We start from the raw sequence: 139943 nt of genomic DNA, 5'->3' as shown, positions 1-139943 counted from the left end.
TGCCCGATACCAGCCAGGCGCGGGGCTGCGCGCCGACGCTGTCGTGTGCCTGGCCGTGTGCGCGCTCATCGTGCTGGAGAACTTGGCGGTGCTATGTGTGCTCGGACGCCACCCACGCTTCCATGCGCCCATGTTCCTGCTCCTGGGTAGCCTCACATTGTCGGACCTACTGTCAGGAGCTGCCTATGCTGCCAACATCCTGCTGTCGGGGCCGCTCACGCTAAGACTGTCTCCCACGCTCTGGTTCGCGCGAGAAGGTGGCGTCTTTGTGGCGCTAGCCGCATCCGTCTTGAGCCTTCTGGCCATCGCACTGGAGCGCCACCTCACGATGGCGCGTCGGGGACCCGCGCCCGCAGCCCGTCGGGGGCGCACGCTGGCGTTGGCGGCCGCTGCCTGGGGTCTGTCGCTACTTCTCGGGTTACTGCCCGCTTTGGGCTGGAATTGCCTGGGCCGCCTGGAAGCCTGCTCCACCATCTTACCGCTTTACGCCAAGGCCTATGTGCTCTTCTGCGTGCTCGCCTTCCTCTGCATCCTGGCGGCCATCTGTGCACTCTACGCACGCATCTACTGCCAAGTGCGCGCTAACGCGCGGCGCCTGCGGGAGCGTCCCGGGGCTGCTGGGGGCGCCTCTAGCCGGGCGCGCCGTACGCCGCGCTCCCTGGCTCTGTTGCGCACTCTCAGCATAGTACTTCTGGCCTTTGTGGCGTGTTGGGGTCCCCTCTTCCTGCTGCTCTTGTTCGACGTGGCGTGTCCGGCGCGCGCCTGCCCAGTGCTCCTGCACGCCGACCCTTTCCTGGGTCTGGCCATGGCCAACTCTCTTCTGAACCCCATCATCTATACGCTCACCAATCGCGACCTGCGCCACGCGCTCTTGCGTCTCGTCTGCTGTGGCCGCCATCCCTGTGGCCGAGGTCCGGGATCCTCCCGGCGATCCGGTAGCGCCGCCGGGGTTTCAGACGGCCTGCACCGCTGGCTGCCCCCAGACCTGGATGGCAGCTTCAGCCGCTCCGAGCGCTCGTCTCCCCAGAGGGACGGGCTGGATATCAGCGGCTCCACTGGCCCACCCACAGTCGCAGGGACCTTGGTACCCGCACCAGCCGCAGACTGACTTTCTCTGGCCAGACATTGCCCTTTCTAAGAGCTATTTTGCAGACTTTTTCTTTTTAAATATGGAATTTATAGGAAAACCAGCTGAAGATGTTGGAGAGAGAAGAGGCACAGGGAAAAGTCTTTTACTGACGCTAAACTCCGTAACAGTGAATAGACCAAAACCACTGCTCTTGTGGAATTGACGTTCTGGTGGGGACACAGGAGATAATGGAGTAAAGAAATAATGAAGGTAGTTCCAGTGACAATACAGAGATGCAGTGGTGGTCAGAAGAGGCCTCTCTGCCGAAGTGGAGACACGTGATGTGAACTAACGTTATTGTCCTGGGAACACTCAAAGTAAGAGCATTTCCTGTGAAGGAACAGCAGGTACAAAGACCCTGAATCTGGAATGTGTCTTTGTGTTCTATGAAAAGCGAGGATCCGAGTGTGGCTGGAGCTGCGGTAGAGGCGAGACTGGGAAGAAACAAAGCCAGGGAGATGGCTCTATCATTCAGAGCCTTGTGGGCTCGGGGGAGGACTTTACTTTTGTTCTGAGGTGGGAGCCATGGAGGGTTCTAGGTAAAGGAAGGACCTGACTTTATTCAGGTGTTCACAGACCTCTGTGTGAGGGATAGGTGGTAACTAGAAAAACAAGATGAAGGTGACTGCACTGGCCTAGGGGAGCAATGATGGGGACTCAGACCATGTGGATTCTGGATAGGTTTTGGAAACAGCAGACATAATTACTGAGGAATTGAGTGTGGGAGTGAGAAAGGAGTTAAAGACAGCTCTCTAATTTAGAGGACAGGACACCAAAGACAGGGCACCCTACAGTTTAACTCTGGGAGACTCAGCCAATTCTTAGCCAAAACAAGATTTGAGTGTGGTATCAGAGCCTTCATAAACAAATACAAATAAAATAATAAGAACAATTAGAACTAATTGTGCCTGGCTAGTTGTCCCACAATAGTAGGCCCAGGACACATCTTTTACTCACCCTTACTGAAACCTTGCAAGGTGGGTTTCCTCACCCCCATTTCACAGGTTAGGGAACTCTGAGCAGTGAGTACCTTGCCCAGTGGCTGTAGACTCCCAGGGCTGCAGAAGCTCAGGCCTGGTATCTGGCTCCTCCGGAAGGCTCTGCATTCTCGGCCAGGGGCAATACCAGGGCCCCGTTTGTGCCCATAAAAGGCTCCAGATGTGCCAGCCACAGACCCTGGCTGTACCCAGGTGCATTCCTGACCCCTGTGAGGTAGAGCTGGCTTGGGGGATTTCGGGTTCAGACTGCGGACATGCCTCCTGCCAGGAGACAGCAGAACTGCAGGCAGCTGGATAGAGTGTATTTTGGGGGCACTGACCAAACTTTTGGGGGCCTAAGTCTCTGCCAGCCACACTCAAACCATCCCAACAGATCACAGACATGGGAAATGAACCTATTTTTTGGAACACAACCAACTTAAGCCTGGGGTCACAGTACCAAGCCACTCCCAGGACTGGACGCAATTCCCTAACCAGCCTTGCATCCCTAACCCCAGGCTCCTTTAATCTTCCAAGAGAGTCTGAAGCTCACCCCATTGTTTAATGACATGATGGTAGATTTAGTCACTTGTTCAATTTTTTTTTAAGTTAGAGGAGGGGAGAGAGTGAGACAGACTCCCATATGAGCCCTGACCAGGATTCACCCCGCAATTCCAACAAGCTACCCTCAGTGCCTGAGGCTAATGCTCAGACCAACCGAGCCACTGGCTTCGAGAGAGGGAGAGAGAGTGAAGGGGGTGAGGGAAGGAAAGAGAAGCAGACGGTCACTTCTTATGTGTACCCCGACCTGGGATCAAACAGGGACATCTGTACGTCAGGCCAATTATTTATTCACTGCACCAACTGACCAGGCCCACTTGTTCAAATTTTGCAAAATTCAAAAAAGCACTAATTACCCTTCTTGGACATGCTCACTGTGGGGATTCCTGAGAAACTTCCACAGCTATTCTCTTAATAAATGAGCTGAAATGTAAATACTACATTTTTCTCTTTTTACACAATTTTAGCACTGCTCTGCATCTTGCTTTGTTCACTCAATAATGTATCTTAGAAATGTTTACCCATCTACAAATTTTGTATTGTCTGGCTGCCTTACTCTGCTCAGACTGCTATAACAGTCACTATATAGCCTGGGTGGCTGAGACAATAGATATTTCTTACGGTTGGAGGCTGGAAGTGCAAGATGAAGATGTCAGCATGACTGGATGCTGGTGAGGACTCTTCCTGGCTGGCAGATAGTCACCTTCTGGCTGTGTGCTCTCATGGTGTAGAGAATTTGAGATACTCTGATGTATTTTCCTATAAGGGCACTAATCCCCTCATGGGGCCCCTACCTTCATGACCTCATCTAAACCTAATCAATTCAGTCCATAGCATTTTTGTGTGTGTGTGTGTGACAGAGACAGAGAGGGAGACAGAGAGAGGGACAGATAGGGACAGACAGGAAGAGAGAGAGATGAGAAGTATCAATTCTTTTTTTTTAAAGATTTTATTTATTCATTATAGAGAGGGGAGAGAGAGAGAGAGAGAGAGAGAGAGAAGGGGGTAGGAGCAGGAAGTATCAACTCCCATATGTGCCTTGACCAGGCAAGCCCAGGGTTCTTTTTCTGTTTGTTTGTTTTTAAATTTTATTATTTATTATTTTTTTACAGAGACAGAGAGTGAGTCAGAGAGAGGGATAGACAGGGACAAACAGACAGGAATGGAGAGAGATGAGAAGCATTAATCATTAGTTTTTCTTTTTTTTTAAAAAAAAGACTTTATTTATTCAATTTTCAAAGAGGAGAGAGAGAGAGAGAGAAGGAGGAGGAACAGGAAGCATCAACTTCCCATATATGCCTTGACCAGGCAAGTCCAGGGTTTTGAACTGGCGACCTCAGTGTTCCAGATTGACGCTTTATCCCACTATGCCACCACAGGTCAGGCATCATTAGTTTTTCATTGCGTGTTGCAACACCTTAGTTGTTCATTGATTGCTTTCTCATATGTGCCTTGGCCGCGGGCCTTCAGCAGACCGAGTAACCCCTTGCTGGAGCCAGCGACCTTGGGTTCAAGCTGGTGGGCTTTTGCTCAAACCAGATGAGCCTGCGCTCAAGCTGGCGACCTCGGGGTCTCGAACCTGGGTCCTCTGCATCCCAGTCCGACTCTCTATCCACTGTGCCACCCCCTGGTCAGGCAAGCCCAGGGTTTTGAATCAGCAACCTCAGCGTTTCCAGGTTGACGCTTTATCCACTGTGCCACCACAGGTCAGGCGAGAAGCATCAATTTTTCATTGCTGCACCTTAGTTATTCATTGACTGCTTTCTCATATGTGCCTTGACCAGGGGCTACAGCAGAGAGAGTGAATCCTTGCTCTAGCCAACGACTTTGGGTTCAAGCCAGTGACCCCGCAACTCAAGCTGGTGAGCCTGCGCTCAAGCCAGTGAACTTGGGGTTATGAACCTGGGTCTTCTGCATCCTAGTTCAATGCTCTATCCACTGTATCACTGTCTGGTCAGGCCATAGCAATTTTTAAAATGTTTATTTTATTGATTTTAGAGATAGAGGAAGAGGGAGACAGGAACATTATCTGTTCCTGTATGGGCTCTGACCAGGGATGGAATGTTAACCTCTGCTTTTCCTGACAATGCTCTAACCACCCGAGCTATCTAGCCAGGGCTATAGTACTTGTTCTTTAACAAAAAAAAACCAAAAAACAAAAAAAAAGAGAGAGAACATTTAAATTTATTGAGGCCACCTGACCAGTGGTGGCTCAGTGGATAGAGCATTGACCTGGGACACAGGTTCCAGGTTTTAAACCTCCGAGGTCATTGACTTCAGCATGGGATCATCGACATGGCCTCATGGTTGCTGGCTTGAGCAAGAGGTCGCTGGCTTGAGCAAGAGGTCACTGGCTAGCTGGAGCACCCCCTCCCACCCTTCATCAAGTCATGTATGAGAAGCAATCAATGTACAACTATAAAGTGCTACAACTACGAGTTACTTCTCATCTCCCTCCCTCCCTCTCTATGTCTCGCAAAAAAATAAAATAAAATAAAAATAAATAAAAATAATATATATGTGGCCTGACCAGGCAGTGGCGCAGTGGATAGATCGTCGGACTGGGATGCAGAAGGACCCAGGTTTGAGACCCTGAGGTCTCCAGCTTGAGCGCTAGCTAGCTCATCTGGTTTGAGCAAAAGCTCACCAGCTTGGACCCAAGGTCGCTGGCTCAAGCAAGGAGTTCCTCAGTCTGCTGAAGGCCCGCGGTCAAGGCACATATGAGAAAGCAATCAATGAACAACTCTGGTGTGCTCACGAAAAACTGATGATTGATGCTTCTCATCTCTCTCCGTTCCTGTCTGTCTGTCCCTATCTATCTTTCTCTTTGTCTCTGTTAAAAATAAATAAATAGCCCTGGCCGGTTGGCTCAGTGGTAGAGCATCGGCCTGGCGTGCAGAAGTCCTGGGTTCGATTCCCGACCAGGGCACACAGGAGAAGCGCCCATCTACTTCTCCACCCCTCACCCTCTCCTTCCTCTCTGTCTCTCTCTTCCCTTCCCGCAGCCGAGGCTCTACTGGAGCAAAGATGGCCTGGGCGCTGGGGATGGCTCCTTGGCCTCTGCCCCAGGCGCTAGAGTGGCTCTGGTCGCAACAGAGCGACGCCCCGGAGGGGCAGAGCATCGCCCCCTGGTGGGCAGAGCGTCGCCCCCCTGGTGGGCGTGCCGGGTGGATCCCGGTCGGGCGCATGCGGGAGTCTGTCTGACTGTCTCCCCCCGTTTCGGGCTTCATAAAAATACAGAAAAATAAATAAATAAATAAATAAACTGTCTTTAAAAAATAAAAAAATAATATATATGTGTAAATGTTTATACAGCAAATGTTTTGCTCCTTTTCACTGACTGCATAGTATTTCCCAGCATGGACGCGCCACTATTTTTTACACTGGGATTCTGCAGAGGGACATATGAATCCTTTGCCTTTATGACAATGTACACGTCGTGTACATACACACTCCTGCATGTGTGTGAGTGTACCTTGGATAAATCTCTACAGGTGGCACCGCTGGGTCACAGGGCTTGTAGGTTTGATTTTGAAGTGTAAGAGTTGACCTCTACGAGATGTGAATTTTCCCCCACAGCCTTGGCCACTACCTGTATTTTCCGGGTACGCTATAGAGCCCCCCTTCTGGAGCAGTCCAGAACCGCAGACTCACACAACTGGAAAAGAGGTGGGAGGGGTGATCCCACCCCATTTTCAGCGCGAGTTTAATACCAGACCTCGAGCAAGAACGTTGAATCCTCCGAATTCATTCTGGAGGCTGGCGGTATCCTTTCTTAAACCAACATCTGTTCAGACAAGCGTTCCCATTATTGTCTTAGTTTTATATAAAAAATAACAAATCCATTTATTTAAACGTTAATTTTATATCACAAATAGCATAAACGGCAAATCAGTATCCCTTGCCACGAAAAATAGCAATCATTTAACATCTATTGGGCGCTAGCATTAGTATTTAGTGCTCCCGGTAATGTAGCAGGCAGATGCTAGCGTTATTATCACTTCACAGGGAGGAAACTGAAGCACGGAGAGGTTAAGCTACAAGCCCACCCGCACAGAGCTAGAGGGTGGCAGAGCTGGCGTTTGAAATACTGCAGGCGAGTTCCACGTGCCTCTATCCCAGTAGATAGATATCATATTTCTAGTTGGACACTATGACGGATGCACCATGAGGCCTGCGTTAAAGGGGGAAGAGCAAGTGGTGGAGAGCAGTCCCGCACTGAGACCACGCAATAGGACAGATGGAAGGGACAATGGAAAGGGGTAACGGGCCGAGCCCTCCTGGAGGTGCGCCCTCGCCCGATGCCCTGCCCCTCGCCCAAGGGCCCCGGGCACCTGCGGGAAGGGCGGGGAATCTCGGCTCCTTCTCCGCCGCGCCCTCTCCCCGCCTCCTTCCCGGGCGTCCCCAGGCTGCCCCCCATCCGACAGCCGCGATCCGGAGCCGAGGTGCCCGACAGCGGAGGCGCCCGAGGGTCCCTGACAGAGAAGGTTAGGCAGGGGCCGTCCCGGGCCCAGCCGCGGCCCCTCGCGCGCGGGCCTCACCACCTTGCCCGGAGCCTCCGTCCTGTCCCGGGCAGCCCCGCCCCGCGGCAAGAGCTAGCGAGGCTACACAGGGGCCAAGGTGAGCGCGCCGGCGGCGGCGACAGGAGGGCTGTTCAACGATGCCGGAGCTCGCAGGGGCGCTCCGGGCCTCGCACCGGGCTTCTAATGTCCTCGGCGCTGACCACGCGGCTAGGTGCGCCTAGCGCTACGGTCCCTGACCCCTCCCGGTAGCGATGACCAACACTACGATCGCTACTCTGGGGTTTCTCAGCTTGGCAACAGCAGCGGGACGGGGGAGGTGGGAGAGGCTCTTGTGCCAACCCAGCCACCGGAGGCCGGGGGCTGCGGGGACTTTTATTCTGACACAGCTGCCACCGGGCTCTGCTTAGTCATAGTGACCGCGCGCTTCGCGCCTCCCCCCGCGCGCAGCGATGGAGGCGCCCGGGCCTGGGCGACGGAGGCGGAGCCCGAGCGTGGCCATGGCGGGGTGAGTGAGTGGTCTGCGCCCGGGCTGCGGGCACGCCGGGCCGGGAGCGCTCCTGCGGCCTTGCCGGGGGCCAGGGACGCTGCCCCACTGGCCCGGTCTCCTTGGGGTCTCCGCGACCCGCGGAAGGCTAAGATAGCGCGGCTCGAGTCCTATCCTTTTGTTGGACGGTGCAACTCGCGGGGTGGCCCAGGAGCGACGCAATTAGGATGAGAGGCCCGGGGAGCGCCACTCAGGCGGAGGCCCGGGGACCCCGGGGCGATGAGGGGTTCGATCTGCGTCTTGGGGTTGGCAGTCAAGAAGCCCCGGTGGGATCACTTCCTCCCTTCTCTAGGCCTTGATGGCAGCTTAGGCGGGGCATGCGCAGTCCCCTACCTAGCACTTTTTATGTGCCCAGAGCCCAGGGGGCACCGCTGACAGACTGGCTAAGGACTGAGAGACAGGCCTGGAGCATTGGCGGGGGAGCAGCGGCCTGGGCTGGGTAGAGAAGGGTGCTCTGGTAGGCACTGTGGAGTGGGCAGCCAGCCAGCCACACGCTTTACTAACCCCTGCGCAGTGCCAGGTCCCAGGCTGGACGTGGGGGAGGCACATGAGAGGATGGGTATAACCCTGACCTATACAGTGCTCCCTGCCCTTCTGAAGCGTGGGACTGAGGGTCAGAAGGTTGGGTCACCCCTCAACAAGCAAGCAAAGATGCTTATTTCAGTTCCTGATAAGTGCAATGATGGAAAATAAACCTAAGAGGTGACTCTGAGGAGCTCCAGAAAGATAAGATGGAGAACCCTGGGAGCCTCTTGCAGGTCCCCCACCTGCTTTCCCAGCAGGACTTTTCAAAACACAACTTATGCGCCAGCTTTCCAGACTCCACAGGTTTCATGAAAACCCTCCTTTCTGTAGTCATTATCTGTCATTACACGCCTCCCTGATTCTCCAGATTTCCACACTCATTCTGCCTTTGAGCCTTTGCATTTGCTGTCCCCTCTGCAGGGAAAACTAACTCTCATCCCCACCCCATTTCATATGTTCATTCTTCTTGTCTCAGCTCCAACAGAGGCCTGGACTACCTCATTTAAAGTAACTTGTTCCCAAGTCACTCTGTCACAATGCTGTTGTCATTTTCTTCATGACTCAAATTTCTACTCAATTTTTGTTTGTTTTATCCATGACCATTCCTTCCCCACGTGTCAACTCCAGCACAGTATATGTCTGTCTTGGTCACTGCTGTGTCCCTGGTGCCTAGTACAGTGCCTGGCACACAGTAGCTGCTCAATAAATGTTGGTGAGGTAAATGAAAGAGTGAGCTGGACATGCTCTAGGAAGGAAGGGCCATCAAACCACTGGAACAGAATGAACGAAGGGAAGAGGTGAACATATGTTGACTGTGGAGGGTTTTGCAGGTCATTGATGAGTTTGGTTTTACTCTTCTTGCTATAGGGAGTTGTGGGGGGATTCTGAGCAAGGGAGGGACATTACTGTCATGTTTTAATAGGGACCCTTGAAGGGCTGGCAAGGCTGTGGGACATTTAGCAAGCACAAATGGAATCGGCTTCACCTGGGCTTGGCAAGGAAAACTGGTCTAGGTGTCACTTTATCTTTAAAAAGGAGGCCCGGCCCTAGGCCCTGCCCCCAGCCCTGTGCTCTCCCTCCTCCAGGCCCCTGAGTGTCAGTGGTGGTGTTGTCCCTTGTCACCTGGAACCCCATGCAGCTGGAACCCAGGCCTAGTGGGGCTGGGGCCCGAACCCGATTCCTGCCCCTGAGATCACAGCGCCCTGAGGGTGCAGGGGATACAGTGATGTACGCCTCCACCGAGTGCAAGGCTGAGGTGACACCCTCCCAGCATGGCAACCGCACCTTCAGTTACACGCTGGAGGATCATACCAAGCAGGCCTTTGGAATCATGAATGAGCTGCGGCTCAGCCAGCAGCTGTGTGATGTCACGCTGCAGGTCAAGTACCAGGATGCGCCAGCCGTACAGTTCATGGCCCACAAGGTGGTTCTGGCCTCATCCAGCCCTGTCTTCAAGGCCATGTTCACCAATGGGCTGCGGGAGCAGGGCATGGAGGTGGTGTCCATCGAGGGCATTCACCCCAAGGTCATGGAGCGTCTCATTGAGTTCGCCTACACAGCCTCCATCTCTATGGGTGAGAAGTGTGTACTCCATGTCATGAATGGTGCTGTCATGTACCAGATCGACAGCGTCGTCCGTGCCTGCAGCGACTTCCTTGTGCAGCAGCTGGACCCTAGCAATGCCATCGGCATTGCCAACTTCGCTGAGCAGATCGGCTGTGCCGAGCTGCACCAGCGTGCCCGCGAGTACATCTACATGCACTTTGGGGAGGTAAGTGAGGGAGCGGACCTGGAGCAAGCCTTGGGGGCAGTGTTAGAATGACGAGGGAAACGTGTACTTATCACCATCTCCCTTGTGATATGAGGGTGAAGGCAAAGGACTGGCAAAAAGTGGAGCTCTGAGCTTCTAGTTTACAAATCTAGGGCAACTCTGGGAAACAGATGAGGCAAGTGAGATGTTCATGGATATCTTGGACTCTGGTTTCTCTGGCGTACAGGGTGGAGACAGGGTGCAGCAAATATGATAGAAGCTCATCCCTGGGGTGTGTAGAGCAGGGCCCGACATTTCAGTCAGTCAGCAAATATTTATTGAACACCCATGGCATACTGCTGACTGCAAATGTGACCCTTAGACATGTTTTCTTTGATCCACAGTGTCATCCTTACATTCTTGGTTTCGGGTTTTTTGGGGGTTTTTTGTATTTTTTTTGAAGTTGGAAACAGGGAGGCAGTCAGACAGACTCCCGCATGTGCCCGACCGGGATCCACCCGGCATGCCCACCATGGGGCGACGCTCTGCCCATCTGAGGCGTTGCTCTGTTGCAACCAGAGCCATTCTAGCACCTGAGGCAGAGGCCATAGAGCCATCCTCAGCACCCGGGCCAACTTTGCTCCAATGGAGCCCTGGCTGCGGGAGGGGAAAAGAGAGACAGAGAGGAAGGAGAGGGTGAGGGGTGGAGAAGCAGATGGGCGCTTCTCCTGTGTGCCCTGGCCAGGAATTGAACCCGGAACTCCTGCACGCCAGGTCAACACTCTACCACTGAGCCCACCGGCCAGGACCCGGTTTTATTTTTAAGTGGAGGAAGTTGTGAACAGAAGAAATAAATGCTTGATGAGCCTTTGCTCTGGGCCAGCCTCTGTTCTAAGTGATTTCCATCCTTTAAATCACTGAATCTTCCTAACTATTCCAGAAGGAAGTATGCTTTGGAGGGCCTTCCTGGAAGTATTCAACATCCTCCTTCAGTGGCTGGGACCAGCTGGGATACTCACTAGGCTGGTCACCATTTCTCTTCTTCACTCTACACTCTACACTGGTAGGGTTGACCAGTTGTCCCAAGGAACTCTGGTATCAGTCCTAGGACTGATGGCTTCTAGAAAGGTGGTCTGTGAGCCGGGCTCTTCCACTGGCCTGCATGATGTTTGTTTGAAGGGATTGCATGGGCTTGGGGCACCAAAACAGTTGTAACTGGCTGATGTGGGGTCTAATTATATAGACCACTGCCTGACTAGGAAAAGTTGCCCAGAGCCCTGTATGCCCTAGGAGTAGCCCTATTATGGCTACTAATATAATCCCTTTACAGAGGAGGAAAACGAAGGCATGGAACATCTCAGATATTTGCCCAAAGTCATCCAGTTAGAAAGTAGTTAGCCAAAATTACAACTCAGGCTGCTTTCTTTAGAGCCTGCACTTTTTTCCCTAGAATATTCTATCGCTATTCCTTAATCCTTTTTAGTCAACCTGCCCTTTTGAGAAAATATTTCATTAAAAAAAAAAAAGGCCCTGGTTCATTGGCTCAGTGGATAGAGCATCAGCCCGGCATGCGGATGTCCCCTTTTCCACCCCCAGTCAGGGCACACATGAGAAATGACCATTTGCTTCTCTTCCTCGCCCTCTACCCCTTCTCTCTCTCTTCCCTTCTCACAGCTAGTGGCTCGATTGGCTTGAGTGTCCGCCCTGGGCACTGAGGATAGCTCGGTTGATTCGAGCATTGGCCTGTCGGGGGTTGCTTGGTGAATCCCAGTTGGGCTGCATGCAGGATTCAGTCTCGCTATCTCCTCTCCTCTTGCTAAAAAAAAAAAAAAAGAAAAAAGAAAAAGTTAACATTCTTGTAGCTCAAACAAAACGTGATACAAAAAGATACATGGTATACTGTGTCTTTACCTGTTTACCTGAGTACTTATGTACTCCATGCCTGCCTGGCACATAGTATTAAATTATTTAATGCTGACGACCAATGAGGTTCATACTATTCAAATTCCCATATTACAGATGAAGAAACTGAGATTGTCAGAGGCAGGTTGAGTGACTTGCCTAAGATCATACTACCAGATGAATATTAAGGGGAAACACAGGAGTCACACTAATGCCCTCTGCAGGTGGCCAAGCAAGAGGAGTTTTTCAATCTGTCCCACTGTCAGCTGGTGACCCTCATCAGCCGAGATGATCTGAATGTGCGCTGCGAGTCTGAGGTCTTCCATGCCTGTATCAACTGGGTCAAGTACGACTGTGAGCAACGACGCTTCTACATACAGGCGCTACTGCGGGCTGTGCGCTGTCATTCGCTCACGCCCCACTTCCTGCAGATGCAGTTGCAGAAGTGCGAGATCTTGCAGTCGGACTCACGCTGTAAGGACTACCTGGTCAAGATCTTCCAGGAGCTCACCCTGCACAAGCCCACACAGGTGATGCCCTGCCGGGCACCCAAAGTGGGCCGGCTCATCTACACTGCTGGTGGCTACTTCCGCCAGTCACTCAGCTACCTGGAGGCTTACAATCCCAGTGATGGCACGTGGCTCCGGTTGGCAGACCTGCAGGTACCTCGTAGTGGCCTGGCAGGCTGCGTGGTGGGCGGGCTGCTGTATGCTGTGGGCGGCCGGAACAACTCACCAGAGGGCAACACCGACTCCAGTGCCCTGGACTGCTACAACCCCATGACCAACCAGTGGTCACCATGTGCACCCATGAGCATGCCACGAAACCGAATCGGGGTTGGGGTCATCGATGGGCACATCTATGCTGTTGGTGGCTCCCATGGCTGCATTCACCATAACAGTGTGGAGAGGTGAGTGGCAGGGCCGGAAGGGGTGGGCTCAGAGGATTCCATAGCCAACAGGACCCAAGCTATTGGCAGTTCATGAGTCCCCTATTGTTGAGTGCCTATCTCTGCACCCTGCTTTCAGGGAGTTAAAGCTAAACTCAGGAGATTTATGGTGGTAACTTTGGATGATGTGTCTGGGCCTGTGAACTGCTAACAGGGCCATTACAAAACCAATACAACTCCTTTGTGCAGATTTGGGAAAAGTTCCTTAGTTTGAAACTATTGCAATATTCTAACTTATTAAAACATAACCCCTCACTGTCATGTTCCCCCAAAATTGTAACAAACAGATGTAAGATGTCTGGTATGTGGAAAGTCCCCCCTTAGATGTGGTGCCCTTGTGCAAAACACAGCCTGTCCAGCTGTGTATAATGACCCTATGTTTAGAGGCCAAGCATTTTGGGCTTTTGACTTCTATGTATCCTCGTCCTTTGCCTTCTCTTCTTCCAGAACTGTGATTCAGGATATAGTTCTCACCTGGAGAACCTGTTAAATTCCCTGGCCCACTGCTGAAGATGCGGAGATCTGGCATTAGTGGGTGGGTTTGGAGCAAGGCTGGGGAATGAGAATTTTAAACAAACATGTGGTCTGTGAATAGGATGATGGGATGATGCATCACCCTTAATAGGGCTCTTTTGAGAGAAAAGGGGACATTATTATTTACTCTAGGAGCACAGGCACAGGCATGAACTGGAATTGCCCAAGCCCACTTCTGAGATAACACTGAGAAAAACCATCCTATGAGGTAGCCTAGTTGTTAAAATTGAGGATCTGGTGTCCAAGAGGGCTGGGTTTGATCCTAGCTCCACTGCTTCTTTGGTGTCCCTGATGTACCATTTCACTCTTCTGTGTCTCCATCTTATCATTTTTGAAGAGGAGTAGACAATAATGAGGACCTCTTGCCCCATCAGGCTGGGGCGTTAGTGAGATAACACACATAAGACTCAGCACAGGGTCTGGCAGTGGTATGATGAAGCCACCAGGGGCCAACAGATGTGTGTGTATGTGACCTTGAGCACATGACAGCTGCTAACCTCTGTTTCCTTATCTGGAAAAGGAGCTACTGATAACTTGTACCTTGGAGAACAATTATGAGGATTAAAGAGCTAGTACGCAAAGAGCTAGCAGAATATTGGGCCTTAGTAAGTGTTCCTTGAGGGTCAGCTCTGATTGCCTTTGTCACTGTTGTTATGCCCTTGCAGGTATGAGCCAGAGCGGGATGAGTGGCACTTGGTGGCCCCAATGCTGACTCGAAGGATCGGGGTGGGAGTGGCTGTTCTCAACCGGCTGCTCTATGCTGTTGGGGGCTTTGACGGGACGAACCGCCTTAACTCAGCCGAGTGTTACTATCCAGAGAGAGATGAGTGGCGAATGATCACACCCATGAACACCATCCGAAGTGGGGCAGGTGGGTGGGAGCTGGGGGAGGGGGACTATGGAGGAATACCCTGCCAGGACCCGAAGTGAAACTTGACCAGGCCTAGGTGAGGCCTCTTGTTTCCACCTTGAGTAATCCTGTGGAACACACAGGAAAGCTAGATTCTGACAGAATTCAAGCTCCTCTTTCCTGGCTTAGTTTCTTAAGTGTCCTTTGTAAGAGGGAGAAAAGGAGGGTCCCCCAAGGAGGTGGTGGCTGGGGCCCCAAGGCCAGGCCCCGGAGTCACCCCCACTTCATGGTGTGGTTTAGGAGTCTGTGTCCTGCACAACTGTATCTATGCTGCGGGGGGCTACGATGGTCAGGACCAGCTGAACAGTGTGGAGCGCTACAACGTGGAGACAGAAACGTGGACTTTCGTAGCGTCCATGAAGCATCGGCGAAGTGCCCTGGGGATTACTGTGCACCAGGGGAGAATCTACGTTCTTGGTGAGGCCCTGGGCTGGGGACCTGGGTGGAAAGGCTGATTAATTAGTCTCATCTTTGGGGAGCAGGCTCAAATCACAATAGGAAGGCTTCTTGTGGTTTCTTCGTCTTTCCCCCGCTCTTCGAGGCAGTGACCATCCACTCTGCTCTCCCTGCAGGAGGCTATGATGGCCACATGTTCCTAGACAGTGTGGAGTGTTACGACCCAGACACGGACACCTGGAGCGAGGTGACCTCCATGACATCCGGCCGGAGTGGGGTGGGCGTTGCTGTCACCATGGAGCCCTGCCGGAAGCAGATTGATCAGCAGAACTGTACCTGTTGAGCCACTTATCCTTGGGCAAAAAATGGTCCCATCAAGATTATTGTCATTTTTGTACAAAAACAGGAACAAAATAAAAGCAACAGAGCAAATGGCTGTCCTGAGGCTGGAATGCCTCAGTTTTAAAATGACTTCTCAAAAGAAAAGAAGACCAGAGTGGGAACCCATGAGCCCGTTAGGATAGTTCCAGGACTGTCCAAGAGAGTGCCCGGGCCGGGGGGGGGGGGTTACTAGAAGGGTGGGCTCTTGGGGGAGAAAACCCCACACCCACTACCCAAGACTAGGCCTGGAGCCCACACCAGTAGCCGCCACCCCCCTTTGGGGTGAAAGCAGGTGCTGAGGTCAGGCTGATTTTTGTTCCCTGTGTCTTTGTAATTGGTTCCTAGAGGCCTGGGAAGGAGCCAACTGAGGCCTTGGGGGTGAGACCCTTCTGGAGGTGTGGACCCAGGATGGGCCTGTACATAGAAACCCCTGGATATCTTTGCCCTGACATTTTGTTGATAAGTAACCCTGTAACTTTCCAATGAAAATAAAGAACAAACTAACCAGTGTCTTCTACCTGGACTCTCAGCACAAGATCTCAAACCTGGGGACAAAAAAGACTCTTCTCCTGAAATGCACTCAAGTCTATGATTTAGGTCTTAGAATTGAAACCAGTTTGCTATCTCTACCCATTACCTATTGATATGTAGGGCATCTTTTTCCCAATTGGCAAGACACACAGGGCTCGCTTTGTCACTTTGAGCTGCTTTGAAGACAATGACCTAACTCTGACACATCTCCCTGGGCTACAAGAGGTTTATTTTATATGTGGGCACAATTTATATTAGTTTTTAAAGAAATATATTTTCAAATGTTTATTTATTGATTTTAGAGAGAAAGTAAAGGAGAGAGAGAGAGAGAGATAGAAAAATCAATCTGCCCTGGCCGGTTGGCTCAGCGGTAGAGCATCGGCCTGGCGTGCGGGGGACCCGGGTTCGATTCCCGGCCAGGGCACACAGGAGAAGCGCCCATTTGCTTCTCCACCCCCCCTCCTTCCTCTCTGTCTCTCTCTTCTCCTCCCGCAGCCAAGGCTCCATTGGAGCAAAAAGATGGCCCGGGCACTGGGGATGGCTCCTTGGCCGCTGCCCCAGGCGCTAGAGTGGCTCTGGTCGCGGCAGAGCGACGCCCCGGAGGGGCAGACATCGCCCCCTGGTGGGCAGAGCATCGCTCCTGGTGGGCGTGCCGGGTGGATCCCGGTCGGGCCCATGCGGGAGTCTGTCTGACTGTCTCTCCTCGTTTCCAGCTTCAGAAAAATACAAAAAAAAAAAAAAAAGAAAAAAAAAGAAAAATCAATCTGTTCCTGTATGTGCCCCGACCAAGGACAAACCAGCAACCTCTGCTCTTCGGGACTATGCTCTAACCAACTGAGCTGCCTGGCCAGGGCTGCACAATTTATAATCTAAAGCAAACTACCCCCAACATGCTTTTCACATTCGGTGAAAATCTACCTGGTCATTTTAGTGCACTTGGGTAACACAGACTGAGCCTTTTCTTTTACTGAAGTGTCTGATAAGTAAAAGGACAAAAGGGGTTCTTGGGAATATTCTTAGATGAAGGGCTTAATAGCCTGGTCTCTTCTGAACATTATGTGTGAAGACAGTATGTGATCTGAATCTTCTGCCAGTAAACTCTATTCATGGGCAGCAAAGAAGAGAAAAATGAAGTATGGTCTCGACTACAGGGACACCACAGAGATGCTGTGGTTTGCTTCTAGACCACCAAAGTAAAGTAAGTCACAACAATTTTGCTGGTGGAGGATCTTGTCTTCAATTTGTAAAAAATGCAAACCAATGAAATGCAATGAAGGGAAGCACAATAAACAAGTTGTGCCTGTGTTGGGGAATTTACAGGTTTTTCCAAGTACTAGCTTAGGAAGGGAACACTGATTCCTCCCCCTCCGAGGAAAACCTGGCACCTCCTCCCATCTCTGCAGCTTCACTCACTGAATTCACCTAAAGGCTACCTTAGTTGTGCCCTGGTTCTCCAGTCCTGGTCCAAGGGTTGCATGGAACAAGGAAATAAATCTATGCCGGTTGCATTGAATGGATGAGGGAGGACTAGGAATTGTAAACTTAATACCTGGGTAGACTTTTAGCATTTGTGAAGTGTTTCAACTCATTATTTGGTCTTCAGTAGTGCTCTGAGCTATAAAGCATAAGCTTGAGTTGTTTACAGATAAGAAATGGAGGCTCAGCTTGAGCAGGTGGTGGCGCAGTAGATAGAGCGTAGAACCAGAATGTTGGAGGACCCAGGTTCGAAACCCCGAGGTCGCCAACTTGAGTGCGGGCTCAGCTGGCTTGAGCACGGGCTCAGGAGCTTAAGCGTGGGGTCACTGGCTTGAGCATGGGATCATAGACATGACCCTATGGTTGCTGGCTTGAGCCCAAAGGTCACTGGCTTGAAGCCCAAGGTTGCTGGCTTGAGCCCAAGGTCACTGACTTGAGGAAGGGGTCACTTGCTCTGCTGTAGTCCCCTGGTCAATGCACATATGAGAAAGCAATCAATGAACAAGCAATACACGAACAACTAAGATGCTGCAACAAAGAATTGATGCTTCTCATCTCTCTCCCTTCCTGTCTGTCTGTCCCTATCTGTACCTTTCTCTGTCTTTCTCTCTGTCACACACACACACACACACACACACACACACACACACACACAAAAGAATAGTGTCACAGAAGCCAAATGGAGAAAAAGTTGAACACAAAATCTGTTAAGGAACAACACTATGTAGTGCAAAGAGGTTCAGAAAAATAGAGACCTTCAAATGCCCACTGGATTTGGCAATTGGGAAGTAACCTTCCCGAGGACCATTTTGGAAGAATAGTGAAGGTAGAACAATAGATTCTTTTGATAAATATTGAGTGCCTCCTTAGAAAAGGCACTGTTGCTGGCACCTGACCAGGCAGTGGCACAATGGATAGAGCGTCGGACTGGGATGAGGAGGACCGAGGTTCAAGATCCCAAGGTCGCCAGCTTGATCGCGAGCTCATCTGGTTTGAGCAAAGCTCACCAGCTTGAACCCAAGTTCACTGGCTCGAGCAAGGGGTTTCTCGGTCTGCTGAAGGCCCGCGGTCAAGGCACATATAAAAAAGCAAGCAATGAACAGCTAAGGTGTCGCAACGAAAAACTAATGATTGATGCTTCTCATCTCTCTCTGTTCCTGTCTGTCTGTCTCTGTCTGTCCCTCTCTCTGACTCTCTCTCTGTCTCTGTAAAAAAAAAAAAAAAAGGCACTGTTCCCAAAGAGACAACACTGAGTCAATGAAGGAAGCTAAGGAAGGGAACATTTCTTTGAGATGTCTGTGTGAGGCACAGAAAGATCAAATGATAGCTACAAGGGAGCAAAGGGCTCATGGGGGTTTGGAGTTCTGCTGTTAATATTCAGAAGAGCCTGGCCTGTGCTGGTGCAGTGAATATAGTGTTCACCTGGAATGCTGAGGTCATCAGTTTGAAACTCTGGGCTTGCCCAGTCAAGGCACATACATGAAGCAACTATTACAAGTTGATGTTTCCTGCTCCTCCCCCACCTTTTTTTTCTCTCTCTCCATCCTCTCCCTAAAATCAATAAATAAAATCTTTTAAAAATACTCAGAAGACACCATATTTATCAGCTGAGGGGAAGTTCCAGTATAGAAAGAGATAATGGTCTGAAAAGGTGGTGGCGCAATGGATAGAGTGTCTACCAGTGATGCTGAGGACCCAGGTTCAAAACACTGAGGTCGCTGGCTTGAGTGCAGGTTCAGTAGCTTGATCACAGGATCTACGGCTTGAGTGTAGGATCACAGACATGACCCCATGGTTGCTGGCTTGAGCCCAAAGGTCACTGGCTTGAGCCCAAAGGTCACTGGCTCAGGGTCACTCGATCAGGGCACATATGAGAAGTAATCAATGAACAACTAAAGTGCCACAACTATGACTTAATGATTCTCATCTCTCTCCCTTCCTGTCTGTCTGTCTCTTTCTCCTTAAAAAAAGAAAGAAAGGTAATGAAGATGAAGGTGAAAGACAGGATGAACTCATAGTGAGCAAGTATTATATATACCTACTCTTAATTAACTAAATACTAAGTTAACTTTCAGTGAAAGGCAATGTAGTTCTGGATGTTTGGAGTCCCTTGCTTGTACAATACATTGTGCCTTGAGTCTTTGGGAGTGTATTCAGTTTTCAAAATATAAACGTTAGAGGAAATCTATATATTAGAGAAGATAGAATTTAAGAAAATAAATAAAATAATACACTAGAGTCAATAGACTAGGGCTGAGACCCATATCTAATACTTAGTTAAAATCTTCTCTGTGCCTCACTTTCCTTCATCTGTAAAATGGTGATAATAACAGTAACTAGCACCTGGCAAATACAGTAAGAACACAGTAAATATAGTGTTACTGACTTGGAATGAGGTAAGTACTGAAAACCTGAGATGCTAACTTTAATCTGATTTATCAAGATTGTTAAAGTTAGCCTGACCAGGTGGTGGCACAGTGGATAGAGTGTCGGACTGGGATGCAGAGGACCAGGTTTGAAACCTCGAGGTCGCCAACTTGAGCGTGGGCTCATCTGCTTTGAGCAAGGCTCACTAGTTTGAGCCCAAGGTCGCTGGCTTGAGCAAGGTGTCACTCAGTCTGCTGTAGCCCCCTCGTCAAGGAACATATGAGAAAGCAATCAACAAACAGCTAAGGTGCCACAACGAAGAACTGATGCTTCTCATCTCTGTCCCTATCTGACCCTCTCTCTGTCTCTCTCTGTCTGTGACACACACACAAAAAAAGATTGTTAAAGTTAGAATAATAATGATAACATTTAGTGTCCTAATATCAATTTACCTGGTTCCTTCTAATTACTTTTAATTAATCTCCAGGGAAAAAATCAATACTTCCAACAGTTTTGTAGCTCCCTGTGACTCCCAGGGCTGATACCGTAATTTAGGTCTAAAAGGAGTGCAGCACCCTCTTGTGGGCCATTGTATGAAAAGAGGAACTATTTCCAGAGAAGGAAACTTAGAAAAGGAACAAGATTGGATGGGTGCCAGGGTGTAGAACGACCTTGACCTTGACTTGTATTTTTTTTTAAAGAAATTAAAATTTTTGTTTTTTAAAGATTGATTTTAGAGAGAAAGGAAGTGGGGGGGGAGAGAGAGAGAAAGAAACTGATTTGCTTTTCCCACTGATTTATGCAGCCATTGGTCAATTCTTGTATGTGCCCTGACCAGGGATCGAACCCACAACCTTGGCTCAGGGTGATGACACTCTAACCAACTGAGCAACCCAGCCAGGATGACTTTGACTAGTTCTTATCTTTCTTTTAGATTTTTTTTTTTAACAGGGACAGAGAGAGAGAGTCAGATAGAGGGATAGATAGAAACAGACAGGAATGGAGAGAGATGAGAAGCATCAATCATCAGTTTGTTTTTTGTTTGTTTGTTTGTTTTTTCATTTTTCTGAAGCTGGAAACAGGGAGAGACAGTCAGACAGACTCCCGCATGCGCCCGACTGGGATCCACCCGGCACGCCCACCATGGGGCCATGCTCTGCCATCCAGGGGGCGATGCTCTGCCCATCCTGGGCGTCGCCATGTTGCGATCAGAGCCACTCTAGCGCCTGGGGCAGAGGCCAGAGAGCCATCCCCAGCGCCCGGGCCATCTTTGCTCCAATGGAGCCTTGGCTGCGGGAGGGGAAGAGAGAGACAGAGAGGAAAGCGCAGCGGAGGGGTGGAGAAGCAAATGTGCGCTTTTCCTGTGTGCCCTGGCTGGGAATCGAACCCGGGTCCTCCGCACGCTAGGCCGACGCTCTACCGCTGAGCCAACCGGCCAGGGCCAATCATCAGTTTTTTGTTGCGACGCCGTAGTTGTTCATTGATTGCTTTCTCATATGTGCCATGACCGCGGGCCTTCAGCAGACTGAGTAACCCCCTGCTCGAGCCAGTGACCTTGGGTCCATGCTAGTGAGCTTTTTGCTCAAGCCAGATGAGCCCGCGCTCAAGCTGGCAACCTTGGAGTCTCGAACCTAGGTCCTTCCGCATCCCAGTCTGATGCTCCGTCCATTGAGCCACCGCCTGGTCAGGCACTTTTTTAGATTTTTGTTTATTCATCTTAGAGAGGAGAAAGAGAGATAAGGCAGAAGGAGCAGACAGGAATGGAGAGAGATGAGAAGCATCAATTCTCATATGCACCTTGACCAGGGAAGCCAGAGTTTCAGATTGGTGACCTCAGTGTTCCAAGTCAACACTTCATTCACTATGCCACCACAGGTCAGACCTGTTCTTATTTTTTAAATTTCCATTCTTCAAAACTTGTGGGCAAAATATATTTTTAATAAATCCAATACATCTGCAAATGCATCCCAGAAGCTTTCTATTTATAGGACTTCTGCCTTTTGTACATTCACTCCTCAGGATTGTAACTTTTTTAAAATTTTTAAAAATTTTTAAAAATTTTTTTTATTTATTTATTCATTTTTAGAGAGGAGAGAGACGAGAGAGAGACAGAGAGAGAGAAGGGGGGAGGAGCAGGAAGCATCAACTCCCATATGTGCCTTGACCAGGCAAGCCCAGGGTTTCAAACCGGCAACCTCAGCATTTCCAGGTCGACGCTTTATCCACTGCGCCACCACAGGTCAGGCAAAATTTTTTTATTTTTTACAGAGACAGAGAGAGAGAGAGAGTCAGAGAGAGGGATAGACAGGGACAGACAGACAGGAACGGAGAGATGAGAAGCATCAATCATTAGTTTTTTGTTGCATGTTGATTGCTTTCTCATATGTGCCTTGACTGTGGGGCTGCAGCAGACTGAGTAATCCCTTTGCTTGAGCCAGAGACCTTGTGTCCAAGCTGGTGAGCTTTTGCTCAAACCGGATGAGCCTGCGCTCAAGCTGGTGACCTCGGGGTCTTGAACCTGGGTTCTCTACATCCCAGTCCAATGCTCTATCCACTGCGCCACTGCCTGGTCAGGCAGGATTGTAACTTTGATTTTATTATGCCCCAATTTTTTTTTGTGTGTGAGAGATACAGAGAGAGGGACAGACAGGAAGGGAGAGAGATGAGAAGCATCAATTCTTCGCTGTGGCACCTTAGTTGTTCATTAATTGTTTTCTCATATGTGCCTGATGGGGGTGGGGGTAGGGATACAGCTAAACTAGTGACCCCTTGCTCAAGCCAGCGACCTTGGCTCAAGTTAGCGACCATGGGGTCACGTCTATGATCCCATGCTCAAGCCAGCCACCCCGCGCTCAAGCTGGTGAGCCCGTCTGTGCTCAAGCCAGTAACCTCAGGGTTTCAAACCTGGTTCCTCTGCATCCCAGGCAGATGCTTTATCCACTGTGCCACAGCCTGGTCAGGCTTATTAAGCCACAATTTAAGCAGGGCACCCAGGAACACTTTTCAAACTACATATCCCAGTATGCTCCAGGATTTACTCAGCTGATCTAGATAATTTTGGTGGTAAATTGAAAGCAGAGCAGTCTGATGCTGACTTCAGCTGTCCATTTGCCTTCCCTTGCTCTCAGCTTCAGGGTCAGGAAAGATTAATTATATTAGCCAAAGAGTTGGTGTTTCTTTATATATTTTTTTCAGAGACAGAGAGAGTCAGTGAGAGGAATAGATAGGGACAGACAGACAGGAACGCAGAGAGATGAGAAGCATCAGTCATCAGTTTTTTGTTGCAACACCTTAATGTTCATTGATTGCTTTCTCATATGTGCCTTGACCGCGGACCTACAGCAGACTGAGTAACCCCTTGCTCAAGTCAGCGACCTTGGGTCCAAGCTGGTGAGCTTTGCTCAAACCAGATGAGCCCGCGCTCAAGCTGGCGACCTTGGGGTCTCGAATCTGGGTCCTTCTGCATCCCAGTCCAATGCTCTATCCACAGCGCCACTGCCTGGTCAGGCTGGTGTTTCTTAAGTCTCAGCTTTTGCAAGTGGTCTTTTTGCTTCGCTGGACTGTCTTCCTCTTATTTATCATATTTCACCCTCTCTGGCTATCTTCCAGTCAGTCTAGGGATTCACCAAGTGAAGAGTTAGGGCAGGAATGCCTGGCTTGTCGTGGTACAGTGGATAAAGCATTGACCTGGGATGTTGAGGTCCCCAGTTTGAAGCCCTGGACTTGCCCAGCCAAGGTACATAGGACAAGTGATTCATGAACTAAAGTGAAGCAATTAGCCTGACCAGGCAGTGGCGCATTAGATAGAGCGTCAGATTGGGATGCGGAAGACCCAGGTTCGAGACCCCGAGGTCGCTAGTTTGAATGAGGGCTCATCTGGTTTGAGCAAAAAGCTCACCAGCTTGAGCCCAAGGTCGCTGGCTCGAGCAAGGGGTTACTCAGTCTGCTGAAGGCCCACGGTCAAGGTACATAGAGAGAAAGCAATCAATGAACAACTAAGGTGTTGCAACGTGCAACGAAAAACTAATGATCTGACTCTCTCTCTGTCTCTGTAAAAAAAAAAAAAAAATTAAAGTGAAGCAATTATAAGTTGATACTTCTTGCTCAACACCTCTCCCCCCTTCACTCTCTGATTAATCTTAAAAAAAAAAAAAATAGGGCAGGAATAACAGATACTTCAGTGTCTACCATGTTCCAGACACAATGTAGAGGCAGTTGGGAGCAGAAGACTTTGCTTCTGCCTTCCTGCACCCTACAGCCAATTAGAGAGAGAGAGACAGATATTTGCATGATTGTTCATTAACACAACCAGAAAGCCTGAAAAGAGCTCTAGGAAAAAGTAGCTTGCAGAAGTGATGATGCATTTGTCCACCTTGTATTCATAATTTACTGGCACATGACAAGAACTTCACATACATTTGAATGTTAAATAAATGAAGTCTTAGTCACAGTGGATGTATAATAAACATTTTTGGGATTGAAGGAATTGACCACATCTTCCAGACACTTCAAGGGTGTGGATTTTGCCAGCTCTGTATACTCAGCTGTTAGGATTTCAGTTCAAGACAAGAAAGCCCTTTTGATGTTCCTGTGTTACTCTGTTCCAGGTGATAGTTCCCCACATTTGCAATCTCTTGATAAATACCTGATGTCAAAAACTGTTAGAAGCACTTGATAAATATTTTATGACAACTTTAGTTCCTTCCTGCATCTCCCATTTTAGGAGAAACAGCCCCAGTTCCTTAAATGGTTTCTCATGTAACATAGTTCCTTTATCAGCTAGTGAGTTCCTTTATCAGCTAGTTTCACTCCCCACCCCAGCCCCCAGCCTGGCAATACTTTGAGGGTGAAGTGAGTCTTGCTTCACTGTCTCTTCAGCTGGGGAAAGGGAGTGCAGGAGGGGCTTTGGGATTTCTCATATGTATGGGAACTACCGAAGCTCTTGTAGGGGTACACCTTAAATTGGAAGAGAGGAAGGGGATATCCTCAGAGAAAAGCGGGATGATGGATCTTTTCAGCATGTGGGAATGGCAATGACAAGAAACCATTAGGAAAAGGAGGGCACTTCTCAGGAAGGAAGAACAATACTGGTGTGGTGCAGCTGTGTTAGGCTTGCTCACTGGATTACCAGCTGCTAGCACTTTTCCCTGATTGCTATATGAGTGTGTGACTGCGCCACGTGTATATGGCCTATATATAAGGTGACCAACTTTTTTTTACAATGAAAAGGACAAAAATAAATTGAAGAAAACAATATTGTAAATAAAAGAAACATTTTATTCATTGTAACAATAATACACTATATGATAAATGCAAATAAAAACATTTGTAATATTTTATATTGTAATTATGCTTACATGCCTATTAATTTTTAATAATAATTGTAAGAAAAAAGTACTCATTTAGTAAAACTAAATATCAAACAAAACCACTAATTTGGAGTGGTATTTGGGTCTATCATTTTCTAATTAAAAAACGTCTGGGCCCTGGCCGGTTGGCTCAGTGGTAGAGCATTGGCCTGGCGTGCAGGAGTCCCGGGTTCAATTCCCCACCAGGGCACACAGGAGAAGCGCCCATCTGCTTCTCCACCCCTCCCCCTCTCCTTCCTCTCTGTCTCTCTCTTCCCCTCCCGCAGCCAAGGTTTCATTGGAGCAAAGTTGGCCCGGGCGCTGGGGATGGCTCTGTGGCCTCTGCCTCAGGCGCTAGAGTGGCTCTGGTCGCAACAGAGCAATGCCCCGGATGGGCAGAGCATCCCCCCCCTGGGGGGCATGCCAGGTGGATCCTGGTCGGGCGCATGCGGGAGTCTGTCTGACTGCCTCTCCGTTTCCAACTTCAGAAAAATACAAAAAATAAAAATAAATAAATAAATAAAGACACGGGCGGGAACCCCTCAGGAAGAAGGAGTGACGCCAAAGTCTCCCTCAGGAAGTATGCTGGGGCCCCATCAGGAACGGGATTGAGACCAGGGTACCCTCAGGAAGGGCAGTCGACGCTAGGGTGCCCTAAGGAAGTGGGGACGACTCTGACGTCACTGTTCGGAGGAAGAGACGTTTGCTAGGATTCACTTCAGGAGGGAGACAGGACTCCAGGGAAGTCCTTGGGAAAAGTGGACGTCTTAGCAGTCACTTTCAGAAAAAAGGAGTGATGTCAGGTGTCACCCTCAGGAAGGGGGCAATGACACCAGGATACTCTCAAAAAGGGGGGATAACGCCGGGGTCCTACTAAGGAAGTTGGAACGACGCTGGAGTCTCTCTCAGGGAGGCTGACACTCGCCTGCCTCGGGAGCTTGTCTCGCCCGCGGCCCATGTTCCTCCTCCCGCGGACAGATTCTAAAGGCACAGCGGCCGCGCCCCTCATAGGCCAGCCAATCGTAGCGCAGAGAAAGCCTGTCATCGCCACACTGCCTACCCTGTCTGCGCGTGCGCATTCTTCTGATCCTGTTGTAGTTCCTCAGAGCTACTCTAGGGGCGCTTGGGAGCTCAAGCTTCCCTAGGTCGGGCGACCAATATGTATGATTTATTTTATAATAGTAGTATCTGGTGTATAGACTCTGGTGAGAATTAAGTGTGATAATTTACGTAAAACAAACAGTGCCTGACACATAGTAATCGCCTGGTAAACCTGGGCTATTATTATTTGCATTTTACAATGAGGAAGCTGAGGTACAGAGCCAGTAAGTAACCTGCTCAGACTAACCCAATCATTAACTGGCAAAGTTGGAACTACAACCCACGGAAGCTGAATCCAGAGCCTGTGTGCTTTTCTACCATGCTTTTGTGGCTCCCAGATAACAACTACCGGGTGTTATTTCTTTCTTGATTAGAAATAAGTTTCCCCTTGATTATAAAAATAGCAAATGCTCTCTGTTAAAATTCACAAAATATAGAAGACTACCGAACAGAAAACAAATCTCTTTTTATGCCACCACTGGAGAACTATTAATATTTTGATGAACAAGGTGATTTTTCTATGTACATTTTTTTTTAAGTGACAGAGACAGGGAGACAGAGAGAGGGACAGACAGGCAGGAAAGGAGAGAGATGAGAAGCATCAATCATCAGTTTTTCTTTTTTTTTTTCATTGCGCCTTGCAACACCTTAGTCGTTCATTGATTGCTTTTTCATATGTGCCTTGACCATGAGCCTTCAGCAGAATGAGCAACCCCTTGCTGGAGCCAGCGACCTTGGGTTCAAGCTTGTGGGCTCTTGCTCAAACCAGATGAGCCCGCGCTCAAGCTGGTGACCTTGAGGTCTTGAACCTGGGTCTTCCTCATCCCAGTCCGATGCTCTATCCATTGCGCCACCGCCTGGTCAGGCTTTTTCTTTTTTTCTTTTTTTAAGTTGTAAAGGGGAGGCAGTCAGACAGACTCCTGCATGCGCCTGACCGGGATTCACCTGGCATGCCCACCAGGGGGCGACGCCCTGCCCATCTGGGGCATTGCTCTGTTGCAACCAGGGCCATTCTAGCGCCTGAGGCAGAGGCCATGGAGCCATCCTCAGTGCCCGGGCCAACTTTGCTCCAATGGAACCTTGGCTGCGGGAGGGGAAGAGAGATACAGAGAGGAAGGAGAGGGGGAAGGGCGGAGAAGAAGATGGGCGCTTCTCCTGTGTGCCCTGGCCGGGAACTGAACCCGGGCCTTCTGCACGCCAGGCCAACGCTCTACCACTGAGTCAACCGGCCAGGGCCAATCATCAGTTTTTCGTTGTGACACCTTAGTTGTTCATTGATTGCTTTCTCATGTGTGCCTTGACCACGGGTCTTCAGCAGACCGAGTAACCCCTTGCTCGAGCCAGTGAGCTTGGGTCCAAGCTGGTGAGCTTTTTGCTCAAGCCAGATGAGCCCACGCTCAAGCTGGCGACTTCAGAATCTCGAACCTGGGTCCTTCCGCATCCCAGTCCAACGCTCTATCCACTGTGCCACCGCCTGGTCAGGCGTGGTGGCACCTTTGTTGTTTATTGATTGCTTTCTCATATGTGCCTTGACCCTGTAGGCAACAGCAGAGTGAGTGACCCCTTGCTCAAGCCAGCGACCTTGGGCTCAAGCCAGCGACTATGGAGTCATGTCTATGATCCCACGCTCAAGCTAACAACCCTGCACTCAAGTTGGTGAGCCAGTGCTCAAGCTACGTGAGCTTGTGCTCAAGCCAGTGACCTCAGAGATTTGAACCTGGGTCCTCTGCTGGTAGGCTCTATGTAAGTATTTTTTAATTGGATCATACAGAACATTTTAAAACCTGCCCTTCTCACAGTAAATGTCTTTTTTTTCTTTTTTTGTCTTGTCATTTCAATATAGACTCAACCCATTGTTTTTAATGGCTGCATATTATTCCATTGTGCAAATGAAGGATGATTTAATGACTTCCTAGGTTGGATATGTGGGCCTTTATTTTTTATTTTTTTGTATTTTTCTGAAGCTGGAAAGGGGAGGCAGTCAGACAGACTCCCACATGCGCCCGACCGGGATCCACCCGGCACGCCCACCAGGGGGCGACACTCTGTTGCGACCAGAGCCACTCTAGCGCCTGAGGCAGAGGCCATGGAGCCATCCTCAGCGCCCGGGCCATCTTTGCTCCAATGGAGCACCGGCTGCGGGAGGGGAAGAGAGAGACAGAGAGGAAGGAGAGGGGGGAAGGGTGGAGAAGTAGATGGGCGCCTCTCCTGTGTGCCCTGGCCGGGAATCAAACCCGGGACTCCTGCACGCCAGGTCGACGCTCTAACGACTGAGCCAATCGGCCAGGGCCGCCTTTAATAATTTTTCAGTATTCTGACCAATGGTATTGAGGCATTTTGTACTGCATCTTGAGGTTTTCATTAAACTGTTTCTTTAGAATAAATATTTTAAAAACTGCAATGGCTAGGTCAAAATGCATGCACAGTTATGTTTTTGTTGTTGTCATTTCATTTTGTTTTAGAGAGAGACAGGAAAGGGGTGAGGAGAGAGATGAGAAACATCAACTCATAGTTGCTTTACTTTAGTTGTTTATTGATTGCTTTCTCATATGTACCTTGACCTAGGGGCTCAAGTCGAGCCAGTGACCCCTTCCTTGCTCAAGCCAGTGACCTTGGGCTCAAGCCAAAGAACTTGGGATCACAGGAATGACCCCACGCTCAAGCTGGTGACCCCATGCTCAAACTGGTGACCTCGGGTTTTCAAACCCAGGCCAGCATCCTGGGTCAACAGTCAATCCACTGTGCCACCACCGGTCAGGCAAATGTTATGGGTTTTTTTAAATTACTTTTTAAAACTTATTGATTTTAGAGAGGATGAGAGAGCATGTGTGTGTGTGTGTGTGTGTGTGTGTGTGTGCAAGTGAGAGAGAGAGAGAGAGAGAGAGAGAGAGAGAGAGAGAGAAGGAGGGGAACATCAATTTGTTGTTCTACTCATTCATGCTGGCATTGGTTGCTTTTTTTTTTTTTTTAATTTTTATTTATTCATTTTAGAGAAGAGAGAGAGAGAGAGAAAGAAAGGGGGGAGGAGCAGGAAGCATCAACTTCCATATATGCCTTGATCGGGCAGGCCCAGGGTTTTGAACCGGCAACCTCAGCATTCCAGGTCGACATTTTATCCACTGTGCCACCACAGGTCAGGCCATTGGTTGCTTCTTATATGTGCCCTGCCTGGGATCCAACCTGCAACCTCAGCGTGTCAGCACGAAGCTTTAATCAACGGAACTACCCTGCCAGGCCAGTTTTTATGTTTTTGTTAAATATTGTTAGACCACTCCTGGAAAAGTCTGTGTGCCAACTTCCACTAGCACTATTGAGCTATGAACGTATTTTGCCCACCCCAGAACTGTTCATATATTCATTACTTGCCAATAGATAAAAAGAAAAAAAAGTGTTTGTTTTCATTTGTACTTCCTTATATTTTTATGCTATGAAAGAGGGAAAAAATATTACCCACATCTCAAGATTTTGTGCATGTGAAATAAAATAGTGGTAATAATATAAAAGTGCTGGGCAGCTATCATTGTGGAACAAGCACTGGGCGAAGTGAGATCCCTATCTTATTTTCTCTATGTGAGATCACTTCTTGGCCTCAGTTTCCTTATCCGCAAAATAGAACCTATGATAGTACATACCTCAAGGATCACTGTGGTGTGAATAAAATAATCCTCCTAATGAGTTCAGAGCTCTAGAAAGGTTGGGAGAGGCAGATCCATTTGCCAAAGACCAGGTTGCCTGAAAGTGGCTGATGTCAACTTCAGAGAATAAACTGATCCCACGCCTTCCCCAGTTTCCCCAGTCCTGTTCAGATTACAAGGCCTCCCTACCCTTGGCTATCTTTGCCTGAGGAAAGATGAACTCCCCACCAAGAGGATTTAAAAGAGCCAGCTGATGGTCACATGCCACCTCCACCCTTTGACCCACATTCCCAGCCTGTCAACTTCATCCCAACACAGGAGGCATTTGGGACATCGTGTCTGCCCTTTACACTTGGGGAAACATGCCCAGAGTAAGAAGTCTAACCTGGGCCCACCTGCCCATCCCCTGCAGCCTGGGGTTAGTACTGTTGCCTCTTGACCCCTAGCCCAATACCCTTTCCCCAACTCTGCCTCCCTTTGAAACACCCTTGGGAAAATGATAGTCTCCTCTTTGCCTCTTGCACAAAGTTCAGATTCCCTGGAAACAGCTAGCTAATTTTCTAGCTTTGTTTCTCCTCTCTGGGTCTAGGCTTCCTAAGTCCCAGAACTGTGCAGTCTGACACAGTAGCCATTGGCTACATGTGGCTACTTAATGTAAAAGAAAATTAAAACTCTAGTTCCTCAGATGCACTAGCCATATTTCAAGTGTTTAATAGTCACATGTGGCTAGTGGTTATCATGTTGATAGTGCAGACATAGAACATTACCATCATCAGAAAGTTTCACTGGACAGCCCTGATTGAGACTGACCCCGTAAGTCTGAGATTTTTATCCTGTTTTACAGATGAGACAACTGAAGGTCAGAGAAATCACACCTAAGAGCACATAGCTAGAGCTGGGATCAAAACTAGTCCCTGGCACTAGTGAAGGATGGCAGTGTAGGTGGGTAAACCTTTCCTTAGATGCAAGAAAGCTGCCCTCATTTTGTTTCAGAACACACATGCTATATAGACATCTACTGATCCCCCACTGTGCTTAACACTGAAGCACTGTGTGTGTGTGTGTGTGTTATCTGTTTATTACACCCCAGAGGCAGCCAGTATTCTAATCCAAATGTCCACTCACAAACACTTCCATTATCCATATCTCTATCCATTTGGAAGTTTTGCTCATTAGCATAATGAATGTCAACACCTTTTTTTTTTTTTTTTTTTTTTTACAGAGACAGAGAGAGAGGGGGATAGACAGGGACAGACAGACAGGAACAGAGAGAGATGAGAAGCATCAATCATCAGTTTTTCGTTGCGACACCTTAGTTGTTCATTGATTGCTTTCTCATATGTGCCTTGACCGTGGGGCTACAGCAGACCAAGTAACCCCTTGCTCGAGCCAGTGACCTTGGGTCCAAGCTGGTGAATTTTTGCTCAAACCAGATGAGCCCACGCTCAAGCTGGCAACCTCGGGGTCTCGAACCTGGGTCTTCCGCATCCCAGTCCGACGCTTTATCCACTGCGCCACCGCCTGGTCAGGCTGTCAACACCTTTTGATTGGTGAAATCAGGGGCTTGTTAATTAGCCTGATAAAGGTTGAAAAAGGGGCTCCCATGGGTGGAATTAACAGTATTAAAATATGTGGATTGGTTAAAATATGAGACTCATTCACTCCCCAACCTTGTACGTACAGGTTATAACCCAAGCCCTTTCTGTGCCCAGTCACTAATTTGGAGGATTCAGCTTGTCTGATACCCATAGACTTATAGGCCCAAAGCAACACAGAACCCTACCTTTAAAAATTCAGGTTTGCTTCTTGGTTTTGTTTTCATGCAATTCCCAGCAACATAAACGGAATGCTGGGAATTCATGGGACTTACAGGTATAAATACTCATATGCCTGGTAATCAAGTTTAATGTCTGCATGGCAGAATTTGACCCGAGACTTTTCATCATGACCTGGCAGCCAGATGGTGGAGGTGTCAATCCAAGGCCTCCTGAAGGTTTCCAGGGGTGACTTTGAGATTCCAGGAGAATCCAAGAGTTGTGTCAGATATGTTCTGTGTAGAAGAACTGAGGTGACCCTACGCAGGTTTCTGGGGTTTGCTGGCCTCCAAAGACTGCAGGGTCTCAACCTTTATTTTACAACCTAAAGTCCACTGTTCCAGGACCTGACACATGCCTGGGGGCTGCTTTTCGCCAAGCTCCCTACAGCACCCTCAAAACTCTATCTACTTGAGTAAGGATAGGGTCAGAGCCCCCTATTCCTCCCCCAGCCCCAGGCAAATAGTGCAGGAGAGGTGCACCTCAAGAACCAGGATGGTCCACCTCTAGCTACCATCCTTATTCCTTCTCATGCTCCACTCAAATAGCTGCTTCACCCCCTACTAATGCCACAGCAGCCTCAGATGCTAATGATAGAGACCATGGACAGACCAATGACTCTGCTTCTGCACCAGCTTCCAACTCCACCTGAACAGTACCGAGCAGCCAGCTGCACAGAAAAAGCCACCAGTTACTTTAGTATCACTCACAACACTGGTCATATTTGGAAATTATATTGAAAACAAACAAATAAATAAACAAAAACAAACCAGGGTGGGAAAGAAAGCCACATCAGCCAGGAAGATTGGTCAAAGCCTTGGTTTAATTGGAGACAAGATCGAAGGATTGATTACTGATCAATGGGCCAACTGATTGATCTTCAAAGTGGACAATACTCGAGTAGCTCATGGGAGTCCTGTGCATGCTCCCTGAAGAGAGGAGCCCTGATTGGGGGTGGGATGGTCCATCTCAACTATTGTCAGTCGGACCCAACCCTAGGCCAGGGGGAGGGACGAGCTCTGCCTAGCCCTCACTCCCTAAATGAGCCAACTCTCCATCAAACGTCAGCTCTGAGCCCTCCTTTTTGGGATCTATGGTACAGTTTGTATAATACAGCAGGAATAGAGACTCTCCCTCTGGGAGATCCCCACCCTTCCTTCCCCTGACTGGGTCAGCTGGGGAAGGGCAAGTTTATTTTCCCTTTTTGCCTCTGTAGAATAATTTATAACCAATATTACAGTATGTACAAAAAAAAAAAAAAAGAAAGAAAAGTAAAAAGAAAACCAAAAAAAAGGCCCACTCTGGTTGCCGGCTAGGACAGAAACTACTTCCACTACAAAATGAACCCTGTACAGTATCATGAGAGTGGGAGTGGGTGGTACTCCCCAGTGAGATAGACAGACAGATGGAAGGCTGAGGGGAGGGGAGGCTACAGTACCGTGTGCTCCCCCACACGGGTGGGGGCAATGAGAAGCCCTGCCCTGCCCAACTGCAGAACCAGGCCAAGGGGAGTAGGGAAAAAGGAGGAGGGCGTCTTTCCTTCCAAACAGTCCCCCATGGCTTGGAGCAAAATGGCCTTGCACCTGTCTGTTATATTGCTTGGGGAATAGTTAGGGGAAGAGGAGGAGGCTTGGCAAGGTGGGACAAAGGAGAAATGACTTTGGTGCCAGGGTGGGAAGGGATGCCTAGGAAGGGAATGTGGGTGTACACAGTTATTGCTTCCTCCTAGGGCAAAGGGTCAGGGAGGGCAGCAGGAGGATGTTGGGGGGATGCCTAGGATGGGGGCTCTGGGCCTGGCCCTGCCCCACCCAAGGTGCAGGTGGGAGCCACTACAACCCTCTCCTATGGCCGTGAGAATCATTAAGGCAGAAACAAGAGGAGAAGCAGCTGGAAGAAGGGGGTACAGCTCAAAGCTGTCTCCCTCAAATGGAGAAAATCCAAACAGAACCCAAAGTGGAAGGAAGGGGGTGGCAAACGAAGGGAGGACCAGGCCCTCCTCAAACTTCAGACCCCAGGCTGGTGGTGTGAATGTCCCTCCAACACCCTCCCCTCCCAGCATCCCCAGGCCCGTCCCAGAGACAGTACTGCCAGGTTTGTGCAAAATGAGGCGGAAGACTTCTGGGGAAGGTGGGGCAGTGAACCTGAGAGGGGCTGGAGCTGGGGCCTCTCACAGTGACCCCCCCAGCGGGCTCCTGCCCAGCATGGCTATTCCTGGCTGGATTCTAGAAACCCTCCAAATTTCAGAAGTGCCTGGAAAAAGACTTACACCTGCTTGGGCCTCGGTGGAGAGCTCACAGAGGCTGGAAGACTGAGTCTGGGACCCAGGAGGGGTGAGGATGAGGCCGGAAATGGACAAGGGGATCTGGGAACAGGAGCATCTACAGTTGCTGTGTTTCATCCTGGTTTTTTTTTCTTTTCTTTTTTTCTAAAAATGTAACAATGAAAATTCCAAAAATAAAACCCCTTCCAGGACCTCAGCCCCTCCTTCCTCAGGCCCCACCTCCAAAAAGAGGCCCCATGAGTGAGGGTGGGGATGGAAGGAAAGGGGAAAAAAAGAAAAGAGAAAAAACCCCACCTTTCTGTTTTCTTTTTTCTCAAGAGGCCCACGAGTCTTTGAGGCAGTCGGGGGATGATGGCGGTGGAAGGACGCAGGGAGGGCAAAAGGGTGTAGGGGCTGGGGCTCAGGTAGGGCCTCCAGCAGACCCCCACCCACCAGGGGCTGGGGTTGTGGGTGGGTTCTTGCCGGAAGTCTCTGTGCAGGCACAGCACGCCCTCTTGGCAGCCTGATGTTCTTTCTGGGCCCCCACCTCTGCTGCCACAGAGGGGAGGCCCAGGAGGCCCGGGGCCTCCTCTGGAGTGGGTGGGGTCCTCAAGGCAGGCAGAGTAGGGTTCTCAGGAGACAGGACAGGGGGCCTACTGCAGCCCACAGCATGCACGGATACATCTGGGGACGTGGACTTGCCCTGGCCCTCAGCCACATTGTCTGCTTGCTGTGTCAAGGACATTTCCTCTATCTCCACCTCTGTGGACACGTCATGGCCATCCACCGCCAACAGGTCCTCAGCTGGGGATGCATCCTGGACCCTGAATAACGCCTGCACCTCAATTGCACCCAGGGCGGAGGACACTTCCTCCTCCTCTTCCTCCTCCAGCGTCAGCTCAAACTGGAACTTATCAGGTAGGGGCCGGTGGCCTGGCCCCTGGGGCTCCTCTGGTGGCGGTGACGGGCTCTGCCGAATGGCACTATAGTACCAGTCCCGGTTATCTTCCAACATGTCCAAGATCTCCTGGGCATCTGGGTGGACCAAGTCGGCCCAGGTCTCCCACAGCGGGTGCACAATATAGTCTATGAAACCCACCTGGGGGAGGGAGAAGAAGACATAATAAACTGGCAGCCCACTGGTACAGATGGCACTGCCATTCTGAGGGATCTAATAAAATTTAAACAATGCTTATATCATTTGACCCACCAATCTTGCTTTCCAGATCCACCCTGGAAAAATTCTTGCATAAGTAACAACAACAAAAAAAGAATCCCATGAGATGTAAACATATACTGTATACATCAGTTGGGGAGTCCTTTTTTTTTAATGTGGTACCTACAGATATTTATAATGGCATTTTTTGTAACAAAGAGAAACTAGGAATAACTCCATGGTCAGTTAAGAGCCTGACATAATCTTCCCTACTTTTCATTGACAGACTCTTGATTTTTTTTCTTGAGGAACAAAATGCTTCCAGCTGAAAACTACATTTCCCAGTCTCCCTTGCAAAAGAGAGGGTGGCCATGAGAAAGCCTGTAGGATGGAAGATGCTGGGCGCTGCCTCAGCTGGCAGAGAGGGCTTTCTCCCTGGAATGCAGCCAAGAAGGCTGTGACCATGAGAGGCATCTTTGGGGACAGAAGCCCCATTCTTAATTGGTAGAAGAGAAACACTGAAAGCTCTGGGTGCCTACCAACTTTGTAGAGCCACAGAGAGCCAAATTCTTTTTCTCTAGACTTTTCTCATAGAAAGGAAAAAAAAAATCTTTATTTTGTTTGAGTCACTGCAAATTTCTAACTCCTAAACACCTAAATGTCTATCAACAGGGGAATGACTACATAAACCATTATCTATCTACATCCATGGGAATACTATACTGTAGTGAAAATGGGTAGCTAAATCCGTTCATAATAACTTGGACAGATCTCCAACTCATTGTTGAGAAGAAAAAGCGAGCTGTATAAAATGGGTATATATTGATACAATTTGTATTTTTTTAAATGTTTATTTTATTGATTTGAGAGAGAGAGACAGGAACATCCATCTGTTCCCATATCCATATTCAATCCCCTAACCAGGGATTGAATTGGCAACCTCTGCACTTCAGGATGATGTTCTAACCAACTGAGCTATCTGGCCAGGGCACTATAATTTGTATATTTTTTAAAAATTAAGTGAGAGGAAGGGAGGCAGAGAGACAGACTCCCATATGCCCTGATCAGGATCCACCCTCTCTGCCCATCTGGGGCCACTGTCCATTGCTCAGCAACCAAGCTATTTTTAGCACCAGAGGTAAGGCCATGGAGCCACCCCAGCGCTTGGGGCCGACTTGCTCGAACCAATTGAGCCAAAGCTGTGGGAGGAGAAGGGGAAGAGACAGAAAGAGAGAGAGAAAGGGGGGGAGAAGCAGATGGCCGCTTTTCCTGTGTGCCCTGACCAGGAATTGAACCCAGGACATCCACATGCCGGGCTAATGCTTCACCAAACCAACCAGCCAGGGCCTACAATTTGCATTTTTTTTTAATGAAGAACAAGTAAATTTATTTATTTTTATTTATTCATTTTTTTAGAGAGGAAAGGGAGAGACAGAGAGAGAGAGAGGAGAGACAGAGAGAGAGAAGGTGGGGAGGAGCTGGAAGCATCAACTCCTATATGTGCCTTGACCAGGCAAGCCCAGGGTTTCGAACCGGCGACCTCAGCATTTCCAGGTCGACGCTTTATTCACTGCGCCACCACAGGTCAGGTTACAATTTGCATTTTTAAAAAAGATAAACCTGCTAGGCCCTGGGTGGGGTAGCTCAGTTAATTAGAGCATCATCTGGACATGCTGAGGTTGCAGGTTCAATCCCCATTCAGGATAAGAATCAACCAATAACAGCATGAACGAGTGGAAAAACAAATTGATGGGTTTTTTTTTTGTTTTTTTTTTTCTTTTCCATTTTTCTGAAGCTGGAAACAGGGAGAGACAGTCAGACAGACTCCCGCATGCGCCCGACCGGGATCCACCCGGCACGCCCACCAGGGGCGATGCTCTGCCCACCAGGGGGGCGTTGCTCTGCCCATCCTGGGCATCGCCATCTTGCGACCAGAGCCACTCTAGCGCCTGAGGCAGAGGCCACAGAGCCATCCCCAGCGCCCGGGCCATCTTTGCTCCAATGGAGCCTTGGCTGCGGGAGGGGAAGAGAGAGACAGAGAGGAAAGCGCGGCGGAGGGGTGGAGAAGCAAATGGACGCTTCTCCTGTGTGCCCTTGCCGGGAATCGAACCTGGGTCCTCCGCACGCTAGGCCGACACTCTACCGCTGAGCCAACCGGCCAGGGCCAAATTGATGTTTGTCTGTCTCCTTTCCTCTCTCTCTAAAAAGAAATAAATAATTAAATAAATAAAAGCAAACCCCACAGACCACTGCTATTAAGTTGCCTGTGAAAATAACTGCATAATAAAACTATAAAACTGGTTTTCATTGGGGGGGGGGGTGCAGGCCCAGGAGACATTTGGAAGTGTTTGGAGACATTTCTGGTGTTATGCCTGGAAGGGGAGGGTGCCCCTGGGATCTAGTGGGTGGAGACCAAGGATGCTGCTCAACACTATGCGATACACAGGAAGGCCTCCACCAAACAGAATGATCTGGAGTCAACTGCGGGTCTCACTAGGAGGAGACTAGATGTGGGGAGAGTGAGAAACTCTTCTATTCACATTGCAGTGTTGAGTCTTTTATAAGACTGCATTCCTGTCCCTCTTGCTAAATTCATCAGGTATATGATGAAAACAAGTCAATTCACCTCATTATAAAATCCTCTGAAAATCAGAGATCATATCACTGGCCAGGTTAGGATTTCAGAAACAGGTTGAATCAACATAAGGTCTGTAACTAAAGGCCAGCTAAGTATATTATTCTTGATATTATGGCTATTGCTGTAAATGAGTTAGAACTGTCTGAATGCGGTGTGTCCAAGGCTCAATTGCATTGTTCAGTGGAGGAGAAAATGTTGCATATTTCCCATCAAGAAAGATAAGTAAGACCTGGCTTGGTAGCTCAGTTGGTTAGAGCACCATCCCCATACGCTAAGGTTGCGGGTTCAATCCCCAGTCAGGGCACATACAAGAATCAACCAATAAATGCATAAAGAAGAAGAACAATGAACTGATGTTTCTTACTCTCTCTCTTTCTCTCTTTCCCCTCTCTCTAAAACCAATAATTAAAAACTTTAAAAAAAAGATAGAAAAGGAAAAAAACTAAGACTTAACATTGTGGAGGAGCAAGCAGGTCAGGACCTTCTGGGCCCTGAAGCTCCAGGTTAGGGTAGGGTGGGGTGCGAGGCTGGCACCCCGAAACTGTACCTGAGACTTCTCCACTGAGGCTGTGTGCTTGTCACACATGGGGCTGATCTCCATGCCACGCTCACGCTCACGGTCGCCCTGCTGGAAGAACTCAGCCATGATGCGGTCCGTCCACTGGCGGTACAGCTCCAGTGGCTTGGTGGGGTTGCTGAGGTCCGCACAGTGCACCATGTTCCTCAGAACCTGTACAGGGCACGGGACCTTCAGAGGCCATGCTCCCATGCTAGTCTGAGGCTACAGGCTGCCTTCCCTTCTTCCCCTTGGGGGGAGAGTGGGGAGACGGGGTAGGGGGGAGGTAAAGAGAGACAGAGGAATAAAGAGGGAGGGAGATGAGTGGGGGCGAGAAGGGAGGAGATGAGGAAGGGCAGATGGAGAAAAGGGCAGAGGGAAGGAGGAGAGAGAGAAGGCAGGGAAAGAGGTGGGGGAGATGAAAAGAGGTGGGGGAAAGGAGAAAGGAGAGGGAATGTGGGGAAGAGGAGGGGATGAAATGGTGGAGAAGAGAGGAAGAGAGAGACAGGGATGGGTGGATGAAGGGAAGAAAGAATTGGGGGAGATGATAGGAGGTGGGGGAAGATAGGACGAGATGAGGGTTGGGAGGGGAGGATGAGGGGAGAGGGAGAAAAACAGACAGGAAGATGGTCAAGAAGGGAGCTGGAGGCTGAGAGAGGGGCAGCAGTCAGATCTGAAGGGTGGAAGGGAGAGAAAGGGACTAACTAGTCTTATATGATGTGTGAAGGGAGCACCTGGATGCGGTCCGAGTAGTTGTCTAGTAGAAGGACCCCTGAGCTGGTCACTTTCTTGGTTTCAACCATGGTCTTCAGGTCAGCTAGGAGGGTCATATGCTTGGACATGTCTGTGGCCAGCACCTGTGGGGAAGGGGGCCATCACGGGGGCCATCACAGGAGCCACTGAAGCTCTGCCACCAGACCACTGTATCAATCGGAGCCTCTGAAGTTTTCACTGGGTTCAACCTGACCCCACAAGTCCCACCAAAAGACGCCTCTTCCCCCAGGGGCCGTGCCATCTTAAACTCAGACCTTCCCAAAGTGCCACACATCAAAGGCGACCTTTTCTGCTCTGTTCCCAGTCTGCGCACCATGTCGATGACCATCTTGCGCAGGCTCTGCCGCTGGCGTTTGCTAAGGTTCTGGAAGATGTCACAGTTTTCTTCTTGAAGCAGTTTGAAGCCCACAGCCAGGTGGTGGTTCTCCAGCACCGACTCGTCATTGTACATGAGTGCCAGCTCCGAATCTGTGGCCCAGGCAGGGGCAGGAGGTCAGAGGAAGGAAGAACCCACAGGGCTGCCCTGCAGGAAGAGGCGGTGCAGGCCCCACCCCCATGGAGAGCCACTCACTGGTGTTGATGAGGAACTGGTTGGAGACCCCAGGGTGGTCGACGTCATGGATGGCTGCTGCAAAGAGGGCTGCGAGAATCTCCAGATCTGTGAATACAGCCTGGAGGCAAAGAGAGGCAATCAGAGAGACACAGGGGTTGGGGTGGGTCAGAGAGACAAGATAAGAGAGATGGGGGGCTCAAAAAAATTGGGGGTCAGAATAAAAAGATAAGGATCAGAGAGAGGAACAGGGTCAAAGAGAGATGGAGGTCAGAGACCCAGGGCCAGAGAGATAAACAGGAGATCAGAGATGGACAGTCAGCAATGGGGTTAGGGAGACGGAGCCAAGCAGTGCTCACGTCCAGGGCAGGTGTGGCCAGCAGCACATGGGTGGACTGCAGCACATCAGCAGCGTGCAGGCTGTTGTGGTAGGCCACATCCTGGTGGTAGTGGTCCTCCAGAGTCAGCATATATGTCACCATCGTGTCCACCGGGATGTGGAACTTCTTCAGCAGGTCCCGTTCCTGAGGGCAGGTATGGAGGGACAGTGACCCTTGCTAGCTCTTAGCCACCTGCCCCGGCCCCATCCTTGTGCTGCACCCCCACCCTGCCCTACCTGGAATACAGTATACATGATACAGCTGAGAGAGTGGCCCCCAGCATAATCTGACACATGGAAGATGTTCAGGCCCCATTTGCTCAGGTTTTCCAGTTCCTAGAGGAGACAGAGGCCAGAGATCAGGAGCCTGCGAGGCCCAGGGCCTTCTGGACTCTTTCCTGCAGAGCTCTGGATACCGTTATTGGTTACCCTGTGGGTAGCATGCTCAGCAGCACAGAACTTACTTCCCAGGTCCTACTGGGCCAAGAAATAACAAAGCAACCACAGCTACTATCTATTGAGTGCTTATTATCTGTCGGACACTGCACTAAGTACTTGATCTCAATTGGCAGGGGCATAAAAGTGATGTGACTTACCTGAGACTTTGTAGCCTCCAGGCTACAGGCTAATTTTCCATGTCTCCCCAGAATCCAGAACAGTGCCAGCACACAGCGGGTGCTCACTAAACACTGGGTGACCCAGTGCATCACTGGCCAGTGTCAGCTTGCAGAGGTGACAACAAACGTCAGCTGAGTGAGCCACTGAGAGAGCATCAGGCCTACTGTACAAATCAGTGTGAGAGCCCTCTGGCTCAAGGTCTTTCGGGAGAGCCAGGAGCCAAACCCAGGCCAGGTCTGTAGTGCACACTGGTGGGGTTCTGGCCAGATCCCCATTCACTGGTCACTGTACCCATCTCCTAGCTGCTGGGATAGTTGCTTCTACGGCTCACAGCTGTCCTATTCCAGAAATGTCCCACTCCAGAAAACTGGTTTTGCCCCCACCTCAGGAACTACATAGAGAGGATGATGCCATTCACCCTAGGGGCAGCCCCCAGCCAGTGACTGACACAGGGGTACAGAGGCCGGTGCTCTTTCCTCCAGGTGGGCCCAACTCTGGTGCTCTTCGGTCCAGAGCTCCCAGCGGAGTCGGGCTGAGGCCGACTGGCACTGAAACCCTCTCTTTGCTTAGCTAGCGCCTTCCACTCCTGCTCCCGAGAGTCTCAGAAAGTCTGCGTTATGCCACTAGCTTTGACGAGAGACCTACATTAGTACCTGTTTTTGCGAACTGAAAGAAACCCAAAGAGAATTTTTGCTTTTACAGAAAAAGGTGAAAAGCAAAAACAGAAAACAGTGTTCAGCCTTTGTTTTGCAGCAGCTGTTACGGAGGCAGCAACACCCTGAGCAGTGAGAACGACCCTGCCAACCTCACTCCCCAAAAGCTGTACTCGGCATCTCAGCATTTAGTCACCAGAGCTTTGCACTGGGTCTGTGAGAATATGTTTTGTGCATCCACAAGCAAGATGTGTCCTAAGATATCAGAAAAACCTGAGAGAGCTCATAAGGTTACTGCACTTAGTGTGAAACTGGACATAACTGTTTTGATCATGAACAAAATAAAGACACATAAATTAATGGTAAAATGGCAATTACTTCCTCATTTTACACCACTTGGGTTTATGAAAGGTTTCATAGAAACGTTTTGCTTTCAGTTAGTCCCAGTCCTCATCTAACCCAACACCCAGCCCTTCCCCAGGAAACCCCTTGCCTCTCTCCAGCCCAGCCCCCCACAGAGCCCCCACTCACTTGGGCCAGGAGCTCCTCTTGGTCTGTCTTCACCCCAAAGCGGGGTACGCTGGAATCAGTTGGGTTGCTGTTGTGCATCAGTTTCTTCACCCCCATGATCTGAGACATGGGCTGGAACTGCGGCCCCGGGGCTGGAGGCTGCTGGGAAGGTCTCTGCCACAGTGCTTGCAGCTTTTCACCATCCTTCATTGTGGGTGATAGGATCTCCACTTCATTCTGCTTGTCTGCAGAAGATGGAGGAGAGCAAGCATGAGTCCCCCTCAGAGGTTCCCTCACTGGGCCCTCAGCCCCATCCCGTTGGCTTTGGGAAGTCCCTCCCAGGAGGGCAGACCCCTTCTGGGTGTCATGCTTTTGGTTACTCATAAGCTGAAAAACAGAGGGGAGCTGGAAATTTTTCTGGGAGGTGGTGGGGTGGAGGTAGAGACTTTGGGGCCTACCCAGAGCTGTGAAGTGGCCCTAGCCCGACTGCCAGGGTTGGCAGGGGGTGGTGTGAGAAGTCAGGAAGCGGGGGTGAGGATGCTGGAGAGAGCAGCTGCCTGCCCCGATAGGCACGAAACCTTCTCATGGTGCCTGAGAGTGCTGTTAGGGGTGGACAGTGCTGGGAGGAGGGAGGAAGGGTGATCTCTGGCTCCATGGACCCCCACTGCTACCTGGTAACCTCAGCCTGCCTGAGAACCACACCCTGGAGCCCTTTTCCTGAGCTTCCAAGGGCTTTCAGAGCTCAGCTAGAACTGACCTTTGTGAACCAGGGGCCCACCAGTCAATGACAGACCCTAACAGGGCTCATTCACATGCCACACTACTATTGGCTGGTTCTCAGAATTTGGCACAGCCATACCCCCACCTGCGGGAGCATTTGAAAATCAAAACCTTCTCTTAAGCTTGGTGGCAGGGAGGTGTAAATCTCCTGATGGTATTGTTGGTGATAAATTGTAGGGGGTGCAATTATCCTGAGTGTGTGGGGAATATATTCAGCCTGGGTTCTTGAGTACAGAAGTTAGAATGACTTGGAGGTCCCCTTGAGCTTGAGAGTGCCACTAAATTTGGGGTATTCTGTATTGGGGCTGGTTCCACTGAGTCAGGAAACTCTCCTAAGTTTGGGGAATGTCTTCCAGGTTCTTAAGCTTGAGAACTGTATTGAGAATGGGTATCTAAAGCTTGGGGAGTCAGCTGAATATGGGGGGGTCATAAAGTTTGGGGATTTTGTTGAATTTGGGGGACTTTTCTGCTTGGAGGTTTTTTTTTTAAGTTTCAGGGTCTTTTGTAGACTATTCAGGGCAGAGTTTGAGAACCCTACTGAGTTTAGGCATCTCTTGAGTTTGGGGGACCCTTCTGAACTGGGGGGACAAGTTCAAGTTTGCAGATTCTATTGAGTTTTATGGGACTTTTCAGACTGGAGGCATTTTCAAGTTTAGAAGTTCTATTTGAGTTTAGGGGTTTCTTGGGGTCGAGTTTCAGAGTTCCAATGGGATTCCACTGAGTTTGGGAGAACTTCTCAGTTTGATTTTTTTATATATAGAATTTGGGGTCCCATTGAATTTTGGGGCAGCATGAGTATGGAAACTCTTAAACATGGTGTTTGACCTTAGAAGAGTTAAGAGTCAGGGTCCCTTGGGCAAAGGTGGGCAACAGGACTCGGTCTAGGGGACCCCTCCAGTACAGGTGTGATCCCCTGCCATGGGCTGCCCTTCACTCACCCAGGAATGTGGTGGAGATGTACTCAGAGACCTGGTTTCCTGATCTGCTCATCTCTGACAGGTGTGTGAGTTCACGGTTTAGCATCCTCTTGAACTAAGGTGAAGGAGGCAAGAAGGAAGGAATGATGGGGTCATGGAAAAGGGGGGAAGTCAGTGTTCAGAAGACCCCATGAGTCCTTCTACTTCTCTGTTCAGCCAACAGAGCCCCCTGCAGATTGCCAGAGGGGAAGGGTCAGCCCTTTCTCTCCTCCCAGCTCTGGATGGGGGTCCCCAGGCTTGTGCAGTTAGGACTTAGCATATACCTCCTTGTCTGAGGAAGGGGGGCTCCCAGTTCCCTCTCCCCCTCCTCCAAGGAGGAGCCAGAAGGGCACCTGTGGAAGGGAGGGGCTCCTGACTAACAGGGAGCCAATGGGGTATCAGGAGAATTCGATTGCCATGGTGATTGGAGTCTCCTTAGCAACTTCCCCTCCAACCAGCTGCTGAGCTTGGGGGAAAGGGGGGCCAGCCGGCAGACCTCTTAACCCTTGCCTTCCCAGAGCTACCCCTGGCCCCTATCTCCCAGACATGGACTCCATCCACTCCCTGGAGGTTCTGTCCCTCAGCACCCAACCTAGTTTAGGAGGAGGGAATACAGTCTCCCAAGTTCTGGGTGAAGAAACGGTTTGGCTGGGGCAGGGGAGAATTCAGTGAGCTGAGGAAGACCTAATTCCGTCACCCAGGGAAGAGGGGCTCCCATCATAGCTCCCTCTTTCCTCACCTCATGGGGGAGACAGAGGCACAGATGAATGGAGTATACCCAGAACCACTCCTAGGGCACCTCCTGGTTCCCCCATGCCACTTTACACAAAATCTGCTGTGACATTGTGTAAGGAGGAGAAAGGGCATCAGCTCCCTGCCCCCAAGCTCTGCCAAAGCACCCCCAAAGCAGAAGAGAGGCAGAAGAGACACTGGGCAAGAAGGGTAAGACTGAGTGTCCACACCAGATGGGCACTCACTCCACCCAGTGCTACCCGGGGACATTGAGCACACATAAAGAGAAAGACACACAGATGCAAAATAGACCCACAAAGTCACAAGCCACATACAGAGACAGAATTCTGTGCCACACAGCTCATACAGCCCAGACACACAAATCAAGAGGTATGTACAATAAAGTGGTCACTGACAATTGGGGTCATATATATGCCCCAGAAAAATCACGCAGTTCAGCATTCACAAACATGTCCAATACACACAACCACAATCAGAGCCATATGATCTCAGACAGGGCCACACCATGACCCAGGCAAATAAGCATATAGTCAGGCAGCCCCACACTACTGCAGACACACATGTATGTACTGACAGTCACACCCAGAGAGACCCACACCCCCAGCCACCCACCATTTACTCCCAACCCTGGGCCACACACAGAGACATAGTCATAAGCATTGATATCCAGACCACACACGTGCACAGCTGAACACACAAGTCCAGACCAGGGGTTGAAGGGTCACAGGTCAGAGTGCCATGGCCAGGTCTCCTGCCCATCGATCACCTCAAGGTCCCCTACCTGGTCCCACCAGCCCACCAGCCATGGCTTGGAGCAGGTCTCGCAGAAGAAATCCACCAAGGGCATCTTGGAGTCTTAACCCTGCACAGGGCTGCCGCTCACAGAGGCTGAGCTTGGGGAGTCCTGGGTTAACAGCCACCGTCTGGGGCGGGGGTGGGGTATTGGGCAGGTGGGCAGTAAAAGGGGGAGCCGCGGAGGGGTCTGGGCCGGCCCAGCAGGGCTGGGGGCTCCCCTCCCCTCCGCGCTCCCAGTGGCAGCCCTAGTTACATGGTCTGCAAGCCCCTGGCCCCTATGGGCCCCCCACAGCAGTGGCAGGAGGTGGCCAGGGACCCCTGCCCATGGAGGGGCAGGGCGAGGGTCCCAGGAGGCGGCTTCAGAGGCTCTGGGCTCTGTGAGTGCGCCTGTGTGTGTGTGCCTGCTCACTGCAGCACTGGCAGGCTGCATGTGATGTCAGCTGGTGCCGGGGGTGGGGGGGTGTTAAAGGGGCATCAGAGCCCACAGACTCAGCAAGGACTCAAGTGGGGCTGCGGAGGATAGGCAGGGCAGTACCTACCCCCTCCAGGATATGCCCCCTCCATGGACACACCCAGAGACAAAGACACACACCCAGATGCTCCACACACTCTCAGACATATAAACACTCTGAGACACACCTTCCACACTAACACAGCCAGACACTTGACACACTTAAGCAGATACCCAGATGCTTTCAGCCTTACACTGACCACATGCACACACATCTACAGTCACAACTCTAAGGTGCAACAAACACATTTATAGGTATACAGTTGAGTACACAGAGATACAAATGCCTTCAGACACACCCCTTCTAAGAACACAGACCCACACTCAATGTGGAGACACACGCCAAAGGAAAACACCCAGATGCTGGACACACTTATAAACACATACTCAACACACCAGCAGACACACTTTCAAACAAACACAAATACCCATGTAGCCTTAGACACAAACATACCCTGACAAATCCATAAAGGAATACATACACACACACACACACACACACACTCATCACAGACACACACTTGCAGGTTCACATTCAGAGATCCAGTCACATTGTCAGATAACCACACACCCTCAGGGACACAGCCACCCTCAGACTTGTATGTTCCCAAACAAATCTCCACCCACAGGCATCTGCCCCTACCACAGATACCCCCATCTGTACACTCATTTCCTGATATGCATCCTCCCACACGGGCTACCACCATGCAGCACAACTCCAGGAAGCATTATCATCCACACTGCCTACTTTCTGACTGGTGCCCCCTGGAGTTGTGCAGTGCACAATCTGCACAGCTGCACATGGAAGCATTGCACCCTCCCCTGCAGCCCTGCAAGCACACGTGCACACATATACACACACAGAGTCACAAATGCATGGAGATACACACTATAAGTGTGGACTAACTCCTATCTGTAGACATACACAGCCCTCCAGCATTGACCCACATAACCCCAATGATTGCCTGTGCACACCCACATACCATCCATAGCTACACCTCTGTACACCACTTCTGACAGAACCTCTTGAAACACATCCCCACCCTATGCTGCAAATGTGTAGCCAACAAATTCACAGCCACACAGACCCATAGTCACAGATACCCATCCGTAGACCATACAAGCACACAACCGCACTCCAAGAAAGATGACTGTCTATGGACAGATGTCTAGCCACATGAACATACACACAAAGACACACAAAAACCAGGATCCCTAGGTCCTGGGAGAAGTCAAAATCCATATGAACTATAAATCCTTAAACTGTGACTCAGGATTGGTTCCGACTGGAAATTGACCTCGCCCTATAGGCCTCATCCACGGATTGGCCTTGCCCACTGGCCCCACCCTGTTGCTAGCCCCGCCCCATGCCCCACCCCACAGGCACTGCCCAGGAATAACCCCACACCATAGGCCCTATCCAGGGATTGGCCCCGCCCTATGGTTGGTCTGTCCACAGATTCCAGCCAGTTGATGATCTCACCCCTAAGGCTCCTCCCTGCCAACCCAAGGCTCACACACCTTGTGGGACGCCATCTCGCTGACTGAGCGGTAGGTCTGCATGGTCTCTAGCTGCTCCAGACACCAATCCAGCTCCTCCAATGTCTCCCGCGCCAACTGCTGACACGTCTCCTCTGGAGAAGGGGCAGCAGGGGTGGTGACTGAGAGGATCCACAGGCAGACCAAAAGCCCCAGCCCATGGTGATAGGGGTCTGCCAGGTGAGTGGGGTGCTGGGAAAGGGAATGAGTCAACCACCCAGGGTGAGGAACCCCTACTGGAGCAGTAATAAGGACCCTTTTCCACTACCCCTGGGCTTATTTACCTGACAGTGTGGCCTTGCAGACCGGGATTGGGCCACTCAGTGGGGATCGCCTGCAAAGAAATAGGGCTCCAGCGCCAGCCTGGGCCCCTCAAGATCCCTGCCACTCCCTTTCTATGAATAGTGCTGATATTCCTTTTTCTGAGAGCTCAGTGTGTCCCAGGCATGCTACCATGTACTCTAACTGCAGCCTCTAACAGAAACCCAGAAGAACCCATTTTACAGACAATGAAACTGAGGCTAGAGGAGGTGAACCAGCTTCCTGGAGACTACATGGCTGATCAGTGAAAGAGTCAGGTCTTGTGTCTCCAAAGTTTTGCTCCCCCCCCACCTGCTCTGACTCCCAGAGGGACCAGCAGCTCTTAGCCACACCCTGACCCAAAATAAAAACTACTCCTATTTAGGGAGAATTTATTATGTGCTGGGCAATGTTCTAGTACTTTCTACATCATCTTCTATATTCCTCACAGCAGCTATCTAATAGAGGAGCTGTTAAATTCCCATTTTATAGAGGAGGAACAGAGGCATCAGAGAATACTATTTGCCCAACAAGTTGGCATGAGGGTAGGAGTGGCCCCAAGGCTGCATACCTGTCCACCTGTGACCTTACCACCCTGTATCTGGACCCCTCGGTCTTTCTTTATAAAAGTTTCTATGTCTTAGGCATTTGAATTGTAATGGTTCAATGGCTCAGAGGGAACTGTTGCCAGAACAGAGACTCAGAGAGACCAAGTACCTGCCTGAGGTCACACAGCAGGGCTGAGAGTGGAACCCAGGTATACTTAGCCTCATGATCATGGTCGTTGGAGCCCAGCCTCGACTTACTTGTTGCTGGGAATGGGTACATTGGTCAGGAGTGAGAAGTTGCTGCGAACACTCCGGAGACTGGCCAGCACCTGGGACCAGGGGCAGCAGTGAGGAGAAGGTAGCTGGGGCTGGGTCCCTGTCCCCAAGTGCGGGGAGGTTTGGAGCCCTTTCCCTCCTTAGGGCAGGGGCATCTCACCTGGGCAAATGGTGTCACGATGAGGTCTTCAGCATACCTATGATCAAGGACAGGGGTAAGTGAGGGATGCCAGAGGACCTGGCAGGAGAAGGGTTGGGGTGCCAGAAAAGCAACTCTCTAGGGTTGATATTCTGTGGAGGCTGGGCCCAGGGAGACTGGTGAGCAGGGAGGGGCTCCAAGGAGTGTGGAGAGAGGACACTTACACCTCACAAGGGTGAACATGCTGCAGGGGCTACTTCTGAAGGAAACGACAGCCAGGGTGAAGGGCTCAGGTTGGGGGGGTAGGTGAACACACAGCTGAGAGCAGTAGGTAGGGAGGAGAGTAGGGCAGGAAGGGACTTAGGGAAGTTCTGAGGTGGATACCTTGATGGGTAGGGGCAGGGCTGGAGGATCCAATGAGAGGGTAGGGGGCTGAGCAGGTCTGGGGGGTACTTATGCCTCAATAGGTGGTCATGATAAAGAAAGCTGGTTTAGGAAAGGCTGGAGGAGGGAAGAGAAGGCTCAGCAGAGGTAGACAACACTGGGAGGAAGCATCGGTAGAGAGGAACTCAAATTGGGAGTGCTTCCTCCTTGCTGCAGACACAGGCTGAGGTGGGGCCTGGTCCCAGCAGGCAATGGGTAGGTTGGGTGGGTGGGGACTATTTGGACAAGGGTGGAGGCTGGGACTGAGGAAGGGGCTTAGTGTGGCTGGGTGGGGGCAGTCACTGGGTAGGCATGCCATGAAGGGACTGAGCCCTTGATAAAGGGAAGGGGGCTCTTTTCCCTTCTCTGGGGAGGAAAGGTCTGGGGGCTTGGACATGCCCCCTCTCCTTGCTGGGAAGGATAGCTTATGATAAGGCCATAAGAGCTGGCAGGTGGGATTAGGAAGTGCTCACGCCTCGCTGGTGACTGATGAATTTCGGGACATGGTCTTGGGTGACATGTCATAGTCGCTGTCTGAGCGGTAGAGGAAAGATTCACGGCGCTGGCTGGTGGCCACCCCAGCATGCAGCACGAGGCCCGGGCTCGCCTGCGAGTCCAGGGGGCTGCGGCCTGGTGATGTAGTGGACCCATTCTCTGCCTCGAAGCTGCAAGGGCAGGCAGGAACAGGGGTTAGGGGGACTGAGATGGCATTTGGGGAGGTTAAGAGGAATAAGGGGGCCAGAGGAATTCCTGGCAGAGATGGGGGCATACAGAGGATACTAAAGGGAGAGACACCCCGAAAGAGATGGAGACAAAGAACTGCAGAAATGGAAGTTACCGAGAGCCTTTGTGAGCCAGGCCCTGTTGTAGGTGCTAGGAATACAGCAGTGATAAAGACAGACCATGATCTGTCCCTCATAGAGATGACATGGGGAGGGCCCAGGCTGAACTACGAACAGGTTAACCTAATAACAATGCACACCCCAAAAGTTGTGGGGTTCTCCTTGATTCTACTTTTTCCATTGCACCTAAAATCAGTCTGGCTGCCCAACTCTATTCAGAATTGGTCCACTTTTCAGCCCCTCTTTGACCAGCACCCCTTATCACTTGCCTGGACCAGTCCATTCACCTCTTCTCTGGTCTCTGGCTCCTGTCTTTGCCCCTCAGTCTGTTTCCCCCTCAGTGGCCAGAAGAAGCCTGTAGTGCTTGAGTCAGGTCACATCCCTCCTCTGCTCAGAACCCTTTATAGTGCCCAACTCAGAGGAAAAGCCCAAGTCTTCACTGTGGTTCACAAAGACCTGCCCTGTGACCTCCCACTCTAACCCTCACTCATGCTGCTCCAGCTAAATGGCCTCCTCACTAGTCCCTAAACATTCCATATACATTCCTGTCTCAGGACCTTTGCACAGGCTGTTTACCCTGCCCAGATAGATCTCCAGTGGCTCCTCTTTTACCTCCTTCGGACTTCAGCTCAAATGTCAACTCCTCAGGAAGGCCTCCGCTGACCAATCCATCTAAAATTTCAAGCCCTGCCCCAATATTTCATATTTCCCTTCTGCCTTACTGGAATACTGCTTATAAGCCCTAGTGAGGTGGCTCAGTGGATAGAACATTGTCCAATGCTCTGAGGTTGATGGTTCAATCCCCAGTCAGAGCACATATAAGAAGCAACCAATAAGTGCACAACTAAATGGAAACTAAGTGGAACAATGAGTTGTTGCTTCTATCTCAAATCAATGGAAAAATAAAAACATATATATTGCTTACTGGATATAATCTATTTTTTTTAATTTATTGATTTTTAGAGAGAGGAGAGAGAAAGAGGGGGGGAAAGCAGGACGCAGTAGTAGTTGTTTCCCGCATGTGCTTTGACCGGAAAGCCCAAGGTTTCAAACCGGTGACCTCAGTGTTCCAGGTCAATGCTTTTTCCACTGCACCACCACAGGTCAGGCTTATGGGACATAAGCTATATTTTACTTCTTTACTGTTTCCCTTTTAGAACTAAGCACTGAAGATTAGGGATTTTTTTTTGTTTTTTTTTGGGGGGGATTCTTCTTTGTTTTTTGTTTTTTTAGAGAGTCAGAGAGAGGGACAGATAGGAATGGAGAGAGATGAGAAGCATCAATTCTTCGTTGAAGCATCTTAGTTGTTCATTGATTGCTTTCTCATATGTGCCTTGACCGGGGGCCTTAAGCAGACCGAGTAACTCCTTGCTGGAGCCAGCGACCTTGGGTCCAAGCTGGTGAGCTTTTTGCTCAAGCTACAATAGATGAGCCCGCGCTCAAGCTGGTGACCTCGGGGGTCTCGAATCTGGGTCCTTCTGCATCCCAGTCCGATGCTCTATCCACTGCACCGTCGCCTGGTCAGGCTCCAGATTAGGGATTTTTGTCTGCTTTGTTTACTGCTGTATCCTTTGGGCCAAGAACAAGGTCTAGCACATATAGGATGCCCAGTAAATGAATGAATGAATGAATCATAAAATGTATAAATGAATGAATGAATATATAAATACATGAATTGTGCCCCAAAGAGAATTAAAAATAGATGGATGACTGCAGTTTACTGGAGAGCTGGTTTTAGCTGCTATGGTTGAAGCAGGCCTGTTTGAGGAGGTGACATCTGTGCAGGGCCAGAAAAATGAGAAGGAAGGCCATGGGTCAGGAGTAGAAAGCACTCCAGGGTAAAGGAACAGGCAAGTGCAAAGACCCTGGGATAGGACTCAGTTATTATTATTTTTTTTTTTTAGCAAAAGAGAAACAAATACAGACAGGAAGTGAGAGAGATGTATCAGCTCATAGTGGCGACATTTTAGTTGTTCATTGATTTCTTCTCATATGTGCCTTGACTGCCAGGGGTGGGGGGTTCTCCAGCAGAGCCAGTGATCCCTTGCTCAAGCGAGCGACCTTGGGCTTCAAGCCAGTGACCTTTGGGCTCAAGCCAGAGATCGCAGGGTCATGTCTATGATCCCACATTAAAGCCAGCGACCTTGGGGTTTTGAACCTGGGTCCTCAGTGTCCCAGGTTGACGCTATATCCATTGTGCCACCACCTGGTCGGCAAGAACTCAGTTTTTGTTTGAGGGCCAGCAAGGAAACTGGTATGGCTGGAATGGTGATATAGACTAGAACAGAGACACAGCTTCAGAGAAGGGAGACAATGGGACCCCAGCCTGGGGGCACTCACTGACAAGACTGAGACCCTCAGCATGAAGAAGGAAGACACTGGCAATGTTACTTCCCAGCTGTATGACTTGGAGGAAATTACTGAATGCTAGTTTCCTTATTCACACAATAAACACAACCACCACTTACCTCAGGTCATTCAGGTGACCAGCATTAACACAGGAAAAATGCTTAGAATCATGCCTGTTAAAATGAGGGGGTTAGACTAGTGAGCAGACTTCAGGCTATGTTATGGGGAGGCATTCAAGGGAGTAGAGGGATGAAATGGAGCCCTCCCCTTTCCCATCCTACCTATTGCAAGTCAGCATAAAGTTGTATTTGAATAGTTCCTCTGCTCAGAAATTAGTTTGAAATCTCTTAGAACAGGACAGTGATGACAGCTTCCATACATTGAGCCTTTTCTATAGGCTACTTCTGGGATGTGAGGAGTTGGGAGGGATTTCACTGACTCTTTCTTACAGATGAAAAATGAGGTTCAGAGAGGAGAATGATTAGCTCTGAGTCACACAGCAAGACTATGATGGGGTCAGAATTCAAAACCAAGTCTTGTGACTCATTAGACCAAAATGTTAACTGCTTCCCTCTGCCTGCCTGACCCGTCAGAGCATATTCCTCCCAAAAATGTTCAAAAGGGCTAGGAAACCAACACAAAAAAGCAGAGTGGAGCTGGGGCTCTGAATTACTAGGTATTCCAATTTTAGGAAGAAAGTTAAAAAATTTTTTTAAATTTTTTGTATTTTTTCTGAAGTTGGAAACGAGGAGGCAGTCAGACAGACTCCCGCATGTGCCTGACCGGGATCCACCCGGCACGCCCACCAGGGGGTGATGCTCTGCCCTTCTGGGGTGTTGCTCTGTTGCAACCAGAGCCATTCGAGCGCCTGAGGCAGAGGCCACAGAGCCATCCTCAGCGCCTGGGCCAACTTGGCTCCAATGGAGTCTTGGCTGCAGGAGGGGAAGAGAGAGACAGAGAGGAAGGAGAGGGGAAGGGGTGGAGAAGCAGATGGGCGCTTCTCCTGTGTGCCCTGGCCGGGAATCGAACCCAGGACTCCTGCACGCCAGGCCAACGCTCTACCACTGAGCCAACCGGCCAGGGCCAATCAATAAAATTTTTTTTAAAAATTCAAACTTCTGGCCCTGGCCTGTTGACTCAGTGGTAGAGTGTTGGCCCAGCATATGGCTGTCCTAGGTTCGATTCCCAGTCAGGACACACAGGAGAAGCGCCCATCTGCTTCTCCACTACAGCCCCTCTCACTTCTCTCTCTCTCTCTCTCTCTCTCTCTTTTCTCCTCCCCTCCTGCAGCCAAGGTTCGATTAGAGCCAGCTGAATTAGAGCGACTTGGCCCCACCAGGCGCTGAGGATGGCTCTATGACCTACACCTCAGGCACGAAAAAAAAAATTTTTAAAAAGTGGCTCTCTTGCCTGACCTGTGGTGGCGCAGTGGATAAAGCGTCAACCTGGAAACGCTGAGATTGCTGGTTCAAAACCCTGGGCTTGCCTGGTCAAGGCACATATGGGAGTTGATGCTTCCTGCTCCTCCGCCCCTCCCCTCTCTATAATGAATGAATAAATAAATAAATAAATAAAAAGTGGCTCCGGTTGCAACGGAGCAAGGGCCAAGATGGGCAGAGAGAGCATCATCCCCTAGTGGGCTTGCCGGGTGGATTCCTTCGGGGCATGTGTGGGAGTCCGTCTCTGCCTCCCCCGTCTCATTAAAAAAAAAAATTCAAACTTCTTTAAAAACAAACTTCAGCCTGACCTGTGGTGGCGCAGTGGATAAAGCGTCGACCTGGAAATGCTGAGGTCACCAGTTCAAAACCCTGGGCTTGCCTGGTCAAGGCACAAATGGGAGTTGATGCTTCCAGCTCCTCCCCCCTTCTCTCTCTCTGTCTCTCTCTCCTCTCTCTCCCTCTCTGTCTCTCTCTCTCCCTCTCTCTCTCCTCTCTAAAAATGAATAAATAAAAAATTATAAAAAACCAAACTTCACAACACCCAAGCCACTTTCAGAGGCTTTTTTCAGAGGCAGCCAGCCTCGGCCTGTGTTGCAGATTTTCTTAAAAACTCTTAAAAGGTCCGCAGGCCCTAGGCAGGCAGCAGCTGGCCTTCGTGTGCCTGTGTTTCCTACTGAGTCCCCAGGCCTGGAACTGGTGGTAGCTGGCCTCAAATCCTAGCATTGCCCTTTCCATTCACTTCCCGGCCCAACAAAGGCAGCTGTCAACTGTGAATGGCTTTGTAGCTCCTACCAGGTGGCCTAGGGCCAGGCACAGGCCACAGCTGACTTGGGCCTGCACTGGAGACCATCCCAAGAGGCCCCAGAACCAACACACCCAGTGGCCGGCTTCAGACCACAACAGAGCACCACTTGACTATCTGCACTAAAGGCACATCCAAAGGGTGGTCTCAGCAGGCACCAGAGCCAGGACCCCTTGCATTTTTATACATTGATAACAAACTATCAGAAAGAGAAATTAAGAAAACAATCTTGTTTACAATTGCATTTTAAAAATCTTAGGAACAACAAAAAAAATTAAACCAAGGAGGTAAGGGACCTGTACTCAGAAAATTATGATGTTGAAGAAAGAACTTGAAGAAGATACAAATAAATGGAGGAATTACATTGTTAAAATGTCTCTACTACCCAAAACGATCTATAGATTCAATGCAATTTCAAAATACCAATAACATTTTCCACAGAACTATTAATAGAACAAATCCTAAAATTTATGTGAACCACAAAAGACCTCAAATAGTCACAGCAATCTTGAGAAAGGAGAACAAAGTTGGAGAAATCATGCTACATAATATCAGACTATACTACAAGGCCATAAGAATCAAAATAGCATGGTATTGGCCCTGGCCGGTTGCCTCAGTGGTAGAGCGTCGGCCTGGCGTGCGGAAGTCCCGGGTTCGATTCCCGGCCAGGGCACACGGGAGAAGCACCCATCTGCTTCTCCACCCCTCCCCCTCTCCTTCCACTCTCTCTCTTCCCCTCCCGCAGCCGAGGCTCCATTGGAGCAAAAGATGGCCCGGGCGCTGGGGATGGCTCCTTGGCCTCTGCCCCAGGTGCTAGAGTGGCTCTGGTCGCGACAGAGCGATGCCCCAGATGGGCAGAGCATCGCCCCCAGATGGGCATGCTGGGTGGATCCCAGTCAGGCGCATGCGGGAGTCTGTCTGACTGCCTCCCCGTTTCCAGCTTCAGAAAAATACAAAAAAACCCCCAAAAAACAGCATGGTATTGCCTGACCTGTGGTGGTGCAGTGCATACAGCATCAACCTGGAATGCTGAGGTTGCCAGTTCGAAACCCCAGGCTTGCTGGGGCAAGGCACATATGAGAAGCAACTACTACAGGCTGATGCTTCCTGCTCCTCCTTCTTTCTGTCTTTCTCATTTCTAAAATCAATAAAATAAAATCTAAAAAAAAGGAGAGAGAGAGAAACAGCATGGTGCTGGCATAAAAACAAAGATCAATGAAACAAAAGAAAGCAAAGAAATAAACCCACACCTAAATGGTGAATTAATCTATGACAAAGGAGGCAAGAATATACAACGAGGTAAAGATAGTCTCTTCAATAAATGGTATTGGGAAAATTGTACAGATACGTGCAAAAGAATAAAGAAACTAAACCACTGTGTGTGTGTGTGTGTGTGTGTGTGTGTGTGTGCGCGACAGAGAGAGGGACAAGACAGACAGGAAGGGAGAGAGATGAGATGCATCAATTCTTCACTGCAGCACCTTAGTTGTTCATTGATTGCTTTCTCATATGTGCCTTGACCCGGGGTGGGGGGGCTACAGCAGACCGAGTGACCCCTTGCTCAAGCCAGCGACCTTGGGCTCAAGCTGGTGGGCCGTGCTCAAACCAGATGAGCCCGTGCTCAAGCCTGTGACTTCGGGGTTTCGAACCTGGGTTTTCCGCGTCCCAGTCCGACGCTCTACCCACTGCACCACCACCTGGTCAGGTGAAACTAGACCACTTTCTTACACCATATACAAGAATAAACTCAAAATGGATTAAAGACTTAATTGTAAGACTCAAAACCATAAAACTTCTAGAAAAAACACAGGAGTAAACTCTGACATTGTTTTATTTGTTTTTTAAAGACTTTATTTACTGATTTTACAGAGAAAGGAAGGTGGGGAACAAAGAGTAGTTGCTTCACTCTAAGTTTTCATTGATAGCTTGTCATATGTGCCTTACCAGACAAGCCCAGTGTTTTGCTGGTGACCTCAGCATTCCAGGTCAACGCTTTATCCACTGCGTCACCACAGGTCAGGCCTGACATTGCTCTTAGTAATATACAGTGTGTCCATAAAGTCATGGTGCACTTTTGTTTTTATTTTATTTTATTTTTTTTACAGGGACAGAGAGAGAGTCAGATAGAGGGATAGATAGGGACAGATAGACAGGAACGGAGAGAGATGAGAAGCATCAATCATCAGTTTTTCGTTGTGACACCTTAGTTGTTCATTGATTACTTTCTCATATGTGCCTTGACCGCGGGCCTTCAGCAGACTGAGTAACCCCTTGCTCAAGCCAGTGACCTTGGGTCCATGCTAGTGAACTTTTTGCTCAAGCTAGATGAGCCCGCGCTCAAGCTGGCAACCTTGGGGTCTCGAACCTGGGTCTTTCCGCATCCCAGTCCGACGCTCTATCCACTGCGCCACCGCCTGGTCAGGCCATGGTGCACTTTTGACCGGTCACAGGAAAGCAAGAAAAGATGATAGAAATGTGAAATTTGCACCAAATAAAAGGAAAACCCTCCCAGTTTCTGTAGGATGATGTGGCAGCATGTGCGCATGCGCAGATGATGATGTAACACCATGTATATACAGCGGAGCAGACCTCGGCCATGCCAGTCGAGATGTGGACGGTACAGAGGAAAGTTCAGTGTGTTCTGTGGCTCGCTAAATTAGAATCCGTGACCAAAGTGCAACGTGAATATTGGCGCATTTATAACGAAGCGCTACCACATAGGAATAACATTACTCGGTGGGATAAGCAGTTGAAGGAAACCGGCAGTTTGGTGGAGAAACCCCGTTCTGGTAGGCCATCAGTCAGTGATGAGTCTGTAGAGGCTATATGTGATAGCTACCTAAGGAGCCCTGAAAAATCTGTGCATGAGCCCACATTGAACTGCACTGAATAGGTATAGTCAAATCAATCCTTTTATTTGGTACAGATTTCAGATTGCTATACTATAGTCTTTTGTTGCTTTCCTGTGACCGGTCAAAAGTGCACCATGACTTTACGGCACACAGGAGAAGCGCCCATCTGCTTCTCCACCCCTCCTCCTCTCCTTCCTCTCTGTCTCTCTCTTCCCCTCTCGCAGCCGAGACTCCATTGGAGCAAAGATGGCCCGGGCGCTGGGGATGGCTCCTTGGCCTCTGCCCCAGGCGCTAGAGTGGCTCTGGTCGCGGCAGAGCAACGCCCCGGAGGGGTAGAGCATTGCCCCCTGGTGGGCAGAGCATCGGTCCCTGGTGGGCGTGCTGGGTGGATCCCAGTCGGGCGCATGCGGGAGTCTGTCTCTCCCCGTTTCTAGCTTCAGAAAAATACCAAAAAAACCCACAAAAACCAAAAACCTCAGAAGACGATAAACAACTCAAAAAATGAGCAAAAGTTTGGACAGTTCACCAAAGATATCCAGAGGGCAAATAAACACAGGAAACATCATTTGTCCTTAGGGAAATGCAAATGAAAGCCATGAAATATCACTTCGCCCCTAGTGGGTTACTAAAACAAAGAAACAAACAAAAACTGACGATAATACCAAGTGGTGACAAGGATGTGGAGCACTGGAACCCACATTCATTGCTGGTGGGAATGCCAAGTGACACAGCCACTCCAGAAGACAGTTGGTCAGTTTCTTATGAAATTAAACATACACTTATAAATCTTCTCCTATCTATTTACCCAAGATGAATGTAAATATATTTCCACTCAAAACATTCACCTGCTGACCAATGTTTACAGAAGTTCTTTCTGTTTGTAATCACTAAATTCTGAAAACAGCAAAACCAAACGTGTGCCAGTAGGTGAATGGATAAGTTGCAACAGATCCACACCATGAAATACTATTCAGGAATAAGAAAAGAAAAAAGAACTATTGGGAAATAGTAAGGTATGTATACATATTTGGTTTATGCCATGGTTTCCTGGCACAAAGTTCCTAACCCTGGAAATCTTAACAGTGAAAAATGTGTTCTTGTAAGGTAATGAGATGACTGCCTACTAGGGATTCCCAGACAGCCTCAGGATGGGGGCTGCCTGCCAGGGTTGATTAGAAGGTTGTCACCTTCAGCTCCACTCCTGGACCTCCAGGGAAAGGAGAGAGGCTAGAGGGTGACTTAATCACAAATGGAATAGCCAGTGACTTAATTAGTCATGATTACATAATGAAACCTCCATCAAAATCCCTAAATGACAGAGTTCAGGGAGCTTGTGAGTTGGTAAGCACACAGAGGTGCTGTATACATCTCTGGCTCTTCCTGAGTTGTATCTTTCATAATAAACCAGTAACCTAGTAAATGGTTTTCCTGGTTCTGTGAGCCATTCTAGCAAATTTTCTAACCTGAGGAGGAGATTGTGGGAACCTCTATTTATAGCCAGTCAGTCACAAGCACAGGTGACAACCTGGACTTGAGACTAGTGTCTGCAATGGGGGCAGTCTTGTGGGATTGAGCCCTTCATCTGTGTGATCGACACTAACTCCTGGCAGTTAGTGTCAGAATTAAATTAAACTGTAGTTGGCTTAGCTGATGTCCACAGAGAATGAGAGAATTGGTTCGTATGGAGGGAAAAATCATACACATTTGGTATCGGAAGTGTTCTGTGAGAGTAGAAAAGAAACTACAATTTCCTTATTAAATACTGATACCCAAAACAACTTGGGTGAGTAGCAAATGAATTTTGCTAAGAGAAAGAAGCCAGTGGTGGAATTACATGTATCAAAACTATTGGAATGGACTAATAAAATAATTTAGCAAATATCAGTTGCTTTTCTATATATTAACAAGGAACAATCCAAAAAGGATATTATGGCCCTGGCTGGTTGGCTCAGTGGATAAAGCGTTGGCCTGGCATATGGATGTGTTGGGTTCGATTCCCAGTCAGGGCACACAAGAGAAGCAACTGTCTGCCCTTATCCCCCTTCTCTCACTCTTCCCCTCCCACAGCCAGTGGATCAATTGGTTTGAGCATCAGCCTCAGGCGCACTGGGGATAGCTCAGTTGGTCCGAGTGTCAGCCTCAGCACCTGAGGCTGGCTCAGTTAATTCGAGCACTGGCCCAAGATGGGGGTTGCTGGATGGATCCCAGCGGGCATATGTGGGAGTCTATCTACCCTCCTCTCACTTAAAAAAAAAAAGATATTATGAAAACAATTCCATTTATAATAGCATCAAAATTAATAAGATACTTAGGAATAAACTTAAGCAAAAAGCATTGCACGCTGAAAAGTACAAAATGTTGTTGAAAGAAATGAAAGAAAACAAAAATAAATGGAACATTCCATATTCATGGATTGGAAGACTTAAGATTAAGATATCAATGCTACCCAGAGTGATCTACAGAGTCAGTGGAATCCCTATCAAAATCCCAACAACATTCTTTGCAAAAATTAAAATGAAGTCCTTACTGGAATTCTTGTGGAATCTCAAGGGACCATGACTAAACAAAACAATCTTGAAAAAGAAGAAAAAAGTTGAAGGACTTGTACTTCCTGTTTTCAAAACTTACTGTAAAGCTACAGTAATCAAAGCAGTGTGGTATTGGCCCTCACCAGTTGGCTTAGTAGATAGAGTGTTGGCTTGATGTGCAGACATCCCAGGTTTGGTCCTCAGTCAAGGCACACATGAGAAGCAACCACCTGCTTCTCTTACCCTCCCTTTCCCCCTTCTCTCTCTCTTCCCTTCTCACAGCCAGTGGCTTGGTTGGTTCAAGCGTTGTCACTGGGCGCTGAGGAAAACTCAGTTGGTCCAAGTATCAGCTTCAGGTGCTGAGTATAGCTTGGTTGATTCGAGTATCATGGGGTTGCCAAGTGGATCCCGGTTGGGGCGCATGTGGGAGTCTATCTCCCCTTCTCTCACTTAAAAAAAAAAGTGTGGTACTGCAGAAACAGACATATAGATCAATGGAATCAATTAAAGAGCCCAGAAATAAACCCTTACATACATAGTCAAAGTCAAACAATTTTTTATTATTTTTTTTAAATTCATTTTAGAGAGGAGAGGGAGAGACAGAGAGAGAGAGAGAGAGAGAGAGAGAGAGAGAGGAGAGACAGAGAGAGAGGAGGGAGGAGCTGGAAGCATCAACTCCCATATGTGCCTTGACCAGGCAAGCCCAGGGTTTCGAACTGGCGACCTCAGCATTTCCAGGTCCATGCTTTATCCACTGCGCCACCACAGGTCAGGCAGTCAAACAATTTTTGACAAGCATGCCAAGACTAATAGAACAGAATCATCTTTTCAACAAATGATGCTGGAAAAATGATCCACAAAGAAAAGAATGAAGGTGGATCATTACTATACGCCAGGGGTCCCCAAACTACGGCCCAAGGGCTGCATGTGACCCCCTGAGGCTATTTATCTGGCCTCCACCGCACTTCCAGAACGGGCACCTCTTTCATTGGTGGTCAGTAAGATGTCAGCATCCGCATCCTGTGCTCCTGGAGTACTGTATATGGCAGCGCTACAAAGCACGGTGTCGCTCACGTACAGTACTACTTCCGGTGATGCTGGAAGCATGCGTCATGGCTCCGGAAGCGCGTCATATCACTTGTTACGGCTAGCAGTGACAAATATGGAACCGGACATTAACCATCTCAGCCAAAAGCAGGCCCATAGTTCCCATTGAAATACTGGTCAGTTTGTTGATTTAAATTTACTTGTTCTTTATTTTAAATATTGTATTTGTTCCCGCTTTGTTTTTTTTACTTTAAAATAAGATATGTGCAGTGTGCACAGGGATTTGTTCATAGTTTTTTTTTATAGTCCGGCCCTCCAACAATCTTAAGGGACAGTGAACTGGCCCCCTGTGTAAAAAGTTTGGGGACCCCTGCTGTACGCCTTATACAAAAATTAACTCAAAATGTATCAAAGACAAACATAAGAGCTAAAATTATAAAACTCTTAGAAGCTTCATAACATTGGATTTGGCAGTGATTTCTTTCTTTTTGTATTTTTCATTTTATTTATTGATTTTAGAGAGAAGAAAGATACTGGGGGGGGCATCAACTCACAATAGTTGCTTCTTGTATGTGCCTTGACCAGGCAAGCCCGAGATTTTGAACTAGCAACCTCAGCAGGTCAATGCTATATTCACTACCTCACCACAGGTCAGGTCAGGGTTGGCAGTTATTTCTTGGATATGACACCAAAAGCAAAAGCAACAAAATAAAAAATAAATTGAGGCCTGGCCAGATAGTTCAGTTGGTTAGAGCCTCATTCCAAAGCACAGAGGTTGCAGGTTCAATCCCTGGTTGGGGTATATACAGGAACTGATGTTCTCTCTCTCTCTCTCTCTCTCTCTCTCTCAATCTATCTCTCTCTCCCTTCCTCTCTAGCTAAAATCAATCAATAATAAATAAATTGAACTTCATTAAAATTAAAAACTTTTGTGCCTCAAAGAACATTCATTATTCAGAGAGTGAAATGCGATTCACAGAACAGAAAATTTTTGCAAATCACGTATCTGTTAAGATCTAGAAATATAAAGAACTAAAATGCAACAATAAAAAACAAGCAATTAAAAAGTGGGCAAAGGCCCTGACCTGTGGTGGCGCAGTGGACCAAGCATCAACCTGAAAACACTGAGGTCGCTGGTTCAATACCCTGAGCTTGCCCGGTCAAGGCACATATGGGAGTTGATGCTTCCTGCTCCTCCCTCCCCCTTCTCTCTCTCTCTCTCTGTCTGTCCTCTCTAAAATGAATAAATAAATTTTTAAAAAAAAAGTGGGCAAAGGCCTGACCTGTGGTGGCGCAGTGGATAAAGCATCAACTTGGAAACACTGAGGTTGCCGATTCAAAACCCTGGCTTGCCTGGTCAAGGCACATATGAGAGTTGATGCTTCCTGCTCCTCCCCCTTCTCTTTCTCTCTCCCCCCCCCTAAAATGAATAAATAAATAAGAAATTTTAAAAATATATATTTAAAATAAAAAAATAAAAAGTGGGCAAATGGCCTGACCTGTGGTGGCGCAGTGGGATAAAGTGTCGACCTGGAACACTGAGGTCGCCGGTTCGAAACCTTGGGCTTGCCTGGTCAAGGCACATATGGGAGTTGATGCTTCCTGCTCCTCCCCCTTCTCTCTTTCTCTGTCTCTCTCTCTCACTCCTCTCTCTCTAAAAAAAAAATTCAATAAATAAAATATTTGGCCCTGGCCGGTTGGCTCAGCGGTAGAGCGTCGGCCTGGCGTGCGGGGGACCCGGGTTCGATTCCCGGCCAGGGCACATAGGAGAAGCGCCCATTTGCTTCTCCACCCCCTCCCCTCCTTCCTCTCTGTCTCTCTCTTCCCCTCCCGCAGCCAAGGCTCTATTGGAGCAAAGATGTCCCAGACGCTGGGGATGGCTCCTTGGCCTCTGCCCCAGGTGCTAGAGTGGCTCTGGTCTCGGCAGAGCGACCCCCCCCCCCCCCGAGGGGCAGAGCATCGCCTCCTGGTGGGCAGAGTGTCGCCCCTGGTGGGCGTGCCGGGTGGATCCCAGTCGGGCGCATGTGGGAATCTGTCTGACTGTCTCTCCCCGTTTCCAGCTTCAGAAAGATAAATAAATAAATAAATAAATGAAAAATAAAAATTAAAAAAAAAAGTGGGCAAAGGACTTAAATAAACATTTCTCTGAAGATATACAGATGGACAAACAAGCATGAGAGAAGAGGTTTAACACCATCAGTCATTAGGGAAATGCAAATCAACCACAGTGAGACACTACTGAGAACCCATGAGGATGGCTATTATTAAGAAAAGGAAAATAACAAGTGTTGGTGATGACACGGAGAGATTGGAGTACCTGTGCATTGGTGGTAGGAATGTAAAATGGTACAGCCACTGTGGAAAATGCTTTGGCAGCTCCTCAGAAAATATAAGTATAGAATTACCTTGTGATCCAGCAATTCTACTTCTAGGTATGTACACATCAAAGAATTGAAAATGAAGACTCAAATAGTTACTTGTATACCAATGTGCATAACAGCATTATTCACAATAGCCAAAAGGTGAAAACAACTCTTGTCCATAAATGGGTGAATGGATAAAGAAAATGTGGTATATATGCATACAATGGAATATTATTCAGTCTTATAAAGAAAATTCTGGCACATGCTACAACATGGATGAACCTTGAAAACATTATGCTAAATGAAATAAGCCAAATACAAAAGGACAAACAGACCAAGAGAATCGATTAGAGAACCCAAAAAATAAACCCTCACATACATGGGTCAAATAATTTTTGACAAGTGTGCCAAGACCATTTAATGAGAAAAGAACAGTCTTTTCAACAAATAATGCAATTTATATGGAACTCTGTAACTCCACTGATATGAAATCCCTAGAAGAGTCAGATTTATAAGACAGAAAATGGAATGGTGGGTGCTAGGGCCTGGGGCAGGGGGAAAGACGATAGTGTTTAATGGAGACAAAGTTTCAGTTTGAGAAGATGAGACATTTCTGGGGATGATGGTGGGTGGTGATAGCTGTTCAACAATGTGGGCGTACTTAATGATGCTGAATTGTACACTCAAAAATGGTTAAAGTGGTGATGGGTATGCAGTATAATTGAAGGACAAAATAACCTGGACTTGTTGATCTTTGAATATATGTAACCTGATTTACTGATGTCGCCCCATTAAAAAAATAAAATTATAATTAAAAAAAATGGTTAAAGTGGAAAATTTTATGTTATTTATATTTTACCACAATAAAAAAAACTTCATACATATGTACAATAAAAGCGGTGAGGCCCTGGCTGGTTGGCTCAGTGGTAGAGCATCGGCCTGGCATGCAGGAGTCCTGAGTTCGATTCCCGGCTGGGGCACACAGGAGAAGCGCCCATCTGCTTCCCCACCCCTCCCCCCCTCCTTCCTTTCTGTCTCTCTCTTCCCCTCCCTCAGCCAAGGCTCCATTGGAGCAAAAGTTGGCCCGGGCACTGAGGTTGGCTCTGTGGCCTCTGCCTCAGGTGCTAGAGTGGCTCTGGTCGCAACAGAACGGTGCCCCGGATGGGCAGAGCATCATCCCCTGGTGGGCGTGCCAGGTGGATCCCAATCAGGCGCATGTGGGAGTCTGTCTAACTGCCTCCCCGTTTCTGGCTTCGGAAAGATACAAAAAAAAAAAAAAAAGGCAGTGAATTTAATATACCACATTCTTTTTTTAAATTATTTTTATTTATTTATCCATTTTAGAGAAGAGAGAGAGAGAGAGAGAGAAGGGAGGAGGAGCAGGAAGCATCAACTCCCATATGTGCCTTGACCAGGCAAGCCCAGGGTTTTGAACCGGCGAACTCAGTGTTCCAGGTCGATGCGTGATCCACTGAGCCACCACGGGTCAGGCTAAAACCACATTCTTAAGGTGGAAAATGAGCTTGAGCCTTTGATAATAATGCCCACTTATTGAGCACCTGCAAAGTATTAGGTGCCAGGTTAGAACCTTTAAAGATATAGTAATAATAACAAAACACTGATTACTCACCGTGGCATTATCGAGTGCTTTATACACATGAACCTAGTATGTCTCCCACCAACTCTGTGAGTTGAGTTCTGTTAACATACTGGTTCAGTGAGAAGACAGGCACAGAGAGGTGGTGAGGGGTTGGTAACCTCATTGCCTGAGAATCATGTCCTGTCTCCTAAGGCCCAGCCTGGATATTTTGAGCTCTGCCAAGTGCAGGGAAGCTGTGAGAGGGAGTGGTTCATACCTATGTAGAGAGGACCCCTTCCCTGCCCCAGGAACTGAAGTGCAGAGTAGGGAAGGTGAGATCCAAGCCCCAAAGGGCAACCTAAGAGCATTTCAGGCAGTTACTGCAGCCCCAGAAGACTCAACTCACTATACGCAGGAGCCCAGAGGAAGGAATGGGAAGAGGCTCCCTGGGGCCCCACTGTTTGTGTTTGAGGCTGCAGAAGAGCAGATGGGAGATTAGGTCTGTTGAATTGCAGCCTGAGAGTGAGGGGGTCTTAGCTACCCCCCAGAATCAGACCCCAGACTCTGGGGAGTCACCCCTCCCTGGCCTGCTGCTGCTCAAGGTGACCCAAAATCAGACTAGAGGCTGCACTAGAGATGTCCCAATGGGACCCAAAGTCACAAACTAGAGTCAAGGACAGCCAACAGGCCCTGACATCACAACCACATGCTCAGACACTCTAACAGAAAGGAAATGACCTGCCCAAGACTTCCCCTGGAATAGGCTGACTACTTGGCATTCTCAGGTGAAGTTGCTACCTATCTCTACCCCCTGGGGCCTCTACTCCTGTCCTGGGCTTTTGAGCATCAAATTAGGCCTCTGGAGGACTGTGCAGCCCAGGGCCAGATCCAGGCTTTAGAGAGTTCTGCTGCAGGGACCAACTGGAAAACAAACAAGCTGGGGTGAAGGTGGGGATGTGGCAATGAAAAGGGACATGTTCCAGTTGGTAAAAATCCTAACAACAATGAAAGTAACCAACTACTCTGGAATGCCACATGCTAGGCATGGTACTATGCCTGGACACACATTCATCCACATTTTCTAGAGAGAGAGGGAGAGCGAAACTGAGACATAGAGGGTATGAAAAATGTGGCTAGTGGTAGAACAAGGATGCAAACCCAGGGAGCCAGGCTAGAAAGCTGCAAACTAAATCAATGGTGTCTGTCTCTCCCCAGGCAGGCCTGGCATCTCCCCAGATTCGGCCCCACTCAAACTGACGCCCTTGTAGGAGGTGCCAGGCAGCCTTTATGGAAAGGCCTGGCATTTGCTTTGTGAAGGTCACACTGAGGTAAAGGGCAGGTGATGGTGTGTGTCTGCCAGACAGGCGCATGGTGCCAGGTGACACAGTTGTTAGTGGGGTTAAATGTACAAGGAGGGTCTGTGCATCTGTGTGCTGAGGTGGTATTCAGGGGCACCCATGTGCATGTAGGTTGTCTGTGTGGATTTACACATCTGTGTGTGTGAGTGGGGTCTGGGGGTTCCCAGTGCCTATGTGATTCTGTGTCTTTGAGTGTGAGTTTGTGAGGGTGTACCTGTGTGCCACACACATGTGCTAAAACTGTCCCTGACTCTTGAGTGGGGATGAGATGTGTTCAGCCCTGTGCAGGTGGGAATCGGGCTTGGGTGTGTGCTGCAGTGAGTGTGTTTCTGCAGGCAGTGCAGTGTATACAATGCTGTGGAAGGCCAGGGTTTCTGTGGTCTGTGTATCACGGTGGCCATGGGTCAACTGCGGTGTTCTCTTTGTGTCCCCACCAGCAAGGAGACCCTGATTACCCTGTGTGTGTGTCTTTGTTGGGGAGTATGTGTGTGTACAGGTGTCTGAAGGGGATCAAGAACATGGTGGAGTACCCCAAGAATTCCAAATACCTAAAGGCCACTTCTCTGTCCCACCATTGTCCAATAGATTTTAACTACCCCCCCCCCAGGAGTTCCAGCAGGAACCTCCTCCCCACACCCACCCTGGCTTGGTTTTCAGCCTGGCAGCCCCAGCAAGGAGGGAGGAACGGTAAAGCATGAGACGCGGGTGGCCTGGGAGTGGAGCCCAGGTGACGCTGGACACTCATACTTGCTGCCAGGGTGAGTGCCAGAAGCTCAGATTAAAAGGCACAAAGAGGGCGAAGGGATCCTATCTTGGGTAGGCAGTTAGGGGGCAGGGCCCAGCACCCATTTTCAGAGCCACCATCTGCCGTAAGCCCTCAGAAGCATTCAGACGTTTAGGACCAGGGAAAGGAGTGAGGCTCCAGGCAGACCTTAAAAACCACTTTAGAGATTTCCCAAGGCAGACTCGGCACCCCCACCAGCACAGCCAAAGCCCTCTGGTGGAAAAGGAAGGGACTGGCTAGGAGCCACCCACCTGACAGATCTGCCTGGAGGATGCCAACAGGTGTCCTCGTCGCTGAAGAAGTGGACCAGGGATTCGGGGTCCGCGGGGGGCAGTGATAGGGCAGGGGGCCGGGGCCGGCCCGGCGGGCTGCACTGGAACGCATGGGTGCCAAGCGCCCTCCAGGCACGCATGGGGACAGCTACACGCACCGCGGTCTGGCGTGCACTGTTCACCAGGCCCGAGGTATCTGCTGCCGCCCTTGGCAGCGCCGCTCCACGCTCCACACCCGCCCTCCTGCTGACTCCCCAGGCCATGGGCGTTCGGGCGTTCTCTAGTCCGCAGGGCTGGCGCAGGCTCCGCGCCTGCTGCCTCCTGTGGGGCCTTGCAGAACTCTGCGCACACTTCCCGCCTGCCTCCCTTTTCCCAGGCTGGGGGAGGGCGGGTAGTTCCCCAAGCTCTGGTTTCCCAGGCTCTGGGCCCACCGCCACCCACCCCACCCCCCGCCCCCGTTTCTGTCCCCGCCTTCACCCCCTCCCCATCCTGACGTTGAGCTGGGCCCGCTGGAAGTCTCCGAGCGCTGTGCGCTCCTGGAGGGACGAGACGCCCTCGCGGGCGGCGGCGGAGTGCGCGGTCCGGTGGCAAAAACCCGGGGGAGGGACGACGGTTGCCAGGGAGGTAGAGCTGGGGGACGGAACAGAGACAGGAGAGACATAGACATAGAGAGAAACCAGAGAAAGGCACTGATTTCCCGTCCCACTCCCACTCCCTCCTCGGCCCCACGCGGGGCTCCAGAGGCCCCGACCCCCCTCTTTTCTCCCTGCCGGGTCTCTTCCGCTGGGTCCACGTCCCGTCCCCGCAGTGCCCTCTCCCAGTCATCGTCTCCGGTCTCTGGTTCTAAACAAGTGTGTACAGAGAGTAGGGGTAAAGCGACCAGCAGAAGACGCTCTCCTGGGTTCGGAGAAACCCTCGCTAGCCAGTGCCCACCTCCGTTTCCAGGGAGGGACACTGGGAAGCCAGATCGGATGTGGCCGCCAGGTGCCAGCCCCTGCAGCCCACCCGGGTATGACCAGGAAGGGAACTTCCATTTGCCCTCCGTGTCAGGTGCACAAGGTGATCAGCAAGCCTCCTGGCAAAGCAAACCCAAGTGCATCGCTGACCCCTTTCACAGGCCGTTAGACCGAGGCCGACATAACTGAATACGCGTCCTCAGATCACCCTGGGTGGCAGGTTGGCCTCGCTCCCCCAAAGCCTGACCGCAGACTCAGGTCTGCACAGGAAGTGAAAGGAACATAGGGTTTATTGAACGCCTGCTGCATGCTCTATCAGATGTCTCCACGGCAATCCTGGCGGGTAGAGATGATTTTTTTTTATCGTTGCATTGTGACGGAAAAGTGAGACTGGGCAGGGCCAGCTACGAACTCCAGACACTGACGCGCTCCAGGTGGCCAGAAGAGACTCGAATGCACGGCCACCTGGGCGCACTTACCTAGCCCACGCCCGGCGGCCAAAATCCTGGAAGCTGCGGAGAAGCCGAAGGCTCCTGCAGAAAGTTGGGGACAGGCTGGCGAAGAAGACGGGCGAGGAGGGCGGCGAACGTGGCCAGCGGGGCGCGTGCGGGGCCCGGGGCTCCGACAGGAACGCCTCGTCCTCGCCCGCCGCCGCGGGGAAGGCCTCCAGCTGCAGCTCGGGGATACAGCCCAGGCGGCGTGGCCGCGCCATGGCCGCGGGGAAAGCGGGGCGGCCCGCCTCTTTGGGCACTGCGGAGCAGCGCCGCCAGCCCCGCGCGGCCCACCCAGGCCGGCCGCCCAGCCCTGGGGCCACCGGCCGCACCCCGCGGGGCAACCGTGGCCCTTCCGGCTTCGCGTTGGGGCCGCCCCTGGGGGCGGGGCAGGGTTGGGACGCCTTAGGGTTGTGGCGGGACACCCCACAGACCTCCCCCCCTCCGCAGTCCTTCTGACGTCCTCACAATCTCCGGAAGCCTCTCTACAAACACCTGGTAAGCCCCAAAAAGCTCTAGGTCGCTTTCACAACCTCCATGGTGTTGAGAGGCCCCACAGACCTCAGAAGTCCTCACTATCCCAGGGAGTGCCTCTACTATCCCTGAGATGCCCCACACAACCCAAGGATACCCCCAAATCCCTGGATTCTGAGGGACCCACACACACCACAGGACACTCCCATAGCTCCCCAGATGTCCTAGTAGTGTCCTCATCCTTACTGAGACATCCCTACAAACCTTAATCCCAGGATGCACCTACAGATGACAGCAATGCTCTGAGAACCCACAAGAAACCCCTTCATCTAGATCCCAGGACCACTGCTACTGTTCTTCATATGTCCCCCATGACCCCTAGGGCACTCCGACCACACTCCAGTCCTGCAGAGACACCCCTGCCCCAGTACTGCTGGCATTCCCCACAGTGACAAGCCATTCCCACAGACATGGGCATGAGGGCCCCCAAAGCCTAGGGTCCCTCACACACCTCAAGAAGGCTTCCAGTCCCTCAGAAGTCCTCCAAACCCTGCGTGGCTCCACAGCATCCTTGAGATGCTCCTGCAAATGCAGAGACCCCCAGCATAGTCTCATGGGTGCCTTCAGACTCACGGGATGCTCTCATAACATGGAAGTGCCACCAAAAATCCTGGGGTGCCCCATAAGCCAACTAGATACCTCATAACTCCTAAGACAGTTCTACAACCCTAGGCTACTCCTAGAATAAAAGATGCACCCACAATCCTTAGTAGCTCCCCAGAATACTGCACAGCTTCTGAGACATGCCTTACAACTCTTAGATATACCTTGGAGATCTGAGTGTGCTCAGGGACCCAAGACACTCCTTAGAATCTAGAATTGGGACCCCTGCAGCTCGTGAGGTGGTTTCAAGAACCCAATCTCCTCTCAGTGCTGACTCCTGCACAGGAACAAGAATACACAGTCATAAAGACTTTCTGGGTCCCCCAGAGTGGCTCTGCTGTCTAATCACTATAACTCTGGGGGGCACTATCCCCCTTCACAGATAAGGAAACTAAGACTTAGAGAGGTGAACACCCTTGAATAAAGTTAGCCAGCTGGTTATAATTCTGGAGCTTACTCCATTCAACCAGTTAGTGGCTTTTAGGGGTTAGGAAAGGGGGAAAATCTTGTTTTAAATAAAAATAGGTAAATCTCGCCTGACCTGTGGTGATGCAGTAGGATAAAGCACATCGACCTGGAAGTGCTGAGATCGCTGGTTCGAAACCCTGGGCTTGCCTGGTCAAGGCACATATGGGAGTTGATGATTCCAGCTTCTCCCCCCCTTCTCTCTCTCTGTCTCTCCTCTCTCCTCTCTCTCTCTCTCTCTCTCTCTCTCTCTCTGTCTCTCCCTCTCCTCTCTAAAATGAATAAAAAAAATAGGTAAATCTCTTCTTTAGGGTACCACCTCTGTACAGATCTTTCTACCTGTTGGCTCTGCTGTCATAGGACCCAGAGTCAGATGGTCCAGGCTTAAGTCTGGCCACTGGCACTTAGTCATTTGACCCTGGGATAGTCACTTCATTTCACTGGCTCTCAGTTTTCCCACTTGTAAAGTGGGTATAATATATATTATGCATCTCATGGATGGACACTTAATAGGCTCAGAAAAATGGATGCAGTAAGCACTCACTCTGAATGTTAGTTGTGATTATTATTATTTGACAAAACATTTATGAAGATCTTATAATGTGCCAGACACTGTACTAGCCAGAGGACACAAATGATGACAGTGATGATGATCACAGACCTTCGGATTGCTTCCTGAGGTTCAGCACCTGTAGCTATGATCTCATTTAATCCTCACAAAACACCTGCAAAGAGATACTAGTGTTGTCCCCATTTTACAGATGGGAAAACTAAGTCTTAGAGAGACACAACTTGCTCATAGTCACACAGATCCAGGCTCTAGACCAGTGTTGGTCACTCTGTATTTCATTATTGCCTCCCTAAGGAGTAGTTTTTTAAATAAAAATCTCCCTCATCACCTCCTCCATGAAATGTCAATACCACAGCTATTCTGTATGTTTGTTTACATACGGTGTGTATATGGGAGCTTTGTACAGAAACATTTTTTGTGTGTGACAGAGACAGAGAGTGGAACAGATAGGGACAGACAGACATGAAGGGAGAGATGAGAAGCATCAATTCTTCATTGCGGCTCTTTGTCCCAGCTCCTTAGTTGTTCATTGATTGCTTTCTCGTATGTGCTTTGACCAGGGGGCTACAGCAGAGCAAGTGACCCCTTGCTCAAGCCAGCAAACTTTGGGCTCACACCAGCGACCTTGGGCTTCAAGCCAGTGATCTTTGGACTCAAGCCAGCGACCCCGCGCTCAAGCTGGTGAACCTGCGCTCAAGCCAGATGAGCCTGTGCTCAAGCCGCAACCTTGGGATTTTTTTATTTTTTTGTATTTTTCTGAAGTTGGAAACGGGGAGGCAGTCAGACAGTCTCCCGCATGAGCCAGACTGGGATCCACCCGACATGCCCACCAGGGGGCGATGCTCTGTTGTGACCAGAGCCATTCTAGCACCTGAGGCAGAGGCCACCGAGCCATCCTCAGCGCCTGGGCCAACTTTGCTCCAATGGAGCCTTGGCTGCGGGAGGGGAAGAGAGAGACAGAGAAGAAGGAGAGGGGGAGGGGTGGAGAAGCAGATGGGCGCTTCTCCTGTGTGCCCTGGCCGGAAATCGAACCCAGGACTCCTGCACACCAGGTCAATGCTCTACCACTGAGCCAACCGGCCAGGGCCTAACCTCAGGATTTTGAACCTGGATCTTCTGCATCCCAGTCCAATGAATGCTCTATCCACTGCACCACTGCCTGGTCAGGCCATAAACATTTTTTTTACACATCCACCCCAAGAAAGCAAATTTTGCACCCATGAAGATGACACCACCTCATTGGAAATGCATGGTTTCCCCACCTGGGCACTATTGGCATTTGGCATCTGATAATCTTTTGTCCTGGGGGGCAGTCCTGTACACTCCGTAGCAGTAGCAGAATCCTGGCCTCTACTTACTAGATGACAGTAGCACCCCCTCAGTCATGACAACTAAATGTCTCCAATCATTGCCACCTTTCCCCTGGGGAAACAGATTTGCTCCCAGGTGAGAACTCCTGCTCTAAACCCATTAATATCCATCACTGGTTGCCAGGACCTCTTGGTCCAAGTACAAAGAGAAAGGAAGGACATTCACATTTATCTGAATTGTTTTGCTAATTGATTATTATTTTTTTTTTTAGAATGAGAGAGAAAGGAAGGCAGCAAGAGAGGGGAAGGAGAGAGGAGAAACATCAATTCTTAGTTACTTCACTTTAGTTGTTCATTGATTGCTTCATTTTTTTTAAAGATTTTATTTATTGAGCCTGACTTATGGTGGCACAGTGGATAAAGTGTTGACCTCAGCATTTCAGGTCGATGCTTTTATCCACTATGCTGCCACAGGTCAGATTTTGTTTTTTCTCTTCTTCTTGAACGTGCCTTGACCTGGGGCTCAGGCTGAGCCAGTGACCCCATGCTCAAGCCAGTGACCTTGGGCTCATGCCAGCGACCTTGGGATCATGTAGATCAGTGGTCCCCAATCCCCGGGCCACAGACTGGTACCAGTCCGTGGGCCATTTGGTACCGGTCCACAGAGAAAGAATAAATAATTTACATTATTTCCGTTTTATTTATATTTAAGTCTGAACGATGTTTTATTTTATTTTTTATTTTATTATTATTTTTTTTCTGAAGCTGGAAACGGGGAGAGACAGTCAGACAGACTCCCGCATGCTCCCGAACGGGATCCACCCGGCACGCCCACCAGGGGGCGACGCTCTGCCCACCAGGGGGCGATGCTCTGCCCCTCTGGGGCATCGCTCTGTTGCGACCAGAGCCACTCCAGCGCCTGGGGCAGAGGCCAAGGAGCCATCCCCAGCGCCGGGGCCATCTTTGCTCCAATGGAGTCTCAGCTGCGGGAGGGGAAGAGAGAGACAGAGAGGAAGGGGAGGGGGAGGGGTGGAGAAGCAGATGGGCGCCTCTCCTGTGTGCCCTGGCCGGGAATCGAACCCGGGACTTCTGCACGCCAGGCCGACACTCTACCACTGAGCCAACTGGCCAGGGCCCGATGTTTTATTTTTAAAAAATGACCAGGCCTGACCTGTGGTGGGGCAGTGAATAAAGCATCGACCTGGAAATACTGAGGTCACCAGTTCGAAACCCTGGGTTTGCCTGGTCAAGGCACATATGGGAGTTGATGCTTCTGGCTCCTCCCTCTTCTCTCTCTCTGTCTCTCTCTCCTCTCTGTCTCTCTCTCCTCTCTAAAAATGAAAGATAAATAAATTAAAAAAAAATGACCAGATTCCCTCTGTTATATCCGTCTAAGACTCACTCTTGATGCTTGTCTTGGTCACGTGATACATTTTCCGTCCCACCCTAAAGGCCAGTCTGTGAAAATATTTTCTGACATTAAACCAGTCCGTGGCCCAAAAAAGATTGGGGACCACTGATGTAGATAATCCCATGTTCAAAACAGCAACCCTGTGCCTGACCATGCGGTGGCGCAGTGGATAGAGTGTTGGACTGGGATGCGGAGGACCCATGTTTGAAAGCTTGAGCGTGGATTCATCTGGTTTGAGCAAAGCTCACCAGCTTGAGCCCAAGGTTGCTGGCTTGAGCAAGGGGTTACTCGGTCTGCTGTAGTCCCACGGTCAAGGCACATATGAGAAAGCAATCATTGAACAACTAAAAAAGTGTCACAATGAGAAATTGATGCTTCTCATCTCTCTCCCTTCCTGTCTGTCTGTCTGTCCCTATCTAACCCTCTCTCTGACTCTTGCTCTGTCTCTGTTAAAAATAAACAAAACAAAACAAAACAAAAACACAGCAACCCTGTGCTCAAGCCATCAATCTTGGAGTTTCAAACCAGGGTCCTCAGCATCCCAGGTCAATGCTCTATCCAGTGCTCCACTGGTTGAGCCTCTGAATTGTTTTTGCTGATTCTTTACATCAGACTTTGGGAATAGGTTCTTTACAGGCCCATTTCAGAGATGAGAAAGCCAAGGTCCAGAGAAGGAAGTGACTTGGCCTTCAGCTAGGAAGGAAAATACCTGTGTTATAAATCCAGTTCTCTGGCTCCAGCCAACTGAACTTTATCCCTTTCTAGGAAGTCAAATGTAAACTGAGGCCTAAAACTAACCTTGACCATGGCCTACAAGGCCCTACATGAGCTGCCCCATCGCCTCCTTGCCTCATATCCCTTCACTCACCCCTTGCTCACTCTGCGCTGAACACGCTTGCCTCCCTACTTCTCCTCCAACATATTTTTTTAAAATTCATTTTAGAGAGGAGAGGGAGAAACAGAGAGAGAAAAGGGGGGGGAGCTGGAAGCATCAACTCCCATATATGCCTTGACCAGGCAAGCCCAGGGTTTTGAACCGGCGACCTCAGCATTTCCAGGTCGACGCTTTATCCACTGCACCACCACAAGTCAGGCATCTCCTCCAACATATTAAACACACTCCTACCTCAGGGCCTTTGCACTGGCTGTTCCCTCTGCTTATTACCCTCATCCTTCAGATACCCACATACCATCCCCTCTCACTTCATCTAGGTCTGTGCTCGAATACCATCCCCTTAGCAGCAAAAATCCCAGTCCTTGGAGCCCAATAACTGGGACAGGAGAAAAAGAAGGACCCTGGGGACAGGGAAGGCTCATCTGGTGTGCGCAAAAACTCACCAGCTTGGACCCAAGGTCGCTGGCTGGAGCAAGGGGTTACTCGGTCTGCTGAAGGCCCACGGTCAAGGCACATATGAGAAAGCAATCAATGAACAACTAAGGTGTCACAATGCGCAACAAAAAACTAATGATTGATGCTTCTCATCTCTCTCTGTCCCTGTCTATTCCTGTCTCTGACTCTCTGTCTCTATAAAAAAATAAAATAGCCTGACCAGGTGGTGGCGCAGTGGATAGAGCGTCGGACTGGGATGCGGAAGGACCCAGGTTCGAGACCCTGAGGTCGCCAGCTTGAGCGCGGGCTCATCTGGCTTGAGCAAAGAGCTCATCAGCTTGGACCCAAGGTCGCTGGCTCCAGCAGGGGGTTACTCGGTCTGCTGAAGGCCCACGGTCAAGGCACATGTGAGAAAGCAATCAATGAACAACTAGGAAGTCACAACGCGCAACGAGAAACTGATGATTGATGCTTCTCATCTCTCTCCGTTCCTGTCTGTCTGTCCCTGTCTATCTCTGCCTCTGTAAAAAACAAACAAACAAACAAAAACGAAAACAAAAAAAACTCCACCAGCTCCTGGTTGTCCAGTCCTGATGTCAGCCATCTCAGCCTTACCACAACCCTAGGATGGGCAGATCTTCTTCAGCTTGGTATACTGATGAGAAAACTGAGGTACAGGGAAGTCTGGTCGCTCGCCCCAGGTCACACAGACAGTAAATGGGCAGTAAAGGGGCACAATCTGAATCTCACTCACTGGTCTGGAGCTGAGGAGGCCTAGTTTTTAACTTCAATTCTGCCCCTCTTGGCTGTGTGACTTTGAGCAGGCCTCTTCATCTCTGTTTCCTTAGCAGGAATGGAAAGCCAAAGATGCTGGTTGTAAAAAACGCAGGTTCGTGTTACAAGGCCTAGACATGCAAGTCCACGGAGCCCAGACGGGAACTCCGCGATCTCAACTTTTCCACCAAATTCCTCTCTATCCGCCAGGCGGCGGTCTCCAACGCGTCCGGCTGGGGTTGGTGGCCTGGTCCCAATACACCTGGGGAAGGCGCAGACCTCGTCCATAGCGGTCGGTTGGCTGGCGTGGCGCCCGCATTCCAAGGCGCTCAATAAGCATGAATAACACCCGACCCCCGGCAGTGAGGGCTGCGGCGTCTTTGCTCTGCTCTGAGAAAAGTCCCGGAGGCAGATCCCGACTCCCAGTGCACATTTAGCCTGTGCCATTTTCCTTGTCCAATAGGGGGCGCGCGGAGACACCCGCTCCCAGTACACAACCAGGAGCATAGGAGCGCCAAAGACAAAAGGAGAGGCGAGGATCCAAATGGGCAGAGATCATCAGCCAGAGAAAGACCCCAGTCCGGCTGCCTCCACCCCCTCCTAGAGCCAGGCAGGATTTGAGGGTCCAAAGTGGGGCAGTGGGGAGACGAAATGTTGGCTCATCCGCAATTAAGGCAAGACCCCCACCCCCAACCTCACCACTAGAGTCCTCTTCCTCACGCTCCATCTGCCTCATGACAGATCGTGGCGGTACCATGACTCAGCTCCGCAAGGCGCCAGGAGCGCAGGCTCATACATTCCCAGGTCCCGTGGGGGGGGGGGGGGGGGAAGCGGGGGGGGGGGGGGGGGGGGAGGAGGGGTTAAGATGCCATCTCGGATGGGGAGCAGTGCCCTTTCTCTGGGGGTTCCTATGACTCAAGTCTGGAGAGTTCTCTAGACCCTCTTTTTTTGGGGGGTTGCATGAACTCCAACATGGGAAACTCTGGAACCCTCTGTGTAAACTAGTAGAGTCCCTTTCTGGAGAACTAGGCTGGCAGAATGCACCACTCTAAAAGGCAGGGTGCCCATTGGCGGCCTCTCAGTTCCCCCTTCCTCCTTCTGCCTGGGAGTGGGGGGAGGATGCTGGCACCAGTGCCCCCCATCCTACCACAGCCCCTAATAGCTACACAGGCCACCGCGAAACAGAAACCTGAGCCCCTGCGGAATGTGGTTGAGGGTCTTGTTTTTCCTTCCCATCCTGCAGAAGCAGGGTCTAGGCGGGCCCCACCTCTACTCCAGAATCCAGGTACCTGAATGACTAGCAACTGAGCACTCACGCACTCACTTTTTACCCAAATCCCCAATCTCACAGAACTTTTAAACTGACCCCCATAGCGCAGTACTGACAACAGCGCCACTTTACAAATGGGGAAGCGAAGGCTCAGTGAGGCCTTGTGCCAGGACACACAGGCATCAGATAGACCTGTGCTGGAATCTCAGCTCTGTCATTTCATGATTGTGTGAGTGTGGGCAAGAAGAAGGGTCTTTGCCCCTCTGAGCCCTCAGTTTCCCCATCTGTCCAACAAGAATACCTCACAAGTCACTGGGAATGAGGACTTGTGGATAGTTCCCCCACATGGAGCCTGAGAGTCAGCTATTATAGATACTACTATGATAATGATGATTATTACCACTCAGCCACTGTGCCCCAAGAATGAGTACCCCAGAGACCAGGCTGGGAAATCCTTGGGGCCTTGAAAAGAGTTAAAGTACAGTTCCTATTGCACCCCACCCCCGCCCTGTTCTCTTCGGACAGTGACCTGGCATGCTGCCCTTGGTCTTGGCATTTCCTGTTGATTCCAGCTTTATTTTTCCTTCAGCTCCTCTCCAGTTCCCTCTGGGAAACAGCAGGCTATTTGTGAGGGGCTGCCGGTGGGGGAAGGGGTTCTGGGGCTGGATGTGTGCCGAAAAGAGGTAGCCTAGAGGCTGTGGTACCTGCTGGAGGTCCCCAGAGCTAGAATAGTAGGGTCACGGCCTAAAAGGGCCTCCCATGGGAACTCCAGAGTGAGAGGCTGAATCTTAGTGATGTTCAAGCAGAGTAGCACCCATAGGGCCCAGGTAAAGCACACAGTCAAAGCCATCAGTCACACATGTCACCAGAGCACACACAGGTGGACCTCAAGCACCACTGGAACACCAGGTGGTTAGAGGACAAGCATGCCAGGCAGACAGGAACACACCTGAAAGTCAGAGCACTGACTCCCAGACACCAGGTAGCCAAGAGCACGTCAGAATGTCTCAATCTCAGTTTCTCAGGGAGAATTGAGTACTGCTGACACAATCACATTGTCGAGGGAGTGTACACATCATAATGCTACTGTCATAGTCACTGTCCCAGCGGCACACATAGTCACCGTTATGACCACTGTCCTGGGAGCTGGCCAACTCACTCTATCACAATCACAGCATCCCAACACCACATACAGTTACCAACACAATCACAACATCGTGGTAGCACATATAACCACATAGTCACAGTATTCCAGTAGTCACAGTCACAATCACTGTTCCAGAGGCACACAGTCACAAAATCACTATCCTGGGAACACACACAGTCCCACCGACACAACACTGTTCCTGAAACACAGTCTCCATGTTATCATGACAGGACTCAACCAAGACAGCCACAGCTGGTCATACCCCAACAGCTGAAGAGCTGAAGCAAAGTCAGATCAGTGAGAGGATACAGTCAGAGCCAGCCCAACACACCCCCTTACTAACACTGTCACTTGGGGAGGCAGGGAATCCTCCCCCCTGTGCTGGAACTGTGCGCGCACTGGACCCTGCTCCCCCCTCTGTGCAGCTGCAGAACCCTAACTCTCTCTTGCATTGAGAAGGGTGCTCCACCTAGCACACAGTCCCCCAACACAGTGCTCTTCAAAGAGGCTCTCTCTGGATTTCTAACTCCAGCTGCTTCAGAGTGAGGTCACAAATGCCCCCCACATCCCATATAGTCCTCCACCACTTAGAAGAACCCTAAGAGCCCCTCAGCCTGGAAGAAACACTGGTTCTAGCAGGTGCCTCCCTAAAGAGTGCCCCCTAGGACACCCTCACACTATTAATCTAGCTTTCAATACAGTGCTTCCAGCTGTACCCAGCCGAGCCACTGTCTACTTGTCACCAATTAGGGATCTAGACCCTTAAAGTTACAGTCCTCAATCCATATCCCATTAATGCCACAGGCAGCATGAAGCCCCCTAAGTCGACCTCAGGATGGTGTCACTAGAAAGCTTCGAGTCTAGTGCACTATTATAAATTCACCCACGCCTGGCTCTGGCCGGTTGACTCAGCAGTGGAGCATCAGCCTAGCGTACAGAAGTCCCAGGTTCAATTCCCCGTCAGGGCACACAGGAGAAGCACCCATCTGCTCTCCACCCTTCCCCCTCTCCTTTTTCTCTATCTTTCACTTCCCCACCCACAGCCAAGGCTCCATTGGAGCAAAGTTGGCCCCGGCGCTGAGGACTGCTCCATGGCCTACGCCTCAGGAGCTAGAATGGCTCTGGCCGCAATGGAGCAACAACCCAGATGGGCAGAGCATTCCCCCCCTGGTGGGCTTGCCAGGTGGATCCCGGTCAGGTTCATGCGGGAGTCTGTCTGCCTCCCAGCTTCTAACTTCGGAAAATACATACATACATACATACATACATACATACATACATACATACATACATACATACATACATAGAAAAAAAAACCTCCGCGCCGCTCCCATCTCCTCCCCTCCAGTCACACTGACCCCGCCCGCACCACAGCGCCCCCCTGCGGTCATCGGGGCGAATTGCACTATTCCCGCGCGCCTATTCCCTCCGCGAGCGTCCACCGTCGGGAGTCTTACCGCCTGCAGTTGCCTCCGCCGGTGCCGCCGCTGCCAGTGCCATGGAAGGACGAGGGCCAGGACATGCGAGACGTGCGCAAGCCCGGCCGGTCGCCGGCGTCCACAGCGTCAGCGCGCTCTATGGGCCGGTGCGGCTCTGAGCGCTCCGCGCTGTCCGAGTAGCCGCGCTGCTGGATACGGATAGGGGTTCGCGGCTGCCGCCACAGGTGCTGCGGAGGCGGTTTCAGGGTGGCCTGGCTCTCCCGAGGCCCAGGCAGAGACAGAGACAAGCTCCTCTCCGAGGGGGCGGCTGGGGGCTCCATGTAGCCGGCCCCCACACGCACCCCAAGGGGCTCCAGCCTCTCCACGCTTCACCCTACTCAGCTGCGCGAGTGCCGACGCGCCCGGGGCCCCGTAGGTGCGCCCGGCCTCGGTGGGGCCATGGCGCCCCGGGGACAGACCCGGGGGCGCTACGGGCCGATCACCCCCGGGCCGGGCGCCAAAGCTTCCAGCCCGCGCGTGGCGCTCTGCTTCGTGCCCGGCAGCGCTCTACGCGCTGAGCGCTGGGTTCCGCGCCAGCCGCGGCTCCCCCCCCCCGCCCCGCCCCGCCCCGCCCCGTTGTCAGTACCGCCCCCCTCCTCCTCCTCCTCAGTCCCCGTCAGTGGGGGGCAGTCACCCAAGGAGGGAGGGGGGGGGGCCTTCCCGCCCACGCAGAGCCCAGCTCCAGGCGGGGAGGGGGTGCCGGAGCGCAGCTTTCTCCAGAGTGTCCTGCCTAGCAGCGGCTCGCACCGGCACGAAAGGAGTTAAACGGTTAATCCGATCGAGAAGACACCCGACTGGTTGCCGGTGTGTCAGTCAGTCTGTCCATCATGGCGGGGGCGGAGCCCGGTGCTTGTATGTTCTCGCCACTACCCCAGGCCTGGGGGCATGTGTGGAAAGCGGTCAAGTGGTCCTGGTGGCACGGACGCGATGCCTGCGGCCGGCAACGTCGGTGTGCGGCTTATCTCCTGTCGGTGGGTCGGAGGGTGGTGATGGTGTGTGCCCGGGGCGGGATGTGCGCGCACGTGGCCCCTTCCGAGGGTTTCCTATGTTTTTAGTGTCCTGAAAGTGTGCGCGCGCGCACGTGGTTGGCTGCTGCGGTCTGCCTGTTTCTTTGGATTTTGCTGTATGTTATGTGTCTGTGAGTGAAGGATGTGCACACATGTGTGCTGCCTGTTGGGGAAGTGTGCGCCTCTGCGGGGTCCGTTCGGCTGCCTTAGGGGTTTTGCAAGTGTTCCCACGCCTTTGAGTGTGTAGTGTGGTCGGTCCGTGCTTGCGGAGTTGTGCACGCGATTCAGTCTCCGTTGTTTGACTGTCGTACCTAAGGAGTCCATGTGAGTTGGTGTGTGTGTGGTTGGCCTGGACAGCTTTAGGGTGTTTCGAATGTGTCTCTCTGGTTCCCCTGTGGCTCCAGGAGGACACCCGGTGGCCGATTCCCCGGCTTCCCGTCCAGAGATCTGTATTTGGCTGCCTTTTCTAAAGCGCTTCTGCAGGAGGTAAACTGAGATAGATCCCCGGCAGCCGCGGAATGCACCCTTGTGCCCTTTTCAGCGGAGTAAACAGCCGCGCCTCCTCCCCGCGGCTCCGGCCTGCAGAGGCCCCCCCCCCCCTTCCGGCACCTAAATCGGGAGACTCCGTGACTCACGCTCCCGCCTCCCCCAGCGCTGCGCCAAGCGAGCGAGCGCGAGCACAAAGCGAGCGGGATCCGAATGTTGTCCCCCTTCCCCCGTCGGGGCCCAAGCCGAGCCCTTGCAGCAGCCCTGCAGGGGGATCGCCCCCGTGCCCCACCCGCCCGACGGAGGCGCTCAGATGTTAATCGACTTAGGTGCGAGTCCACAAAAGCAGGCTGTTGCCCTACTGTCACCCCCTCACAGGCTCCAGGGCAGGCCGTGCCGTCTGCCACTGAGCCTCCCCTCAACCCCAACCCCCGTAACTGTTCTTATATTTAAAAATAATAATAAAATAAAAAAGCCCGTCTCCAACCCCCGCAGACGCTTTTCTCCCCCAGAGGGGGCTCCAGGCGTGGGAACATGGCAAGAACTGGCTGTCCATCAGTAGCAGTGGTCGTGGGGTATCCCAGAGGTCAAAGGTGTGTCCCCTACTTCTCTCAGGGACCCTCCCGCAAGCACATAGTCAGAGGGCTTCGAGGAGATTCGCAAGGGCTGACAATCCTCCCAAGATCAATTGTAGGTCCTGGGCAGGGCCAAAGTCTTGGGGGTGGGGACTGAAACGTTGGCCAGAGCTCAGCACGGGCAACGCGGGATAGGAGATGGGGGGTGGGGGGGATATCAGGCCACAGGGAGGTTGCAGAAGAAGGAGGGCACAGGACCGTAGGCCAAGCTGGTAGTTGGAGCTGTAGCTTGAGGCTGAGATGGATCAGTCTCTGAAGATGCAGAAGTGAGAAGGTTGTTTGGGGGGGGGGGGTAGAGGAGGTACATTAGACCACCCCAGGTGGGAATGACAGTCACTTCTTCCCCCCACTTGTCAATGAACCATTATACCTTGACGCAAACAGAGAGACCTTGTAGCCCTCCAATTGAGTTGATGAAAGGGTGGGAAGATCAAGACTGCAGAAAACAGTGGTGGCCTAGGGAGGGCAGCAACAGGCCGGAGAGGGGCGGGCAGAGCAGCCTGGACCTGCTCAGCTGTCTTCTGGCTTTTGAACTCTTACTTGGGCCAAGATGGGGGTTGGAGTACCTTGAGAGGACCCCGATGAGAAATAGCAAGAGAGCCTGACCAGGCAGTGGTGCAGTGGATAGAGAGTCAAACTGGGATGCAGAGGACCCAGGTTCAAAATCCAAAGGTCGCCGACTTAAGTGCAGACTCATCTGACTGGCTTGAGCGTGGGATCATAGACATGACCCTGTAGTCACTGGCTTGAGCCCAAGGTTGCTATCTTGAGCAAGGTGTCATTCACTCTACTGTAGCCCCCCCCCCCCAACAAGGCACATATGAGAAAGCAATCAATGAACAACTAAGGAGCCACAACAAAGAATTGATGCTTCTCATCTCTTTCCCTTCCTGTCCGTCTGTCCCTCTGTCTGTCTGTCTGTCTCTCTCTGTCTCTCTCTCTCTCTCTCTCTCTCACACACACACACACACACACACACACACACAAATAGCAAGAGAGTGCAATGTAAAGGCTCACAGATACCTTTCATATCTTCCCAGAAGAAAGAAAAATGCCAGTCCAGTCCAGGCCTCCTCCAGGATCCCACCTTCCCCTTTAAGGCCTGGAAGAAACAGAATCCTCCTAGGAGGGTAAATAGAAGTGCACAGCCGACTGATCATAGATGCCTGCTCCCTAGCCTGTCCCAGCACTCTGAATGTGGGGTTACCACTGTGAGTTGGGGGGCTGAAAGCCCTTTCCAAACCCTGCACCTTACTGACTCAAGCAGCTGAAAAATGAAAGGGATTCTATAGACTGCAATGGGGCACCTTGGAGGAGGGGTGTCACAGCCTAATCCACCGACTCCAGATGTTTCAGCTGATTTTGCAAAATGCAGAGAGCCTGGAGCACAGAAAAAGCTGGTAGCTGGATCTAGACAAGCTGGCCCTGTACCTCTACCCTACCTTGCAGCCTGGTCCCCCTCCTGCCTACCTGTCGGCTCTGGTGATGGAAATCCGCGGAGGGATCAGAAGTGGCAGCGTGGTGGGCCGTGGAGGTACAGGGACTGCAGTGTCTGAGGGCTCAGGATTTGCCCAGCCCAGGTCAGGACCAGTGGAGAGGCGACGGCGAGGGCGTCGGAGGTCGGCCCCAAGCATGTTGGCATGGCTGGGTTCAGGGGTCTCCCCTGGCCTCTAAGGAGGGACAAAGGCAGGATGGGTTGTGTGGCCTGGCTAGGTAGCTAGCTGTGAGGCCCTCTCCACAATATTGCCTCTTCCTAGCCACCTGGGAGAGGCTGGTGGGGCTATAGGCTCCTTGTGTCCCCCCTCAATGAGAGCCACGCACTGATCCCTCCCACAGAGGGTGCCTTCCCACCCCTTACTTCTGAGGGATTCCCCTTCTCAGCTCTAATTTTTTGTTGGGCTCCCTCTTTGTGTTTCAACCTCATGCCTGTACACTGTCCCTGACATGAGCTTCCTCTAACCCATCACCTTTTTAGGGTCTCTTCCCACCCTCCATGTCTAAACAGTACCCTTTTGGTCTTAATGTCTGGACTCCTCTCACATCTGAGACTCTCAAGACCTCACCCACAGCTCCACCCACAATTTCCCGACTTCAGAAGCCCCATAAAGACCCTGCCTTCTGCCCATAGGCTGAGGGGCTCTTCATCCGGGCAGCAGGAGTATAACGGAACGAAGAAGTAAACTGAGGCGTTAGGAGGGGTTGTGACTCCTGTGACCACTTAATTTAGTGAACAGCTGTGGTCACTAGAGGGCGCCTGTCCACCACGCGACACAAACCCTTCCCCAGCCTAACCCCCGCCCCTCACACCTCATTGGGGTCCCGGCCACAGACAGGACAATGCGACTCCTTCATTCCGCCAACCTAGTACTCCGTAAGGGCTGCAGGAACCATGTCGGCCCGGGCCAGCGTCTCCTGCAGGACCAAGCCAAAAACATTCACCATTAGCGCCCTGGGGCTCCTCCTACTGGCAGGGCCTGGAATTCACCCCGTCCCTGGTCAAGTGTCTCTCCCGGGGTGTGACGTCAGTAGGCTGTTGATGCACTGCCTGTGACGTTGCCACCCGTTGCCACAGTGACAGCTGACGCATGGCTGGGGTCCAGACAGCGTCAATGCCCGGGTTGGCCGCTGGGGGACCCTTCTTCTCTCAGGCTCTAACCCCGGGATCGATCCTCCATAGAGGACCCGGAGTTCCCAGTCTGCCACATGTGGCGAGTGGACTGAGCCGGGGGCTGGCGGAAGCATCTCCTCGTAACTGTTGGGCCTTTAAGCCTAAACCCGAAATAGCTCCGACGTGCGGGGGCCGGGTGCAGAGAGACAGCGGCTTGGACACAGATGGAGGACGCGCAGGCAGAGGCACACAGAGACAGACAGGAACGCGTGGAAATAGAAACAGACAGGGACACACACGCAGCTCCGGATGCTGAGTGCGATCTGCTGCTGGTGATCCTTGTTTAAGAGCTTGGGGGAGGGAAAGGCTGTTGGTTCACTTAACCTCACCCAGGCGCTGCAAATTACTGCTCTGTGTGTGGCCGTGGCTCAGTGATATAAACACTCTGAGACTCAGTTTCTCCTCTGTGGAATGAAATGATAATGTCTACGGGGTCCATGTGAGAATGAAATGAGTTCAGATCATGTTGAATTCTCTCAGAACAGTGTCTGGCACTCATTAAGTGCTTAATAAATGCTGCTAATATCTGAATCTGTGGGAGCCTGTTGGAACCCAAATCAAATCATGTCCCTCCTCTACTCAGAGCCCTCCATGGCTTTCACCTCACTCAGAGGAAAAACCAAAGTACCCAATGGGAGACCCACACAGTTCTGTAGGATGTGCCCAGTCACCTTCCTATACTCAACTCCTCCTACTCCCCCCATGGCTCACTCTCATAGTCCACACTGGTCTCTTGGCTGTTCTGGACACACCAGGCACGCTCCAGCCTCAGGACCTTTGCACTTGATGTTCCGTCTGCCTGGAATACTTTACCCTTGAATAATCACAGACCCCTCAAATACCTCTCAAGTCTTTGCTCATAACTCACCTTCTCAGGGGTTTCTCTCTACTGCACCTCTGTTTAAAGTTGCTAGGCCCTCAGGATTCCTAATCCCTCTTATCTTGCTCTATTTTCTACAGCACTATCACCTCATAACATACTATATAATTCACTTATTACATCTATTATCTGTCTCTTCTCAAAATAGAATATCAGCTGTAGTAGGGCAAGAATATTTTATTCAGCCCTGGCTGGTTGGCTCAGTGGTAAAGCGTTGGCCTGGCATGCAGGAGTCCCAGGTTTGATTCCCAGCCAGGGCACACAGGAGAAGCGCCCATCTGCTTCTCCACCCCTCCCCCTCTCTTTCCTCTCTGTCTCTCTCTTCCCCTCCTGCAGCCGAGGCTCCATTGGAGCAAAGTTGGCCCAGGCTCTGAGGATGGCTCTGTGGCCTCTGCCTCAGGCACTAGAATGGCTCTGGTTGCAACACAGTGATGCCCCAGATGGGCAGAGCATCGCCCCCTGGTGGGCGTGCTGGGTGGATCCCGGTGGGGCGCATGTGGGAGCTGTCTGCCTCCCCGTTTCCAACTTAAGAAAAATACAAAAAAAAAAAAAAAAAAGAATATTTTATTCATTACTGTATCCCCAGTGCCTAGAACTAAGCCTGGAACATAGTAGGCTCTTACTAAATATTTGTTCAATGTCTGGTTGTTATTTGAGGACTCAATAGCATATTTATAAAGTTCCTAGTAGATCTATTATGGACTACTTTACCACTTTTTTTTTTTTGGTCTCTTTATTTTCTTTCTTTCTTTCTTTCTTTCTTTCTTTCTTTTTTACTTTATTACATTAGTTATCACTTCAGTTCAATGTTGACTAGTAGAAGTGAATGTAAACATCATCCCATCAGCTTAGTATTTACCACTAGGTAAACCTGCAACAGACAGTTGTTGGACAGTTGAACAAATGGATGAATGTACAAAGACAGCTTAAAGATACCCCTACTTCTTAGGCAGACTGAACCAGTCCATGTTCTGGGCTCTCACTGCTCCTATTCTGCCCCCACTAAAGCACTCATCATTTCGGGTAATTACCTATGTTCCCTATTAAAGCTCCGTGAGGGCAAGAAATGCTACCTATTTAATCATTTAGGTCCCCCAGGCATAGTCTCAGTGAACACTGAATGAATAAGAAAGGCATGTATGCAGACAGATACATGTGGTCAGACAGGCAAGCAAGGACCATGCTCAGGTTCCAGAATTCTACTGACAAACCTCCATTCAAATCCTGGCTCTGTTACTTATTAGTTATATATTTTTGAACAAGTCACCCAGCCTTTCTGAGTCTGCTTCCTTGTCTGTAAAATGGGAATAATATTTACACTTACTTGAGAGGGTTGTTGTGAAGATGAAGTGAAGAAGTACATGTAAGGTTCTGAACACGTGCCTGGTAAAGAAGGGGTCTTTGGGTTATGACATAGTTCCATTCCTATGACAGTGACGTAACCCAAATTTTGGTGTAAGTCGAAACACACCTTAGCCTAACACAAATGGAACATTTGCGCTTTTTTTTTTTACATTTGCGCTTTTAACGGTCCAAAATGGCATAGGTAAGTGTATTGGGGGACTCCAACTCCTGCTCTCAAAGGCATTGTTACTGTATATTCTTCCGCTGTGCACAGCCAAACTAGTTCACCCACGTAGTCCATAAATTGGACAGTAATGGCGTAAGCTGAAACACTCATGTCTCAATTTTTAAAAGTTCTTATGGGAGTGAGAATCGTAAACTGGAAATGTATGTCAAGACTGTTGTAACTTGAGGATCCCCTGTAGTAGGTTCTCACAAAAGATTAGCCACTGTTTTATATAGTAATAATAAGAATCAGCATTATTTTTGATTCACGTGAATATAGAAACAGACATGGGAGAAAGCAGTACATTCACAGAGGCCTCACTTCCCTCTCATCCTCCCCCTTGCCCCACCAGCCTCCTTGCTGTTCTGCAAACACTCTGAACATGTTCAGACCTCAGGGCTTCTGCACTTGCTGTTCCTTCCATCCAGAAAATCAGCCTCAGATATCATGTGCCCCTCCACCGCCCTGAGATACCTTGACTCTTATTTTTTACACTTGTAACATTCTAACAAGACATAGACTTTACCTCCTATTTGTATTAGCTTTCACCTGTCCTTCAATTAGGATATGGGGTCAGGATGTTGGTTTGATTTGTCCCCTGCTAGGACCAATCTAGCATATAGTATGTGCTCAACAAATAGCTCTTGAATGAATGAATAAATCTGGTTGATTCCCTCATCTCCTTTAGGTCTTTGCTCAAAGCCAACTCCTACCAGATCCTTTTCCTGACATAGATGCCTTCCCCAACCCCATCTCTCTTTGCCCCTCACTCTGCTTTTTCTTCTTAGCTCTCATTGTGACATGTCTTTATGTTTCTGATCTCCACAACCCCTTAGTTTCACGAGAGCAGAAGATTTTTCTGTCTTGTTTTAGCTGTATCAAGGACTAATTCATGGACATGTAAACTGTGTAGTCCCACAGGGCCCCATGCTTAGAAGGGTTAATGTGCTGCTATCACTGCCTTGAAATTCTTCATAATTCTGAACAGGGGTGCTTCATTTTTATCTTGCCCTCGACCCTGCAAATTTTGTAGCCAATCCTGGCTATATCTCCAGTGCCTGGAACAGCCCACGGTAGGTGCTCAAGGACTTGTGGAATGAAGGATAGAATGGAGGAGTAGACAGCCAGAGGAGCCCACTGGCTGTGGAAGAGAGGTAGAAACACACAGGTTACCACTGTCCTGACACCTGTGCACATTTGCAGACATCAGTCTTATCAGAAAGCTGGACACAGGAGGCAGGGCATCAGCCTCTAAGCCAGCTTCCCCCCCCTCCAGGCAGTAGGATTTATGGGGGAGACAGGTCCAGATGGCAGAATAGGCTGCTCTGGGCAGTTGGCACCAGGCTCAGACAGAGGCCTTTTTCCCCACCTGATTTATCAGTACCAGTCAGCTGCAGTCCAGCCTGGGAGCCCCTGGCCTGGCCTGACAGAGGACAGCTGACTTCATTCTGCCCAAAATCTCCTCTCCCCACCTTTTTCAGAAGGATAGGGGATGGGTGGCCAACAAGAGTGAAGGAAGCGAGGACAAAGGCCTTGTCCAAACCTTGGCCCTGAGCATCCCAGCCTGCCAAGCTCCCTGCTTGGTACTAAAGCAGGGCTAGGAAAAACTTAGAGGCTACGAGTATGTTTGTGTGTACATGTGTGCATAACTTTCTATACAGCAAAGCATGTGCAACTGGATAGGTGGAACTTTATATGAGTCTGAGTTTGTATAGCTGAGACCAGACCATATCTGCAGGAGTAGATGACAGGGTGATACATCTCTCTATGTGAGTATGAGGTTGGATGTATGTCTATGTGACTGTGATGAGTGTGTGGGGGTGGGTTGAGGGTGGTATGTGGATGTGGATACAAGAAGAAGCAGCTTTTCAAAATGGTTAGAAATGCCAAGTTTGGGCCTGTCCTGTAGTGGCACAGTGGACAGGAGCGTCAAACTGAAACGCTGAGGTTGCTAGTTCAAAACCCTGGGCTTGCCCTGTCAAGGCACATACAGCAAGCAATCATTGAACAACTAAAATGAAGCAACTATGAGTTGATACATCTTTCTTCCTATCCCTCTTTCTCCTCCCTCTGTAAAATCAATAAATAAAACCTTTTTTTAAAATGCCAAATTTGGCCCTGGCCGGTTGGCTCAGCGGTAGAGTGTCGGCCTGGTGTGCGGGGGACCTGGGTCCGATTCCCGGCCAGGGCACATAGGAGAAGCGCCCATTTGCTTCTCCACCCCCCCTCCCCCTCCTTCCTCTCTGTCTCTCTCTTCCCCTCCCGCAGCCGAGGCGCCATTGGAGCAAAGATGGCCCAGGTGCTGGGGATGGCTCCTTGGCCTCTGCCCCAGGCGCTAGAGTGGCTCTGGTCACGGCAGAGCGACGCCCTGGAGGGGCAGAGCATCGCCCCCTGGTGGGCACAGCGCCCCCCCTGGTGGGCGTGCCGGGTGGATCCCGGTCGGGCGCATGCGGGAGTCTGTCTGACTGTCTCTCCCCGTTTCCAGCTTCAGAAAAATACAAAAAAAAAAAAAAAAAAAAAAAGCCAAATATGAGATCAAATTTTTGCTTAGCCATTTACTAGCTATGTGGTCTCAGGCACATTATTTAGGTTCTCAATATAGGGTACGATTACATTTGTCTGGATGGGTACATGTGTATGTAGAGTAGTTCAACTCCAGGAGGCCTTTCTGGATGTCCAACCTAAAGAGGACCTTTGCATTTTTCTTTGTCAAAGCTGTCCTAATTACAATTTGTTGTTATGCATTTATTTATTTCTCTTTCCCCCACTAAATGTGAGTTCCATAGGGGCAGGGAGTATTGTTCTGTTCACTATTGTGTCCCCAGGACCTGGCATGTAGCACGCACTGAAAAATTGTGAATGCTGGCTGGGTATCATGGGTACCTTCTGTGCCCTAGTCTGGTTTCTACTGTCTTCCTTTCCCAGATGTTGATAGTCATTCCTTCAACCATCCTCACTTTTATGGGAATGATGACACTTCATCAACTCCCTGTAGTACTTTTGGCAACTTCTTTCCCTTTTCTGGGTCATAGGGACTCACTCATCTCCTTTGTAAAATAGGAGGATGGATAGATTGGTTCATGATAAGCCTCCTTCCTGATCTAAAGTGCTATGGAGATAGCCTTAATCTAATTCCCTCTTTAATTCATTCAACATTTATTTATTTATTTATTTATTTATTATTTTTTCATTTTTCTGAAGCTGGAAACAGGGAGAGACAGTCAGACAGACTCCCGCATGCGCCCGACCGGGATCCACCCGGCACGCCCACCAGGGGCGAAGCTCTGCCCACCAGGGGGCGATGCTCTGCCCATCTTGGGCGTTGCCATGTTGCGACCAGAGCCACTCTAGCGCCTGAGGCAGAGGCCACAGAGCCATCCCCAGCGCCCGGGCCATCTTTGCTCCAATGGAGCCTTGGCTGCGGGAGGGGAAGAGAGAGACAGAGAGGAAAGTGCGGCAGAGGGGTGGAGAAGCAAATGGGCGCTTCTCCTGTGTGCCCTGGCTGGGAATCGAACCCGGGTCCTCCGCACGCTAGGCCGACGCTCTACCATCATTCAACATTTATTGAGCACTGATTTGGACCTGGCCCTGCCTTCATAGAGCTGAAGTAAACAAGGAAAGTAGATACAAACCAGAAATCTCATGTAATCCAGCACCACCATCCTACTACCCCAGCCACTCTCTGCGCCAATGGAATTTTAGTCTTCACAGTCTGAAATCACTGTATTTCTGTCTACACACTGATCTTGCTCCCTTACCAGTTTTAAGTGCCGGTAGAGCAGGGACCCAGCTGGTCTCCACTGCTGCAGCCCCACAGCCTGGCTACAGTGCCCTGGCACATAGTAGGCACTTGGTCAATAGGTGTGAAATGAGTTACAATATAAATGATGAAGCAAGGACAGGCTTGCATGCATGACCTTGATGCGTCATTACCCACTTTGCAGGTGGGAAAATTGAGGCTCAGGAAGGCAAAGTCGTCCCACTGCAGCTAAGAGTGTGTGGCTGTGGGGTGCTGCAAAGGAAACTTAGGATAGCTCAGAGGAGCATTACCAGCCCCCCTCCCCCACCTCACAGGTATAAGAGACGCTGCAGGGGATGCGCTGATGGGTAAGCTGGGGCAGGGGTGATGGCGGGGGCGGAGGCGGGGACGACCAAAGGACAGTACAAAACAACTCAGGGTTCTCCATCTTCTGTCTCCAGGACTGGAGATGCTCTGTTGGCAGATTATAAAAAACTTGGCGCTAATGCGGGAGCTTTCGGTGCCCGGTCCCCAATTCTAGGAGCAAAGGCTCCTGGGACCCTGTTTAACGGTCGGGCATCTCCAGCCTCTGAAGCCAGGGAGAGAACACCGCACCTCCCCGGGAATCCCCAGCGTACGGAGACCTTCCCACACACCGCCAGCCTGGACCCAGGCCTGAAGCCCGCAATGGGCATACTGGGGGCCCCGGCTTTCTTGGGAAGCGGGGGAAGCCACCGCCATCCTGGCCTCCTCCCTCCGGGGCACCCGGTACCCTTTCCCCACCGCAGCTCTCAGCCGGAAGCTTACCTTGCAGGGGGGATTGGGGAGGGGATGCCCCGCCCTCTCCAGCCGTGGGGGTGGGGCGGCGGGAGGGAACGGGGATGTCCAGACCTTGTGTTTGCTTGTGTGTGTGTATTTCTGTGTGTATGCGCGCTATTACAAGACCCACTCAGGTGTGGGTCCGTGCGCACGCGTGCCCGGGCAGTGACAGACGCTGAGATGCTGGACTGCCCCGGCATGAGCGGGCGGGGTGGGGAGGGACGCCCGCCTTCACGCTTGCCCACTCACAGGTTTGAATGGAGCTCCAGGCGGAGGGGCAGGCGCTTTTGTGGATGGTCCCACCCCCTCCTTGGGCAGGGGAATCCCCTGGATTTGGAGACCTTGACTCCTTTCCCTCCCGCTTTCTCCCTCCAAACTCCCGTTCTGGGGTAGTGTGGGAAGAGACTCCCCTCACCCGCGGGGCTGGACGTTCTCCCACTCCCCCCTCCCCTCCATGGAGCTCTCCTTAATCTGAGATAATCTATGCCCTAGGCTGCAACACGATTTTTTGTCCCTGTTTAAAAGCGTGGGTTGGGATTTACGAAAGTGTCCCAAACTCAGTGTAACGGAGTTCTTAGAGCCCAGCAGAGGAAGAGGGCCCCTAAACGAAAGGGGAGAGGCAATAAGTAGTCCTCAAGTCCCACGACGAGGAAACCACCCCATTCGCATCTCCACGATCCCTTCCCATCACCAGTTTGCGTGGGCCAGCACTGGCCGCTGGCTAGACATTAGCCTCATCCAGCGGCCGCACAGGGACACACTGCCGCGGACCCGCTCGCGAGACACGTAGGCGAGGAGGGGAGTCCGGTTGATTCAAGAGGGGGTGTGTATACGAATCACCGCTCAGAAATGGCAGTAGATAGCGGTACAAGAACGCTGAGGTCCAAGGGGGGGAGATACCAGCTCCCAAAGCAGGGTCATATCACGACCACCTCCAATGACCCCCAAGAACAGGGTCGTATCTCTCCTCCACTTAGATCCTCCCAGGGCAGGGTCCTGCATCCGTCATTTTGGAAAGGTCCCCTCAGATCACATCCCACATCTATTCACAGAAGGCAGGGGCGGGTTTTCTCGCCGAGGCCCCGCCCCTGCAGTGTGTTCTGGCTGATGTCACTGCGGCGTGGCTAAGAGGACAATCCTCTCCCTCAGTCTCGCCAACTTCCCCTCCCCCACCTGCGGCTTCAGCAAACTCCCACTGAGAGGCAGCGGGAGATGAGGGGGGGACACAAGGTTGGGACACCCGCACATATACCCCCAGGAGGTGCCTACTCGGGGGCCCTGGGCGGGATGAGGTGGGGTTTCGGCCGGGGCTCCTTGAGGTACGAACTCGCGCTCGAGGCCATTTCAGACAAGTTCGGCGACTAGCACCTCCACGGAAGTTACGGTACTAGGGATATGGCGTCACCCGCGGGCAGGGCGTGCCCGCCTGAGCGGAAGCGGAAGGGGCGGGGCCCCGCGGGCCGGGACTCCAGCGCTGTCGCCACCGCCGCTGCCGCCTTCGCTTTGGGAGCGGGCCGTGCCATAGAGCAAGATGGTGGATTACAGCGTGTGGGACCACATCGAGGTGTCTGACGATGAAGACGAGACGCACCCCAACATCGACACAGCCAGTCTTTTCCGCTGGCGGCACCAGGTAGAGAGCGCGTGCCCAGCCCCCGCCCCCCACGCCCGGGACTCCGCTCCCAGAGTTCTGACCCCTTATACCTCCAGGGACCCGCCATTGACACCTGGGATTCCCACCGCAGTCTGGACTTTTACTATCTCTCGGGCTCAACTCCCTGACCTCAGAACTACCGGGACCCCTAGAGCACCTTCCTCATAGTCTAGGCTCCCAAAACAAGCCTACGGTTGCCCCCTAGTCCCGTCTGGGACCTTCAACTTATACCCAGAACTCTGCCTCAGAGTCTGGACCCTGATTCTGTTCGGGTACCCACTTCTGATCTTCGGTATTTCATTTACCCTTCCTCAGTTTTTAGAACCCTTAATACTTTGAATCTATTCTGTGATATGCTTCCCTGGATTTGAGAATCATTCCCACTTAGATCCAGAGATCCCACTCCTTCAAACAGAAAAGGGAACTCTGGCTTCCGCTAGGGTTTCTGTTCCTGGCCTGGGACTCCAACCCACGTCTAGGACCCCTTGCCTATCATGAAGACCGGTACCCCACTAGGGCCCTCAGTACCATCTAGGACTGGAATTTTGGAACCCGGTTCCCCTCCAGAGCAAGTTACCAGCACTATCTACCCAGATTGAAGCATCCAATTTTAGCCACTCGCCTTTAGTCTCACCTACTGTAGACTCCATTTCCCAAGACACCAGGAAACCCTCCTTTGGTGGCTTCCTGCCCAGCCAGAGCCCCGGCTACTACTTGGTATGTAGACCCAGGCACCGCCCATACCCCAAGACCAACTTCCTGTGAGAACCTCTACCAGCATTGGAACACTTCATCCAAACCCACCCTGCTTTCCTTTAACCCCAGCCTGGTCTGCTGCTCTCAGACACCAGTTTGTCCCTACTCTCACCAAGAGCCTTCTTCTAACCTGATTCCAGATTCACTGTCTATTCTTTTATCTATGTTTCCAAATCCAGACCTCAGAATCCCAAGTCTGAGTGTTTCCCTGCCTCTCTCCCTGTCCAGCAATGCTTGCATACCAATAGAATGGCTCTCATAACCTCCTTTTGCCCCAAATCAGAGCTGCTGCATCCATATACCTGTGCCTGCTATACTTTCAAACTGAGAGTGTGTACTTGTCAGAACCTTCCAGTAAGGAATGCCTCACCCTACCCTCCTATATGGCAACTCCCCATCATTTATTTAGAAACTCCTAGTAGGTCCCCACTCCCATTTTCAACCCATTCCTTAAAGCAGTAGTCTCCTAGGTAGTGTATCTATTGGGCAAGCTGCTAGAATGTAAGAAGAAAGTTCTGACACTTCTATTTTTTGTTGTGTGTAACATTTATTATGAAATATATAAGACTTCCACAAAGCTCTAAAGATTATTATTGGGAACACATGTTTTTGTCACATAAAGAGGTTAATCTCACCTGACCCGGTGGTGGCGCAGTGGATAGAGCATCGGACTGGGATGCGGAGGACCCAGGTTCGAGACCCCAAGGTCGCCAGCTTAAGCGCGGGATCATCTGGTTTGAGCAAAGCTCACCAGCTTGGATCCAAGGTCACTGGCTGGAGCAAGGGGTTACTCGGTCTGCTGAAGGCCCACTGTCAAGGCACATATGAGAAAGCAATCAGTGAACAACTAAGGTGTCACAACAAAAACTGATGATTGATGCTTCTCACCTCTCTCAGTTCCTGTCTGTCTGTCCATATTTATCCGTTTCTCTGACTGTCTCTCTGTCTCTGTAAAAAAAAAAAAAAAAAAAAAAAAGAGGTTAATCTCTACTGCTTTATGGAGACCAGTTTGGCCCTGCTGGGTGGAAGGTTCCCTCTCCTATAGCATCCTCCTCCTGCCACACTCTGTGCCCTCTTCCCCCTCTTCCTCTTCCTCCTGGCACAACTTTTCCACTGATAGCCCCAAGGCTGTAGTGGAAAGTAGAGAAGGGGGCTTCAATGTCTCCAGCACCAGGCAAGCTTGGGTTCTAATCCCGTCCCAATGAAATAAGATTAGATCTGAAGAGAATTTGGCTCAAGCCTGGGAGGGGAAGTGGGATTATTAAAATGGTAGCCTGGTAAGCTTCTCAGTACAAGCCTCCCCAGCTGGGTTCACATCCTGGCTCCTGAATCACATACTTGCTTTTTTAAATTTTTTAAAAGTTTCTCCTGACTGTGGTGGCACAGTGGATAAAGTGTTGATCTGGAACACTGAGCTCACCAGTCCAAAACCCTGGGCTTGCCTGGTCAAGGCACATACAGGAAGCAACTACTACGGGTTGATGCTTCCAGCTTCTCCCTCCTTTTTCTTTCTCTCTATCTCTAAAAATTAAAAAAAAAAAAAAAAAAAAAAAAAAACTTTTTAAAAAAAGTTTCAAAGATTTCAGAAGGGGACAAGTAAGTTTTTCCAGTCCCAGTTCTTTGGCTCCTTTGCTCAGACAACTACCACTGTTTTCCTGTGGCTCTTTCCAGTGAGTTGTGCCAAATTAAGATTCCATGAGCTTTGGTTTCCATACCTGTAAGGCAGGAGGGCAGCTCTGCCCACTGCCATGGCTTCTGCCCTGCCCAGCCTGCTGGAGGTCCTTGTCGAGATGTAAATCCCAGGTCGGGCAGGCAGCAGTCCCCACCAGCTCTGGGAAGCCTTAGCTTCCGCCACGCAGAGGACATTGGGAGGAACTTGGTGGTTGCCCAGCTGAGACCAGCAGGGTGGTAGGTTTCTGCTGCCACCTGAGGCCAGTCATGATACCTACTTGAGAACCCCTCACAAGTCAGCAGGAAGGTTTCCAGGATAACACGGGCCCTTGTGGAGAAAGGGAAATTGCAGAGCCAGGGCTATTTTTTCTTATCCCTTCATGAAGTGAAGGCCTTCTTGATCCTTATCCATGTGGGGAAAAGTGAGTTTTGGGACTGGCTATTTTAGTCCTATAGGGCACCAGAAAAGGGCTCAGGTCTTTCCGTTTTCACCCACTGTATGCCTGGCTCTGTGCTAGAACTTGGAGATAGAACCTCGAATAGGCACAAAAGCAATTTAGCAGATTATTCTGGTGGCAGTAATCACGACAGTGATGATACCACTCAGTCACTTCGGAGCTGTGTTGCAAGCAGTTGCCGTGGAGTTATTTAGTCCTCACAGCAACTGTGTGAGGCCGTATTTCACAGAGGGGAAAACCAAGGGAGGGAGAGGTCTAAGGGACTTGGCCAAGGACTTGTCACCAGTTAGTAGCAGAGCTGTGATAATGCAATAGCAACCATTCTCAGTTAATGAGCCCTTACTCTGGGCCAGAAATCAAACTAAGCAATTGAAGTACATTTTCTCGTTTGAGCTCCAGAATGTTCCCCAGAGAGAGTGATTGTCCCCTTGGACAGATAGTAGTGACATTAGCCAGCTTGGAGATGGTGTTTACTGGATGTCCATGGCCCTGGACTGTCTGCATTCACTTATAATCTTATTTGCTTCCCCTACTGCCCTGGTTGGCAAACTGCGGCTCGTGAGCCACATGCAGGCTCTTTGGCCCCTTGAGTGTGGCTCTTCTACAAAATACCATGTGCGGGCGCTACCTCAATAAGGAATGTACCTACCTATATAGTTTAAGTTTAAAATGTTTGGCTCTCAAAAGAAATTTCAATCGTTGTACTGTTGATATTTGGCTCTGGTTTTTTTTGTTTTTTTTTTTTTTTTTTACAGAGGCAGAGATAGACAGGGACAGACAGACAGGAACGGAGAGAGATGAGAAGCATCAATCATCAGTTTCTCGTTGCGCGTTGCGACTTCTTAGTTGTTCATCGATTGCTTTCTCACATATGCCTTGACCGCGGGCCTTCAGCAGACTGAGTAACCCCCTGCTGGAGCCAGGGGCCTTGGGTCCAAGCTGGTGAGCTCTTTGCTCAAGCCAGATGAGCCCACGCTCAAGCTGGCGACCTCGGGGTCTCGAACCTGGGTCCTTCCGCATCCCAGTCTGACGCTCTATCCACTGTGCCACCACCTGGTCAGGCGATATTTGGCTCTGTTGACTAATGAGTTTGCCGACCACTGCCCTAGTGCATTTCCATGAGGTCAGTGCTGTCTGCATTTGACATATGAGGAGACAGTTTGTGAGAGGTTAGGGGATCAGCCCTGGGGACACCAAGGCAAAATATGGTGACCATTATGTGATCACAGAGGGACCTTTGGGACTCCATGATGCTTGGGGAGGGGGTAATTGAGAAAGGCTCCGTTGAAGGTGAGACTTGGGCAAAGCAATGGGATAAGAGGAGAGTTCCAGGTGGAAGGAACAGTATGTGCGAGGTCAAGAGGCAGGAGAGAGCTGGTGCATTCGGGGAACCATAGGGCAGCATCTTTCTGGGGCCCAGAGTTGGGAAAGGAGGGCAGAACCCAGCCCTGCACAGGGCCTTGGTGCCAGCTGGGCAGCTTGGGCCAGGGTTCAGGGGTCTCATCTGAATCCAGATGTTCCAGGATGGGGTAGTGGGGAAAGCTGCAGTCTGATGCGTATGCTTCCCAGGCCCCTTTCAGCTTCTGAGCCTGGATTTGGGGTCAGCAGTTTAAGGCAGTGACAGAGATCTCTTAGGACTTAGGGAGTGACTAGATTGAGTGGGCATTACCAGGAGCCCAGGAAGATGGTAGTGGAGCCCAGCAAGGCTGGAGGGCAGACAGAGCCTTGCGATCTGATAGGGACCTGGATGTGAGAGGTGGAGAGGGGGGTGGTGAGATGAGTGACAGCACTAAGATTATAGTACAGTGGAAGCGGACATTTAGAGTACAGCATCCAGAGTGGGGGGGGGGCAGGAGACTGCTGGGCAGCAAGCTGGAGCTTCGGGGGACATGGTGTCCTGGAGGCAGAGCTGAGGGGCCTTGATAATGAGTTAAGCTCATGACTCACAGTGGAGTGAATTGGAGAACCAACTGACAGTGAAAACCATCAGGACTTGGTGCCAGAGCAGGAGGGCAGGGCCAGTGAGCAGGCCTCAGCTGGGGGCAGGAGGTGGGGTGGGAGTGGCTTCATTGAGGGCGGACACAGCAGGAGACCAGATAGTGGTAGGTAAAATGGTGGGTTCAGTTTTAGATATGGAGTTGAAGATGACATTGGGACACCAGGCAGAGAGGTATATTGAGAGGGTTGGCGGACGAAGATGGTGTCCTAGTGTTGCCAAGAGGGGCTCTGAAGAAGACAAGGAGTCTAAGACCATGGTAAGGGGTCTCTTTATTCATTCAGCAAGTATCTCCTGAGCCCCTGCTGTGTTCCAGGATGTGTGACACAGTAAACAGATCTATCCCTACCTCCGTGGAGCCAGTATGCTTGGAGAAGGACACAGGTGACATGTGCTGAGGAGGAAGATAAAGCAGGACAAGAGTAAGGGAGGTCCTGATCTTCAGTAAGGTGGTCGGGGACACGTTCACCTATAAGGCAACATTTGGGCCAAGATGGTCAGGATGCGAGGGAGTGAGGCGTGGGGGGGGGGGGGTATGTGGGGAGAGATTGTTCCAGGCTAAGGGAACAGACAGTGCAAAGGCTCTGAGATTTGAAGTGGGGTCAAGAGGCAGCTAGTGTGGTTGGAGGGAGGAGATGAGTAGGCATGAAAGTAATAAGGCAGATTGTGCAGAGCCTTGTGGGTCTTGGGGAGGACTTTGGCTTTTGCTCCTAGGGGGGTGGGAGCCATGGAGGGTTCTGAGCAGAGGATGGACATGACCTGACTCGGGTGTGCATAGGTACTTGGGGCAACGGTGGAAGCTAGGCATCCAGGACACAGGTTGGTACAGATATCCCTTGTGCCCATCCCAGGTGTATCCTGGAAGCCCTTGGCTGTGGTGGGGTTGGAATCAAGGGACAGGCTGTTCCCCAGAGTGATGGGCTGCTTCTGCCACAGGCCCGGGTGGAGCGCATGGAGCAGTTCCAGAAGGAGAAGGAGGAGCTAGACAGGAGCTGTCGTGAGTGCAAGTGCAAGGTGGCCGAGTGCCAGCGGAAGCTGAAGGAGCTGGAGGTGGCTGAGGAAGAAGGCAGCAAGGCAGAGCTGGAGCGGCTACAGGCTGAGGCTCAGCAGCTGCGCAAGGAGGAACGAAGCTGGGAACAGAAGCTGGAGGAGATGCGCAGGAAGGAGAAGAGCATGCCTTGGAACGTGGACACGCTCAGCAAGGATGGCTTCAGCAAGGTATGCAGGAGCCAGTGCACCCTGGGTGGGCTCCACAGCCATAGGCAAGTGGAGGGGTGAGGACTGTATATGTCAAGAGTGGGTTATGCCTGACCTGTGGTGGCACACCTGGAAATGCTGAGGTCGCTGGTTCAAAACCCTGGGCTTGCCCGGTCAAGGCACATGTGGGAGTTGATGCTTTCTGCTTCTCCCCCTTTCTCTCTCTCCCCTCCCTAAAAATGAATAAAGGCTTATAAAAGTTAAAAAAAAAAAAAAGAGTGGGTTGGATGGTGGCTGTGGGGGAATAGCGGTGCCTAGTGGATGAAGCACCACACCAGTCCCTCTCTGATCTGCTCGAAGGCCCTAGTCCGAGGCCACACATGCCACGCTCATGCTCCTGCCACACTGAAGTTCATGGCGCCATCACCGCCTCCACCGTGGATGGGATGGGTGCTGCAACCACAGCCTCCCCGGCCATGTTCAAGGCACTTCAAAGGCCTCACCCCAGCCCACTCTCTCTCTCGCCCCACCACAGAGCATGGTCAATACCAAGCCTGAGCAGGTAGAGGAGGAGTCGGAAGAGGTGAGGGAGCAGAAACACAAGACCTTTGTGGGGAAGTATGAGAAACAGATCAAACACTTCGGTGAGTTGAGTGTGGGGGATCACCAGTGCGGACCTGTGGGCGTGTATGTGACAGGGGCTGGCTCTTTGCCTGTGGGTCCTTCTGTCACCCTTTCAACACCTTGTTATAGGCATGCTCCACCGCTGGGATGACAGTCAGAAGTACCTGTCAGACAACGCCCACCTGGTGTGTGAGGAGACAGCCAACTACCTGGTCATCTGGTGCATTGACCTAGAGATTGAGGAGGTCAGTGGAGCATGCCCCAGGGCTGGGGAAAGGCTCTGTCTGCCCTTAGGCTGCCACTTGGTGATGCTATGCTGATTCTCGCTTGGCAGAAATGTGCCCTCATGGAGCAGGTGGCGCATCAAACCATCGTCATGCAGTTTATCCTGGAGCTGGCCAAGAGCCTGAAGGTGGATCCCCGTGCCTGCTTCCGGCAGTTCTTCACTAAGATCAAGGTAGGGACCCTGAGTAGCTGGGGCAAGGTGGGGGGTGGTCTTCAGGGGACCAGCCTACCGTACATGTTAGGTGGGAAACACATGTCTCCTGGGACCAGGCCTCTGTGATGATAACCACATACATTAGGCAAGGGCTTAGTTATAGATGAGGTGAGAAGCAGTTAGCTTCCAGACAGATTTTGAAAGAGAGTGAGGGACAGAGTCAAGGACACCTCCAGGTTTCTTACCCTGAGCACCTAGAAGAATAGAGCTCCCGTGCTAAGCTGGGGAGACTGAGGGCCAAGCAGAGTGAGGGTGGTGGGGCATGGTCTGGAGCTCAGATATGGCTGTGGTGAGTTTGAGACACCTGAAAATCCCACAAGAGGACATTGAGGAAGCCGGGGTCGGGCTGCAGTTCAGGGGGGCCTGTAGGCAGGTGGTCATTAGCATACAGGCACACCTCATTTTATTGCGCTTCACTTTATTGCACTCCACAGATATTACATATTTTTATGTAGTGAAGGTTTTTGACAACCCTGTGCCAAATCTATTGGCACCATTTTTTATGTCTCTGTGTCACATTTTGGTAACTCAGTTTTTCATTCTTTCTTTATTACTGTATTTGTTACGGTGATCTGTGATCAGTGATCTTTGATGTTACTAGGGCAAGACCAGCAAAAGATAACGGCTTGCTGAAGGCTCAGATGATGGTTAGTATTTTTTTTAGCAGTCAAGTATCTGAATTAAGGTACGTACATTTTTTAGACATAATGCTATTGCACACTTAGATTACTGTCGTAAGCGTAACTTTTATATGCACCAAGGAGTTAGATGTTCATGTGACGCGCTGTGCTGTACTGTGATATTGGTTGTGGTGGTCTGGAAGTGAACCGCAGTACCTTGAGGTATGCCTGTGTAGGTGGTCAAGTCTGAGCTTAGGTGGAGACTAGATGGAGTAGAAAGGAGGCCGAAGCCTCGGCGTGTCTCTGAGGACAGGCAGCAGGAAGGTCCTGGGTCCCTCCGTCCACTTGGCAAACACCTGTCTCCTGTCCCCCCCAGACAGCTGACCGCCAGTACATGGAGGGCTTCAACGATGAGCTGGAGGCCTTCAAGGACCGTGTGCGGGGCCGTGCCAAGCTGCGCATAGAGAAGGCCATGAAGGAGTACGAGGAGGAGGAACGCAAGAAGCGGCTTGGCCCTGGTGGCCTGGACCCTGTTGAGGTCTACGAGTCTCTCCCTGAGGTGCGGAGTTCCAGCTCCAGGCGGGTGGCAGGCAGGTAGCCATCAGGACCCCCAGGGTTCTAGGGACCCAGGCCCTGACTTTAGCCACTTTGCCTCCACAGGAACTCCAGAAATGTTTTGATGTGAAGGACGTGCAGATGCTCCAAGACACCATTAGCAAGATGGACCCCACTGTAAGTAACTGTACCCCAGGCCCACCCACTTGCCAGCATTATGTCCCCCAGCTGCTCCCCATGTTGCTAGTAGAAGGCTCTCCTGGGCTTCTGGGAGGAATAAGGGAGACTGAGTCACTGTGTGGCCAGTGCATGTGGCTTCCAGAGTTTTGTACCCCAAGCTCACATTTATTGAACACCTACTATGTGCCTGGCATCCAGACTGAGTGTCATTGTCATTGTGGCCGTTTATGAGCACAGCACGCATACCCTGCTGACCCCATCTTTCCAGCAACTCAGGGTGGCCCAAGGATGGGGTTCTTCCCCAGCGTCAGTTACTCTGTCAAACCACAGTTTCTGTCTGGATTTTAACTGGCCAGATGCACGGGGAGAGCTGGACACATGGTAGATATTGGTACACCTCAATTGTGTGGTGCAGTAGCAGTGCTGGCAGATGATTCTTAATAGAGCTTGCTTTGACCCTGTAACTGCCAGTTGCCATATTACCAGTAAGTTGGCCATATTAGTTTCCTCATCTGTAAAATGGGTCCAGTCAGAGGATATGTTCTGGGGTTTCTAGAAGCCTCTGTGGGGAATGAGCACCTAACCCAAGGGTCTTCAAACTCTGGCTCACAGGTTCACTGCCTGTCTTTGGTACTCAGAGGCCATGCTCATTTATTTTCACTTTGTCTGTGACTGACTTTCTTCTATAACCATAGAGTTGAGGAGTGATGGATTGAGTAGTTACAATCTGCAAGCCAAAATAATTTAATCTGACCCTTTATGAAAATGTTTGCTGACCCTCACACAATTTAAATTTCTAGACCTACACAATTTAAATTTGAATTAAAAGTTAAGGAAAATTGAAAGTTCCATTTCTCACCTACACTGGCCTCATTTGATGTACTTGGTAGCCATGTTGGACAGCGCAGATTACGGACCCTTTCCATCATTGCAGACAGTCCTTTGGACAGCTTTGATCTGGAATAAGCAGTAAGCAGGTTTTAGGATGTGCAGGGGACAGAGGGGCTACCTGGAGGCAGCAGCTTGGCCTCACCTGTCTGTCCTCCCCACAGGATGCAAAGTACCACATGCAGCGCTGCATTGACTCAGGCCTCTGGGTCCCAAACTCCAAGTCCACTGAGGCAAAGGAGGGGGAGGAGGTGGGCCGCAGGGACCTCTCGCCAGAAGCCATCAAGCCAGATGAGAAGGACGTCAGCGCGTGATGCACCCCAGCCACTGCCTGCCTACCTGCAGGCTTCTGTGCACCCCTTTTCAGAAAATGAAAATAGATGCCATTGCCCTAGCTCCTGGCTTCCTACACTTTCCTTCATCCCTGAGCCTGGGAGACCTGCCCATATGCCCTCACCCCCCAGAGCTCATCCAAGTGTTGCTTTGAGTCAAGGGGCTTCACTGCCTGCAGCTCCTCCATCAGCATTATGCCAAAGGCCCAGAGGTCCAGGTTGGGGCAGAGGTAATTAGGCTGATCCACAGGGGTGAGGGGAGGGTCCCCTGCCCAGGGGTCTGTTGTAGTCACTATGGGCTCTGTTTCCGCTGTTTGTAAGCTGTCAAGTCACCTGTGTGGTAAACACAGTGATCTTCCAATAAAGGATTTCAGACGCTCTGCACTGTGATGACATGGCAAGGGCTGTTGGCATAGCTCTTCGCTGCAGGGGTGAGAGGGAAACTGGTGAGTGAGTGTTAGTGGCTCGGCCTGTGAGACCCACGCTTTGCCCTCCAGCTATCTGGTCAACGTCTGTGCTCACTCCAGACATATGCTCTTCCATTGCTTGGAACACTTTGAGTTCTCTCCTGCCTCTCGCCTCTCTGTCCTTGGCTTATCTTAATCCTCCAAGTCTCCTTCACCATGTCTCACCTTCCATGTGGGTAACTCTGCCTCCAGAACAGATCTTCAATCTGACTACTGCCCTTTATCCATATGGTCCACACTGCTCCAGGTCTCCATCACCTCTGGTCAGGACACCTGCCCCACACTAAGCCCCAACAGGCAGCAGCCAGACGGTGCCATGAACATGTGAGTCAGGGAACATCCTTCCCGCAGAGCAGAAGCCAGAAGCGCTCCCTAGGCCCACCAGGCCCTAAACTACCTGCCCAGTCACCCTACGATCATCTGTTCTCCCACTTTTCCTCTTGCCTAACCCCTCCTTTCTTTGCCGCTCCATGAGCACCTTGATATTTCTAGATCAGAATGAGTTTGGGCAATATAACTCAGCGTCCATGTTCTCCTCTGTACAATGAATATGATAGTAATGCCTTCCTCCCAGGGTTGTTGTGAAAGGACATAATGTTGTAGGCAGGCAGGTGCCTGGCACTTAACATGTTCAAAATGTGGGCCTTGGAGCATTCCTGTCGCTGCCTAAAAACCCCTGTAGTGTTCTCAAATAGGACTCCTTTAAAAAGGTATTGAAATATTTGGGCCCCAGGAAAGTCCTTAATAGTACAGTGAGCAAGGACACATCAGCTTAAGATATGACATATCAAACCAGTGAAGCCCTCTGCTTGCCCCTCCTAGAGGACACCACCCCCATCAACTTCCAGTCAGTAAGACCAGAACTGGTGCCACCTTCCAGAGGCCTTCTATCAGCCTTCTGAGTTGCCCATCCTGAGCAGCCAGGCAGCTTGCCTCACCTGTCCAAGTGCCTGACTGTCAACCTGTGTGCTGTCTCCTTAATGCTGTGAGCACCACCAGGGCACAAATGGAGTCTTTCCTGGTCCTGAGATTCCCAGCACCCACAAGGGGTCCCAGCATACAGCCAGCCCTAAGGAAACATTTGCCAAATGCTGTTGTGCCTAAGTTGATCACCACTAGGGGCAATAGTGAGCTGCATTACCTAATATTTTTTTTTTTTAATTTTTTATTTATTCATTTTTAGAGAGGACAAGGAGAGACAGAGAGAGAGAGAGAGAGAGGAGAGACAGAGAGAGAGAAGGGGGGAAGAGCTGGAAGCATCAACTCCCATATGTGCCTTGACCAGGCAAGCCCAGGGTTTCGAACCGGTGACCTCAGCATTTCCAGGTCGACGCTTTTTATCCACTGCGCCACCACAGGTCAGGCTACCTAATAATTTTTTACAGTGAAAACTTTCAAAGACAATCCACATTCCCGATTTTTCCTTTTGCCGCAGGCTCCACTATAACAGCATTGCTACTGATTCCTAAAATGTCAACATTTTGTTCATCATGGACTTTTAAATGTTTATTGTGCTTTTTGAAAATAATGCATTCAAGTGTCTTAGTTCTAGCCTGACCAGGCGGTGGCACAGTGGATAGAGTATCGGACTGGGATGCACAGGACCTGGGTTCGAGACCCAGAGGTTGCCAGCTTGAGCGTGGGCTCATCTGGTTTGAGCAAAATCCCACCAGCTTGAACCCAAGGTCACTGGCTCCAGCAAGGGGTTACTCGGTCTGCTGAAGGCTCCCGGTCAAGGCACATATGAAAAAGCAATCAATGAACAACTAAGGTGTTGCAACACGCAATGAAAAACTAATTACTGATGCTTCTCATCTCTCTCCGTTCCTGTCTGTCTGTCCCTGTCTGTCCCTCTCTCTGACTCACTCTCTGTCTCTAAAAAAAAAAAAAAAGAAAAAAAAGTGTATTAGTTTTAGAGTCTTTACCCCATTGATTTGAGGGAGGGAAGCATCAACTTGTTCCAGTTAGTTGTGAACTCTGGTTGCTTCTCATGTGCTCCCTGATCAGGGAGTGAAACTGCAACACTATCCACTGAGCCAGTTAGACTTGACACCCTCCTTGTTTTCATGCCTCACGTGTCTTACCCTAGCTCTAGCCCTGGTAGGACACAGCATTTAAAACATCAAAACTATTAAGGCAGCCCTGGCCAGTTTGCTCACTGGTAGAGCATCAGCCTGGCGTGCAGGAGTCCCGGGTTTGATTCCCGGCCAGGGCACACAGGAGAAGCACCCATCTGCTTCTCCACCCCTCCCCCTCTCCTTCCTGTCTGTCTCTCTCTTCCCCTCCCACAGCCAAGGCTCCATTGGAACAAAGTGAGCCCAGGCGCTGAGGATGGCTATATGGCCTCTGCCTCAGGCGCTAGAATGGCTCTGGTTGCAACAGAGCAACACCCCAGATGGGCAGAGCATCGCCCCCTGGTGGGCATGCCGGGTGGATCCCGGTCGGGTGCATGCAGGAGTTTGTCTGACTGCCTCCCCGTTTCCAGCTTCAGAAAAATACAAAGAAACCACAAAACTATTAAGGCATTCATGGTGAAGCAGTTCTTTCTCTACTCACCCACCACCCTGCTCCCAACCACTGGAACCCAGTATGTTCTTTTGTGACTCCTTCCATGGTTTCTTTTTTTTTTAATCAAATTATTCTTACCGTTTTCCTTTTTCTTTTTGTGACAGAGAGAGGGACAGATAGAGACACACAGGAAGGGAGAGAGATGAAAAGCATCAATTCTTCGTTGCAGCTCCTTAGTTGTTCATTGATTGCTTCCTCATATGTGCTTTGACTTGAGGGGGGGCTATAGCAGAGTAAGTGATCCCTTGCTCAAGCCAACTACCTCGGGTTTTCGAACCTGGGTCCTCCATGTCCCAGTCCAATACTCTAGCTCAGTGGTCCCCAACCTTTTTTTTTATTATTATTATTAAATTTAATGCAGTGACATTGATAAATCAGGGTACATATGTTGAGGGAAAACATCTCCAGATTACTTTGACATTTGATTGTGCTGTATACCCCTCCCCCAAAGTCAAATTGTCTTCTGTCACCTTCTATCTGGTTTTCTTTGTGCCCCTCCCCTCCCCCACCCCCTCTTTCCGTCCTTGCCCCCTCCCCCCTCCCCCCACCTCCCCACCCCCATTGCCATAACATTCTTCATGTTTCTGAGTCTCATTTTTATGTCCCATCTATGTATGGATTCATATAGTTCTTAGTTTTTTCTGATTTACTTATTTCACTCCGTATAATGTTATCAAGATCCATCCATGTTATTGTAAATGATCCAATGTCATCATTTGGTCCCCAACCTTTTTTGGGCCATGGACCGGTTTAATGTCAGAAAATATTTTCACGGACCAGCCTTTATGGTGGGATGGATAAATGTATCATGTGACTGAGACAAGCGTCAAGAGTGAGTCTTAGACGGATGTAACAGAGGGAATCTGGTCGTTTTTAAAAATAAAACATCATTCAGACTTAAATATAAATAAAACGGAAATAATGTAAGTTAGTTATTCTTTCTCTGCGGACCGTTACCGGTCCGTGGCCCGGGGGTTGGGGACCACTGCTCTAGCAATCCACTGTGCCATCGCCTGGTCAGGCTCTTCTTTTTACACATAACGTAGCCCAGCCTACATTCTGAAACGCATATTGCTTCGTTCACTGAACAGTATGGTCTGCAGCTATTTCCTTATCAGTCCATCAACTCTTCCTCATTCTTTCTCCCCTGCGTGGAAACTCCAGTACATGCACATCTCAGCACCAGCCCTTTTTGATAAACACTTGGGTTATTTCCAATCTCCACTTTTTCAAGAAATGCCTTCTGTTCTATTTCCCATGAGTACAGACTTCCTACCTGTAGGATAAATTCCCAGAAGCAGGACTGCTTAATGGGAAACAATTTCACTCAAAAGAGTGGAGGGACTGGTGTCAGTTATGTGAGTGAGGCTGGAAAACAAACATGGTGAGTGTACTGGTTTTCCATAGCCACTGTAACAAATTGCCACAAACTTAGTAGTTTTTGTTTTAAATTTATTTTATTTTATTTTTTAGTAGCTTTAATACAAATGTGTTATGTTCTAGTTCAGAAGTCTAATTCATTTAATACAAATGTATTATGTTCTAGTTCAGAAGTGTAAATGAGCTAAAATGAAGACATTGGCCAGGCTTTACTCCTAAATGCTCCTCTGGGTAGGATCACTTCTTTTTTCCAGCTTCTAGAGAAGCCTACATTCCTTGGCTCATGGGCCCTTCCTCCATCTTTTTTTTTTTTTAATTATTTATTTATTTATTCATTTTAGAAAGGAGAGGGGGAGAGAGAGAGAGAGGAGAGACAGAGAGAGAGAAGGGGGAGGAGGAGCTGGAAGCATCAACTCCCACACGTGCCCTGACCAGGCAAGCCCAGGGTTTCGAACCGGCTACCCCAGCATTCCAGGTCGATGCCTCATCCACTGCGCCACCACAGGTCAGGCCCTTCCTCCATCTTTAAAGATGGCAAATATGAGTTAGAATCACATCACTCCAACCTCTTTTTCTACCTCCCCTTTCACTTTTAAGCACCCTTGTGATGACATTGAGCCCCACAGGCTCATCTCCCTATATTTTTTAAATCGTTATGTTTTTACTTTTAGAGAGAAAGAGGAAAGGGGAAAGAGCGAGAGAGAAACATTGGTTTGTTGTTCCACTTATTTATGCATTCATTGGTTTTTTTTTTGGTTTTTTTTTGACAGAGACAGAGTGAGTCAGAGAGAGGGATAGACAGGGACAGACAGACAGGAACGGAGAGAGATGAGAAGCATCAATCATTAGTTTTTCATTGCACACTGCAACACCTTAGTTGTTCATTGATTGCTCTCTCATATGTGCCTTGACTGCGGGCCTTCAACAGACCGAGCAACCCTTTGCTGGGGCCAGCGACCTTGGGTTCAAGCTGGTGGGCTTTTGCTCAAACCAGATGAGCCCATGCTCAAGCTGGCGACCTCGAGGTCTCGAACCTGGGTCCTCTACCTCCCAATCCAATGCTCTATCTACTGCGCCACCGCCTGGTCAGGCGGTTGATTCTTTTATGTACCCCCTGACCACCATATCTGAATAACACTAACCAACTGAGCTACTTGGCCAGGGCTCTCATCTCCCTATTTTAAGACCAGCTGTTTAACATCCTTAATTCCATCTGCAACCTTAATTCTCCCTTGCTAGGTAGCATAATATATTTACAGGTTCTTTGGGGCTGGGGTCTGTTTTACCAAGGGAGACAACCTGGAAGGAACAGCAGCAGAAAGCTGTTAATAAGTCCAGGGCTAAAAGGCCATAGGAAGGGAACTCCCTGAAGGATATTGGTCACAGAGAGACACAGCCACTGCCTGAAGTGTGGCTGAGTCAGGAGTGGAGGGGGACAGATATTCCTGTTCATTCATCTCCCACCTCTGATCTCCTGTCAGGCTTCCCCACTGACAGAACCCATCAGAAACCAGCATGTGGCTGACCTGTGGTGGCACAGTAGATAGAGTGTCGATCTGGAACACTAAGGTTGCCAGTTCGAAACCCTAGGCTTGCCTGGTCAAGGCACATGTGACAAGCAATCAATAAACAACTAAAGTGAAGCAACTATGCATTGATATTTCTCATTTGACAACTCCTCCCCCTCCATAAAATCAATAAATAAAATCTTTAAAAAAAAGAAAGAAAGAAAAGAAACCAGCATGTGAAAGCTGGGTAATAATAGAACTTGCTTTTTTTGTGGCCACAGAGGGAAGGGAGCCTTCAATCCACAGCCACTCATAGACAACAAATATTTGGGGCTCCAGCTGGGTGCCTGGAATGGTGCTGGGTGCCTAGAACAAGTTACACTCCACACCCCTTACCTGCTCAACTTCTTTTGTCCCTAGCATTTTCCACCTTCCAACATACCATAAGTCCTTCATCTTAGTATTTATCTGGTTTATGTCAGCTCCTAAGGCAGGGATTCTGTGTTTTGTTCATGGCTAAATCCCCACAGCACACAATAGGCACTGCGTAAGTCTTGTTTTTTATATTGTGGTATAGCCTGACCAGGCGGTGGCGCAGTGGATAGAGCGTCAGACTGGGATGCGGAGGACCCAGGTTCAAGATCCCGAGGTTACCAGCTTGAGAGTGGGCTCATCTGGTTTGAGCAAAAAAAAAATTCACCAGCTTGGACCCAAGGTTGCTGCCTCAAGCAAGGGGTTACTCGATCTGCTGAAGGCCCACGGTCAAGGCACATATGAGAAAGCAATCAATGAACAACTAAGGTGTCACAATGCACAACAAAAAACTAATGATAGATGCTTCTCATCTCTCTGTTCCTGTCTATCTGTCCCTGTCTAGCCCTCACTCTGACTCTCTCTCTGTCTCTGTAAAAAAATAAAATAAAATAAAAATAATTAAATTGTGGTATAATGTATATACCATGCAATTGACCATATTCACCATTTTTAGGTGTATAATTCAATGCATTAAGTACAAGAAGCTCTGTACCCATTAAACACTAACTCTTTACTAGTAAAATCTCTGTAATTCAGTATCTGGCTTATTTCACTTTACATAATATTTTCAAAGTTCACCAATTATGTAGCAAGCATATGTCAGAATTTCATTTCTTTATATTTTTTATTTTATTGAATGATTTTAGAAAGAGGGGTAGAGTGAGAGAGAGAAAAAACAAACACCACTTTGTTGTTCTGCTTATATACAATACACACTCATTGGTTGATTCTTTTTATACCATGACCTGGAATGAACCCACAACCTTGGTATACGGGGACAATGCTCTAACCCAGGGGTAGTCAACCTTTTTATACCTACCGCCCACTTTTGTATCTCTGTTAGTAAAATTTTCTAACCGCCCACCGGTTCCAAAGTATGGTGATTTATAAAGTAGGGAAGTAACTTTACTTTATAAAATTTATAAAGCAGAGTTACAGCAAGTTAAAGCTTATAATAATTACTCACCAAGTACTTTATGTCGGATTTTCGCTAAGTTTGGCAGAATAAATCTTTATAAAACAACTTACTATAGTTAAATCTATCTTTTCATTTATACTTCAGTTGCTCCTCTACCGCCCACCATGAAAGCTGGAACGCCCATTAGTGGGCGGTAGGGACCAGGTTGACTACTACTCTCTAACCAACTAAGTTACCTGGCCAGGGCTTTCATTCCTTTCTTTCCTTTTTTTAGTAAGAGATAAAGAGAGCGAGACAGGGACAGACAGACAGGAAGGAAGAGAGATGAGAAGCATCAACTCATAGTTGCAGCACCTTAGTTGCTCATTGATTGCTTTCTCACATGTATCTTGACCAAGGAGCTCGAGCCAGTGACCCCTTGTTCAAGCCAGCGACCTTGGGCTTTAAGCCAGCAACCATGGGGTCTCTAAGGCTGGTGATCCTGCACTCAAGCCAGTGACCTCGGGGTTTGAACCTGGGTCCTCAGCATCCCAGGCTGATGCTCTATCCACTGAGCCACTGCCTGGTCAGGCAGGGATTTTGTTTTTAATTCATCAACTCATGGTTCTTCCCCAGGGAGCTCTGGGGAAGCCACTTCCTCCAGGCCTCTGGAGTCTGGGGAATACCCTGATGCTAGCTTCCTCCTGAAAACCTCCTGGGTATGGGTGACCAGTTTTCCTAGTTTGCTCAGACTGTCCCAATTTTAACTCAGAAGTCCCCTGTCTGGGAATTCCCTGCAGTCCTGGGCAAACCTAAACAATTGTTGGGATGACCTGTAGCCTTCCTACTGGCCCTGACTCTGTCTGTGATGTAGGGGGCAGCACACACTTCTTCCCAGCAGTCTCCATGACTTCTTATTTTCAATTGTCAAGTGGGGGTGCTGGCCCCACTTAAAAAGAAATAGAATTCTAAGCATACAGGCTGGGACAATATGAGCTATTATGAAATATTTTTATTACTGAAATTATTATCATTGTTATTATTATTATTAGTCATCTCATCTGACATTTCCTGTAGGTCCAGGCTGAGGCTGTAGAAGCCAGGTCCCACCCGCCCTCTGCTGTGCTGCCTCCAGGCCCAGCAGAGGCCACTCCACGGCCCCTGGGCTGGCTGTTGAAAAATCTGGCACCCTCAGCTTCTTGCTGTTACACTCCCAGTGGCAGAGAGGAAGCTGAGGGCAGAAGGCCATGGCCAGGCCTTCTGTAACCTGCAGGACAGCAGCTCTGGTCCAGACAGCTCCCCAGACTATTAATTCCACCAGCTTCTTCTTTCTTTTTCTTTCTTCCTCTTTTTCTTCTTCTCTTTCTCCTCTCCTTTTTTAAAAATTTATTTTAGTGAGAGAGAGGGACAGACAGGAACAGACAAGCTGGAAGGGAGAGAGATGAGAAGCATCGTGTTTTGTTTTGTTTTTTAACAGAGACAGAGAGAGAGTCAGAGAGGGGGATAGATAGGGACAGACAGACAGGAACGGAGAGAGATGAGAAGCATCAATCATCAGTTTTTTATGGTGACACCTTAGTTGTTCATTGATTGCTTTCTCATATGTGCCTTGACCGCGGGCCTTCAGCAGACCGAGTAACCCCTTGCTCGAGCCAGCCACCTTGGGTCCAAGCTGGTGAGCTTTTGCTCAAACCAGATGAGCCCGCGCTCAAGCTGGCAACCTTGGGGTCTCGAACCTGAGTCCTTCCGCATCCCAGTCTGATGCTCTATCCACTGCACCACTGCCTGGTCAGGCTCTTCTCTCCTTCTTCTTCCTCTTCCTCCTCCTCCTTCCTGTTCCTCTTTTTTTTTTAAAAAAAAAACAACATTGTGAGGTGGATACAATATTGTTATGTGTACTTTTTTTAATTTTTTTTTATTCATTTTAGAAAGGAGAGAGAGAGGGAGAGAGAGAGAAGGGGGGAGGAGCAGGAAGCATCAACTCCCATATGTGCCTTGACCAAGCAAGCTCAGGGTTTTGAACCGGCGACCTCAGCATTTCCAGGTCGATGCTTTATCCACTGCACCACCACAGGTCAGGCCCTGTTTCTCTTCTTTTAATTGTTGTGTGCATGTGCGTGCGTGCGTGCGTGCGTGTGTGTGTGTGTGTTTAGTTGAAGGTCCCTTACTGGTCCTGCTTCCGTGAGTGCCAAAACCTGGTGGAAAAAAGGACAACCAGGCAGCGTGGGTAGGGATTATCTCCACAACATTCCATTTATACATAAAACTAAACAAACAAGCAGAGTCACTACTGCGGTTAGAAGTTGGCAGCATAGGAAAGGGGAGGAACAGGTGAGGAGTTGGGATATTGTTAAAAAAAAAAAATACACCCTGGCCCTGGCCAGTTGGCTCACTGGTAAAGTGTCAGCCTGGCGTGTGGATGTCCTGGGTTAGATTCCCGGCCACGGCACACATGAGAAGCACCCATCTGCTTTTCCATCCCTCCCCCTCTTGCTTCTCTCCCTCTCTCTCTCTTTCCTCCTTCTCCTCTCCTGCAGCCATGACTCAATTGGAGTAAGTTGGCCCTGGGTGTTGAGTATGGCTCCTTGGCCTCCACTTCAGGTGCTATAATAAAATGACTGGTTGCAAAAGAGCAAGAGCCCCAGATGGGCAGAGCATCACCTCCTAGCTTGCTGGATGGATCCCAGTCTGGATGCATGAGGGAGTCTGTCTGCCTCCCTTCTTCTCACTAAATTAAAAAAAAAGAAACCCTCCCCTTAAACTGGGGTGCCTCGGGGAAAACTTGGTTCTTCAACCCAAGAGGAATCAGATAAAAAAGCAATTTGGGAAGGCCAGAACCGACAGGGGTAGGGGGAGGAGGAAGGTCCAGGGTGTCTGTGTGGGAGGCTGTTTGGCAACTGAGTGAAGGGATTGTCCTCCCCCCTGCTTCCACCAGCTTCTTGGCATCAACTGGGTGCCAAGCACAGTTCCAGGTGCTGAGGACCCAGTGGAGAATCAGACAGACCCCTCCCTGTGGAGCTGATATCCTAAAATAGAAGTCAGGCATTACATTTTTTTAAAAAATTAAGTGAGAGGAGGGGAGGCAGACAGACTCCCGTATGCTCCCCCACAGGGATATACCGAGCAAGCCCCCTACTGTACCATGCTGCCCATCTGGGGTGCTCAGCAACTGAGCCACTTTTAGCACCTGAGGCAGAGGCCATGGAGCCATCCTCAGCACTTGGGACCAACTTGCTGAACCAATCCAGCCATGGCCGAGGGAGAGGAAGAGAGAGAAAGAAGTGGGAGGAGGAGGGGTGGAACAGCAGATGGTTGCTTCTGTGTGCCCTGACTGGGAATCGAACCTGGGACATCCATACACTGGGCCTACCTGCCAGGGCCTCAGGCATTAAAATTAGTGCTGAGGCCTGACCTGTGGTCATGCAGTGAATAAAGCAATGACCTGGAATTCTGAGGCTGCTGGTTTGAAACCCTGACTTGCCTGGTCAAGGCACATATGGGACTTGATGCTTCCTGCTGCTCCTACCTTCTCTCTCTCTTCTCTCTAAAATGAATAAATAAAATCTTTTTTATTTTATTTTTTTGTATTTTTCTGGAGTGAGAAGTGGGGAGGCAGAGAGACAGACTCTCACATGCTCCCCACCAGGAACCATCCGGCAAGCCCATCGGGGGCTTTGCGCCTTTGCAACTGGAGCCATTCTAGTGCCTGAGGCAGAGGCCATAGAGCCATCCTCAGTGCCTGGGCCACCCTCGCTCCAATGGAGCCTCAGCTGCAGGAGGGGATAGAGAGGAAGGAGAGGGGGAGGGGTGGAGAAGCAGATTGGCACTTCTCCTGTGTGCCCTAGCCGGGAATCAAACCCGGGACTTTCATACCCCGGGGCCGATGCTCTGCCAGTGAGCCAGCTGGCCAGGGCCAATAGATAAAATTTTTTTTTAAATTTATTTATTCATTTTAGAGAGAGGAGAGAGAGAGAGAGAGAGAGAGAGAGAGAGAGAAAGGGAGGAGGAGCAGGAAGTATCAACTCCCATATGTGCCTTGACCAGACAAGTGCAGGTCTCGAACTGGCGACCTCAGCATTCCAGGTCGACGCCTTATCCACTACGCCACCACAGGTCAGGCAATAAAATTTTTTAAAAATAAAAAATAAAATAAAATCAGTGCCCAAAGAAACTTCCAGTGAAATGCCAGGTAGTCATAAAGGTCATGAAGAAAAATACAGCGGACCAAGGAACAGAGAGATGGGTTTGCTGATTTAGAATGTGGCGTTTCTGGGGAGTGGTGAGGGTTTATTTCTTAGCCTGAGTAGTTGGTTTGTTTTATTATTGGGTTTTTTTGTTTGTTTGTTTGTTTGTTTGTTTTTACAGAGGCAGAGATAGACAGGGACAGACAGACAGGAATGGAGAGAGATGAGAAGCATCAATCATCAGTTTCTCGTTGCACGTTGCGACTTCTTAGTTGTTCATTGATTGCTTTCTCATATGTGCCTTGACCGCGGGCCTTCAGCAGACCGAGTAACCCCCTGCTGGAGCCAGCGACCTTGGGTCCAAGCTGGTGAGCTCTTTGCTCAAGCCAGATGAGCCCGCGCTCAAGCCGGCGACCTCAGGGTCTCGAACCTGGGTCCTTCCGCATCCCAGTCCAACGGTCCATCCACTGCGCCACCACCTGGTCAGGCTGTTTTATTATTGTTTTTTAAAACTGGGCCCACACCCTGGCCAGCTAGCTCAGTGGATTAGAGCATCGTCCTGAAACACCAAGGTTGTGGTGTTTCAATCCTTACGGCACATATGGGAAGCAACCACCCCACAACTAAGTGGAACAACAAATAACTGCTTCTCTTTGCTCTCTCTCTCACCCCCCCTCCTCTCTCTGTCTCTCTAAAGTCTATCAATAAAAAAAAAAACTGAGCCAAGAGGTAAAGCCAATGAAAGTTGGTGTGTGGTTGTTTGTTTTTTAATGCATGGTAAAGGAAAACTGTTTCCCTACCTACACACTTCTAGCATCCAATATGTGGGTTTTCCACAGCAAGAGATTCTCAGGGTCCTGGCCAGGTTGCTCAGTGGATAGAGCGTCATCCCCACGTGCCGAGGTTTTTGGTTCAATCCCTAGTCAGGGCACTTATAAGAAGTAACCAATCAGTGCAAAATTAAGTAGAACAACAAGTTGATGCTTCTCTCTCTCTCTCTCTCTCTCTCTCTCTCTCTGTCTCTCTCAAATCAGTAGGTAACAGTGGGCAATTTATTTAATTTTGTAAGAGAGACAGAGAGACTGCACTACCACAGGTCAGGCGTAGAATTTTTCTTATAAAGTTGAAAAGTGTGCACAAAACAGCAATTTAGTATTTGAAAATCTAAGTAAAGTGAGGGGAAGAGCTATAAAAAAAAATCTAAGGAACTATGTTCCAGTTAGAAGGAGCAGACAGTGCCTGGTGTGTTAGAGAAAAAGCAAGGGGCCCTGTGGCTAGGCAGAGTGAGGGGAGACGAGGAGAAGGTGAGGGTAGGATGGGATGGGGCAGGTTATGCAGGGCCTTGTGGGCCACAGAAAGGACGTGGGCTTTTCCTCTGAGTGAGGTAGGAGCCAAGGAGGGTTCTGAATAAAGAAGGGACACAGCCTGACTGAGGTGCTCACAGATGCCCTCTGGGCAATGAAGGGAGGACCAGCTGTGAGGGGTGAGGGCAGGAGCCCTGAAATAGGACAGAAGCAACTGCATTGGTCCAGGCATGTTAATGGAAAGGGCTGACTGAGTCAGTTAGAAAAATGACAAACCACAGCTGTAGCCCCTTTATCAGCTCCTTGAAATGAACTTACAGCATGAGCAAGGAAAAGGGGATATGTGACTAGTCAAGGACAGACAGTCCAAACCTTGCCTCATACCCCCTTCCCTCCCAGAGACATGAAGGTGACATAGGTCTACACACAAAGGAATTAGGCACATTTCACATGAAAGCAAAAACTGCGAAGGTGTATAATACTCAGAAAAACTAACTTCGGGGAGCTTGCCGTGTTTTGTTGCCTTTTTGGGGTCATGCTGCTCCACCAGCTAGAATAGCCCCCCTTCCTCCAGCACTTGAGTGTCTCTGTCCACCTTTAACTCCCGCAACAATGTGATCATGGGGTGGGGTGGGGTGTACAGGGAGATGTGAGAAACAGGCTGATTTTGTTTTTGAACCAGAGGTGGGTGTGAGAGAAATGGGGGAGTCAAGAAGGACCCTATGATTTCTCTTTCTAACCAATATTTCCATTTTTCTCGAGTCCTTCCACAGGTGGGCCGAGAAGGCACAATAAAATACAATTTTTTTTTGTTTGTAAACTGGCCCCCATAAGCAGAGGACAAGGAGAGACCGAAGAAAGAGGCGGATCACTCCAGACTGGCAGGTAGCATGTTTAATAAGCAAGGGAACTTATACAGGAGCCCACCTGAATCTTAAAAGTTTATATAGAGGCCTCGACTGGGTTCAGTCATATATACTGTCCAGATGGTCTCAACGTCTTACTCTTTTGAGGATATGTCCTTGGAATAGTTCCCATTGTGGGAACAGTAGGTAAAGCTTTCATTACAAGGACATGGGAGGGGTGAGGAGCCTCCAATTGTCTAGGTCCAGCTCAAAGGTCAACTGGTGGTCACGTCCTCCTGATGACCTCCATCAACAAAACATTCTTTTTTATTTCTCTCCTTTATTATGAACTATACAGACACCCTTAAAATGTCTTTATGTCAGTACAGAGCCCCTCATTCCCTGCCCTCAGCTGTATGTTAGTTATTCCCTTGTCAGATGACTTACCCAGCTTCCAGGTTCCCAGCACTCACTGCCTTCCAGCTGCTGGGCTCAGTCTCTCTCGACTACTTCACACTGAATTTACATAGCTGCCTTGTGAAGAAGACTGTCTTTCCCCACATTTTCTCAGACTCAGAAAGGAGCAGCTCCTGAAATAAACCTGGCTCTGCTCTTTTGTGTTGTGACCTGAAAAAGTTTACTCAACCTCTGTTAAAGAAAAAATTATTCTGAGCTTGTTAAAATGGTAAGGGAGATTTTATTCAGGTCTGTTGCAATAGAGGATTGTAACAGGGCTGACAGATCAGGCCCAATACTGATACAGCAAATACAGCTGGGGATTGTGAGCCAAGGTGGGGGGTGTTGTCAATAGATGGAAAATGACTAATGGATAGAGGAACTCCTGCTAACAGGACTAAGAGAATTCTTGCTCAAAAGAGGCCAGGGCCCTGGCCACATAGCTCTGTTGGTTAGAACATCATGTGGAAGTGCAGAGGCAGCCCGTTCCATCCCTGGTCAGGGCATATACAAGAACAGATCAAATGTTCCTCCATCCCTCTCTCTCTCTTCCTCTCTCACTAAAATCAATAAATAAAATTTAAAAATAAATAAAATAAAGAGGCAAAGGACTTATGCATGAAAAGTGGGGGATGAGGAACTTGATCAGATATCAAGAGTGGGGGGATGATTTAGGGCTCTTTGCTCAGACTGAACCAGGCAAAGATAACACCAGTCAAAGTAGAGGGCTAATGAAGATGATGGGTTAGAGCAGTGGTCCCCAACACCCGTGCCGTGGACTGGTACCGGTCCATGGGCCATTTGGTACCAGTCCGCAGAGAAAGAATAAATAACTTACATTATTTATATTTGTCTGAATGATGTTTTATTTTTTTTAAATGACCAGATTCCCTCCATTACATACGTCTAAGACTCACTCTTGATTGTCTTGTAAGTTCAACAATTATATTTAAAAATACCACAGTTTTTATGCTGGTCGCATAATTTTATTTTGTGCATTTTATCCGTCCCACCCTAAAGGCCGGTCCGTGAACATATTTTCTGACATTAAATCGGTCCGTGGCCCAAAAAAGGTTGGAGACCACTGGCTTAGAGGACTAAATTTTGGTTACGGAAAGTCTTTGGCACCTCTCTGTGCCTGTTTCTCTCTCTCTCTGAGAAATGGGTATAAGAGCCGCTAGAGGACTGCTGCCAGGATCAAATTAGATAATGTGTGCAAAACGCTCAGCCTATCCTTCTCTGTAAAGGGCGGCTACTCTCTGGGGATTAGAACTCAGATCCGGTGGGACATCCAAACTGCTGCTACTTTCGACAGCAAGGGGGCCTCAGAAGACAGGGATGCAAGAGATGAGCAGGTGGGCAGGAAACGCCTCCTGTAGACAAGGAGGGCGTCTCAGCCAGCGCGGGGGTGGGGGTGGCCAACGGCTGAATGGAACCGATAGTCACAGGGGAGGACGTTGGAGGATCTGAAGGGCGGGCTGCTGCAGCCTTGAGCTCCGAGATGATATGGAGCTTGCACCAGGGTCAGGTCGGGGAGCCTGACTAGGGCCCATCACCTGCGGATGGAAAACACTGTCCGCTCGTGCAACCCACTCCCTTCCGCGTCTTCTCCCACCTCGCCTGAGCCACTCGCTGTAGTGGCCCTGGAGCCGACCCAGCCAATCGCGGTTGAGCGAAAAGTGAACAAAGGACCAATAGGAGCGCCTTCGTTGCCGCGAGAGGCCCATTGGTTACGTGTGACGGACCAGAGGCGGAAGCCAATGAGTGCGCCCCTTTCAGGCGGCCAATGGGAGGCGGCATCTTGGCAGTTATGAGAAAGTGGCTGCTTCCTGTAGCAAGACTGGGTCAGCGGTTCCAGCCAGAGTCCTCAGGGAAGGGTGAGTGTGGAGAAGGGCACGGGAAGATTGCCCCCCAGAGGTCATCAGGAGGGATGCGGCCGGCGGGAAGCCTGGGACCGGCCGCGCATGGCAGGAGGTGGATAGAAGCACCTACTTCCTCCGTAAGCCTATGCCGGTGGGTCCACACCACTTTGGAGGTTTTGGTCTATGGGGTGCAGCCTTCCTGAGTGCAGACCTCACCCTGACCCCATCTTTTTTTTTTTTTTTTTAATTTTTTTTTAATTCATTTCAGAGAGGAGAGGGAGAGACAGACAGAGAGAAAGAGAGAGAGAGAGAGAGAAAGAGAGAGAGAGAGAGAGAGAGAGGAGAGGAGAGACAGCGAGAGAGAAGGAGGGAGGAGCTGGCAGCATCAACTCCCATATGTGCCTTGACCAGGCAAGCCCAGGGTTTCGAACCAGCGACCTCAGCATTTTCAGGTCAACGCTTTATCCACTGTGCCACCACAGGTCAGGCTGACCCCATCTTGAAAGCTGGGTCTGGTCCCAATGGGGACGAGGAAGGATGGGCATCAAAAGCCCCATTCCCACGATCTTTTCTCAAACGTTAATAGACAATGGTAGCGAACATTTATCAAGGGCCTACTGCATGCCATGCCCTGTGCCAAACCTTCTTCCTGCCTCATCTCACTGAATCCTCCCCACAGTTCTTTGAGGGAGAGACCATTTTCCAGATAAGGAAACAGGATCAGGGAGTGGAGCCGATTCCAGAGGAATCTGACATTATGCTATTACTTCTCCTCTTACCATCACTGTTTGCCTTAAGTCAGTAACATCAGGAGAATGGCTGACAGCCCCTCCCTGGAGATACTGGAGACCTCAGGAGACCTAGTCCCTGGACCTGGCCTTGGAAAAGTCAGGAGCTGGGTAGGGGGGGAGAGAGCTGAACTAAACACCTCCTAGGCTCCAGAGAGTCAGAAGAGCCTGGGTCGCTCATGGGGGTGGATGTGGGAGGCAGGAATATTCGCCTGAAAGAGAAAAAGTGATCGCAAGGATGAAATTAGTAATAGTGATTTTATTATACTTTTGTTTTTGTCATGTTTGTTATTTTTTCAGGCCTCTATCAAGGTCAGTGCTAAACATATGCTTGTGAATATGCAATATTGTGTTGAAATGTCACAACTATCTTTTTTTGTTTGTTTGTTTTTATTTATTTATTTTTTTTTTACAGAGTCAGAGAGAGGGATAGACAGGAACGGAGAGAGATGAGAAGCATCAATCATTAGTTTTTCATTGCGCATTGCAACACCTTAGTTGTTCATTGATTGCTTTCTCATATGTACCTTGACCACGAGCCTTCAGCAGATCAAGTAATCCCTTGCTGGAGCCAGCGATCTTGGGTTCAAGCTGGTGGGCTTTTTGCTCAAACCAGATGAGCCCGTGCTCAAGCTGGCGACCTCAGGGTCTCGAACCTGGGTCCTCTGCTTCCCAGTCCGACGCTTTATCCACTGCGCCACCGCCTGGTCAGGCACAACTGATGCAGCGTTCTCAGCATCTATTATACATTCTCCAGATGGGGCTACTAAGGCCCAGCGTGGCTAAGTCACTGGCCTGAATTGACACAGGGAGTGCTCAGTTTCACTTCCCAAGTCTGTTTGACCACACCTGCCTGCCTGATTATTTTGGGAATAATGCATTCTGAGTAGATCTTTATATTGGTACCAATTTATCCAATAAAAGGGTTGGATGTTGTTATTGTTCATGACAGGTCTAAAAGGTGGGGATACATATCCCAATTCCATCAAATAGATGTGGAAACTGAGGCTCTGGGAGGAGAATTGGGTGCCCAAGGTTATACCAAAGGTGAGTTCAGAATATTCCCTTTGGGATGCGGTCTAAATGGGCAGTAGGTTGAGGTGCTAACAGGGGTTTCCAGGCTGAGGCCTGGGAGACTAATGTGGGATTCTTTCCAAGCCAAGCAGCTGTCAAGAGCATGCCTCTGTGTCATTGGGGGGCCACCGCCAGAGGCAGCAAGCCTGATGGGGATGAAGATCAGCTTATGGCCACCAGAGGAGGCTTGAAGGTGCTTCTGCACTGGGCTGGCCCTGGTGGCAGGGAGCCCTGGGTCACTTTCAGCGAGGTCACACTGACCGCAGAGGAAGTCTGCATTCACATCGCACAAAAAGTCGGTGAGTCCTATGGCAGAGGTGGAGATGCTGGCAACAGTTGAACCCCATTCATCCATCTGTCTTGCCTGTTCATTCAACAGACACCGAGTGAGCGCCTGCTGTGTGCCAGCCCCCAATCACTGCTTTTATAGCACTGATATTCTAATAGGGAAATCAGTAAGAAATATAATAAATAAGAAACCTGTGTAGGAGGAGAGAGATGATGTTGAAAAGTTTTAAACTTAAGGATATAAGGGAGGGAGCCACAGAGATATATGGGGGGGAAATGGGTACCAGGCAGAGGAAACAGCGAATGCAAAGGCCCTGAGGTGAGAACTTGGCAACAACAGCTAGAATGAGGGGAGATAGGAGTAAGTGAGGCAAAGGAGGTGACAATGCAGGTTATGCAGGGCCTTGTGGGCCTCAGGGAGGACTTTGGATTTTACTCCAAGTAAGGTGAGACCATGAGCAAAGGAGGGATGTGACTGGACTCATGTTCACACGTGCTCTCTGGCTGCTATAGGGAAAATCGACTGTGGTGGGTGAGAGAGGGAGCAGGGAGGCCAGGGCCACATGATGTCCTGATGGGAGATGATGGGGAGTTGTCATTTGGGGTCAGGTCTTACATGCCTTATACACCAGAGGGAGGAATTGAGAATTAAGACTTTTTCCTGAGAGCAATAAGGAACCAGGGAATGGCTGGAAGAACCTGCAGTCAATGTGCTCAAGAGTGTAATTTCTTTCACCAGGGGAGGAGGAGGTCTCTTCAAGGGGACTTAGCTTACCTGCTCCTTTCTCCAGGAAGTTCTCTCAAACTCCATTCCTCATGACTGAGTGGGGACCTTCTGGTGGATTTCTGCAATACCTTGTACTTTTCTATCAGTGGCTGGTTCTTTTTTATTGATTATTATTATTATTTTTTTTTTGGAGAGAGAGAGAGAGAGAAGGGGGGTGGGGAAGAGTGGGAAGCATCAAGTCATAGTAGTTGCTTCCCACATATGCCTTGACTGAGCAAGCCCAGGGTCTTGAACTGGCAACCTCAGCTTTCCAGGACAAATGCTTTATCCACTGCACCACCAAAAGTTAGGCAGTGGCTGGTTCTAAACTTAAACAGCTGTGCTGGGTGATGTGAAACTTGTCTTTCAGAGGAAATAGCATGTTCAGAAGCCCAGAGAACCTGATCTATTTGAGGAAGCAAAACATCTTTAAGAGTAACTAGATTGTCAGTTTCAAGAATTTGGAAGGGGGCCTGAGCAGTGGTAGTGTAGTGGATAGAGCGTTGACCTGGAATGTTGAGGTCTTGGGTTTGAAACCCTAAGGTCACCAGCTTGAGTGCAGGCTCCCAGCCTGAGCGCAGGGTCACTGGCTTGGCTGGAGCCCCCTGGTCAAGGCACATATGAGAAGCAATCAATGAACAAGTAAAATGACCCAATTACGAGTTGATGCTTCTAATCTTTCCTGTCTGTCTGTCTCTCTCACACAGAGGGAAAAAAAAGAATTTGGAAGGAGAAGTAGGAATTGAAACCAGAACATAACTATAAGGGTCTAGGTTAAGGTTATTTTGTGATGAGGGTTTGGACTTTCTTGGGGGCAATAGGGAGCCATGGAAGGTTTAAGCCAGAAAATGAAACAGTCAGATTGGCTCTTTAGGAAGTTGTCTCCCAGGGTGGCTTTCTCCTTCTGAGAGAGGCAGTACACTTGGATGCAGTGACTTTGGAGAGCAATTTGTCATCATTTAACATGGTTAAAATGTACGTTCTCTGAAGCCACATAGCTCTACTCCTAGATATTCACCATATAGACACTCTACTCCTGTGTTCCAGGAGAAGCATATGAGAATGTTGAGAGCTGCCTCTTTTATCTTAGTGAAAAAACACAAACCATCTTAAAGTTCCTCTGCAGGTGAATGTACAAATAAATAATAGTATGGTTGAACACTGGAATCCTATAGAGCAGGCGTCCCCAAAGTACGGCCGCAGGCTGCATGTGGCCCCCTGAGACCATTTATCCGGCCCCCTGCCACACTTCTGGAAGGGGCACCTCTTTCATTGGTGGTCAGTGAGAGGAGCACTGTATGTAGCGGCCCTCCAACGGTCTGAGGGACAGTAAACTGGCCCCCTGTGTAAAAAGTTTGGGGACCCCTGCTATAGAGCCACAAAAAGGGAATTTAACCAACTTTACACATACCATCATGTGGCACGAAAAAGGAAATTACAGAAAGATACCTATGATATAATACCACATTTTGAGTTTATAATATTCAAGACTAGATCATAGAAAATATGAAAATGATAAACTTTCAGAAGTATGATTACCTTTTTGTGGGAAGAAAAAGGAGGTGGATGTAGGTGGGGGCTTCAAGTGTACTTTCCAAGTTTTTTTTTCTTCCCCAAGAATATTTATTTATTTATTTATTTATTTTGTATTTTTCTGAAGCTGGAAACAGGGAAGCAGTCAGACAGACTCCTGCATGCTCCCGACCGGGATCCACCCGGCGCACCCACCAGGGGGCGATGCTCTGCCCATCTGGGGCGTCGCTCTGTTGTGACCAGAGCCACTCTAGCGCCTGGAGCAGAGGCCATGGAGCCATCCCCAGTGCCTGGGCCATCTTTGCTCCAATGGAGCCTTGGCTGCAAGAGAAGAGAGAGACAGAGAGGAAGGAGAGGGGGAGGGGTGGAGAAGCAGATGGGCGCGTCTCCTGTGTGCCCTGGCCGGGAATCGAACCCGGGACTTCTGCACGCCAGGCCGACGCTCTACCACTGAGCCAACTGGCCAGGGCCCTAAGTTTTATTTATTCATCTGGTGGCTGGTACTTAGGTGGTTATAAACCTTTTTTTTTTTACCTTTTTTTTTTAATTGGGAGGCAGAGAGACAGACTTCCACCTGTGCCCTAACCGGGATCCACCTGGCAACCCCCATCTGGGGCTGATGTTCTGCCCATCTGGTGCTGCTGCTTCATTGCTCAGCAACCGAGCTATTTTAGCACCTGAGGTGAGGCCCTGGAGCCATCCTCAGTGCCTGGGGCCAATTTGCTCGAATCATTTGAACCTGGCTGGGGGGGGGGGGAGAAAGGGAGAGGGAAGGGTGGAGAAGCAGATGACCACTTCTCCTGTGTGTACTGACCAGGAATCGAACCTGGGACTTCCACATGCCAGGCCTACATTCTGCTGCTGAGCCAACCGGCCAGGACAATTATAAACTATTCTGAAAGGACTATTTTACATAAAAATTTTAAGTGGTTTGTATTTTAAAAATGCCTTGGGTGGTCAGTGAGGGGAATAACAGCAAGTCTGGAGGCTGGACTAGGCTTTTGGATTTGAAGGAGTGGGTGGATCTCAGAGAAATGGAGAATATAAAAAGAGCAGGACTTGTACCAATCTGAAGTGGAGAAGGTAGGAAGAGTTGAGGACAAGGACCAAATCCTGGCTTACAGATCTGGGCAGAGGAGGGCAGGTGTGGGGAGCTCGGATGAGATATATTTGGGACAAGGCATATCTAAGGGGGCTTGTGACATCCATGGGAAGACAGCCAGGAGGTAGTTGGATATGTCTTCCAGGCTGGAGTTCACAGAGAGATCAGAGTAGAGTTGTGTTAATGAGTCTAAGGTAGGTTTTGCTGCAGTAACAAGCAGCTCTCCTTCCCTCCCTCAATTTTTCTGGATTAAGATAATAAAGGTTTACCTAAAACCAAATGCAGGTCAGATGGTTCACCTCTGTGTTTCACCACCTGGCACAAGGAGTCTCCAACAACCCTGGGGCAAGGTAGATAGCAGGAGAGTTTATATCTAGGCCTGCTCACATCCCATGGGCCAGAAACCAATCACATTGCCTCATCCTAGCTGCAAGGGAGGCTGGAAAATGTAGTCCACTATAAGTGTACAGCATGGTCAACATATTGCATTGTTCTCTGTCATGAGGGGAGGAGGCGCAAGGAAGGCTTGTAAAGAGAGACAATGGGTCTGGGGGCCCATGGGGTGATGGCAGCAGATGTTGACTCCTAATATTGTTTCTCCCTATTTCAGGCATCACTCCACCCTGCTTCAATCTCTTTGCCCTCTTTGATGCCCAGGCCCAGGTCTGGCTGCCCCCAAACCATATCCTGGAGGTCTGCAGAGACACAAACCTGACACTGTACTTCCGCATGAGGTGGGTGGCCTGTGGGAAGGCTTGCCCCCTTTTATTCTGTCTTCTCTCCTGAACCACACCTTCCTAGATCTGGTCTAAATCCATACTCAACCCCACCTGTGCTCCCTCTCTTCCTGTAGGTTTTATTTCCGAAACTGGCATGGCACAAATCCTCAGGAGCCAGCTATTTACCGCTGCGGGCCCCCAGGGGCCAAGACTTCATCAGAACAGGCGGAGCAGGGAATGCAACTCCTGGATCCAGCCTCCTTTGAGTACCTCTTTGAGCAGGTGTGAGCAGAGCTGGGAGGTGGGATTGTTTAAGGGAGACTTAGGGGCAGTTGTGGAACCCCCACTTCTTTCCCCAGTTATAGCTAATAGGTTTCAACTCATGCCTTCTAGGATCCTTCTTCTGTCTGAACCAAAGGGTTCTGAGACTCTTAGGACTGCATAGGAAAAAGTGCTATGAGCAATTAGTGATGTCTGCCACAGGCATAGAGTTGGGCAGAGGAGGCATGAATGCTGTATATCTGGCCTTTCCAGAAAATGAGGAGTCCCTTCCCTTCCCTTCCCAAAGTGGTCAGAAACTAGGGAGTGAACAGGTTCTCAGGCCTATCTTTCAGCCTTATTTCCCCATCCACAGGGCAAGCATGAGTTTGTGAATGACGTGGCATCACTGTGGGAGCTGTCAAGTGAGGAGGAGATCCAACAATTTAAGAATGAGAGCCTGGGCATGGCCTTTCTGCACCTCTGCCACCTTGCTCTCTGCCGTGGTGTTCCCTTGGAGAAGGTGGCCAAGAAGATCAGGTGTCTGGGAATGGGGCGGGGACACTGTGTAGGTGGATGGGAATACCCAGGCATCTTGGGGCCAAGGCAGACCTTGCATGCTGGCATACCTTCATTCATTTAACAAACATTTATTGAGTCCCTAGTGTATGCTGACAGTAGTTCTGGTAGCTGAGAACACAACAGTGAACAAGTCAGACAATCCCTGCCCTGTTGGTGCTCACCTGGTGAAGAAGACAGGCAATAAAGAAAATATAAAAGTAAAATGTATAGTGTTTTAGATGGTATGAAAGTGCAGTGGGGGAAATTTCAATAGGAAAAGAGAAAGAAGGAGAATGTCAGGGAGTGAGGGGTGTGTAATTGAAAATTGAGTAGTCAGGGAATTTCTCAAAAGCAGATAATATTCACATTCAAAGATTGAAGGAAGTAAAGGAGGGAGCCATGTGGATATCTGGAAGAAGAATTCTATACAGAGGGAACAACCAGTGCAAAGGTCCTGAGGTTAGACTGTGCCTGGTATGTTGGTGGAAGTGTCGCTAGAGCAAGGTGAGCTTAGAGAACTCCTTAGACTTTAAGGGAAGGGAGGATCTAGTTATGCTCATCTCCATTGCTAAGGGCTGAAGTAATCAGGGCACACTGTCAGGAAGAGGCAGCAGGAAAGCTGGGTCTTTCAGGACCAGCAGTTGTTGTTTTTTGTTTTTGTTTTTTTTTGTATTTTTCTGAAGCTGGAAACGGGGAGAGACAGTCAGACAGACTCCAAAATGCGCCCGACCGGGATCCACCCGGCACGCCCACCAAGGGGCGACGCTCTGCCCACCAGGGGGCAATGCTCTGCCCCTCCGGGGCGTTGCTCTGTTGCGACCAGAGCCACACTAGCGCCTGGGGCAGAGGCCAAGGAGCCATCCCCAGCGCCCGGGCCATCTTTGCTCCAATGGAACCTTGGCTGCGGGAGGGGAAGAGAGAGAGAGAGGAATGAGAGGGGGAGGGGTGGAGAAGCAGACGGGCGCCTCTCCTGTGTGCCCTGGCCGGGAATCGAACCCAGGACTTCTGCACGCCAGGCTGACACTCTACCACTGAGCCAACCGGCCAGGGCATTTTTCTTTTTCTTTTTATTTTTTTTTCTTTTTATTTTTTTTCTTTTTTATTTTTTTTAAAGATTTTATTTATCCATTTTTATTGGAGAGAGAGAGAGGAAAGAGATAGAGAGAACAGGGGGAGGAACAGGAAGTGTCAACTCCCATATGTGCCTTGACCAGGCAAGCCCAGGGTTTTGAACCAGCAACCTCAGCATTCCAGGTCAACGCTTTATCCACTGTGCCACCACAGGTCAGGCTTTTTTATTTTTTTTGTTTTTTGTTTTTGTTGTGTTTTTTTTATAGAGACAGAGTCAGAGAGAGGGATAGATACCGTGACTGCGGGCCTTCAGCAGACCGAGTAACCCCTTGCTCGAGCCAGTGACCTTGGGTCCAAGCTGGTGAGCTTTGCTCAAACCAGATGAGCCCGCACTCAACTAGGCGACCTCGGGGTCTCGAACCTGGGTCCTCCACATCCCAGTCCGATGCTCTATCCACTGCGCCACCGCCCAGTCAGGCAGGACCAGCTGTTCTTTTTTTTTTTTTTTTAAATAAATAAATTTTTATTTTAATGAGGTGACATCAATAAATCAGGGTACATATATTCAAAGAAAACATTTCCAGGTTATCTTGTCATTTAGTTCTGTTGCATACCCATCACCTAAAGAGAGATCGTCCTCCATCACCCTCTATCCAGTTTTCTTTGTACCCCTCCCCCTCCCCATCCCCTCTCCCTTCTCCCCTCCCCCCACCCCCACCCCCGTACCCACCCCACACCTGTCCATGTCTCTTAGTCTCATTTTTATGTCCCACCAATGTATGGAATCCTGCAGTTCTTGTTTTTTTCTGATTCACTTACTTCACTCCGCATAATGTTATCAAGATTCCACCATTCTGCTGTAAGTGATCCGATGTCATCATTTCTCCTAGCTGAATAGTATACCCTGGTGTATATGTGCCCCATCTTCTTTATCCAGTCTTCTATTTTTTTTTTACAGTGATTAAAAGCCTTTAAGCAAACTCTTGGCCAGTACAGCAAGAATCCATAAAAGAGTAGTGTCCTTAACATGTTCACCAAGTCCAAGTTGGCCCCATCACCATGCCAAATTCCTGAAAAATGCAACCCAACCACAGTTCAGTCTGTTAGGAGCTGTCACAGGGAGCAGGAGTCCAGGAAAAGTCCACATCCAGGAAAAGTCCTCATGGCTCTGGAATTGTTGTCACCATTCTATACTTTGCAGCTCATGTCCAAGTCCCAATGACCGCTGCTTCTAGCTGGTAATGATTCAGGTAGACTGGAAAGGACCAGCAGTTCTTAAAGCACATATTTTTCAGTTCGTCATGTTATCACTCTGGAAGACTAGGGCTGTGATAGCAAACAGGATGCTGGGAAGCCAGAGGAGGCAGCCTATTCAGTCTGGAGGTCCGAGAACACTTCCCAGGGCAGATGGTATTTCTGCTAAGACCTGAAAGTTGAGTCTGCTTTTATTTGGCTTTATCCAGATGTGGCCTGTGTTGTCAAAACATTCTAGGCAGAAGTAGCAGCCTATAGAAAGGACCAGAGGCAGAAGGTGGCAAAGCCTATTTCCAAGGAAACTGAATTTGGAATATGGTTGCTCAAGTGCAGGAGTTGGCAAAGCACTAGCCAAGGGGCCTTTTTCCCAGGGCAGAAGGGAGCCCTGGAAGGTTTGGAAGTGGGGGCAGAAGGCAACTAGGACCTCAAGCATTAGGATCCCTGTAGTCAAGGGGCGGGAGAGAAGGCTTAGGACATAGAGACTGAGACTTAGAAACCTGTAATTTAGGGGGCTATACTAGTAGTTGTATCAAGGCAGGTGATGGGGAGATGGGGTTAGAGGGCAAGGCTCTGTGAAGAGCAGATGGGGCTCCCAGAGTTGTACCTTTTGTTGACGATTGTAATACTAATGGTAAATACAATAGTGACTTTAGTAATTGTAATAGCTGAAACTGACATAGTATTTATTATTCTGTCATCAGCCCACTAGGTGAGCACTGTTTCTACCCATTTTTCAGATAAATAGGCAGAGCCCTTTAGAGCTTAATATAAGGAAGTTGCCCAAGAGCTGAGATTTCAGCTCCATAGTCCCCTTCTGAGCTCTTTGCCTCAGTCCCGATTCCACCCAGCCTCCCTGTGCTGGCCCTTTTATCACAATTCTCTCCACCTCATGACAGCCTGCTTATTTTCTAGATGAGACAGCTGACGTTCAGAGAGGTTAAGTCATTTATCCCGTGTCAGCTGTAACCCAGACCCCTAACCAGCCCGTCCTGATGATCTCATCTCCACAGCTTCAAGGACTGTATCCCGCGCTCCTTCCGGCAGCAGATCCGGCAGCACAATGCGTTCACACGGCTCCGCCTGCGGATCATCTTCTGCAGGTTCCTGCGGGCCTTCCAGCCAGGCTGCCTGTCCCAGCAGCTCGTCATGGTCAAGTACCTGGCCACACTTGAGCGTCTGGCACCCCGCTTCGGTACAGAGAGTGTGCCTGTGTGCCACCTAGAGCTGCTAGCCCAGGACGTGGGGGAGCCATGCTCCATACAGGACAGTGGACAGGCCCCTGGGGACCTTGAGCCCAAGTCTGTGGTCAAACCCCCCACCCACGAGGTACTAGTGACTGGCACTGGTGGCATCCAGTGGCGGCCAGTACAGAGAGAGGTGAGTTGGGCGCCTCTTCCATCTGGGGGTCCAGGTGGGGTTGGGCAGGGGCTTCTATTCAACCTTGGCTTTGGTCTCTGAGGGGGGCTGTGGTGAGCCCTTTTCCCACATGACTCTAGGGTGTGTCCTGTTCCCTGAAGTCTGTTTCTTGGGGAGTGTTCTCTGCCTGCCTCCTGGCGACCTGATTTCTGGGGTTGGCACCTCTGGTAACCCTTTTGGACTTTAGGGATGAGAGGGCTAGGATTCTCCTCTCTGCCTTCCCTGAGGTTCCAGCTTCTGGCATGTATATCTCTTGGGGGTGAGTCCCCTGTTCCACCTGTGACACCATGATTCAAAGGTGAAGGGTACTTGAGATTTCCTTGTCCCTCCAGCTCCAGCCTGTCCACATGGGGATTGTTTGGGGGACTAATCAGGCATAGCCCTGCTCAAACCAACCTCTGCACATGCTGGGTTTCCAGGGTCCCAATGGTGGTAATGGTGGCAGCAGCAGGAATACTATTGCTGGCTTATCTGGGAAGAAAGCCAAGGCCCAAGAGTTGGGCACTCAACCCATGGATAGGCCGCAGGAGGCGCCATGGGCCTACTTCTGTGACTTCCAGGACATCACTCATGTGGTACTAAGAGAACGCCATGTCAGCATCCACTGTCAGGACAAATGCCTGGTGGGACCTGAGACTGGGGGCTGGGCAGAGGGCCGGGCTAGGGGGCATCTCCAGCCTGCGACACCTGCCTGACATCCCATGACCTATAGGAGCTGACTCTGCCTTCTCGGGCCATCGCCCTGTCCTTGGTCTCACTAGTGGATGGCTATTTCCGCCTGACAGCTGACTCGAGCCACTACTTATGCCACGAGGTGGCTCCTCCACGGCTGGTGATGAGTATCCAGGATGGTATCCATGGACCCCTGCTGTAAGTGCCCTGAAGGGAGGCTGGGTGGCATGGGCATGCCAACTAGACCCTGAGCTCTAGAGATTGTAGGGCTCAAACGAGATGTGTACACATGTTTGTGTGCATTCATTTCTCAGTGTGTGCCTGCATGTGTGCATGCATTTATGTCTCATGTACCTGTGAATGTGTGCATATGTGTTTGCCTATGTGAGCATGCATTATGTAAGTATTCACTCATACTACCATGTATATCCATTCATATCTAAGTGTGCTTGTGTGAGTGCGTATGTGCATGCATGTGTGTTCATCTGTGTGTACTTATATGGAAGTGCATCTACATGTGCGCTTGTGTGTGTCCATGCATGTGAGTGTGGCACCAGGGGTGATAGAGGGAGAGAGGGTGTCTGCAGTAGAATGGGTGGCATGTCTTGATGAGAGTGCCCGAGTTTGGGACTGTTGCCATGCATGTCTGGATGTTTAACAGCCCATTTGGCATGTGGCAGTGTCACTGCTCCTGTGACTGTGACTCATGTGATGGGACGGGCGATTTTTGTGAGGCGTTCATACAAACGTGGTGGCCAGTCAGAAATATGTGTGGGTGTTTACACCCCTAAAGGTGTGTGTTGTCCTGGTACTTTGGGTCACTGAGTGATTCCATTTGAACTTGTAGGGTAGAGAATATGAAGTATCAGTGCTTATGTGGTGATCATATGCCTCTGTGGCCGCCCTGCGTGCTGCCAGTTCATGGTTTGTGACTATCCACTTATCTTGTCTTTGGTTCTGTGCCTTGGAGCCCTTGTTCTACCTATAACACTGGGATTGCCCCTGGGGGTTTCTAAGAGTTCTGACCCCTCTGAGTCTGGTGTCTACACCAGAGAAGGGGCAAGTAGCCACAGCTCACAAGTGCTGTGCTGTGCTTTGTCACAGAAGGTGTGTGCCACTCGTACAGATGCTGTGGGCCATGTTAGTGTGTGTCTTAGTCTGTTCAAGCTGCTATAACAGAATACCATAGAGTAGGTGGTTTAGAAACAACATTTATGTCTCAGTTCTGAAGGCCAGAAGTCGAAGTTCAAGGTACCAGCAAAGCTGGTGTCTGGTAAGGGCTCACTTCCTGGTTCAAGGTTCAAGACAGCTATCTTCTGTGTCCTCAAATGGTAGAAGGGGCAAAGGAGCTCTTTGGGGCCCATTTTATAAGGCATTAGTCCCATTCCTGAGGGTTTTACCATCATGACTTAATCACTTTCCAAAGGCCCCACCTCCTAGTACCATCAGATTGGGGGTTAGGGCTTCAACATATGGATTTTAGGAGGACATAGACAGTCTGTAGCAGCATGTGAGCCACCACATATGCTGGTGTCTGGGTCTGTGTTGCCGTGTTGCCTTGTAAAACCTGTGTGTGCTCATGCTGGTTGTCACCTCTGTCTCTGGGATGTTGATGCCCCTGCACTGCCACTGGGTAAGCAGCTGTGTCTGTGATCATTGTCCTTTGGATGTGTGATAGACTGTCCATTGAGTGTCACCCTCTGAGTGTCTATGTCTGGGTGTGTGCCCGTCAGCATTTGACAGCTGTTCCTATCTCTTTTTGCATCACTATGTCAGTGATGGTGTCTGACAGTTGTTACGCATGAGTGTATACCTGTATGTCTATGTGCATTGCTGTATGTGACAGTGTTATAGCTGTGTGTGTGTGTCCCAGACTCAGTATCACTACATAAGCAGATATGTCTGACATTTGTCCCAGCTACAAGTGTGTCTCCTGGGCAGGCATTGGTGTCCTTGTTGCTGGGTGGGGGTCCAGCAGTGTCCCCTAACACTGTTCCCTTGTCCCCCACAGGGAACCATTTGTGCTGGCCAAGCTGCAGCAGGAGGATGGCCTATATCTCATCCACTGGAGCATCAGCCACTTCAGCCGCCTCATCCTCACGGTGGCCCAGCGGGACCAGGTGGGCCTAGGGTGGGGGCTTGGGCTTGGGCTGGGTACACTCCCTGCCTAGACCCCTGTTCACCACCCTAATTCGGCCACCCTCCCCAGGCACAGGGCGTGCAGCGTTTGCGCCTGCGGAAGTTCCCCATCGACCTGCATGCAGGGACCTTCAGGCTGGAGAGCTGGGACCGGTCCTTCCCCAGTATGCGGGAGCTGCGGGCCACCCTACAGGGCTGCTCACTGCGGGTCGATGACAACTGCTTCTCCCTGCTCCACTGCTGCCTGCCACAGCCAGGAGGTATGACGGGGCCACAGGGTGGGGTGGCAGCTCCACCCCCCGTGCCAGCCCTCAGTGACTTTGCTTCTGCCTCCAGAGATCTCCAACCTCATCATCATGCGGGGGCCTCAGACCAGGACCAGGTCTAGGTCTCTGAGCCTCAGCCAGCTCAGATTCCACCGAGTCTGCCAAGATGACATCACCCAAGTGTGTGTGGGCATGCTGCCCCTCCGGGTTTGGGGGAAATGGGAGGGCAGTCACTAGCCATGGTCATGGAGATGTTCCCTGCCATGTTCCCCCAGCTGTCCCACTTGGGCCAGGGCACAAGGACCAATGTGTATGAGGGCCTCATGCGAGTTGGGGGCGGCAGCCCTGAGGAGGACCAGTCTGATGGTGGGGACCCCACCTTGCCCAACGGGGGCCAGGGGCAGGAGCTACGTGTGGTGCTGAAGGTGCTAGACCCCAGTCACCATGACATCGCCCTGGTGAGTGAGTGCAGCCAGGGGCCGTGGGAGGGGGCAGGCTGTGCAGCCACCTGACCTGGCCTGTCTGTACAGGCCTTCTATGAGACGGCCAGCCTCATGAGCCAGGTTTCACACGTGCACCTGACCTTCGTCTACGGTATCTGCGTGTATGGCTTCAAAAGTGAGTATACCCCAGCACATGCTCCTCACCATTTACAGGCTGACCCCTCTGACTTGTACCCACTTGCTGGGCTGTACCCCAACCCTTGACTATATGCCAACTCATTGCAGCTCAACCTCTGACTGAACCCTGACCATTACCTGCACTCCAACCCTTGACTACAACCTGACTACATCCCACCCTTTCCACCCAGATACCTGTACAACCCAGCCCCTGTTGGGTACCCCAGCTCTCCCAGACCTAGCTCCTGCCCCACCCACTACCCCTACCCCTACTCTGTGTGTAACTGAAAACTCCTTGCACAGGACAACTCCAGCTAGGCCCCAGAACATGAACCCATGTGTCCATCTCTTCTTTCCCCTGATGCTGGCCTACACCTTGACCCTGCATACCTTCCACCCTGAGCACCCCAACCCTGTGGGATCCTAGATCATTTATGCCCCAACTTCAAGCTATACACCTCCCACCTCCACTTGTCTGCATTTACTTGCAGGTCCCCAGACCCATCCTCACCTTTGTCACTGACATGGCAGCTGACTCTATGCCCCAGACTCACCCTGGACCCATTTGACCCTGCCTCACCTTGTACCCACTCAGTCTACTCTCCATCTCGCATTTATTCTCTCCCCAAAGTCGCTCTCAAGCTCCCCCACACGCCTTTGCCCCACAGATTTAACGTTCATAGTCCCAGCCCCCATGTTCTTTCCCTGGCGCCCTGGAGGGTGGAGGCAGGTGGGCAACCCCTACAGCAGCTGGCCTTTGCAGATATCATGGTGACAGAGTATGTGGAGCATGGACCCCTGGACATGTGGCTGCGGCAAAAGAGGGGCCATGTGCCTGTGGCCTGGAAGGTGACAGTGGCCCAGCAGCTGGCCAGTGCCCTCAGCTACCTGGTATGTGGCCTGTGAGCAAGTCAGTAGGGTAGGGAGGTCTCAACATATCCTTTAGTTCACACACTGGCCCTGGGAGGTCTTTCCACAAACTGCCTCTGCTCACATATCCATGAGCAGAGGAGGCTCCCTTTGCCCCCAAATAATACTTAACTCCTCCACTTGGTGTCTGAGGCCCTAGAGCAGGGGTCGGGAACCTATGGCTTGCGAGCCAGATGTGGCTCTTTTGATGGCTGCATCTGGCTCGCAGACAAATCTTTAATAAAAAAAATAATAACATTAAAAATATAAAACATTCTCATGTATTACAATCCATTCATTTCCTACCACTCATGTTCATGGTTGCGGGTGGCTGGAGCCAATCACAGTTGTTCTCTGGAACAACACCAAATTTTTTTTTTTAATTTTTTTTGTTTATTTATTTATTTTACAGAGACAGAGAGAGAGTCAGAGAGAGGGATAGATAGGGACAGACAGGCAGGAACAGAGAGATGAGAAGCATCAATTATTAGTTTTTTCGTTGCGACACCTTAGTTGTTCATTGATTGCTTTCTCATATGTGCCTTGACCGTGGGCCTTCAGCAGACCGAGCAACCCACTGCTTGAGCCAGCGACCTTGGGTCCAAGCTGGTGAGCTTTGCTCAAACCAGATGAGCCCGCGCTCAAGCTGGAGACCTCAGGGTCTCGAACCTGGGTCCTTCCACATCCCAGTCCGATGCTCTACCCACTGTGCCACCGCCTGGTTAGGCGGGACAACACCAAATTTTTATTGGATAATGTGTAACGAACACGGATCGTTCGTTGTATGGCTCTCACGGAATTACATTTTAAAATATGTGGCGTTCATGGCTCTCTCAGCCAAAAAGTTTCCCGACCCCTCCCCTAGAGAGCCTAGCCTAGGCTGCCTCTTGACACTGTTTTGCCATTTACTCCCAGCTCCTCCTGGTCTAGTCACCCCAGTTTTCAAAGCATCCACTATGTGCCAGGCTGTCATAGGCCATAGGGACACACAAAAAACAACACAGACAGAAGTGTCTATCCTTTGGGAAGTCAGCATTTTTAGTTGGAAGGAATAAAGAAAAGATAATAAGTATGTTATATAATATATTATTAATTGAGAGGTGGGCAGGCAGAGAGATTCCTGCGTGCTCCCTGACCGGGACCTACCAGGCACGCCCCCTACAGGGTGATGGTCTACCCTTCTGGGGCCATTGCTTTATTGCTCAGCAACTGAGTCATTTTAGCACCTAACACAAAGCCAATGAGCCATCCTCAGAGCCCCGGGGCCAACATGCTCAAACTAATTAGCCATGGCAGCAGGAGGGGAAGGAAGAGAGAGGGAGAGAGGAAGGTAAAAAGAAGGAGTAGGGGTGGGGTAGAGAAGCAGATGGTCACTTCTCCTGTGTGCCCTGACCAGGAATCGAACCTGGAACATCCACATGACTGGATGATGCTCTACCACTGAGCCAACCAGCCAGGGCCTATAAAATATTAGAAGGTAATAAGAACCATGGGGAGATAGCAGGAGTGGAGTTAAAGAGTTGTTACAAGTTGGGGAAGAGGTGAAGTTTTAAATAGATGGGTTGGGAAAAGATGATTCCCCAGTGCATCCCAGGCAGAGAGAACAAACAGTGCAAAGGCCCTGGGGAAAGAGTGTGCTTGGCATGAGTTTGAGGACAGCAATGGGGTCCTTTGGCCTTTTGTCCCAGGCCAAGAGCCTTGACCAGCTCTGGGAGAATGGGAAGAACCCACTGGGCACCTACTTGTGTCCAGTCACAATGACAGTCTATTGGAATCCCAATGATGACCATGACTATCTTTGTCACATAGGCTGTCCCTTGAGATGGGGTAGGGACATGGTCTGTAGGCCCCTAGTGGTCATGCCCCCTCTCCTTCCTACCCCAGGAGGATAAGAGCCTGGTTCATGGTAATGTGTGTGGCCGGAACATCCTGCTAGCACGTCTGGGACTGGCGGAGGGCACCAGCCCATTCATCAAACTAAGCGACCCTGGTGTGGGCCTGGGTGCGCTCTCCAAAGAGGGTGAGGACTGCGACAAGGTTGGGCATGGGGATGGGCTTATCTCACTCTTTTCACCCTTGGTGACCTCTGGCCCTGGCCCCCAGAGCGAGTAGAGCGGGTCCCCTGGATGGCCCCCGAGTGCCTGTCTGGCAGGGCCAGCAGCCTAAGCACTGCCGCTGACAAGTGGGGCTTTGGTGCCACCCTCCTGGAGATCTGCTTTGATGGAGAGGCACCCCTGCAGGACCGCAGCCCCTCTGAGGTACAGTGATGGTGACTCTTGGGCCCTTCCCACAAAGTGACCAGCACCTCCAGGAGTTTAGAGGGCACATTCAGGGTCCAGAGCTGTCCCCCCTCTAGCCTATGTCCTTAAATATGTTGTTTCGTCTCTTTGGGGCTCTATTGAGTTATCTGTCAGTTGGGGTTAACTGTAGTCCCAACCTCAAAGGTCATTGTGGCACATAGCAAATAAGTGACTGCTTCAGTTTTAGGCACAGTGACTAGGGCAGTGATGGGTGAAGCACAGGCTGTAAGGGGAAGGGGTCCCAGGGGATGCCCCTGTCCTGACAGAGGTTGTCAGGCAAGGTTTCCCAGAGGAAAGTTTAATCTAAGTGCAGAAATACTACAGTGGCCCAGGCTAGGGAAGGGTAGCCTAGGCACAGCTTATGCAAAGGCCTAGAGGCTTTAGTGCTTTCAGGGAGCTGCATCTGCAGAGCTTCCTGGCAGCAGAGGTAGGTAGAAGCCAGTACAGGAAGAGCTAATTGTGAGCTGCTCCACACAGCAGAACCTCCTGGACTTGGGTTCAAGACCTGGCTCTGTGACAGCAGGCAAGTCAGCTTCCCTTTGCTGAATCTCAGTTGCTTCATCTGTAAACGGAGATAACAGAACAAGGATCTGGCTGGTTGATCTCTGCTCCTCTGGGGGTTTAACTCTTTCTTGGGGAAGGAGTATTGGGAGAATGGGATCACTGACTCTTTAGGTCTCCTTCCCCACAGAAAGAGTACTTCTACCGGAAGCAGCATCAACTGCCTGAACCCTCATGCCCAGAGCTGGCCACACTCACCAGCCAGTGCCTGACCTATGAGCCAGCCCAGAGGCCCTCCTTTCGCACCATCCTTCGTGACCTCACTCACCTTCAGCCCCAAAGTGAGCCCCAACTCACTGCTGGGACCTAGGGGCAGGAGGACAGGATGGGATCCCTGTTGACACAGGCACAGTGCCCCCAAGGTCCCCGTACAGTGGCTCAGGGTGTGTGCCGGATTCTAATTCACTTGAGCAGATGAGGGGAATGTCCCAAGTTCTTAATCGTCTGCTTGGGACAGCCACAACTTCTCTGGCTGAGTTCGACCCTTACTATTCGTTTGTCTCTCTTGATGAAGAGTTTGTACACTTTACCTAGTCTCAGAACATCCTAGGAGTCAGTTTAATGCTGCCCACTCAGCATTTTGGACCAGAAGTAGAATTTCCCAGCTATTACAGAAAGTTTCCTGATCTCTGGGTTGGAAGTTGGGGGAAACAGTCACCTGCTTTCTGTGCCCCAGAGTATGGACCTGCTGGGTGGGGGGTCATGGTCCTGCCTCACCCACTGTTGCTCTTCCAGATCTTATTGAAGTCCTGAATGTGAACCCAGTCTTGCCAGCATCAGACCCCACTGTTTTCCACAAGCGCTATTTGAAAAAGGTCCGGAATCTAGGTGAGGTAAGGACCTGGAGGGCCTGTGGAGGTGTCTGGCTGTTAGAAAGAGACCTGTCTAAAGGCAGGGCCCAGGGAGATGGGCTTGGGGCTGACCATCCTACATCTTGGCCAGGGTCACTTTGGCAAGGTCAGTCTGTACTGCTATGACCCGACCAACGAAGGCACTGGCGAGATGGTGGCAGTGAAGGCTCTAAAGGCGGACTGTAGCCCCCAGCTCCGTGCTGGCTGGAGGCGGGAGATCGACATCTTGCGCACACTCTACCATGAGCACATTGTCATGTACAAGGGCTGCTGTGAGGACCAAGGTGGGCAGGACCAGCAAGTCCATTGGGCTTGGCCAGTTAGAGCTTCTTAATCCCAGTTTGTAGGTGTAGAGGGGCTGCCTCCTTTCCATACCCACCCCCAGCTCTGCTAGGGCCAGGATGGGCCGGAGCCACTCTTGGCTCCTTCCTCCGACTAGGGATGGGTTTCAGGATGGATCCACTCCACCTGGGGACTAGGCCTAGTGTGGGCATGTCTTGGCCTTTTCTCCCTACCTTGGGGTGGGGGAACTGAAGGGCTCAGGGTGGGCAGCTCTCAGCCCCTGCCTCTGTTGCACTTAGGTGAGAAGTCAGTGCAGCTTGTCATGGAGTACATGCCCCTGGGCAGCCTCCGAGACTACCTGCCCCGGCACAGCCACAGCGTGGGGCTAGCCCAGCTGCTGCTGTTCGCCCAGCAGATTTGTGAGGTAGGCTGGCCCACTCCTGCTCCAAAACTGCCTCTTCCTCTTTGGCTTGGCCTGAGTGTCCCATGCCTTTGCTTTCCGGCCCAGCTCTGGCCCAGCTCTCAATATGTGCCCCTTCAGCCTGTCATCTGGCCACACCCATGCCAGCCTGGTCCCCAACCTCTCTAGTTATCACTTCTGAGACTCCCTCTGCTCACTGGGCCATGCCCAATTCACCAGCCCCATGCCCAGGGTCCCCTCTGTAACCCCTCCTTTGCTGTTCGGCTCTGCTCCCTTTTGCTGGACTCCACCTGCTATCCTGCCAGGTCCCTCAAGCCTACCCTGACACCTTCCCCACTGCCCAGCCATCCTGGTCACAGCTCCTCAGGCCCTGCCTTGGCCCACTGGTCATGACTCACCCCACCCCTTCCGCAGGGCATGGCCTACTTGCACATGCAGCACTATGTCCACCGAGACCTGGCTGCCCGCAATGTGCTGCTGGACAACGACAGACTGGTCAAGATCGGGGACTTTGGCTTAGCCAAGGCTGTGCCTGAAGGCCATGACTACTACCGTGTGTGCGAGGATGGGGACAGCCCAGTGTTCTGGTGACCAGGCAAAACCCAGCCAGAGCTGAGTGGGGTTGCCAGGGTCATCTGGAGCAGACAGGGTGGAAGTGGATGCTGGGGTCTCACATGACAGGGCTTGGTCTCAGTGAAACTGCTCCCCATTAAGGATGGGGCCCTAATTAGGGCCAGAGAGCTCCAAAGCCCCAGTTAAGGACTCCATCCTGGTCTGGCCCAAGGCCTGACTGTCCTCTTTCCACAGGTATGCCCCTGAGTGCCTGAAGGAGTATAAGTTCTATTATGCATCTGATGTCTGGTCCTTTGGAGTCACCATGTATGAACTGCTGACCTACTGTGACTCTAGCCAAAGCCCTCCATCGGTGAGAGCCAGGCCTGCACTCCCACCCCATACTAAAGGATTTAGAAAAGCATCCATTTAATTCCCAGCTCCCCCTGTTTAGCAACTGCTTAATCCACCTGAGCCTCACAGTCCCAATCTGTAAAAGGGGCTACTTCCAATGCCAGGGGCTTTGATTGTGACAGAAACCCCACTCAAATAGGAACAGCTTATTCTACTACACTGCTCACAAAAATTAGGGGATCAAGGAACATGCAGATACTCCAGTACTTTCAGCCTTCTGTATAGTGCATTTTCACCAAAAAAAGAAAAGTTGGTTTTGTATCTCATTTGCATAATTGAACAACTCTCTTTGACTTGTCTGTTTGCTTTTCTGATCTTCTTGTTTAATAAAAAAAAAAAAAAAAAATCAAATGCTGCCTGACCAAGCTGTGGTGCAGTGGATGGAGCATCGGACTGGGACGCAGAGGACCCAGGTTCGAAACCCCGAGGTCGCCAGCTTGAGCCCAAGGTCGCTGGCTTGAGCAAGGGGTCACTCACTCTGCTGTAGCCTCCAGGTTAGGGCACATATGAGAAAGCAATCAATGAACAGCTAAGATGCTTCAAAAAAGAATTGATGCTTCTCATCTCTCTCCTTTCCTGTCTGCCCCTGTCTGTTCCTCTCTGTCTGTCTCTGTCACACACAATAAATAAATAAAATGCTTTTTTTATCACTTCATATTCATTTTGAAATATCCCCTAATTTTTGTGAGCAGTATATTTACAAATTCCAGGGGAGAGTTGGGACACAGCTTAACCTAGACCTTCATGTTATGAATCTTATTTTCTCCATCCCTTAGCTCTTCTGTTCTCTGTGCTAGCATCTCAGGCAGGCCTCCTCTCTTGTGGCAACAGCCCCACACCCTACCCTGCCCTCCCGGCACCCAT

The 139943-nt window shown here is 50.2% G+C and overlaps 5 protein-coding genes and 2 long non-coding RNA genes across 29 annotated transcripts in view; 5 read left to right on the top strand and 2 right to left on the bottom strand.

Moving 5' to 3' along the window:
* S1PR5 (sphingosine-1-phosphate receptor 5) overlaps positions 1–3116 on the top strand; it is a 4665-nt gene extending 1549 nt beyond the window's left edge. Inside the window, exon 2 of the mRNA XM_066253346.1 lies at positions 1–3116. This exon is cut by the window's left edge and continues 98 nt beyond it. Within this exon, the coding sequence (XP_066109443.1) occupies positions 1–1108 (1108 nt within the window). The 3' untranslated portion in view covers positions 1109–3116.
* Positions 3117–6802: 3686 nt separating this feature from the next.
* Positions 6803–15598, top strand: KEAP1 (kelch like ECH associated protein 1). 4 transcript variants are annotated; one of them, XM_066273196.1, is made up of 7 exons: positions 6983–7287; positions 7598–7695; positions 9345–10030; positions 12136–12821; positions 14060–14265; positions 14545–14721; positions 14877–15598. In XM_066273196.1, the coding sequence occupies exons 3-7, from the start codon at positions 9392–9394 to the stop codon at positions 15041–15043; spliced, it is 1875 nt and encodes a 624-aa protein (XP_066129293.1). In that variant the 5' UTR covers positions 6983–7287; positions 7598–7695; positions 9345–9391; the 3' UTR covers positions 15044–15598. The 4 variants fall into 4 exon arrangements, with proteins under 4 accessions (XP_066129311.1, XP_066129302.1, XP_066129293.1 ...); XM_066273214.1 differs by lacking the exons at positions 6983–7287; positions 7598–7695 and adding an exon at positions 6803–6953; XM_066273205.1 differs by lacking the exon at positions 7598–7695 and having other exon boundaries at positions 6982–7287.
* Positions 15599–32157: 16559 nt separating this feature from the next.
* PDE4A (phosphodiesterase 4A) lies at positions 32158–82310 on the bottom strand. Of its 8 annotated transcripts, none has more exons than XM_066273270.1 (16): positions 82174–82310; positions 51778–51831; positions 48941–49132; positions 48066–48102; positions 47888–47958; positions 47066–47115; positions 46764–46876; positions 43166–43259; positions 41469–41692; positions 39904–40002; positions 39647–39811; positions 39309–39408; positions 39051–39205; positions 38698–38820; positions 37955–38137; positions 32158–34712 (listed from the first exon to the last, which is right to left on the bottom strand). In XM_066273270.1, exons 1-16 carry the CDS (start codon positions 82308–82310, stop codon positions 34035–34037), a joined length of 2475 nt encoding a protein of 824 aa, XP_066129367.1. In that variant the 3' UTR covers positions 32158–34034. The 8 variants fall into 8 exon arrangements, with proteins under 8 accessions (XP_066129367.1, XP_066129324.1, XP_066129349.1 ...); XM_066273227.1 differs by lacking the exon at positions 82174–82310 and adding an exon at positions 79002–79527; XM_066273252.1 differs by lacking the exon at positions 82174–82310 and adding an exon at positions 68118–68480.
* LOC136320175 (uncharacterized) lies at positions 79650–81001 on the top strand. Its single transcript, XR_010728270.1, has 2 exons — positions 79650–79993; positions 80434–81001. It is a non-coding gene; the product is annotated as an uncharacterized lncRNA (long non-coding RNA).
* Positions 82311–92263: 9953 nt separating the features above from the next.
* CDC37 (cell division cycle 37, HSP90 cochaperone) lies at positions 92264–102638 on the top strand. Its single transcript, XM_066273165.1, has 8 exons — positions 92264–92459; positions 98298–98579; positions 99094–99202; positions 99312–99427; positions 99517–99639; positions 100678–100860; positions 100962–101033; positions 102089–102638. Exons 1-8 carry the CDS (start codon positions 92358–92360, stop codon positions 102236–102238), a joined length of 1137 nt encoding a protein of 378 aa, XP_066129262.1. The 5' UTR covers positions 92264–92357; the 3' UTR covers positions 102239–102638.
* Positions 102350–105726, bottom strand: LOC136333668 (uncharacterized). Its single transcript, XR_010731072.1, has 2 exons — positions 104092–105726; positions 102350–103864 (listed from the first exon to the last, which is right to left on the bottom strand). It is a non-coding gene; the product is annotated as an uncharacterized lncRNA (long non-coding RNA).
* Positions 105727–118200: 12474 nt separating this feature from the next.
* TYK2 (tyrosine kinase 2) overlaps positions 118201–139943 on the top strand; it is a 23613-nt gene continuing 1870 nt past the window's right edge. Inside the window, exons 1-25 of one of the 13 annotated variants that reach the window (XM_066273091.1) lie at positions 118201–118277; positions 118531–118569; positions 118604–118744; positions 120003–120097; positions 120214–120423; positions 124424–124547; positions 124667–124814; positions 125167–125330; positions 128687–129053; positions 129512–129715; positions 129805–129962; positions 131776–131884; positions 131974–132163; positions 132240–132349; positions 132445–132627; positions 132700–132787; positions 133553–133680; positions 135583–135718; positions 135802–135956; positions 136690–136840; positions 137295–137392; positions 137502–137694; positions 137992–138116; positions 138528–138700; positions 138921–139038. In XM_066273091.1, the coding sequence (XP_066129188.1) occupies positions 118659–118744; positions 120003–120097; positions 120214–120423; positions 124424–124547; positions 124667–124814; positions 125167–125330; positions 128687–129053; positions 129512–129715; positions 129805–129962; positions 131776–131884; positions 131974–132163; positions 132240–132349; positions 132445–132627; positions 132700–132787; positions 133553–133680; positions 135583–135718; positions 135802–135956; positions 136690–136840; positions 137295–137392; positions 137502–137694; positions 137992–138116; positions 138528–138700; positions 138921–139038 (3513 nt within the window). In that variant the 5' untranslated portion in view covers positions 118201–118277; positions 118531–118569; positions 118604–118658. The other 12 variants (XM_066273118.1, XM_066273135.1, XM_066273147.1 and 9 more) reach the window with 12 other exon arrangements.

Source organism: Saccopteryx bilineata, chromosome 1 (assembly GCF_036850765.1).
Source record: "Saccopteryx bilineata isolate mSacBil1 chromosome 1, mSacBil1_pri_phased_curated, whole genome shotgun sequence".
Lineage (NCBI taxonomy): Eukaryota > Metazoa > Chordata > Mammalia > Chiroptera > Emballonuridae > Saccopteryx > Saccopteryx bilineata.
Note: the sequence above shows the minus strand (reverse complement) of the source record. Positions and strands in the feature narration are given on the sequence as shown.

What these genes read in the sequence shown, in the direction of transcription:
- KEAP1 (XM_066273214.1), top strand. Translation starts at nt 9,392, where the DNA reads ATGCAGCTGGAACCCAGGCCTAGTGGGGCTGGGGCCCGAACCCGATTC. An exon ending in TCTACATGCACTTTGGGGAG is followed by an intron (nt 10,031 to 12,135) that starts GTAAGTGAGGGA and finishes TGCCCTCTGCAG; the next exon opens with GTGGCCAAGCAAGAGGAGTT. An exon ending in GGGGAGAATCTACGTTCTTG is followed by an intron (nt 14,722 to 14,876) that starts GTGAGGCCCTGG and finishes CTCTCCCTGCAG; the next exon opens with GAGGCTATGATGGCCACATG.
- PDE4A (XM_066273227.1), bottom strand. Translation starts at nt 79,303, where the DNA reads ATGGAGCCCCCAGCCGCCCCCTCGGAGAGGAGCTTGTCTCTGTCTCTG. An exon ending in CATCTCCACCACATTCCTGG is followed by an intron (nt 41,693 to 43,165) that starts GTGAGTGAAGGG and finishes CATCTTCTGCAG; the next exon opens with ACAAGCAGAATGAAGTGGAG. An exon ending in CCAGTTCCTCATCAACACCA is followed by an intron (nt 39,206 to 39,308) that starts GTGAGTGGCTCT and finishes CCTGGGCCACAG; the next exon opens with ATTCGGAGCTGGCACTCATG.
- CDC37 (XM_066273165.1), top strand. Translation starts at nt 92,358, where the DNA reads ATGGTGGATTACAGCGTGTGGGACCACATCGAGGTGTCTGACGATGAA. An exon ending in GCAAGGATGGCTTCAGCAAG is followed by an intron (nt 98,580 to 99,093) that starts GTATGCAGGAGC and finishes GCCCCACCACAG; the next exon opens with AGCATGGTCAATACCAAGCC. An exon ending in GAAACAGATCAAACACTTCG is followed by an intron (nt 99,203 to 99,311) that starts GTGAGTTGAGTG and finishes ACCTTGTTATAG; the next exon opens with GCATGCTCCACCGCTGGGAT.